At 44.8% G+C, this 144,179-nt stretch overlaps 1 protein-coding gene, 3 long non-coding RNA genes and 1 other non-coding gene across 6 annotated transcripts; 2 read left to right on the top strand and 3 right to left on the bottom strand.

Annotated features, from left to right (window-relative positions):
- Window positions 1-50,758: 50,758 nt before the first annotated feature.
- On the bottom strand, window positions 50,759-118,410 carry CFAP418 (cilia and flagella associated protein 418). Of its 2 annotated transcripts, XM_077270934.1 has the most exons (7): window positions 118,250-118,407; window positions 115,148-115,244; window positions 72,579-72,635; window positions 71,684-71,748; window positions 70,020-70,085; window positions 63,590-63,685; window positions 50,759-53,391 (listed from the first exon to the last, which is right to left on the bottom strand). In XM_077270934.1, the coding sequence occupies exons 1-7, from the start codon at window positions 118,357-118,359 to the stop codon at window positions 53,232-53,234; spliced, it is 651 nt and encodes a 216-aa protein (XP_077127049.1). In that variant the 5' UTR covers window positions 118,360-118,407; the 3' UTR covers window positions 50,759-53,231. The 2 variants fall into 2 exon arrangements, with proteins under 2 accessions (XP_077127049.1, XP_077127050.1); XM_077270935.1 differs by lacking the exon at window positions 72,579-72,635 and having other exon boundaries at window positions 118,250-118,410.
- Window positions 93,095-95,835, bottom strand: LOC143781461 (uncharacterized). The gene is made up of 3 exons (XR_013216722.1): window positions 95,501-95,835; window positions 94,987-95,175; window positions 93,095-93,292 (listed from the first exon to the last, which is right to left on the bottom strand). It is a non-coding gene; the product is annotated as an uncharacterized LOC143781461 (long non-coding RNA).
- Window positions 101,895-104,635, top strand: LOC143781460 (uncharacterized). The gene is made up of 3 exons (XR_013216721.1): window positions 101,895-102,229; window positions 102,555-102,743; window positions 104,438-104,635. It is a non-coding gene; the product is annotated as an uncharacterized LOC143781460 (long non-coding RNA).
- Window positions 106,764-109,504, top strand: LOC143781459 (uncharacterized). Its single transcript, XR_013216720.1, has 3 exons — window positions 106,764-107,098; window positions 107,424-107,612; window positions 109,307-109,504. It is a non-coding gene; the product is annotated as an uncharacterized LOC143781459 (long non-coding RNA).
- Window positions 118,411-118,598: 188 nt separating the features above from the next.
- Window positions 118,599-118,680, bottom strand: TRNAS-AGA (transfer RNA serine (anticodon AGA)). Its single transcript has one exon. It is a non-coding gene; the product is annotated as a tRNA-Ser (tRNA).
- Between the last annotated feature and the right edge of the window lie 25,499 nt (window positions 118,681-144,179).

The following is a 144,179-nucleotide window of genomic DNA, read 5'->3' as shown; positions in this document are numbered from 1 at the left end:
CACGTCCATCTTGAACTTTCTTCCCATCTCTCTTCCTGCTTCCTCTTCGACCGCTTACAATCTGGCTTCCAGTCACACCACTCCACTGAAACTGCCTTAGCTAAGGTCACCAATGACCTACTAATCGCGAAAAGCAAGCGACACTACTCTGTCCTCCTCCTCCTGGACATGTCCTCTGCCTTTGACAGAGTGGAACATTCTCTATTACTACAGACCCTCTCATCCCTTGGCATCACAGACTTGGCCCTATCCTGGATCTCGTCATACCTAACAGACTGCACATTCAGCGTCTCCCATTCACACACCACCTCCTCACCTCGCCCCCTATCTGTCGGAGTCCCACAAGGTTCAGTCCTTGGGCCCCTGCTCTTCTCCATTTACACCTTTGGTGTGGGACAGCTCATAGAATCTCACGGTTTTCAGTATCATCTCTATGCTGACGTCACACAGATCTACATCTCTGGACCAGATATCACCACCCTACTAACCAGAATCCCTCAATGTCTGTCCGCTATTTCATCCTTCTTCTCCCCTAGATTTCTAAAACTTAACATGAACAAAACAGAATTCATCATCTTTCCCCCATCTCACGCGACCCCCTCAACAAACCTATCCATTACAGTAAACGGCTGCCCTCTCTCCCCAGTCCCACAAGATCGCTGCCTCGGGGTAATCCTTGACACTGATCTCTCCTTCAAACCACATATCCAAACACTTTCCACTTCATGCCGCCTTCAACTCAAAAATATTTCATGGATCCGTACATTCCTAAACCAAGAATCTGCAAAAATCCTAGTCCATGCCCTCATCATCTCCCGCCTCGACTACTGTAACCTGCCCTGTGGCCTCCCCTCTAACACTCTCGCGCCCCTCCAATCTATTCTAAACTCTGCTGCCCGACTAATCCACCTGTTTCCCGCTATTCCCCGGCCTCTACCCTCTGTCAATCCCTTCACTGGCTCCTCATTACCCAGAGACTCCAGTACAAAACCCTAACCATGACATACAAAGCCATCCACAACCTTGTCTCCTCCATACATCTGTGACCTCATTTCCCAATACTTTCCTGCATGCAACCTCCGATCCTCACAAGATCTCCGGCTCTCCTCCCCTCTTATCTCCTCTTCCCACCACTGCATACAAGATTTCTCTCGCGCATCACCCCTACTCTGGAACTCTCTACCACAACACATCAGACTCTCGCCTACCATCGAAACCTTCAAAAAGAACCTGAAGACCCACCTCTTCCGACAAGCCTACAACCTGCAGTTATCACCGATCGATCAAACTGCTGCACGACCAGCTCTACCGTCACCTACTGTATTCTTACCCATCCCTTGTAGATTGTGAGCCCTCGCGGGCAGGGTCCTCTCTCTTCCTGTACCAGTTGTGACTTGTATTGTTTAAGATGATTGTACTTGTTTTAATTATGTATACCCCCCACACATGTAAAGCGCCATGGAATAAATGGCGCTATAATAATAAATAATAATAATGTATGTTTCTCTTTGAAAACGGATCGTACACATCTGTCACATGGATGTAGGAAAAGGATACATGAATGGCACACGGAAGTAAGGGATGGAAACACGAATGAAAATTGAATATTAGTTGAAATTCGTCCAAATTTTCTAAATGAAACTCAGATGATTTTTCATTCTCTCGCCAGCCTTACACGTTGAGGATGTGCCTTGTCTTTGCTGCAGACTTAGGTGTAATAAGATTCTTGGGGGCGCATTTTTTGTCATCTGAGAAATTCAGATCCATCATACAAATGGCCGTCTGATTAGCGTGCGACCATAGTGCGAACCAATTCTCTCGGATGAGAAGATGCAGAAAAAACTGACTCAGTCTTCTCCATTCTGTGAGTCCGTGGAAATCAGACTGCACTCAGATATCATTCGAGTGTAGTCCGATGTTTTCCACGGACTCAGTGACTTGCAAATATTGGATCGATTTTTTTCCCTCGGACATGTGCTCTGCTCCATAGAGCAACATTGGTCCGAGTGAGAGCTGATGCTTTGTCGGATTGCCCTCGGACTGCAATGCGCTTGTGTCCACGTGGTCTTAGAAAGTTCTCCGTACCATGTACCAGACATTACACACACGAGTGACCCTGTTTAGGAAACCAGCTTATGCTTAATTTTTTATTTGGCATTGTGGATAGTATTTGGTACAGAGGCCACATAAATATGAGCCAGTTGGTTTTTTTTTTGCTACTTGCCCCAGTTTTCTTACTGAGATTGTTCTTCATGCACACTGTGAGACATTGGGAACAATCTGCTACTGAATCATGTCCGACATTCCCCTGTAGGGAGAGGTTCAGGGCGGCACAGCACAGACCTGCAATGAGATTGCTACATCCTGCTGGAGAAATGCCTGGGACTGCAAATCCGCAGTATGGAGGAAGGTCGCCGGGTCAGGCTGTGCAAGGGCTGACAGCACAAGCACAATCCCAAACTGTGTTTTTTACAGACAGGATGGTAAAACCCATGGTGGAATTGAACCAAAACTTTATATTAGGCGGATCTCTCCTCCCGTTTGTAAAAGAAAAATCTACACAATGAGTAAACGCAAAAGAACTGAGGAATAACATTATCCCTGTCAATATAACACAACTCGCTCATAACTAGAAGAACCAGATGCCAAAAAAACACAAAGGAATCCTCGAAACGACTCTGACGAAGGTTTTCACGAGCGGCAGTAAGAATATTTAGTGACTTGGGACAATAATTATTTGGTCGCAGTCATTTCATCAAACTTTGTCTCTAAATGAATAGTACAAGAAAATATAAGAAACTACAGTGGTGCTTGAAAGTTTGTGAGGGCTTAGGAATTGTTTTCATATTTCTGCCAAAAATTTACCTAAAAGTACATCAGATTTTCACACAAGTACTAAAAGTAGATAAAGAAAAACCAAATCAAACAAGGGAGTCAAAAATATTAGGCTACGTTCACACCATGAGCTTTTGATGTTGCAGATTTTCGCCATCTATTATGTAAATTAAGTTACTTGTGTTTTTTTTTTTACATGTGTTTTTTGTCTCGTTTCGGTTTGTCGTGTTTTTAATAAAGCTGCTTTGGTTTTGATACTTCCTGGTATTTGCTTTTAAGAAAACTTTATTGAAACAGTCATGTGCGGATTACATGAGTTTTTCAGTGTGTTTTTTTGCCTGCGGATTTTCTGTGGGGAAAAAAAGCAGGTCAGTTTATGTACGGTGAGAAAAAAAAAAGCTCAGCTGGTGCGACATTTCTATAAATCCCATTCACTTTGCCGGAACTGTAAGATGCTGTGTTTTTATGCAGCGGAAATGTAGGAAGATGGACCAGAATAGTAGTCTCTCTTGCGTGTCTGGACCAGAACTGTCGGGACTGTCACCATTGTTGCTGGGGGAAGCACTTTCTGACCGGGTGATATAAAAGAGACTGCGCGCGCGGAAATAGGGCTTTTAGCGGGTACCCAACGTCACATACAAACAATGTCCCTTTTATCAATGTACTTGCCTCTCTATTCTCTGCACCTTCAGGGTCTCCTCTGAGTTGCTGAAGGCCCCCTCTGTACGATTGCACACAAACAGAGGCACAGTCCAATTTCAACTGTAAACAAACAACTTTACTTCTTTCCTTTCGCAGCAAGATACAGATACAGCATCAGTGTAGGGTTCCATGCAATTCACAACCTTCGCTTTCCCTGCACTCTTCCCTATGTCCTTCAGTGGGTGCCCAGGTTGTATCATTCCATCTGGTACTGCAGCATCCTCTCTGTTCAGCCTTACTACGTTCATGTGTTCCCTAGTCAGCCTCACCCCAGACAAGAGGGCATCTGCCCATGAAGTAAGCTGCCACATGTTGAGCGACCTGCGTCCCTGTACTGCTGTGGCTTTGGCCACAGCCTCTGTTCCCACTGCTGCTGTCACTGCTGCCCTTCTGACCCTGGATGGCTGGGCTTCTTGCCTCTAGCGTTGAGAAGGCAACTGCACTACACAGGCTCTAAGGCCCTGCTGGGCTGTATGGGCTCTCAGGCCCTACTACCCACATACAGGAAATGCTCACTATCTTATCACCGGTTGGCTCCTCCTAAATAACTATATTACTAATGTACCCCCATCTAGTGTCCACCATGAGGTACTGCACTTAACCCTATTCTACAGCATAATATACATAGCAGCATAAGGTATTTAAACATATACAGTTAGCAACATTTAAAAACATTTAAACGGGATGTGCTTAGGGTATAAAACAGTCTCTGTGACCCCTTACAAGTGTACGGTCCATGTGTCTGTTTTTACAATCAGTACGTCATCAGGGTACGGTCTGTGTCTATTTTTACCATCAGTGTGTCATCAGTATTGAGTCCGAGTGTCTGTTTTTACCATCAGTGTGTCATCAGTGTACGGTCCGTGTCTGTTTTTACCATCAGTGTGTCATCAGTGTACGGTCCGTGTCTGTTTTTACCATCAGTGTGTCATCGGTATTGTCATGCAGCGCTCGCCCCCGGCTTCTGCAGCTCGCCGGGTGCGCGCGCACGGCGCATTCAGCTCTGCGCGTGCGCACATCTGATTCCTCTGTTGGCACTCCTTCCTGTCCTCTCCGTCATCCTGGAGGACTGTAACCCGGAAGTAGCTCTCATGCTGGTATATAAGCTGCTTCCTGCTGCTCCTCTGTGCCTGATGATCATTTGTGTTTACAAGTGCTTCTGGTCACCTGTGGTCTCTGTGCATTCCTAGCTTTCTGACCTTGGGACTCCTCCTTCCTCTGCAGTACCTGCCTGATTTTCCTGTGTTCCTGCTTTGTTCCTTCAGTTCCTGTTTCTGTGCGGTACCTGCCCGGCTCCTTTACCATTTCCTTGCTCCCGTCAGCCTCTGTGTCTCCATATTGTCTCGTCAGCCTCCGTGTCTCTGTAGTATTCCCATCTTCTCCCTCGTCTCAGTAGTTCCTTGCCATTCCCTCTGTTTCCTCCGCTGTTTCCTTCGGTCCCTGTGTTCCTGCAGTGTACCCTTCTTATCTCAGTCGACCCTCCAGCTTCCGTGGCGATAGTCCCTCACGGGCCTGCCCCTAACGCTCCCTGTATAGGGGGCGGTCCACCTGGTCAGCTCGTCCGAGAGGGGTTCGTCGTCACGGTCCAGTGGGTCCACTCTCCGTTGTCCCTGTTTGAATCCACTCTCTCAAATGGGACTGCACTCGGATGACATCTGAGTGCAGCCTGATTCTTACAGCATCACAGTATCATCAGGCCATGGACCCCGCTGGAGCTTCCGCTACTCAAAAAGACTTACTCTTTTTGCGTGAAAACCAAACTAGGATCATGTCGTTTTTGAAAAATATGGAGTCTCGCCTAGCGGCTTTACAGCCTTCTGATCCTGGTATTGCTCCGCAGTTGGTTGCCCTTCAGCTGGAGCTAGGTCTACAATGGGACACTCAGTCCCATATTTCGAATTTTTTGGCCTCTATTAATGATCGGCTTCTCGCCCTCCAGAATGTGGCCTCTGTCTCCACTCCTGTCTCAGCGCCACAACCCTCGCCCCGACTTGCTAGACCTCCTCGGTATGGTGGGGATCCTAAAGCATGCCGCGGCTTTCTTATTCAATGCCAGTTGCATTTTGAATTGTCTCCGCTACTTTATCCCACCGATCGAGCTAAGGTTGTTTTTATAGTATCCCATTTGGAGGGTGAGGCTTTGGCGTGGGTTAATCCCCTCTGGGAGCGTAATGATCCTTTGGTCTCCCAACTCAATCCGTTCCTGGATACCTTCCGCAAGGTTTTTGATGAACCTGGACGTCTGGTCTCTACCACAGAGTCCCTCTTTAACCTTAGCCAGGCCACTCTCTCTGTAGCTCAGTACGCCATCCGTTTCCGGACTCTGTCTTCAGACCTTGGGTGGAATAATGAGGCTTTGGTTGGAGCGTTTTGGCGTGGTTTGTCTTCACGGATTAAGGATGAGCTGGCAGGACGGGACACTCCCACCTCTTTGGATGATATTATCTCCTTGGCCATACGCATTGATCTGCGCTTTCAGGAGCGCACTCGCGAGCTTGCCAGAGAAAAGAGACCTCTTCGCCAGACCACTATTGCTCGAGGGACTTCTTTTTCTCAAACAGCCCCAGTGGTTTCTTCATCTTCTCCTGAACCCATGCAGGTCGATCGCTTTGAGTCTTCCGAGCAGCGCCGCAAGGAGAGACTCGCACAAGGTCTCTGTTTTTACTGCGGTAGTGCCTCTCATCTCTTACACGCCTGTCCTCAGAGGTCGGGAAACGCCTCCGCCTAGGACAGGTAAGAGAGGCCTTCCTAGGTGGTTATGACTCCTCTCCACCTCTGGTTTTGTCTGTTATTCTACATTTAGGTTCCCGTCACTTTTCTCTGGAGGCTTATGTTGATTCAGGAGCGGCTGGGAACTTTGTTCAGCTTGAGGTTGTAAACAGGCTTGGGATACCTGTTAGACCCTTGGAGACTCCTAGACAAATAGCTTCCGTCGATGGTCAGCCTTTGCGGGAGACCGTCAACTTAGTTACGGAGGAAGTTGAACTTCAGATTGGAGCTCTTCATCGTGAGAAACTGGCCTTTTATGTTTTACCTTCATTGTCTCATTCTTTCCTTTTGGGTCTTCCTTGGCTGAGAGATCACGAACCCACTCTGGACTGGCGCACTGGAGATGTTCTACGGTGGGGACAGTCTTGTCTGAACAGGTGCCTGCTTCCTGTCAAGCCTGCGTCCTCCTTTCGGTCTGCTTCGGAATCCACGGGAATTCCTCCAGCCTATTGCGCCTTCTCGGATGTCTTTAACAAGAAGGAGGCGGAGATCTTGCCGCCGCACCGCTCTTATGACTGCCCGATAGACCTTGTTCCTGGTTCTACTCCACCTCGAGGACGTATTTACCCATTGTCTCCTACCGAAACTCAAGCCATGTCCGAATATATCCAAGAGAATCTGGCCAGAGGCTTCATTCGAAAGTCCTCCTCACCTGCAGGAGCTGGGTTCTTCTTCGTCAAGAAGAAGGACGGTTCTCTTCGCCCATGTATAGACTATCGGGGTCTCAACACTATCACGATCAAGAACAAGTACCCACTTCCTCTCATACCTGAACTCTTTGATCGTCTACGTGGAGCACGAATCTTTACCAAATTGGATCTCAGAGGAGCTTATAATTTGGTCCGTATCCGTTCCGGTGACGAGTGGAAGACTGCGTTTAATACCAGAGATGGTCATTATGAATATTTGGTTATGCCATTCGGTTTATGCAACGCACCCGCAGTCTTCCAGGAGTTTGTAAATGATGTTTTTCGGGATCTACTTTACACCTGTGTTGTAGTGTACTTGGACGATATCCTTGTGTTCTCTCCAGATCTGTCTACTCACAGAAGAGATGTACGGCAAGTACTTCAGCGTTTGAGAGAGAATCGGCTGTACGCAAAACTGGAAAAATGTGTCTTCGAACAGTCATCTCTTCCCTTCTTGGGTTTCATCATTTCCGACGCTGGTTTGTGTATGGATCCAGGAAAAGTTTCTGCCGTGCTCAACTGGCCACGTCCTCTTGGAGTGAAAGCAATTCAGCGATTTCTTGGATTTGCTAACTACTATCGGCAGTTTATCCCTCACTTTTCCTCCCTTTCTGCTCCAATCTCCTCCATGATTCGGAAGGGTGCCAATCCTCATCTATGGTCGTCTGAGGCCGAAGAGGCTTTCCGGTCCATCAAGCAGGCCTTCGCCTCCGCTCCTATTCTTCATCGTCCTGTGGCCAATAAACCCTTCATCCTTGAAGTAGATGCTTCTGCAATTGGAGCTGGAGCTGTGCTCTCGCAGAAATCCTCTTCTGGTCGTCTTGTGCCCTGTGGTTTTTTCTCTAAGATCTTCTCCTCCTCTGAAAAGAATTATTCTATCGGTGATAAAGAACTTTTGGCAATCAGGTTGGCATTGGAGGAGTGGCGGTACCTCTTGGAGGGGGCTTTACATCGTTTTGTAATTTACACAGATCACAAGAATCTGGCATATATCCGCTCTGCGCAAAGACTAAATCCTCGGCAGGCCAGGTGGGCCTTGTTTTTCGCCAGGTTTGACTTTGAACTTCGTTTCCTGCCAGGAGATAAAAACTCCAGAGCCGATGCTCTGTCTAGGTCATTCCAGGCGGTGGATATGGAGGAAGAACCTGCGCACATCATCGATCCTGCAAGAGTCATCACAGTTGCTCCTCTCTCTCTTTCCTCGTTGCCTCCGGGTAAGACCTTAGTTGCTGAAGAGAACAGAGAACGCGTCTTACTTTGGGGTCATGCCTCCAAATTAGCTGGACATGTTGGTCTCAAAAAAACCCTCCGTCTGATCTCTCGCTATTACTGGTGGCCTACGTTGTCCAAGGACGTCCAAAGTTTTGTTGCCTCTTGTCCCTCCTGTGCCAAGAATAAAATTCCCAGGCAACTACCTTCCGGGCTTTTGCATCCTTTACCGGTACCCTCCACTCCGTGGCAACATTTATCGATGGACTTCATCACTGACCTGCCTTCTTCATCTGGTTGTACCGTCATCTTCGTGGTCATGGATCGTTTCTCCAAGATGGCTCATTTCATTGCACTACCTGGTTTGCCTTCTGCTCCCGAATTGGCAAAGATTTTTGTTCACCATATTTTTCGTCTTCATGGTCTTCCTTTACATATTGTTTCTGACCGAGGTGTTCAATTCACCGCCCGCTTCTGGAAATCCCTCTGCAAATCTATGAACATTTCGCTTGACTTTTCTTCAGCCTACCATCCGCAGTCCAATGGCCAGGTGGAACGTACTAATCAGACCTTGGTAACTTATCTCCGTCATTTTTCCAATTCCCATCAGAATGATTGGTCTGACTTGCTGCCATGGGCTGAGTTTTCTTACAATAACCATTCCAGCGAAGCTACTAACAAATCTCCATTTTTTATCGTCTACGGTCAACATCCTGGTCTCCCTCTTCCGGTTCCTCCTGTCTCTACTGTACCAGCGGCTGATCTTCTGTCTAGAGAGTTCTCCAGGGTCTGGCAGGAGACCAAGTCTGCCCTTGAGTTGGCTCAAGTCAGGATGAAGAGACATGCGGACAAAAGACGCCTCGATTCTCCTATATTCCATCCTGGGGACAAGGTTTGGGTTTCTTCTAAATTTATCCGTCTCAAAATTCCTTCACATAAGCTGGGTCCTCGCTATATCGGTCCATTTGAAGTTTTGTCTCGTATTAATGACGTTTCTTACAAACTTAAGTTGCCTGCCTCTCTGCGTATTTCTAATTCTTTTCATGTGTCTCTCCTTAAACCCGTAGTTTTTAATCAGTTTCATTCTTCTAACCTTTGTTCTCCTTCGCCTGTTTCCGAGGATGATGTCTTTGAAGTTAGGGACATTTTAGCCATGAAAAAACTTAGAGGGAGAACTTTGTTTTTGGTTGACTGGAAAGGTTTTGGTCCTGAGGAGAGGTCCTGGGAGCCTCGTGAGAACATTCAGGCCCCTCGCATTTTGTCCCGGTTTCTTTCAAGTCTTAAAAAGGAGGGGCGTAAAGACGGGGGTACACTGTGATGCTGTAAGAATCAGGCTGCACTCAGATGTCATCCGAGTGCAGTCCCATTTGAGAGAGTGGATTCAAACAGGGACAACGGAGAGTGGACCCACTGGACCGTGACGACGAACCCCTCTCGGACGAGCTGACCAGGTGGACCGCCCCCTATACAGGGAGCGTTAGGGGCAGGCCCGTGAGGGACTATCGCCACGGAAGCTGGAGGGTCGACTGAGATAAGAAGGGTACACTGCAGGAACACAGGGACCGAAGGAAACAGCGGAGGAAACAGAGGGAATGGCAAGGAACTACTGAGACGAGGGAGAAGATGGGAATACTACAGAGACACGGAGGCTGACGAGACAATATGGAGACACAGAGGCTGACGGGAGCAAGGAAATGGTAAAGGAGCCGGGCAGGTACCGCACAGAAACAGGAACTGAAGGAACAAAGCAGGAACACAGGAAAATCAGGCAGGTACTGCAGAGGAAGGAGGAGTCCCAAGGTCAGAAAGCTAGGAATGCACAGAGACCACAGGTGACCAGAAGCACTTGTAAACACAAATGATCATCAGGCACAGAGGAGCAGCAGGAAGCAGCTTATATACCAGCATGAGAGCTACTTCCGGGTTACAGTCCTCCAGGATGACGGAGAGGACAGGAAGGAGTGCCAACAGAGGAATCAGATGTGCGCACGCGCAGAGCTGAATGCGCCGTGCGCGCGCACCCGGCGAGCTGCAGAAGCCGGGGGCGAGCGCTGCATGACAGGTATTTAGTCCGTGTGTCTGCTTTTACCATCAGTCTGTCAACAGTACGGTCCGTGTGTCTGTTTTTGCCATCAGTGTGTCATCAGTGTACGGTCCGTGTGTCTGTTTTTACCATCAGTGTGTCATCAGTGTACAGTCCGTGTGTCTGTTTTTACCATCAGTGTGTCATCAGTGTACGGTCCATGTCTCCATTTTTACCATCAGTGTTATCAGTGTTTTTCACATACGGTAAATCAATAAATGACAAAGCTTCTCTAATGCTTTGCAATGCTAAACACTGACATAACACAGACTGTACACTGATGCCATACTTGTGCTGTACATGTTTTTCATGGACCCATAGACTTGTATTGGCCCTTGTCATCTGTGCTGCCGGAACAAATGGACCTGTCTCTGTGTGGTTTTCATAGACACACAGTCCATGATAGACACAGAATCCATGAAAGACACGGCCATGTGCATAGGTTATAATAGATACGTGTGGTATCTGTGAAAAAAATGTATACCGCACGTACGTGTAACTTGGAAGTGTGAATAAAGCCTTTAGAATAACACATAATTTGAAAGTGCAATTAGCGTCTGGTGTTTGTGCTTTTAAGCAATAGGATGACATTGAAGAGGGACTGGGCAACCTAGCAAAGTCATGGGGGTCTTCATGACTGTAGATGTGTTGAAGTGGACAAGGATTAAAAAAAAAAGTCTGCTTATCTTCCTGGAAACTGTGACCATTTTAGTTTTTCTGCCATGTTTGGTGTTACTGTTCTACCACATTCACATGGATGAGGATAAGTTGCAATACCGAATGCCGCCCATGGACAAATCTGGTGATTTTTTGTAGCCAAAAAAATCATCTTTCTATATTTGTTTTCCATGCCTGGACAATTTATTTAGATCTCAGTTATTGACTATGAATGACACTTTTTACTAACTCCAGTGTGAGTCATGTAAATCTCTGCATCTCCTGAGTCATAATTGCTGTCTATGTAAGCAAAAAACGTGAAATGCACCCATACTGATTTCAGGATTGTTAGCAACAGGTCACCAGGAGGATCACTTCTATAAGGCTGGTTTCACACGTCAGTGGCTCTGGTACGTGAGGTGACAGTTTCCTCACGTACCGGAGCCACTGACACACGTAGACACATTAAAATCAATGCTTCTGTGCAGATGTCATTGATTTTTTGCGGACCGTGTCTCCGTGTGCCAAACACGGAGACATGTCAGTGTTCGTGGGAGCGCACGTATTACACGGACCCATTAAAGTCAATGGGTCCATGTAAAACACGTACCGCACACGGACGTTGTCCGTATGCAGTCCGTGTGCCGTGCAGGAGACAGCGCTACAGTAAGCGCTGTCCCCCCACATGGTGCTGAAGCCGCCATTCATATCTTCTCTGCAGCAGCGTTTGCTGTAGAGAAGATATGAATAATCCTTTTTTTTTGTTTCTCGTGTTTAACATAAAGATCCCTGTCCCCACCCCCCTCCCACCCCCTGTGCGCCCGCTCGCTGTTATTAAAATACTCACCCGCCTCCCTCGCAGTGTCCTGTCCTGGCCGCAGCTTCTCCTATATGCGGTCACCTGGGGCTGCCCATTACAGAAATGAATATGCGGCTCCACCCCTATGGGAGGTGGAGCCACATATTCATGACTGTAATCGGCGGCCCCACATGACCGCTCATACAGTTGAAGGTGCGGCCAGGACAGGAAGCAGCGCCAGCGAGGGAGGCGGGTGAGTATTTTAATAACAGCGAGCGGGCGGGCGCACAGGGGGTGGGGACAGGGATCTTTATGGTAAACACGAGAAACAAACAAAAAAAGGATTATTCATATCTTCTCTACAGCAAACGCTGCTGGAGAGAAGATATGAATGGCGGCTTCAGCACCACGTGGGGGGGACAGCGCTTATCTCTAGCGCTGTCTCCTGCACGGTGCGTGTGGTACCTAGTCAGCACACGGGCGGCACACGTGTGCCGCACGTGTGCCACACTGATGTACCACAGAAACGCACGGGCACACGGACACGGATAATTCCGGTACCGATTTTTCCGGTACCGGAATTATCTGGATGTATGAGACTGGCCTAATCCAGTGTTATTTTTAGCCAGAGAAACCTTTGGATATGTCTGTGTATGAGGAGGCATCTGATGAGGAATCTGTTCTTCCCAGTGTGCTCTCATACACTCTCTGTAATGTTTATTCGGTGCTTTATGGCTTTCATCCCTAAGGCCAGGGTCACACTTGCAAGTGCAATGCGAGAAACTAGCATGAGTCTCTCGAATCAATACCCGGATTTTCTCGCATTGCACTCGCAAGTGTTACCCCGGCCTAACTCTTTCAATTAGCTGTGATCTGTGATGTCCTCTCACGATTCAGATGCGACACAAAATGAGTGCTGCATTCCTTGCTTCTGCTTTTATACAGGCTGCGATAGTTATTCCTGATTGGCTATGCTGCGAGGCATTCTAGACAAGCCCATCCAGTTGAGGTCATGTGATCTTTCTCTGGTTGATGCAATCTTCTGCAGTGTGTAAAATGGCAGGTGCCTTGAATCACAAATTATTTGAATTTGCAGAGTTCAGAGAATTCTTAAGTATTTTACAAGATTTAAATTTGAATTGAATCGATTCACTTACCACTAGAAAACACAGATTATTTATATGAAATGTCAGTTTTAGTAAATTCCCTCGTAGTGTGGGTCAACATTAAGTCACCCCAAAACAGTTATGTAATTGGTTGCATGATCTGATGGAAAGGATAGAATTGCTGAAAACCTTTTCTGTTTTTATTGGTAATTCAGAGCAATGGGGGATAACAATATCCCTGTGATGAATTTCATGACTTCTAGAAACATTTGCTCTATGCTGAGCGCTTACAAAGGGATTTCCATGTAAATCTCTGAAATACTTGATTCAGACGGAACCCCAGGTAGAAGATTCCCTATAATGAGGCAGATGGAGGCACTGTGGACACGACGCCATAGGACGTGTGATCTGGCGGTGTCCGACTATTCAGGATCACAGTTTTGTGCACTTGTAAAAAGGAGGACACCACTGAACAGAGGTCACACGGAGTCCAGAGTTACTCTGCTGTCTTATTATAGTGAATGGATTTATCAGGGGTTTCATCTGAATCACGTCACTCAGAGATTTAGATGGAAACCCCGGTATAAGTGCCGGATAAATGTGATCACAAATGTTTTGTAAAATGTTTGCAATAAAAGCTTCAACTCAATCCACAAAAAATCAAGTCTCAGGGTCGTCATCTGATAACGGAAATATAGGGGGCTTCCACGTTACTGGAAAAAGTAAAAATGGAAAAAGCGAAATGGATCCTCACCCCCCAACAGAAATTCAGCAAATTGTCTGCTCCCAAATCCAAAAGCCTCCTCCAGTCTGTGACCCAGTGTGTCTTAACCGCAGTTAGCACTCACATGTTTGGCATTTCTGAAGTGATGTAAAGCCCGCCTACTTACGGGTGGGTGTCTCCAGATGCATGAGCTGGGCATAATGTACTGGTCACTACAAAATTTTGCGCTCCCGTGCATTAGGTGTCAAGTTCCCACCTCTGCACAGGGGGAATCTCGAACCATCTCCGCTGCGGTCTCCCATTCTTCTCCAGCTGCAGTGAAGCCTGCTCAGCGGAGACGTCAGTCCCAGTGTCTAGCTCAGGCTGATACTGGACAACTGGTTACTACTGCCCTTCCAGGCTCTGTCCTTGTAGCCAGCAATGTTCAGCAGCGAGCAGGTCTTTCTGGGACTAAGTTCTGCTTTTCACATACTGAGCATGCCCAGGGTAAGAGCTCTCGTTGGAGATCAAGGGTCACATGCTTAGATACTGCAGCAAATCCCATTGGTCCTCTAGGAAGGTCCTGAAGGTGCTCAACTTCTGTGACAGCTCTTATTGGTCCTTCTGGGAAGATCCTGTACTTGCTGCAGCTATAAAAGGTTTGCATGACCTCACGGCCATGCGCTAGTGTATACGTGAAATTGTGTGTGTGTTGATGTGTGTAAGGCTACTTTCACACTAGCGTTAACTGCAATACGTCGCAAATGCGTCGTTTTGCCGAAAATACGCATCCAGCAAAAGTTCTTGCTGGATACGTTTTTTCGTCATAGACTAACATTAGCGACGCATTAGCGTCGCATTTGCGACGCATTGCCAAACGTCGCGTACGTTTTGCGACACTTGGGCGTGTGTTAGCGGACCGTCGGGAGAAAAAAACCTTACATGTAATGTTTTTTGCTCCCGACGGTCCGCTTTTTCCGTCCGCGCATGCGCGGCCGGAACTCCGCCCCCACCTCCCCGCACTTCCCCGCACCTCACAATGGGGCAGCGGATGCGTTGGAAAAATACATCCGCTGCCCCCGTTGTGCGGCGGAGACCACGCTAGCGTCGGGAACGTCGGCCCGACGCACAGCGACGGGTCTTTCCCGACGCTAGTGTGAAAGTAGCCTAAGTCGCTCATTAATCATTCCCTCCCTTGTGTATGACTGCTCGTGTAAGGTGGATGTTTGCTATCTAGCGCCCGACAGAGCCATCAGTACTAAACACACGATACTGCGTCAATTGCTATGACCGCCAGTGCGGCGCCGTGCGTTATTAGAGCATTTTCCTATCCCAAGTCTGGGTGGTTAGTGGTGTCTGCAAAAGCGGCACAGCACGCACTCTTGTGCTTTTAAATTATATTTTCAGTTACTTTGACAGCCCAGTTGCGGTGTCGAGCGCAAGTGGTCTGAACGTACTCTAATCCTGTGTCTTGGGATAGAGTCCCGAGACTCCTTGCTTGCGCTCTTGGTGCGGTACCGCAGCCCTGTGATGCAACAGGGTTTGCTTCGTTCACACAGGGTGATGTTAACCAGTGTGTGTGTATCCACATTGTACCGCCATATAGTCTGTCATTACTCAGCAGCAGGTTCCATCTCTGCACGGTGGACCCCGGGCTGCGATCACACATTATACCATCTCTCTTATAATTTGGTGCGTTCCGCTAGCCCTAAAACCGAGCGATCGCCGCACACCTCAAATCGCCACATGCGGACACATCCGCATACAACGTATGCCCCTGTGTATTCAATGTTAAAGATAGGTATGCAGGGAAACGCAGGACGCATGTGTAGCGCCCCCACTGCCGCAGGGCCGAGGGGTACCCAGTACCGGGCCTCTGAGTCTCTGCTCTGGGGTTGTCACGGTGGCTAGACCCGGTCCGTGACCCTGCTGAGGGGCGTACAGTAATAGATGTAGATGATGGTAGTGGTGGTGGTGGTGCGGTGCAGTAAATAACGAGGACACCAGGTTGCAGTCTCTTTACCTCTTTACTGAAGGTCTCTGGGTCCTCAGTCCGGAATACGGTTCACCAGGCTGCGCAAGTCCGGCCGGTCCAATGGCACCTCCAGAGTTCTCTTTGCAGGTGGAAATCTGTGCCTTCCTGCTAGCGCTATGTGTTGTAGTCCTTCCCTGCTGTGCTTACGGGATAGTCCCCACAACTGTTGTGTCTGTTTCTCATGTTCCCTCACAACAACTCGATTAGATGATGTTCTGCTAATCCTCCGTCCCTCCCGGTGTTATGGTTGGGACGCACCCGTATGACGGGTAGGCTTGGAGCTCTTCCGGGACCCTAGAGTCGCCCCTCTCCACAGGTTGCCCCCTATGTCTTCTTAGGTGATTTAGGTGAGACAGCCCGCCTATGACTGACTGTCCTGCCGTTGGTTTGAAGTATTGCCTGAAGCTATTTGTATAGAAATACTTCCTCGGCGTTCCGGCCGCCGGCTTTGCGCCTCAGTAGGATGTTGCCTCGATCTTACAGCACGACTCCTACTGGTATTCTCCCTCTTGCTTTGATCTCGTTTCTCACTCAGCACAATATATCTCGCTTCTGATCCTTTCTTAGGGCACCGCCGCTATGCTGAGCAGGCACGGTCCCGTGACGTTCTTTCTCGCTGCCAGGCCTCTGTCAGGGTCCCAAACCTGACAGGGACCCTACCGAATCTTCCCCCACAACACCCTCTGCCACAAGGTGTTGCCTGGTTCCAACCCAGTCAGCTTTCTGACTAACTTCCTGCCTGCCCCCAAGTTTACCCACACGGTGAGGAGTGGCCTAATAAATAGCACCCTTAGCTCCCCCTGGAGGCCCGGCTGTGAAATGTATTGGTGTATGTGATACCTGGTCAGATGAACTCCTTCAGTGCCATCAGACGTACCATAGCCCCCCATAGTGGCGGAGCAACAGTACTGCAACGACCAGGACTCTGGGGCATTGCACATGCGGCAGTAGGAGGAGCGTGGGCGGAGCTTCACGGAAGAAGAAAGGAGGACCTAAGCTGCCATCCGTAGCGCACAGCAACGCAAGTGTGAAACCGGCCTAATGTGAACAAAACCTAAACCAGCTACAGAATCTAAATTATTTCATCATGGGGGATGATATTTATGTGACTTTTGAAATTAGATCCAAAGTTGTATTATGTATGAGTAACAACATGGGTCTGAAATAACAGCGTTAGAGGAAGTACATATGAAGAAAATAGCAAGTCATGCATTAAGCCAAACTGAAAAATGGAGAACCAGTCTGGTTTCTAATGGTCTGTAATCCTTGACTGAACAGATGATGAACATCTCTGCTTTAAACAGAAAGCCATAGGATTGCAGCCCATCAATTTTGTTAACATTTTCTTTTTTTGCCTTTGTCATGATAGGTACAGTCATATGAAAAAGTTTGGGCACCCCTATTAATCTTAAGCTTAATGTTTTATAAAAATTGTTTTTTTTTGCAACAGCTATTTCAGTTTCATGTATCTAATAACTGTTGGACACAGTAATGTTTCTGCCTTGAAATGAGGTTTATTGTACTAACAGAAAATGTGCAATCTGCATTCAAACAAAAGTTGACAGGTGCATAAGTATGGGCACCCTTATCATTTTCTTGTTTTAAATACTCCTACCTACTTTTTACTGACTTACTAAAGCACTTTTTTTGGTTTTGTAACCTCATTGAGCTTTGAACTTCATAGCTAGGTGTTTGCAATCATGAGAAAATCTACTTAAAGTGGCCACTTGCAAGTTGTTCTCCTGTTTGAATCTCCTCTGAAGAGTGGCATCATGGGCTCCTCAAAACAACTGTCAAATGATCTGAAAACAAAGATTATTCAACATAGTTGTTCAGGGGAAGGATACAAGAAGCTGTCTCAGAGATTTAACCTGTCAATTTCCACTGTGAGAAACATAGTAAGGAAATGGAAGAACACAGGTACAGTTCTTCTTAAGGCCAGAAGTGGCAGACCAAGAAAAACAACAGAAAGGCAGAGAAGAAGAATGGTGAGATCAGTCAAGGACAATCCTCAGACCATCTCCAGAGAGCTGCAGCATCAACTTGCTGCAGATGGTGTAATTGTGCATCAGTCAACTATACAACGCACTTTGCACAAGGAGAAGCTGTATGGGAGAGTGATGCGAAAGAAGCCGTTTCTGCAAGCACGCCACAAACAGAGTCGGCTGAGGTATGCAAAAGCACATTTGGAGAAGCCAATTTCTATTTGGAAGAAGGTCCTGTGGACTCATGAAACCAAGATTGAGTTGTTTGGTAATACAAAAAGGTGTTATGCATGGCAGCAAAAAACACAGTGTGTTGTATAGTTGACCGATGCCCAGTGACACCATCTGCAGCAAGTTGATGCTGCAGCTCTCTGGAGGTGGTCTGAGGATTGTCCTTGATTGATCTCACCATTCTTCTTCTCTGCCTTTCTGATGTTTTTCTTGGCCTGCCACTTCTGGCCTTAACAAGAACTGTATCTGTGTTCTTCCATTTCCTTACTATGTTCCTCACAGTGGAAATTGACAGGTTAAATCTCTGAGACAGCTTTTTGTATCCTTCCTCTGAACAACTATGTTGAATAATCTTTGTTTTCAGATCATTTGACAGTTGTTTTGAGGAGCCCATGATGCCACTCTTCAGAGGAGATTCAAACAGGAGAACAACTTGCAAGTGGCCACTTTAAGTAGCTTTTCTCATGATTGCATACACCTAGCTATGAAGTTCAAAGCTCAATGAGGTTACAAAACCAAAAAAAAGTGCTTTAGTAAGTCAGTAAAAAGTAGGTAGGAGTATTTAAAACAAGAAAATGATAAGGGTGCCCATACTTATGCACCTGTCAACTTTTGTTTGAATGCAGATTGCACATTTTCTGTTAGTACAATAAACCTCATTTCAAGGCAGAAAAATTACTGTGTCCAACAGTTATTAGATATATGAAACTGAAATAGCTGTTGTAACAAAAACAATTTTTATAAAACATTAAGCTTAAGATTAATAGGGGTGCCCAAACTTTTTCATATGACTGTATAACACGCTTAAGGGTTTGTTCACTTCTGTATATAAATACGCCGAGTGCAATATGATAAAAAAAAAATCACATTCAACTTGCGCCAGTGTTAACCAATGAGTCGGTGCTGATCTGCGAGTTTTCCTCACGTGTAATCATGAACAAAATTGCAGCATGCTGCGTATGGCCGCGTATGTCAGACAAGACTCACGAGTGAAGGTCAATGGGTGTGAGAAAAAAAAAACTGACGTCACATGGATCATCTGACTGCCGTCCAATATTTATGCACACATCTCAAAGGAACCTGGAAAATGCATCAGGCAAACAAAGGAAGTTAACAGCCAGAACCCTCAGAACAGATAGAGTAGACCAGCCATGAACTTCCCCAAAATTGGAGCATCGCATAAGATCCTCTAAGTCTGGCACTTGACTTCACTCTTACCGATTGCTCTGGTGCGTTGGCAATCCGAGTAATGGGGATTGGGGTTTATGTCAGCTGTGAATTGTCAAAAAACAGAAATAACATCAAACCTTAGTGTTAGTAATTGAGAAGTGTCTATCTGACACCTCCATTAATAACCCAGCAATAAAAAGTAAGAAACACACACACAATAATAATTTATTAAAAAAAAAAAAAACACTCCCCAACTCTTTATCTGGTTCACGAATTTATTTAAAAAACAAGCTGCATAGCGGAGCTGACTGGAACTTCTTGGACCCAACAGCTCCTATTCTCTCCCTGCACCTAGCGATCCTATAATCACTGGGTTCAGAAGAGGAAGCACTGTAAGTATGTCTGAATCTGTAGTCAGATAGAGAAGGTAAGTATGATAATAAACCGTGTTTATCTTCCCTGTTGGGAGCATGGCTATATTTGACTAGCTATTGAACCCGTTCTACGCCCGGGTGGCGAGCATTTATATTGGTATATGGTCTCCATCCTGGTATGTGCTGCTCCCATCCTGCGCCCCCATCCTGTCATGTGCTGCTCCACCGTGTCATGTGCTGCTCCATCCTGCATCCCCATCCTGTCATGTGCTCCCATCCTGTGCCCCCATCCTATCACGTGCTGCTCCATCCTGCGCCCCCATCAGTGCGGGCGGCTGTGCTGAGTGCGGGCGGCTGTATGTGGCTGTGCTGAGTGCGGGCGGCTGTATGTGGCGTGGCTGTGCTGGGTGCGGGCGGCTGTGGGTGGCTGTGTGTGGCTGTGCTGGGTGCGGCGGCTGTGGATGGCTGTGCTGGGTGTGGTGGCTGTGCTGGGTGCAGTGGCTGTGCGTGGCTGTGGGCGGCTGTGCGTGGCTGTGCTGGGTGCGGTGGGTGCGGCGGCTGTGCTGGGTGCGGCGGCTGTGCTGGGTGCGGTGGCTGTGGTGGGTGCGGCGGCTATGGGTGGCTGTGCTGGGTGCGGGCGGCTGTGGGTGACTGTGCTGGGTGCGGCGGCTGTGGACGGCTGTGCTGGGTGCGGTGGGTGTGCTGGGTGCAGCGGCTGTGCGTGGCTGTAGGCGGCTGTGCGTGGCTGTGCTGGGTGCGGCGGCTGTGGGCGGATGTGCTGGGTGCGGCGGCTGTGCTGGGTGCGGTGGCTGTGGTTGGTGCGGCGGCTATGGGTGGCTGTGCGTGGCTGTGCTGGGTGCGGCGGCTGTGGACGGCTGTGCTGGGTCTGGTGGCTGTGCTGGGTGCGGCGGCTGTGCGTGGCTGTGCTGGGTGCGGCGGCTGTGGACGGCTGTGCTGGGTGCGGCGGCTGTCGCCACCTGATTCATTTCCACCGCCATTTTCTTGGTCCTGCTCCCGGAATCGGCGCTTGCGCAGTCCGCGCTTTCCGGCGCCATTTTCTTGAAGACACAATGCAATGTGTCTTCAAGAAAATGGCGCCGGAAAGCGTGGACTGCGCAGGCGCCGATTCCAGGAGCAGGACCAAGAAAATGGCGGCGGAAATGAATCAGGTGGCATAAGTAACAAATAGCTGTGGCATGAAGTGCCACAGCAATTTGTTACTTGCGCTACCTCATTCATTTCCGGCGCCATTTTCTGTGTCCTCCTGGTGCCGGAATCGGCGCCTGCGCAGTCCGCGCTTTCCGGCGCCATTTTCCTGAAGACACACTGCAATGTGTCTTCAAGAAAATGGTGCCGGAAAGCGCGGACTGCGCAGGCGCCGATTCCGGGAGCAGGGGGACATTCATGGCCCGGAATCGCGTCGGTGGAACGGGACAGGTAAGTATACTCACCCTCCGCCTCCTGGCTCGTCCCTGCTTCTCCGTTGGAGATCGCGGTGTGCGTTCAAGCGCTTATGCAGCGCCCCAGAGTCCTGGTCGTTGCAGTACTGTGGCTCCGCCACTATGGGGAGCTATGGTGCGTCCGATGGCACTGAAGGAGTTCATCTGATCAGGTATCACAGACACCAATACATTTCACAGCCGGGCCTCCGGGGGGAGCTAAGGGTGCTATTCATTAGGCCACTCCCCACCATAGTGGGTAAACTGGGGGTCAGGCAGGAAGTTAGTCAGAAAGCTGACTGGGTTGGAACCAGGCAACACCTTGTGGCAGAGGGTGTTGTAAGGGAAGATACAGTAGGGTCTCTGTCAGGGGTGGGATCCTGACAGAGGCTTGGCAACGAGAACGAACGTAACGGGACCGTGCCTGCTCCGGGTAGCGGCGGTGCCCAAGAAAGGATTAGAAGAGAGATAGATTGTGCTGAGTGAGAAACGGGATCACGCAAAGGAGAAATACCAGTAGGAGTTGTGCTGTAAGACCGAAGCAACATCCTACTGAGGCGCACTACCGGTGGCCGGAACGCCGAGGGAGTAGAATAACATTCAGCTTCAAGCAATACTCCAAACAGCGGCAGGACAGTCAGTCTCAGGCGGGCTGTCTAACTCAAATCACCTATGAAGTCTTGGGAGGCAATTGTGGGAGAGGGGTGTCTCTAGGGTCCCGGAAGAACTCCAGGCCTACCCGTCAAACGGGTGCCGTTCCTACCCGAACCTCAGTGAGGGACGGAGGATTAGCAGAACATCATCTAGTCGAGTTGTGAGGGAACTTAAGAAACAGACACAACAGTTGTGGGGTACTTTCCGTAAGTGCAGCAGGGAAGGACTACAACACATAGCGCTAGGGGGAAGGCACAGATTTCCTCCTGTGAAGAGAACTCTGGAAGTGTCATTGGACCGGCCGGACTTGCGCAGCCTGGTGAGCCGTATTCTGGACTGAGGACTCAGAGATCTTCAGTAAAGAGGTAAAGAGACTGCAACCTGGTGTCCTCGTTATTTACCGCGACCTGCACCCCACAACTGCACCGTTACATCACCACTTATTGCACCGGACGTCCCCCACTGACAGACAGGGCCACGGATCGGGTCTAGCCACCGTGACAACCCCAGAGCAGAGACTCAGAGGCCCGGCTCCGGGTACCCCTCGGCCCTGCGGCGGTGTGGGGGCGCTCCAACTTGGCGTCACGAACAGGATGTACTTAAGCCTGAAGAATCAGGTCATGTGTGCCTTGGAACTGTGATTTATTGTGCTTGGACTGTATTTTATTGCAAGGGCTGTGCTACGCCAATTGCCGCCAAAAGTTCCCGCCAAAACCGCCGCCATTACAGCGCTAAGAGGAGCGCAGGGAAGAAGAATGGCGTGGAAGTGGGCGTAGACAAGCTGGAGAGCGCGAAAGACAATGGCCGCCCAGTCTAAATATTCCTGCCCCTTGAGGACGTGTCCGTCAGCAGCCGAGATCCGCCTCCTGATTCTCAATGGTGGGCGGAGACGGAGAAAACAAAACCGCCCACGAAGGAGAGAGCGGGAAAAGGACCAGGAAGAAGAAGCGAGCAACATGGAGGACGCCATGGCCAGCCGCCCGGAGCCGGAGTGTGGGGTCGGAGCTGAGGACTCCCCCAGCTACCCGGAGAGGCACCGCAGCCAGACCTCCACAGTTGACGCTGACCTCCTGCAGACCGGAGCGGACGAGCTGATCCACCAACCCCGGCGGATGCAGCTGAGCACTGAGGCCGGGTGGAAGAAGACCATCATCGGGAGCCTCGCCAGACGTCTGTCGGCAGCCTCGTCTGGTCCGGAGCAAGAAAGAAGTTCCAGCGCTCCTAAGCCAGAAAGCAAGGCCCTGCCGGAAAGCGAGATGCTGCAAGCAGAGATGACAACGCCGCAGCACAAGGCCCCGCAACCAGCGTTCCAGACCCCAACGGAGGTGGAGCAGACCGGCACCGGAGGGACCGCATCTGAAGCAGGTATGAAGGACGACCCTGCCCTGACGACCGACACCACTCCAGCGACTGCTAGTGCCACAGCTGCTGACTCCGTTCCAGTGACTGATCTTGCAGCAGCCGCTACCTCTGCTGCAGCAAATGCCCATACTCAAGCTGCGCAGACCTCCATCGCTGCGCATGATTTAACTGTACATGAGAGACGGATTAACGGCGTGTGTCCAGCACTAGGTGCAACCCTGGACTTCACCCTTCCCGGGCCAAGAGGGGTTAAGTGCCAGGTGCAGCCCTGGAAGCCGTTCAACTAAGCCTCGGAAACCTGAAACTGTAAATAGTTAACTGTTTATTTCCTTGCTGTTTTGCTGCTAAAACCCGTCCTGGGTTAACTCTTAAAGGGATCCCTTTGTTTACCCGGGATCCCTATTGCTTTTTATTTTTGCTTTCACTTTCATTTTTGTTTTTTTTTTGTTCCACAATGTTATAAAAACTGCTGAATCATGAACAATGCATGATACAAACTTCTTGTAAATAGTTTGCACCTTCTTAAAGGTGCTATCTACTGGTTCTATATGAAGAAAGGACACTTTGCGAAGATATTGTTTTTTTTTAAAACATCACTGGAGTCGTTATTGCAAACAGACTTGCAGCTTGAGGAGTTGCACTACCTCATAGAGACTTGGTCCCCTCTTAAAGGGGATGTTCACTGATGGTACTTAGAGAATGATGTTGCTCTAAAAAGAAAGTTAATGATGCTGCTGATATGTACAAGTTGTATGTAACTAAATTGTTGAAAGAAAGAAGTGTTTAATAATGTGTTCTGAGATAAAGTAATTATTGGAAAGATGCAGTAGACCCGTAGGGGTAGACATGAAGTCCTGCACAAGTGAAAGTTAGAAGAAAGATGCAGTAGACCCGTAGGGGTAGACATAGAGTTCTGCATGATTGCTAGTAAGAAAGTAATGATGGAAGTCAAGAAAATGTTGATAACGTTGATAGAAAATGGGGATAGAAGGTAAACCCTGAGTCCTCCATAGAAAGTTAGTTTATTGTAAAGAAAGAGTTAATAATGTGTTACAGAGGACAGAAAGTGAACCCGTAGGGGGTTAGGTAGTGAGTCCTCCTAGGAGCCATGCGTAGATGGCTCAGTGCTTCTAAAACTGAAAGTAATGTCATGATCTATACTGTGTATAGAAGTTGAAAAGGCGGTAGGCCCTGGCTGAACGGGGCGGTCCTGTAACAGAAAGGAGAGGCAGTAGGTCTGGTGCCGATAGGACAGGCGGTCCTGCAGATTTAAAGAAGGAGAATGAAAAAGTTAAATTACCTTATAATGTGATTATAGGAAGGTCTTTAGTGGATACAGAGTGTATGTCCTTAAAGGCGACGTTAAAGTATTGTTCAGCAATTTTTGCACTTAGTAGAATACCCGGTTGGGTAAGAAGAGTTATTTATAGCATGTTGCTATGTTATTTAACCATGTTTGTAACGTTCAAGTGTCCTTACCTCCCATAAAGGGAAGCCTGTTCAAGTATACTTATTGTTATTGCACTCAACAAAATTGTATGTCTTTTTGCTAAACTTGTATTGTTGTTTTCTTCCCAGTCCCGGAGTACTGTGTTTAACCAGGGGGGAGTGCAGCGCCCCAGAGTCCTGGTCGTTGCAGTACTGTGGCTCCGCCACTATGGGGAGCTATGGTGCGTCCAATGGCACTGAAGGAGTTCATCTGATCAGGTATCACAGACACCAATACATTTCACAGCCGGGCCTCCGGGGGGAGCTAAGGGTGCTATTCATTAGGCCACTCCCCACCATAGTGGGTAAACTGGGGGTCAGGCAGGAAGTTAGTCAGAAAGCTGACTGGGTTGGAACCAGGCAACACCTTGTGGCAGAGGGTGTTGTAGGGGAAGATACAGTAGGGTCTCTGTCAGGGGTGGGATCCTGACAGAGGCTTGGCAACGAGAACGAACGTAACGGGACCGTGCCTGCTCCGGGTAGCGGCGGTGCCCAAGAAAGGATTAGAAGAGAGATAGATTGTGCTGAGTGAGAAACGGGATCACGCAAAGGAGAAATACCAGTAGGAGTCGTGCTGTAAGACCGAAGCAACATCCTACTGAGGCGCACTATCGGTGGCCGGAACGCCGAGGGAGTAGAATAACATTCAGCTTCAAGCAATACTCCAAACAGCGGCAGGACAGTCAGTCTCAGGCGGGCTGTCTAACTCAAATCACCTATGAAGTCTTGGGAGGCAATTGTGGGAGAGGGGCGTCTCTAGGGTCCCGGAAGAACTCCAGGCCTACCCGTCAAACGGGTGCCGTTCCTACCCGAACCTCAGGGAGGGACGGAGGATTAGCAGAACATCATCTAGTCGAGTTGTGAGGGAACTTAAGAAACAGACACAACAGTTGTGGGGTACTTTCCGTAAGTGCAGCAGGGAAGGACTACAACACATAGCGCTAGGGGGAAGGCACAGATTTCCTCCTGTGAAGAGAACTCTGGAAGTGTCATTGGACCGGCCGGACTTGCGCAGCCTGGTGAGCCGTATTCTGGACTGAGGACTCAGAGATCTTCAGTAAAGAGGTAAAGAGACTGCAACCTGGTGTCCTCGTTATTTACCGCGACCTGCACCCCACAACTGCACCGTTACATCACCACTTATTGCACCGGACGTCCCCCACTGACAGACAGGGCCACGGACCGGGTCTAGCCACCGTGACAACACCAGAGCAGAGACTCAGAGGCCCGGCTCCGGGTACCCCTCGGCCCTGCGGCGGTGTGGGGGCGCTCCACTTACACATACCGCGATCTCCTGGGAGCGTCGCTCTGTGGGGTCCAGACTGCGCCGGCGCTTGCGCTTGCGCAGTCTATAAAGGCTTTGGACAGAGTGACGCTCCCAGCGTTATATTATAGATATCTTGCTCTCCATTCCCACAGCTGCACAATTTGTTGCAAGCTGCTTACACTACATTGACATTTTAGAAATGTCAGTGCAGAGTAAGGGCTCATTTCCACATGCGAGGCACACGTCCGTATCTCGCATGTGGAAACCAAGCTCTGGCGCCGGCACTTTGGAGCGGAGCTGTGCAGCTCCATGTGTTCCTATGCGGCCGCACGCTCCGCTCTGGAGTGTCGGCTCCACAGCTTGGTTTCCACATGCGAGATACGGACGTGTGCCTCGCATGTGGAAATGAGCCCTAAAGTGTGGACTGCCTGGATATTTATAATATACTGTATGAGCAGTCCAGAAATAGTTTCAAATTTGCCACTGTTCTTGAGGTATTAACACTTTCTTTAGTTCATTGCCAAGGAGAGCAATTACTGCTGCTGTCTACTTTGCAAGCACTGTGCTGAAGCCGACTAGAATTAGGAAGTACCAGCGTGCTTCAGTGATTTTGGCCAGCTTCAAAACAGTGCTTACAGCGCTTGTAAGCACTGCTTCTATTCTGATTTTTTTACCATGTTCACAAAATGCTAAAACTGACCTGCAATTATGATTCTCCAGGTCATTACGAGTTCATAGACACCAAACATGTCTAAGTTTTTTTTTTATTTAAGGGGTAAAAAAAAAAATCTAAATTTGGTAAAAAAAAAAAGGCGCCATTTTCTGAGACCCGTAGTGTCTCCATTTTACTTGATCTGGGGCTGGTTGAGGGCTTATTTTTTGCACATCGAACTGCCGTTTTTACTGATATCATTTTGGTGTAGATACGATCTTTTGATCGCCCATCAAAGCATTTAACTGCAATGTATCGGTGATCAAAAAAACTTAATTCTGACGTTTTGAATATTTTTCTCGTTACACCATTTAGTGATCGGATTAATAATTTTTTTATATTGATAGATCCAATACGATCTTTTGGTGCAGATATGATCTTTTAATCACCCGTTACTGCATTTTGTTGCAATGTAGCAGCGATCAAAAATGTAATTCTGACATTTTTAATTTTTTTCTCGTTACGCCGTTTAGCGATCAGGTTAATTCTTTTTTTTATATTGATAGATAGGGCAATTTTGAACTCGGCGATACCAAATATGTGTATATTTGATTTTTTGTTTTATTGTTTTATTTTGAATAGGGCAAAAGGGGAGTGATTTGAACTTTTATACATTTTTTTTTTTACTTTTTGCATGCTTCAACAGTCTCCACTGGAGACTAAAAGCTGCAGTACTTCGATCGCCTCTGCTACACACAGGCGATAATCATATCATCTGTGTGTAGGAGAAAAGCTCACTTGTTATGAGCGCCAACCACTGGGCAGCGCTCATAGCAATCCGGTAATGACAACTATAGATGTCTGCTTCAGACCTCTGATTGGTGACCCGTGATCATGTTATGGTGTCACTGATGGGCAGGATTTGCGACGCGCTTCCGGTAAGCGCGCGTTAAATGCCGCTGTCAGAAATTGACAGGGGCATTTAACTAGTTAACAGCTGCGGGTGGATCGCAACTCCACCCGCGGCTGTTGCGGGCACGTCAGCTGTATAGATCAGCTGTCATGTGCTCGGGAAAGGTGCGGACTCTGTGCCAGAGCCCGCACCAAACAGGGGGAGTCCGACATTGGCATACTATTACACCAGATGTCGGAAAGGGGTTAAGATAAGTAGAAAATATAGGGAGAGTCAAAAATGTAAATATAACCGAGTGCATGCCACATTTCACTGGTATCTCTAGTGTTATCTATCAGTCATTTACTGTCATTTTCCAATTCATCTGGGATTGTAATACATTTTAGGCACCTAAATTAATTTCACGTTGCGCACAATCTTATTCCTTATCCCTTGTTCAGTTCTTATCCTGATAAAGATCATTGCTAATATTCCTATTAAGTGTTATCATCTGATTGCACAAACCACAATTATAGTCGGCATCCATGTGAACAAATAAGGAGGCAATGATACTTTTGTAAGTGTGAATCTCGTCTGCTAATTTCACACTGTATCACATCCACATTAGCTGTTTAGTTTTGCTAACCAACAACAGGAACAGATCCCGTTAGACGGGAACCAGCCCAATTTGGGCCCAGGTAACATGATTTATTTTAAATGTTATCTTTTTCAGGCAGTTTACTTCTCAAAGGTTGTCACAAGAAGGCCGGGATCACACTTCCGCAGATTCTCTGCTGAGAATCAGCCAGTTATGCTAATGACACTCGGACCAATCTCAGCCGAGTGTCATCTGAGTGATACGTTACTATTGCATGAGAGAATCGCAGCACAGGTGCGGAGAAGAGAGAGAAATTAATTTTTCCATCTTCTCCATTGTCTCTGCGCGTACATCGGACTCCATATCCGCACCCATGGACTTGAATTGGTAAGTGCGATCTGATTATCGGATACACTTGTATCCCAAATCGGCATGAGAAAAACAATTTGCAGATCTGTCCTGCCCCATAATATAACATTGGGCCGATAAAACGTCAGATAGAACGGCAGAGTTATACGCTTATGTAAGCAAAGCCTAAGGCCGGGGTCACACTAGACAGTAATACGGACGAGTGCTATGCGATAAAAAATCGCATAGCACTCGGAGCAATGTTAATCTATGGGGCAGCTCCTATCATCCGTTGTTTTCTCAGCCGTATTATACGTGCTAGTAAAATCGCAGCATGCTGTGATTGTCCGCATATCCCAGCCGAGAAACGCCAATGCAAGTCTATGGGTGTGAGAAAAAAAATCGCACACCACACGGACCATCAGTGTGACTTGCGTGAAATATGCATCGGTGTCCTATAGAAAAGCTGGCAATTCAGTGCGGTGTACAGTAAAATCACACTGAATTGAATAGAACAGATAAAATTAATGTCTACACATAGTGTAGGTATGTACAATATATATATATATATATATATATATATATATATATATATATATATATATATATATATATATATATATATATGTATATATATATATATATATATATATTGCTCAAAAAAATAAAGGGAACACTAAAATCCCACATCCTAGATATCTCTGAATGAAATATTCCAGTTGCAAATTTTTATTCATTGCATAGGAGAATGTGTTCAGAACAATAAAACATAACAATTATCAATGAAAATCAAAATGAATATCCCATGGAGGTCTGGAGTTGGAATGATACTCAAAATCAAAGTGGAAAATCAAATTACAGGCTGATCCAACTTCAGTGGAAATGCCTCATGACAAGGAAAAGATGCTCAGTATTGTGTGTGGCCTCCACGTGCCTGTATGACCTCCCTACTGTACAACGCCTGGGCATGCTCCTGATGAGGCGGCGCATGGTCTCCTGAGTGATCTCCCAGACCTGGACTAAAGCATCCGCCAACTCCTGGACAGTCTTTGGTGCAATGTGATGTTGGTGGATAGAGCGAGACATGATGTCCCAGATGTCCTCAATTGGATTCAGGTCTGGGGAACGGGCGGGCCAGTCCATAGCTTCAATGCCTTCATCTTGCAGGAACTGCTGACACACTCCAGCCACATGAGGTCTGGCATTGTCCTGCATTAGGAGGAACCCAGGGCCAACCGCACCAGCATATGGTCTCACAAGGGGTCTGAGGATCTCATCTCGGTACCTAATATCAGGCTACCTCTGGCGAGCACATGGAGGGCTGTGCAGCCCTCCAAAGAAATGCCACCCCGCACCATTACTGACCCACTGCCAAACCGGTCATGCTGAAGGATGTTGCAGGCAGCTGATCGCTCTCCACGGCATCTCCAGACTCTGTCACGTCTGTCACATGTGCTCTGTGTGAACTTGCTTTCATCTGTGAAGAGCACAGGGCACCAGTGGCAAATTTGCCAATCCTGGTGTTCTGTGTCAAATGCCAAGTGTCCTGCACTGTATTGGGCTGTGAGCACAACCCCATCTGTGGGCGTCTGGCCATCAGACCATCCTCATGGAGTCAGTTTCTAATCGTTTGTGCAGACACATGCACATTTGTGGCCTGCTGGAGGTCATTTTGCAGGGCTCTGGCAGTGCTCCTCCTGTTCCTCCTTGCACAAATGTGGAGGTAGTGGTCCTGCTGCTGGGTTGTTGCCCTCCTAAGGCCCCCTGCACATCTCCTGGTGTACTGGCCTGTCTCCTGGTAGCGCCTCCAGCCTCTGGACACTACGCTGACAGACACAGCAAACTTTCTTGCCACAGCTCGCATTGATGTGCCATCCTGGATGAGCTGCACTACCTGAGCCACTTGTGTGAGTTGTAGAGTCCGTCTCATGCTACCATGACTGTGAAAGCACAACCAACATTCAAAAGTAACCAAAACATCAGCTAGAAAGCATTGGTACTGAGATGCGGTCTGTGGTCTCCACCTGCAGAACCACTCCTTTATTGAGTGTGTCTTGATAATTGCCAATAATTTCCATCTGTTGTCTACTCCATTTGCACAACAGCATGTGAAGTTGATTGTCAATCAGTGTTGCTTCCTAAGTGGACAGTTTGATTTCACAGAAGTTTGATTTACTTGGACTTATATTCTGTCGTTTAAGTGTTCCCTTTGTGTTTTTGAGCAGCGTGTATATATATAGATATAGAGAGAGGGAGAAAGAGAGAAATAGAGGAGCAGAACCATACAAAATACATTAAAGCGTGCATGCTTCCCTGACCAGCATTCCAATGGCCTTTCAGACAGTAAACAAAAAGGGAAAAAGCACAAAAAGATGTAAAAAAGAGGACTTTAATGCCCTGTGGCCACGCCACAGGGCATTAAAGTCCTCTTTTTCACATCTTTTTGTGCTTTTTCCCTTTTTGTTTACTATATATATATATATATATATATATATATATATATATATATATATATATATATATATATATATATAATATATACACAGTACAGATCACAAGTGTGGACACACCTCATTTAAAGATTTTTCTGTATTTTCATGACTGTGAAAATTGTAAATTCATACTGAAGGCATCAAAACTATGAATTAAGGGTGGTTTCACACTTGCGTTTTTGTCTGCAGCGTTTTTTGCACAAAAAACGCATGCGTTTTTTTTTCCTATATTTAACATTGAAAACGCATGCGTTTTTTTGCACATGCGTTTGTTCGCGTTTTCAAACGCATGCGTTTTTTGTCTGCATGCGTTCATTTTCAAAAATGCTACCTGTAGTATTTTCTTGCGCGTTTTTTTGCCGCGAAAAAACGCATGCGTTTTTTCGCGGCAAAAAAATGCATTGCTGTCTATGTAAACGCATGCGTTTTTAAGCACATGCGTTTGTTTGCGCTAAAAACGCATGCGTTTTTATAGAAAAAACACAGAAAACACACTAAAAAGCCACCCACCACCATCAAGGTGATAACGGGATCCAAACCCTAACCCTAACTCTACCCCTACCTCACCACTAGCCATTTAATAAACATTTTCTGACAGTCATATTGCCATGTATTTAAGTGCCACGTATCACGTATTTCAGTGCCACTTATGCCACGTGCCACGTATTTAAGTGCCACTTATGCCACGTGCCACGTATTTAAGTGCCACGTGCCACGTATTTAAGTGCCACGTGCCACGTATTTAAGTGCCACGTGCCACGTATTTAAGTGCCACGTGCCACGTATTTAAGTGCCACGTGCCACGTATTTCAGTGCCACTTATGCCACGTGCCACGTATTTAAGTGCCACGTGCCACGTATTTAAGTGCCACGTGCCACGTATTTCAGTGCCACTTATGCCACGTGCCACGTATTTAAGTGCCACGTGCCACGTATTTCAGTGCCACTTATGCCACGTGCCACGTATTTAAGTGCCACGTGCCACGTATTTAAGTGCCACGTGCCACGTATTTCAGTGCCACTTATGCCACGTGCCACGTATTTAAGTGCCACGTGCCACGTATTTCAGTGCCACTTATGCCACGTGCCACGTATTTAAGTGCCACGTATTTCATTGCCACGTATTAAAATTACTATAACTACGTGGTTATACATGGCACTGAAATATCGTGGCACGTAAATACGTGGCACTTAAATGCGTGGCCACAGATTAGGGTTAGGGTTAGGGGTAGGGTTAGGGGTAGGGTTAGGGGTAGGGTTAGGGTTAGGGTTTTTTGTTTTTTTCTTGTTTTCTTGTGTTTTTCTATAAAAACGCATGCGTCTAAAAAACGCATGCGTTTTACCGCGTTTACATGCGTTTTTTCACACATGCGTTTTTTAAAAAACGCATGCAGATAAAAACGCAAGTGTGAAAGTAGCCTAACACATGTGGAATTATATACTTAACAAAAAAAGTGTGAAACAACTGAAAATAAGTCTTATATTCTAGGTTCTTCAAAGTAGCCACCTTTTGCTTTGATGACTGCTTTGCACACTCTTGGCATTCTCCTGATGAGCTTCAAGAGGTAGTCACCGGGAATGGTCTTCCAACAAACTTGACGGAGTTCCCAGAGATGCTTAGCACTTGTTGGCCCTTTTGCCTTCACTCTGCGGTCCAGCTCACCCCAAACCATCTCGATTGGGTTCAGGTCTGGTGACTGTGGAGGCCAGGTCATCTGGCGTAGCCCCCCATCACTCTTCTTCTTGGTTAAATAGCCCTTACACAGCCTGGAGGTGTGTTTGGGGTCATTGTCCTGTTGAAAAATAAATGATGGTCCAACTAAACGCATGCTGGTTCAGTATGCCTTCAACTCTGAATAAATCCCCAACAGTGTCACCAGCAAAGCACCCCCACACCATCACCCCTCCTCCTCCATGCTTCAAGGTGGGAACCAGGCATGTAGAGTCTATCCGTTCACCTTTTCTGCGTCGAACAAAGACACGGTGGTTGGAACCAAAGATCTCAAATTTGGACTCATCAGACCAAAGCACAGATTTCTACTGGTCTAATGTCCATTCCTTGTGTTCTTTAGCCCAAACAAGTCTCTTCTGCTTGTTGCCTGTCCTTAGCAGTGGTTTCCTAGCAGCTATTTTACCATGAAGGCCTGCTGCACAAAGTCTCCTCTTAACAGTTGTTGTAGAGATGTGTCTGCTGCTAGAACTCTGTGTGGCATTGACCTGTTCTCTAATCTGAGCTGCTGTTAACCTGTGATTTCTGAGGCTGGTGACTCAGATAAACTAATTCTCAGAAGCAAAGGTGACTCTTGGTCTTCCTTTCCTGGGGCAGTCCTCATGTGAGCCAGTTTCTTTGTAGCGCTTGATGGTTTTTGCCACTGCACTTGGGGACACTTTTAAAGATTTCCTAATTTTTCGGACTGACTGACCTTCATTTCTTAAAGTAATGATGGCCACTCATTTTTCTTTACTTAACTGCTTTTTTCTTGCCATAATACAAATTCTAAGTCTATTCAGTAGGACTATCAGCTGTGTATCCACCAGACTTCTGCACAACACAAATGATGGTCCCAACCCCATTTATAAGGCAAGAAATCCCACTTATTAAACCTGACAGGGCACACCTGTGAAGTGAAAACCATTCCCGGTGACTACCTCTTGAAGCTCATCAAGAGAATGCCAAGAGTGTGCAAAGCAGTCATCAAAGCAAAAGGTGGCTACTTTGAAGAACCTAGAATATAAGACATATTTTCAGTTGTTTCACACTTTTTTGTTAAGTATATAAATCCACGTGTTAATTCATAGTTTTGATGCCTTCAGTGTAAATGTATAATTTTCATAGTCATGAAAAAAAAAAAAATCTTTAAATGAAGTGTGTCCAAACCTTTGGTCTGTACTGTATGTATATACAGTTAAGTCCATATATATTTGGACAGAGACAACATTTTTCTAATTTTGGTTATAGACATTACCACAATGAATTTTAAACAAAACAATTCAGATGCAGTTGAAGTTCAGACTTTCAGCTTTCATTTGAGGGTATCCACATTAAAATTGGATGAAGGGTTAAGGAGTTTCAGCTACTTAACATGTGCCACCCTGTTATTAAAGGGACCAAAAGTAATTGGACAATTGACTCCAAGGCTATTTCATGGACAGGTGTGGGCAATCCCTTCGTTATGTCATTCTCAATTAGGCAGATAAAAGGCCTGGAGTTGATTTGAAGTGTGGTGCTTGCATTTGGAAGGTTTTGTTGTGACGTAAACATGCGGTCAAAGGAGCCCTCCATGCAGGTGAAACAAGCCATACTTGAGCTGTAAAAACAGAAAAAACCCATCCGAGAAATTACTACAATATTAGGAGTGGCAAAATCTACGGTTTGGTACATCCTGAGAAAGAAAGAAAGCACTGGTGAACTCATCAATGCAAAAAGACCTGGGCGCCCACGGAAGACAACAGTGGTGGATGATCGTAGAATAATCTCCATGGTGAAGAGAAACCCCTTCACAACAGCCAACCAAGTGACCAACACTCTCCAGGAGGTAGGAGTATCAATATCCAAATCTACCATAAAGAGAAGACTGCATGAAAGTAACTACAGAGGGTTCACTGCACGGTGCAAGCCACTCATAAGCATCAAGAAGAAAAAGGCTAAAAAACATCTAAAAAAGCCAGCACAGTTCTGCAAGAACATTCTTTGGACAGATGAAACCAAGATCAACCTCTACCAGAATGATGGAAAGAGAAAAGTATGGCGAAGGCTTGGTACAGCTCATGATCCAAAGCATGCCACATCATCTGTAAAACACAGCGGAGGCAGTGTGATGGCTTGGGCATGCATGGCTGCCAGTGGCACTGGGTCACTAGTGTTTATTGATAATGTGACACAGGACAGAAGCAGCCAAATAAATTCTGAGGTATTCAGAGACATACTGTGTGCTCAGATCCAGCCAAATGCAGCCAAACTGATTGGTCGTCGTTTCATACTACAGATGGACAATGACCCAAAACATAAAGCCAAAGCAACCCAAGAGTTTATTAAAGCAAAGAAGTGGAATATTCTTGAATGGCCAAGTCAGTCACCTGATCTCAATCCAACTGAGCATGCATTTCACTTGTTAAAGACTAAACTTCAGACAGAAAGGCCCACAAACAAACAGCAACTGAAAACCACCGCAGTGAAGGCCTAGCAGAGCATCAAAAAGGAGGAAACACAGCGTCTGGTGATGTCCATGAGTTCAAGACTTCAGGCAGTCATTGCCAACAAAGGGTTTTCAACCAAGTACTAGAAATGAACATTTTATTTAAAATTATTTAATCTGTCCAATTACTTTTGGTCCCTTTCAAAACAGGGTGGCACATGTTAAGGAGCTGAAACTCCTAAACCCTTCATCCAATTTTAATGTGGATACGCTCAAATGAAAGCTGAAAGTCTGAACTTCAACTGCATCTGAATTGTTTTGTTTAAAATTCATTGTGGTAGTGTCTAGAATCAAAATTAGAAAAATGTTGTCTCTGTCCAAATATATATGGACTTAACTGTATATATATACGGGCCGAAACGTTGCCATTATGGGCTATTAAATTTGAATACCTTCATAACTTTATCCAGAATGGTGTGCTGCCTCTGATTTTTGGACTTATATACACTCACTGGCCACTTTATTAGGTACACCATGCTAGTAACGGGTTGGACCCCTTTTGCCTTCAGAACTGCCTCAATTCTTCGTGGCATAGATTCAACAAGGTGCTGGAAGCATTCCTCAGAGATTTTGGTCCATATTGACATGATGGCATCACACAGTTGCCGCAGATTTGTCGGCTGCACATCCCTGATGCGAATCTCCCGTTCCACCACATCCCAAAGATTTCATGTTGTTTACGCCAAATTCTGACCCTACCATCCGAATGTCGCAGCAGAAATCGAGACTCATCAGACCAAGCAACGTTTTTCCAATTTTCTACTGTCCAATTTCGATGAGCTTGTGCAAATTGTAGCCTCAGTTTCCTGTTCTTAGCTGAAAGGAGTGGTACCCGGTGTGGTCTTCTGCTGCTGTAGCCCATCTGCCTCAAAGTTCGACGCACTGTGCGTTCAGAGATGCTCTTAGGCATACCTTGGTTGTAACGGGTGGCGATTTGAGTCACTGTTGCCTTTCTATCAGCTCGAACCAGTCTGCCCATTCTCCTCTCAGAAAACACCGTGTGCACAGTCACACTGTGGTGCATAGACTAGGTTCCCAAACCGTTAGTATCAACCAAAAAAGAAGTCTAGCACTCAACTTCAGTAAACGTAAATAACGTTTTATTTTGTAGCACTCGAAACGTTTCAGTCCTAACATGGACTTTCATCAGTCACGTGCCAATGTGGGCCTGTGGGGCTAGGCAAAAAATAAGAAGATGGAGACAATATGCCAGGATATAGCAGAGGAACCCTATGCGGCACAAATAGGGAGAATGGTAACCGCTTGGTTGTGGTATTTAAGGTCATGGATGACAATATCACGGGTGGAATGTGGCACCTGTAGGCGGAGGTAGTGCCGATGAGAGGGAGAGGGGTGCTTCCTTCAGACGCGGTATCCGCCGCTTGTCTCAGAGACAAGCGGCGGATACCGCGTCTGAAGGAAGCACCCCTCTCCCTCTCATCGGCACTACCTCCGCCTACAGGTGCCACATAGGGTTCCTCTGCTATATCCTGGCATATTGCCTCCATCTTCTTATTTTTTGCCTAGCCCCACAGGCCCACATTGGCACGTGACTGATGAAAGTCCATGTTAGGACTGAAACGTTTCGAGTGCTACAAAATAAAACGTTATTTACGTTTACTGAAGTTGAGTGCTAGACTTCTTTTTTGGTTGCCCATTCTCCTCTGGCATCAACAAGGCATTTCTGGCCACAGAACTGCCGCTCACTGGATTTTTTTTCTTTTTCGGACCATTCTCTGTAAACCCTAGAGATGGTTGTGCGTGAAAATCCCAGTAGATCAGCAGTTTCTGAAATACTCAGACCAGCCCTTCTGGCACCAACAACCATGCCACGTTCAAAGGCACTCAAATCACCTTTCTTCCCCATACTGATGCTCGGTTTGAACTGCAGGAGATTGTCTTGACCATGTCTACATGCCTAAATGCACTGAGTTGCCGCCATGTGATTGGCTGATTAGAAATTAAGTGTTAACAAGAAGTTGGACAGGTGTACCTAATAAAGTGGCCAGTGAGTGTATATATACACACATACACATATATATAAAAACTGGTATAAAAAAAAATTGCAGTGACATTCACTACACTAATGCCCTACCTATAAAGTTACTCGGCACTAACTATTCTTTTTTTTGCAACAGAAAAACGGATGTCACTAACACTGCGATGTACATGCCCCTAATGCACTAGCTATAAAGTTACCCGGTGCTAACTATTCTATTTTTTACAAAAGAAAAACAGGCATCCCTAAGGGTATGTGTCCACTTTCAGGATGGCCGGCGGTTTGGACGGAGCGGCAAACTTGCTCCGCCCAAAGCTCCGCCCCTTCTGGAGACGCGATGATGCCGGATGTGTTCATTGCACACATCCGGCATCATCGCACCCCACACATAGGGCCCTGTGATATACCTTGCGGCGGCGCAGTGTCGCCGCAAGGTACACGGACATGCTGCGATCTAAAAAGACGCGCAGCATGTCCGTAATCGCAGGGCCGCCGGGTGCGTGTTACCACGCATAGTGGAGACGTGATTTCATAAAATCCCCTCCACTATGCTGTAACATCTGGACGCTGTGGATTGAACGCTGCGGCTCTACGCAGCGTTCAATCCGCTGCTATTCTGGATGTAAAACGGCCCGTGGACACATACCCTAACACTGCGACGTACACTCCCTTAATTCACGACCTATAAATTTAATCGTCACTAACAATTCTTTTTTTGCAAAAGAAAAATGAATATCACTAACACTGCGACGCACGCTCCCCTAATGCAATAGCTAAAAATGTTACTTGGCGCTTTTCTGCAAAAAAAAAAAATGGACGTCACTAACACTGCGGCATCCGTTACTCCGATACACTATCTATAAGGCCACTCTGTACAATTTGTTTTTCTAAAAAAAAAAAACGTGCATGACACTTACAATGCGACGTCGGCTACTCTAATGGGCTACCTCCCTACCTATAAAGTTACTCTGTACTTTTTTTTTTCTAAAAAGAAAATCGGACGTCACTTTTACAAAATTAAAAGTCTGTTGGGGCAGACTCTGATCAGCAGCGATGCTGATCAGAGTGTTGGGGCCACAGGAAAAGCACGAATGGCTAGCATAGGACACCGAGCACACGAAAAAAACAAAGGATCGCACCGGCCACCAATGATTTTTTTTTTCTCTCAGGTAACGCAGTGGGGTATACAACCTGTTGTGAAGGGGTTAAGGCATAACTTAAACATGTCTATTTATCTTTTTGCGCATTGGAAAAAAAAAATTATCGGGCGGTAACTGCTCTTTGGGTCTGATTTTCATCTATTTTTTTTGGTCTGTTTGTCAGTTTTTATCATGAATATGGACTCTTTTTCTTGTATGCAAAAAAAAAAAATGTAAAAACCACGGCTAGGACAGGTATGTGATGTCTGATGGAGGCCTTCAGCATAGAAACAAAGCTTTTGAGGCCTTTCAGACGTCGGGTTTTCTCGTATCAGGGCTATCCCGAGTTTTTCACTGAAGACACTTGCACTTGTGATAGTCTATGGATCACTCACATGTCTGACTTTTGTCTCAAATCGAGTTGCTCTTGAAAAATTGCAGAGACTTGTCTGATTTTGATCCGAGTGTTGGATTAAAATCAGCAATGCTTGTCTAGAAGTATATGAAAAAAATTGGCCTTCAGATGCCATCCATGTGCGGTCTGATTTTCATGGGTTGTTAGAAGGAGGAGAAACTCGCTTTTTATAGAAAAACTGATGAAACATGTGCCAAACTCTGGTGTGAATGAGGCCCTACTGACATAAAAATGAGTTTCAGATACTTGGAATATTCCATGCGCTCGTCTCACGCTGCACATCACAACCTCCATGGCTTCTTCTAACCCTTACATAACTATGGTTACCACGCTGAATTTCCTGTTAGGCGACAGCTTCAGGCCATGGGTGTGACCCCTAATAGCTGTGCGCATGATATACATTATATTTAGACCATCCGCTGATAACAGGCACCAACCTGTAATTAAACCTTATACTAAACCAAGGGCACAGCACTGGTTTTCCAGCACTGGGGCTTCCAGGTTTTCCAGCACTGGGGCTTCCCATAATAGACTTTAATGACCTCTCAGCCGTATGATTATTATCGGCAGGCACCATGCTCTAGATCCAGGCAAATAAGGATTATAATGGATGGTTGATGTAGTGAGGCCACTTCTCCAGTATAATGGCTGGGAGGAAGAGAAAGGTGCCGTCACCCTCACTGGGGGAGTTTATAGTGATGGTGATGAGTACACAGGACCGGTGTGTGCTGACTAGAGTACAGGTGGCTCAGCACATCGGGTCAGCTATTCATTACAGGATCACCCCCGCCTGCAGAAGTCATCACCCGTCCACTGGATGTGTGGTAAAATGCTAGTCACAGGGGTCCGACCACTGGCACCCCCACTGATCCAGAGCAAGGGGCTTTACAGAGCCGCATCTGAATGCCTGACTGGAGCAGTCACTCTCTCTGGAACTGCTGGAGAGAGTATTTGTTAAAACATATATATATATATATATATATATATATATATATATATATATATATATATATATATATATAACTGTATATATCAGTGGCATGATAAAGGATTTTGTATCAGAAACTTTGCCATGCCGTTCAGGCAATAAAGTCTTTTTTTCTATTATTTTGTGCTGCTTTTCTTTTTTTGATACTATATATATATATATACAGTGGGGCAAAAAAGTATTTAGTCAGTCAGCAATAGTGCAAGTTCCACCACTTAAAAAGATGAGAGGCGTCTGTAATTTACATCATAGGTAGACCTCAACTATGGGAGACAAACTGAGACAAAAAAATCCAGAAAATCACATTGTCTGTTTTTTTATCATTTTATTTGCATATTATGGTGGAAAATAAGTATTTGGTCAGAAACAAAATTTCATCTCAATACTTTGTAATATATCCTTTGTTGGCAATGACAGAGGTCAAACGTTTTCTGTAAGTCTTCACAAAGTTGGCACACACTGTTGTTGGTATGTTGGTCCATTCCTCCATGCAGATCTCCTCTAGAGCAGTGATATTTTTGGCTTTTCGCTTGGCAACACGGACTTTCAACTCCCTCCAAAGGTTTTCTATAGGGTTGAGATCTGGAGACTGGCTAGGCCACTCCAGGACCTTGAAATGCTTCTTACGAAGCCACTCCTTCGTTGCCCTGGCAGTGTGCTTTGGATCATTGTCATGTTGAAAGACCCAGCCACGTTTCATCTTCAATGCCCTTGCTGATGGAAGGAGGTTTGCACTCAAAATCTCACGATACATGGCCCCATTCATTCTTTCATGTACCCGGATCAGTCGTCCTGGCCCCTTTGCAGAGAAACAGCCCCAAAGCATGATGTTTCCACCACCATGCTTTACAGTAGGTATGGTGTTTGATGGATGCAACTCAGTATTCTTTTTCCTCCAAACACGACAAGTTGTGTTTCTACCAAACAGTTCCAGTTTGGTTTCATCAGACCATAGGACATTCTCCCAAAACTCCTCTGGATCATCCAAATGCTCTCTAGCAAACTTCAGACGGGCCCGGACATGTACTGGCTTAAGCAGTGGGACACGTCTGGCACTGCAGGATCTGAGTCCATGGTGGCGTAGTGTGTTACTTATGGTAGGCCTTGTTACATTGGTCCCAGCTCTCTGCAGTTCATTCACTAGGTCCCCCCGCGTGGTTCTGGGATTTTTGCTCACCGTTCTTGTGATCATTCTGACCCCACGGGGTGGGATTTTGCGTGGAGCCCCAGATCGAGGGAGATTATCAGTGGTCTTGAATGTCTTCCATTTTCTAATTATTGCTCCCACTGTTGATTTCTTCACTCCAAGCTGGTTGGCTATTGCAGATTCAGTCTTACCAGCCTGGTGCAGGGCTACAATTTTGTTTCTGGTGTCCTTTGACAGCTCTTTGGTCTTCACTAACAAAAGAGAGACAAGGCCCTATCGCAGGGGATCACCATAATACAGATGAGGCAGAAATGTATAAACACAACTTTATTAAGTGACACATACAAAGGACAAAACACAGTTAAAAACATTTAAAAACATATATAATAATACACCATCGCCCCTGATAAGGCAAATAACCCACAAATGACTCCACACTACAATAGGATGGTAAAATACTCTGTTAATGGCCAGAACGGCCCAGCTGGAGAGTAACTAGACCCTATGCAAGGCTCTCCCCTGGACAAAATGCAGTTAAATAAGGCATAAATAGCAGATGAAAAAAAGACACCATAAAACCCAGTGTATATAACACCAAACTGCCTGTGAAACAAACTATGAACAAGTAGAGAGGCCACAGTAGTGTTAACCACAACCTAAAGGCATGCAGAGCCAGAACCGAAATAGCCTCCAGAGTGGGTCATAATGTGGGTTAGAGAGAGACCCAACGCGTGTCGCCACCTGCACTGGGCGGCTTCATCAGGGGTCCCCTTTAGGCAGTATTTTCACTGCCTCACCCTACAGGTTGCTTATATTTGCTTTGAATGGTCTGTATTATATCTTGACTGGTAGGTTATATTGGCTTGGTTATTACTGCCTTCAGGCAGTCTTCATTTTCAACTGTTATCCCATGTTGTGCACAGTCCACATGTTGCTCCTCTGGGCACTCTTACTGGCCATTTGTGGTTAACACTACTGTGGCCTCTCTACTTGTTCATAGTTTAACCCCATGAACCAGCTGTCCTTGCATGTACCTGCTCTGTATTACTAGGTATTACTAGTGCAGTGGGGTTCTTTACTTTGTATTACGTTACAGAGACATACAAGCTGGGGTTTGTTTCACAGGCAGTTTGGTGTTATATACACTGGGTTTTATGGTGTCTTTTTTTCATCTGCTATTTATGCCTTATTTAACTGCATTTTGTCCAGGGGAGAGCCTTGCATAGGGTCTAGTTACTCTCCAGCTGGGCCGTTCTGGCCATTAACAGAGTATTTTACCATCCTATTGTAGTGTGGAGTCATTTGTGGGTTATTTGCCTTATCAGGGGCGATGGTGTATTATTATATATGTTTTTAAATGTTTTTAACTGTGTTTTGTCCTTTGTATGTGTCACTTAATAAAGTTGTGTTTATACATTTCTGCCTCATCTGTATTATGGTGATCCCCTGCGATAGGGCCTTGTCTCTCTTTTGTTAGTAAAGCTTATCTCTTTTTAGGCCCTGGTGGTATCCCATATACCGTGGTGCCCCCGTTTTGTCTTATTTAAACAGCTCTTTGGTCTTCACCATAGTGGAGTTTGGAGTCAGACTGTTTGAGGGTGTGCACAGGTGTCTTTTTATACTGATAACAAGTTTAAACAGGTGCCATTACTACAGGTAATGAGTGGAGGAAAGAGGAGACTCTTAAAGAAGAAGTTACAGGTCTGTGAGAGCCAGAAATCTTGATTGTTTGTTTCTGACCAAATACTTATTTTCCACCATAATATGCAAATAAAATGTTAAAAAAACAGACAATGTGATTTTCTGGATTTTTGTTTCTCAGTTTGTCTCCCATAGTTGAGGTCTACCTATGATGTAAATTACAGACGCCTCTCATCTTTTTAAGTGGTGGAACTTGCACTATTGCTGACTGACTAAATACTTTTTTGCCCCACTGTATATATATTTATATATACACATACTGTATTTATATTTAATTCAGCGCTAGATATTCTGAAAAGTTCCCAGGCTCGGGTTCATATGAGTTCATCCAGCAGAGGGCGCATCACCGCGACTCGAGATAACTATAGGACATTCCCCTGCATTCCATTCATTCACCAAGTTTTACAGACAGGAGCACAGCTGCATTAGCAGAGCTCCTGGGTGTAAAATGATTTAACCCCTTCAGATGGATTTACAAAGTGGGACAAGACTGAACGACGGAAGGTATGGGATATTGTTGTTTGTTTTGTTTAACTTTATTTCAGGTGACAAGGGTCTTCAGGTGGATTAACCCCTTCACCCCCAAGGGTGGTTTGCACGTTAATGACCGGGCCAATTTTTACAATTCTGACCACTGTCCCTTTATGAGGTTATAACTCTGGAACGCTTCAACGGATCTTGGCGATTCTGACATTGTTTTCTCGTGACATATTGTACTTCATGATAGTGGTAAAATTTCTTCGATATAACTTGCGTTTATTTGTGAAAAAAACGAATATTTGGCGAAAATTTTGAAAATTTCGCAATTTTCCAACTTTGAATTTTTATGCCCTTAAATCACAGACATATGTCACGCAAAATACTTAATAAGTAACATTTCCCACATGTCTACTTTACATCAGCACAATTTTGGAACCAAAATTTTTTTTGGTGACGGAGTTATAAGGGTTAAAAGTTGACCAGCAATTTCTCATTTTTACAACACCATTTTTTTTTAGGGACCACATCTCATTTGAAGTCATTTTGAGGGGTCTATATGATAGAAAATACCCAAGTGTGACACCATTCTAAAAACTGCACCCCTCAAGGTACTCAAAAGCACTTTCAAGAAGTTTATTAACCCTTCAGGTGTTTCACAGGAATTTTTGGAATGTTTAAATAAAAATAAACATTTAACTTTTTTTCACTCAAAATTTGTTTCAGCTCCAATTTGTTTTATTTTACCAAGGGTAACAGGAGAAAATAGACCCCAAAATTTGTTGTACAATTCGTCCTGAGTACGCTGATACCCCATATGTGGGTGTAAACCATTGTTTGGGCGCAGGGCAGAGCTCGGAAGGAAAGGAGCGCCATTTGACTTTTCAATGCAAAATTGACTGGAATTGAGATGGGACGCCATGTTGCATTTGGAGAGCCCCTGATGTGCGTAAACATTGAAACCCCCCACAAGTGACACCATTTTGGAAAGTAGACCCCCTAAGGATCTTATCTAGATGTGTGTTGAGCACTTTGACCCAACAAGTGCTTCACAGAAGTTTATAATGCAGAGCCGTAAAAATAAAAATCATATTTTTTCACAAAAATGATCTTTTCGCCCCCAATTTTTTATTTTCCCAAGGGTAAGAGAAGAAATTGGACCCCAAAAATTGTTGTGCAATTTGTCCTGAGTACGCTGATACCCCATATGTGGGTGTAAACCATTGTTTGGGCGCAGGGCAGAGCTCGGAAGGGAAGGAGCGCCATTTGACTTTTCAATGCAAAATTGACTGGAATTGAGATGGGACGCCATGTTGCGTTTGGAGAGCCCCTGATGTGCCTAAACATTGAAACCCCCCACAAGTGACACCATTTTGGAAAGTAGACCCCTTAAGGAACTTATCTAGATGTGTGTTGAGCACTTTGACCCAACAAGTGCTTCACAGAAGTTTATAATGCAGAGCCGTAAAAATAAAAATCATATTTTTTCACAAAAATGATCTTTTCGCCCCCATTTTTTTATTTCCCCAAGGGTAAGAGAAGAAATTAGACCACAAAAGTTGTTGTGCAATTTGTCCTGAGTACGACGATACCCCATATGTGGGGGTAAACCACTGTTTGGGCGCATAGCAGAGCTCGGAAGGGAAGGAGCGCTATTTTACTTTTCAATGCAAAATTGACTGGAATTAAGATGGGATGCCATGTTGCGTTTGGAGAGCCCCTGATGTGCCTAAACATTAAAACCCCCCACAAGTGACACCATTTTGGAAAGTAGACCCCCTAAGGAACTTATCTAGATGTGTTTTGATAGCTTTGAACCCCCAAGTGTTTCACTACAGTTTATAACGCAGAGCCGTGAAAATAAAAATTCCTTTTTTTTTTTCACAAAAATGATTTTTAGCCCCCAGTTTTGTATTTTCACAAGGGTATCAGGATAAATTGGACCCCAAACTTTGTTGTCCAATTTGTCCTGAGTACGCTGATACCCCATATGTGGGGGGGAACCACTGTTTGGGTGCATGACAGAGCTCGGAAGGGAAGGAGCGTCATTTGGAATGCAGACTTAAATGGATTGGTCTGCAGGCGTCACGTTGCATTTGCAGAGCCCCTGATGTACCCAAACAGTACAAACCCCCCACAAGTGACCCCATATTGGAAACTAGACCCCCCAAGGAACTTATCTAGATGTGTTGTGAGAACTTTGAACCCCCAAGTGTTTCACTACAGTTTATAACGCAGAGCCGTGAACATAAAAATTCTTTTTTTTTTTCACAAAAATGATTTTTTAGCCCCCAGTTTTGTATTTTCACAAGGGTATCAGGATAAATTGGACCCCAAAAGTTGTTGATCAATTTGTCCTGAGTACGCTGATACCCCATATGTGGGGGGAACCACTGTTTGGGCGCATGACAGAGCTCGGAAGGGAAGGAGCGCCATTTGGAATGCAGACTTAAATGGATTGGTCTGCAGGCGTCACGTTGCATTTGCAGAGCCCCTGATGTACCCAAACAGTACAAACCCCCCACAAGTGACCCCATATCGGAAACTAGACCCCCCAAGGAACTTATCTAGATGTGTTGTGAGAACTTTGAACCCCCAAGTGTTTCACTACAGTTTACAACGCAGAGCCGTGAAAATAAAAAAATCTTTTTTTTCCCACAAAACTTATTTTTTGGCCCCCAGTTTTGTATTTTCCCAAGGGTAGCAGGAGAAATTGGACCCCAAAAGATGATGTCCAATTTGTCCTGAGTATGCTGATACCCCATATGTTGGGGTAAACCCCTGTTTGGGCACACGGGAGAGCTCTGAAGGGAAGGAGCACTGTTTTCCTTTTTCAACGCAGAATTGGCTGGAATTCAGATCGGATGCCATGTCCCTTTTGGAGAGCCCCTGATGTGCCTAAACAGTGGAAACCCCCCAATTATAACTGAAACCCTAATCCAAACACATCCCTAACCCTAATCCCAACGGTAACCCTAACCACTCCTCTAACCCAGACACACCCAACCCTATTCCCAACCGTAAATGTAATCCAAACCCTAACCCTATCTTTAGCCCCAACCCTAACTGTAGCTCCAACCCTAGCCCCAACCCTAACCCTAGCCCTAACCCTAGCAATAACCCTAGCCCTATCACTAGCCCTAACACTAGCCGTAACACTAGCCCTAACCCTAACCCTAGCCCTAACCCTATCCCCAACCCTAGCCCTAACCCTAGCCCTAACCCTAGCCCTAACCCTAGCCCTAACCCTAGCCCTAGCCCTAACCCTAGCCCTAACCCTAGCCCTAACCCTAGCCCTAACCCTAGCCCTAACCCTTGCCCTAACCCAAGCCCTAACTCTAGCCCTAACCCTAGCCCCAACCCTAGCCCTAACCCTAGCCCTAACCCTAGTCCTAACTCTAGCCCTAACCCTAATGGGAAAATGGAAATAAATACATTTTTTAATTTTTTTATTTTTCCCTAACTAAGGGGGTGATGAAGGGGGGTTTGATTTACTTTTATAGCGGGTTATTTAGCGGATTTTTATGATTGGCAGCCGTCACACACTGAAAGACGCTTTTCATTGCAAAAAATATTTTTTGCGTTACCACATTTTGAGAGCTGTAATTTTTCCATATTTGAGTCCACAGAGTTATGTGAGATCTTGTTTTTTGCGGGACGCGTTGACGTTTTTATTGGTAACATTTTCGGACACGTGACATTTTTTGATCGCTTTTTATTCCGATTTTTGTGAGGCAGAGTGATCAAAAACCAGCTATTCATGAATTTCTTTTGGGGGAGGCGTTTATACCGTTCCGCGTTTGGTAAAATTGATAAAGCAGTTTTATTCGTCGGGTCAGTACGATTACAGCGATATCTCATTTATATCATTTTTTTATGTTTTGGCGCTTTTATACGATAAAAACTATTTTATAGAAAAAATAATTATTTTGGTATCGCTTTATTCTCAGGACTATAACTTTTTTATTTTTTTGCTGATGATGCTGTATGGCAGCTCGTTTTTTGCGGGACAAGATGACGTTTTCAGCGGTACCATGGTTATTTATATCAGTCTTTTTGATCGCGTGTTATTCCACTTTTTGTTCGGCGGTATGGTAATAAAGCGTTGTTTTTTGCCTCGTTTTTTTTTTTTTTTTCTTACGGTGTTTACTGAAGGGGTTAACTAGTGGGGCAGTTTTATAGGTTGGGTCGTTACGGACGCGGCGATACTAAATATGTGTACTTTTATTGTTTTTTTTATTTTATTTAGCTAAAGAAATGTATTTATGGGAATATTTTTATTTTTTTTTTCTTTATTTAGGATATTTTTTTTATTTTTTTTTTACACACATGTGGGGAATTTTTTTTTACTTTTTTACTTTGTCCCAGGGGGGGACATCACAGATCATTGATCTGGCAGTGTGCACAGCACTCTGCCAGATCTGCGATCTGCTGTGCAGGGCTGCAGGCTTACCAAGTGTCTGCTCTGAGCAGACACTCGGTAAGCCACCTCCCTCCCTGCAGGACCCGGATGCCGCGGCCATCTTGGATCCGGGACCTGCGGCGAGGAGGGAGGTAGGAGACCCTCAGAGCAACGCGATCACATCGCGTTGCTCCGGGGGTCTCAGGGAAGCACGCAGGGAGCCCCCTCCCTGCGCGATGCTTCCCTATACCGCCGGTACACCGCGATCATGTTTGATCGCGGTGTGCCGGGGGTTAATGTGCCGGGGGCGGTCCGTGACCGCTCCTGGCACATAGTGCCGGATGTCAGCTGCGATATGCAGCTGACACCCGGCCGCGATCGGCCGCGCTCCCCCCGTGAGCGCGGCCGATCGGCTATGACGTACTATCCCGTCGAGGGTCAGATAGGCCCAGGTCACCTCGACGGGATAGTACGTCTAAGGTCACAGAGGGGTTAAGAGTATAATAAAATATTACAACAATCTGTGTCTTTATTTCATTAAAATACTTTTTAATAATGTGTGTGTTTTATTAACCATTTCGTACTATTGGATTAATAATGGATAGGTGTCATAATTGACGCCTCTCCATTATTAACCTGGCTTAATATCACCTTACAATAGCAAGGTGACATTAACCCTTCATTACCCGATATCCCACCCCTACACGGGAGAGGGAAGAGAGAGGCCAAGTGACAGAATAGGCGCATCTTACAGATGTGCCTTTTCTGGGGTGGCTGGGGGCAGATGTTTTTAGCTAGGGGGGTCCTATAACCATGGTCCCTCTCTAGGCTATTAATATCGGCCCTCAGTCACTGACTTTCCCACTCTGGAGGAGAAAATTGCGCGGGAGCACACGCCAATTTTTTCCGGGATTTAACCCTTTAATTTAAATTTATGTAAACCATGTCTCATATCCTGTCGGATTTGTGAAGGAGAGAGCAAAAGCCGGCAATTGAATTACCGGCTTTTCTGCTATCTAGCGCTGAATTAAAAAAAAAAAAAAAAAAAAAAAAAAAAAATTATATATATATATATATATATATATATATATATATATATATATATATATATATATATATATATATATATATATATATGTCTGACTATATATGTATGTATATTATATATACAGTCATATGAAAAAGTTTGGGCACCCCTATTAATCTTAAGCTTAATGTTTTATAAAAATTGTTTTTTTTGCAACAGCTATTTCAGTTTCATATATCTAATAACTGTTGGACACAGTAATGTTTCTGCCTTGAAATGAGGTTTATTGTACTAACAGAAGATGTGCAGTGTGCATTCAAACAAAATTTGACAGGTGCATAAGTATGGGCACCCTTATCATTTTCTTGTTTTAAATACTCCTACCTACTTTTTACTGACTTACTAAAGCACTTTTTTTGGTTTTGTAACCTCATTGAGCTTTGAACTTCATAGCTAGGTGCATGCAATCATGAGAAAAGCTACTTAAAGTGGCCACTTGCAAGTTGTTCTCCTGTTTGAATCTCCTCTGAAGAGTGGCATCATGGGTTCCTCAAAACAACTGTCAAATGATCTGAAAACAAAGATTATTCAACATAGTTGTTCAGGGGAAGGATACAAAAAGCTGTCTCGGAGATTTAACCTGTCAATTTCCACTGTGAGAAACATAGTAAGGAAATGGAAGAACACAGGTACAGTTCTTCTTAAGGCCAGAAGTGGCAGACCAAGAAAAACATCAGAAAGGCAGAGAAGAAGAATGGTGAGATCAGTCAAGGACAATCCTCAGACCACCTCCAGAGAGCTGCAGCATCAACTTGCTGCAGATGGTGTCACTGTGCATCGGTCAACTATACAACGCACTTTGCACAAGGAGAAGCTGTATGGGAGAGTGATGCGAAAGAAGCCGTTTCTGCAAGCACGCCACAAACAGAGTCGGCTGAGGTATGCAAACGCACATTTGGAGAAGCCAATTTCTTTTTGGAAGAAGGTCCTGTGGACTGATGAAACCAAGATTGAGTTGTTTGGTAATACAAAAAGGCGTTATGCATGGCGGCAAAAAAACACAGTGCGTTGTATAGTTGACCGATGCACAGTGACACCATCTGCAGCAAGTTGATGCTGCAGCTCTCTGGAGATGGTCTGAGGATTGTCCTTGACTGATCTCACCATTCTTCTTCTCTGCCTTTCTGTTGTTTTTCTTGGTCTGCCACTTCTGGCCTTAAGAAGAACTGTACCTGTGTTCTTCCATTTCCTTACTATGTTCCTCACAGTGGAAATTGACAGGTTAAATCTCCGAGACAGCTTTTTGTATCCTTCCCCTGAACAACTATGTTGAATAATCTTTGTTTTCAGATCATTTGACAGTTGTTTTGAGGAGCCCATGATGCCACTCTTCAGAGGAGATTCAAACAGGAGAACAACTTGCAAGTGGCCACTTTAAGTAGCTTTTCTCATGATTGCATACACCTGGCTATGAAGTTCAAAGCTCAATGAGGTTACAAAACCAAAAAAAGTGCTTTAGTAAGTCAGTAAAAAGTAGGTACGAGTATTTAAAACAAGAAAATGATAAGGGTGCCCATACTTATGCACCTGTCAACTTTTGTTTGAATGCAGACTGCACATTTTCTGTTAGTACAATAAACCTCATTTCAAGGCAGAAACATTACTGTGTCCAACAGTTATTAGATATATGAAACTGAAATAGCTGTTGCAAAAAAAACAATTTTTATAAAACATTAAGCTTAAGATTAATAGGGGTGCCCAAACTTTTTCATATGACTGTATATATATATATATATATATATATATATATATATATATATATATATATATATACATATATATATATATACACATACATACATATATATATATATATATATATACCTATTCTATGTGTACACATTTATTCTACCTATTCTATTCTGTCAGTGTGATTTTACTGTACACTGCACTGAATTACCGGCTTTTCTAGAGAACACCACTGCGCATTTCTCGTAAGTCACACTGCTGGTCCGTGTGTAATCCGTAATTTTCTCGCCCCCATAGACTTTGATTGGCGTATTTTTTGCGCAATACGCTGACAAACGCAGCATTTTGCGATTTTCTACGGCCGTACAAGACCGTATAATACGGATCCGTAAAATACAGCAGATAGGAGCTGGGCCATAGAGAATCATTGTACCGTATGCAATCCGTATCCGCCTCTCATACGTCCGTAAAACACGCCAGTGTGACGCCGGCCTAATTCTTGCTAACTAGTGTTGAGCACAAGTGCTCGTTACTCTACTTTGCTGAGGATGCTCAGGCTGCACCGAGTAGGCAATTCCCGCATGTTTTATGGCTGTCACTAACAGCTGGTTCGAGCATCCTCGGCAAACTCGAGTAACAAGCACTTGCGCCCATCACTAGTGCTTACCTATAAAATGTGCTGTACTATAAAGTGATAAATAGAAGGATGTATAACTGGAAGATCAAGGTCCGTTACCATTAAAGTAAGTAAACTGGCATCGGAGCTGTAGAAACCACCAGGAGAGGATTGGCTCTAGGGCTCACCACAATAGCTGAGCCAGCCCCCTTCTCTGGCTATGCTTCACACGCAGATTTTCATTATAGATGGAAATAAGAACCAGTGCTCTAGTGTGAACTGAACCCCATTTTTACTGGACTTTTTCCTGCTGTGCATTGCTCATACACTACGATACACACTACAGTAATAAATGTGCAGGAGTAAAGGTTGTACATCCTCTTTATTGGACATAAAATGCATTGTAATGTAACATTGGTGTCTTTGGTTGATTATCTCACATAATTGAAGAATGCAATATTCACAACACTCCGCAGAGTGATAATCACATAGGACTACACCGGACTGATGCGTTATTTCATTCTGGAACATTTTCTGTCCTTTTAGAGACTACTCATTGCTTTCTTGCAGTGGAGATGATCACAGCAAAAGTTGGATCAGCAATTAAGGCTAAAAACACCTTTAACATAGGTTAGTGATTAACTTGAGCAATAAAGCTGCTATATGAATTTTGCCTCCATAGATCTAGTTTATTACAAGCCTCTTGTGTTTCCGTCCCTCCTAGTAATACTGGGTGAGAATTCTTGATGTCCTGGATGCTGTTGCTAGTGATGAGTGAGTGTACTCGTTGCTCGGGTTTTCCCCAGCACGCTCGGGTGACCTCCGAGTATTTCCCTAGCAACCAGGCAACCCCCACATGTACTCAGGCTGGCTAGTAGCTGTAAATCATTCAGCTGCCGCGATGAAATCTAAATCTCCGAACACTAACAAATACTCGGAGATCACCCGAGCGTGCTGGGGAAAACCCGAGCAACGAGTACACTCGCTCATCACTAGTTGTTGCCTTCACTGGTTCTCATAGATCAGCACAGCTTCATTCCTGCACTGATTTCCCCATCTACAGGCCACGAGGGATCTCTTCTTCACTGATGTGGAACGTGTCACATTGCAGAAGGCTTTTACAGTGAGCGGCATCAGTAAGAAAAGCCCATCCCTTGGACTGACAGCCGGCTCTGCATTGCAGCAGTGCTGTGAGCGGTGACTGTAGCCATTTGCATGAATGATAGGCCGGACTCACATTAGCAAATGGCCTCTGATGTTATATGCTAATGACACTCAGCTCTGCTGCGAGCCTCAGCCGAGTGTCAGTGCTCTTTGCTCCAATCCTCTCGCATGCGAGAATAGGAGCACAAGTGTGGAGGAGATGCTGCATACATCCGCAGCGGCCAGATGTTACAGCATAGTGGATGGGATTTCAAGAAATCCCATCTCCACTATGCATGCACGGATGCCTCCGGCGTCCGTGGGAAGACGTACTAGCGGCGCGTCTTTCCAGACTGCAGCATGTCTATATCTCTTGCAGAGACACTCAGTCTCCGCAAGATAAATATCACCAGTCCATATAGGATAGGATGCGGTGATTCCGCACAGTTCAGTGAACACATGTAGAATCACCTGCATTCAAAAGCCGGCAGCACTTTGGACGGAGCAGACGTGCTGCGTCCAAAGCGCTGCCGATTACTGCCTTTGGGAACATACCCTTATAAGCCCTCCCTGAGGCCTTGGACGCTTTTTACCTCTACGGTCTACAATGTACGATCTCGTCCCCTTAACTGCAACCATCTCTAAAACTAAGAGACGGCAGGGTAGGAGCCAAAACAGCGAGGTGCAGAGTGTGGTCAGATGTATGTCAGAAGCAGCAGATACATAAACAGGTCACACAGACATTACAGCAGCAATAAGGTAGGGCTTATTAACGCAGACTAAATAGAAAGTTGCTTAATTTAGCTTTTTAAGAAGCAAATAATAAAAAAAAAAAAAATAATAATAATAATAAATGAAAAAAGTATTTAACAAAATATTGAAGTAAAAGAACTAGAACTGAAAAATCTGCTACACGAAATCGGAATCCTGCAGAGGTACAGTAGGTCTCCATAGAAGTGTATGGGCACCAATCATCTGGAAAGTACATGGAGTCTCAGATGTAACTCATATTATTAGCTTTTCCTATATTAGGGGAACAAGTATATGGGCCATTAATGTTAATTTCAAGAAAAATAGCACATAAACATGGCAACCCCCCCATAAAACTGGTGTATATGTTGTACCCCTTTCTATAGTAATTATTATTATTTAATTATTTATTGTTATAGCGCCATTTATTCCGTGGCGCTTTACATGTGAGGAGGGGTATACATAATAAAAACAAGTACAGTAATCTTGAACAATACAAGTCACGACTGGTACAGGAGGAGAGGACCCTGCCCGCGAAGGCTCACAGTCTACAAGGAGAGACCTGGCAGTTTCTTCTTTAATAAAAACCCTGACGCACGTGACTAAGCAGACAATATATTTCGACAGGTTTCATCTGCAAAAAACTGCAGAAAGGTTAAACTTGTGATCTAGGAATCCCTTTCACTGCAAGTGGCAGCAATCTTATAGATCTCATGTGACCTTTATTTCTGTGACTTCCTCATTAAAGGGTGATGTATGTTATCTATAATAACCCCCTACCTGCGAGACAGCCCCCCGACAATAAGCTGAATGCTACGGTGTCGGCTGCTGGACGCCTCAGCTGTCATGGCTGCAAGGTTAATGAAGAGGTGAAAGTCTTTGCCGCCATTATCGGTGATACCGGTGCTCACGACCTCTTGCTTATCTCCTGTGCGGCCCGTCCTCAATCTGAATGCGTGCCACAAACCCAGCGCAGCGGCTCCTCTGCGGAGAGGTGGGCGAGCTGCTGGATGGACCTCCAGCTACACTGGCAGGCGTAGGCTCGCGCTCCCTTCTTCTTCACCATCCGGGTCTGGAGTTTGCTGTGATCGGGAACACTGTTCCTGTAAGATGCCAAAACCGAAATTATTAGCTCCCGAATCACAAAGATATAAGTGTGCGATGCAACACTAGAATGTAAGAGACTCCATAGTTTACTGATTATCCTGCACTAGAGAGTTCATACTCTGCATGTCAAAGATATGATGACCTCGGATGGGAAAACCATCTACATTCATTTTTACCCTGGAAGAAGCCTTTTGTATTTCTCAATACTGCCCTCTGCTGGCAATCAGTGCAGTCTGCAACCTGCCGAGAGGCGTTCGGGAAGGGAAGCGACATGTATGGCCGAGGAAAGCAGAGGTCCTTTTCTGTAGCCTCGGGACACACTTCTGGAAGCCTCACCAGCCACGGCTCTGTCTCTTGTTGCTCTGGTCATTGTTGGTGCAGATTATTTGTTTTGAGATTTGATTTTCTTCTTAAAGGGGTTGTCCAGGACTTCAACATTGATGGCCTATCCTTAGGATACGTCATCAGTATCTGATCTGTGGGTGGGCGACACGCGGTACCCGACTGATCAGCTGTTCCTGATGTTGGATGGAACTTCTCAGTTTTGGAGCTTCAAAGAACAGCTCCGTTGTTGGAATAGTGGCCGCGGATGAGCACTGCACATCCGCCACTTATTCAAACCAATAGAGAACGGATGTGCAGTACCGGACGGAGCTGTGCAGCTCTGCAACTGAGCAGTTCCGTCCGCCGCCAACAATGGGAACAGCTGATAGTTTGGGGTGCCGGGTGCCCCATCCCAATTCATGAGACATTGGTGACCTATCCTAATGACAAGCCATCCAAGTTAAAGCCCCGTACAACCCCTTTAATAATATTTTGGAAGATTTCTGAATCTATATACCACATGTGGTAATCCTTTAAAGGAGTTGTGTCCCGTAGTGTTGAGCGAACGTGCTCGGCTAAGGTGTTCTCCTTTGCTAACATAGTGCCTTCACCGTGCTCGAATACTAGGTTACATACGGATATTAGACCTGTTTGTTAGGAAATCCCTTCACGTGTTGCGGCTGTTGAACAGCGGTGAGACATGCAGCCAAGGGGACTCGAAGATTGTCTGCGGCACTCCGAATACTCTCTGTTAGCACCGGAGCACGCCAGATAACACCTTATCCCAGCACGTTCGCTCATAAGTAGTCTCCAGTTAGTAAATGGGTAAAATTACAACGTGATTGTAAAATCAGGCAACTTTGTAATTCACCCCTTATTAAAAATCATCCCTGTTCTCAAGAGTGGAGGGATATTTAATCGTATAGTATATAGCTGGTTTTCCAGGTTGGTGGCCACCTGCAGTCTTAGTGGCCGGTTACCTAGGCGAGGAATGTGTGGAGCTAGCAGGTTATACGCCTCGTGCTGCTGTGAGGCGGTCTATATCGCTGGATCCGGCCAACCTCAGTCTCCCACGCTGAAGAGGCAAACTCCTCACAGTCTAGGAGAGCGCTAGGTTCGGGCTAGTGGCAGAACCGTGCTCCAGGTCAGAGTTATCAATCTTCAAGATCACACCACCTCCAAGAAGGCAGGAGGCTGGGAGTGACGTGCTGCTGAAGATACAACTTGAGAAAACCCCTTTAAAGGTGACATTTATGGCAAATCCACAGGATATGCTGTAAAGGTCAGTAAATGAGGAGGCTGCCACATCTATCGCAAGAACAAGGCCTGACCACATTGTCACTGCCAGTGGAGAGATGGTCGTAATCCCTACTCATTTGTAGATTTCCAACCACGATGGGGTCCCATCCACCAGACAGATACAGGTCCTATTGGTGGGAACAGCATCTACTCTATATTTTGGTATATCATAAATACACAAACGTACGAGATCGGAAAACCCCCGTAAGTCACTTCCTTTTGTGACTGTGTAGTAATGGGCTCATGTGTTCCGATTAGTGATGAGCGAGTATACTCGTTGCTCGGGTTTTCCAGAGCGCGCTCGGGTGACATCCGAGTATTTGTTAGTGTTTGGAGATTCAGTTTTCTTCGCCTCAGCAGCACGATTTGCGACTTTTTGACAGCTTGATTACATGTGGGGATTCCCTAGCAACCAGGCAACCCCCACATGTGCTCAGGCTGGCTAGTAGCTGTAAATCATGCAGCTGCTTCAACAAAAACTAAATCTCCGAACACTTACAAATGCTCGGAGACCACCCGAGCGTGCTTGGGAAAACCAGAGCTCATCACTCATCACTAGTCCTTATCCAAAAACAAAACACTCCTCCAAAAACTCTGCAAAGAAAGAGACGTTTCTACTAGAAAAATAATTGTTTTTGACCACCTCAAAAATGAAAAAACAAACAAACCCCCACATACGCTAAGGGGTCACATGGTCCTCCTGGCATTGACCGGTGCTGCTCTGGGCACTCCGTGTGCTCCCATTTCAGTCCTATGTACAACTGTTTATTACTAACATTTTCTCCCATACAAACAATGCTTGTGGGGGAGAATCCCTCCATAATATGGCACCTGATTTACGTGAGCGGATTCCAATAAACTTGTGTATTACAGCTACAGCATCACTGCACACCGGCATAGATGTCAGTCGCCATCTAAATGATACAAAACCATAGAAAAAGTAGTAAAGACCTGACTCGATTATTCCACCACTCCTGTTCCAACTATTGCCCATGTAAATGTACCCACTACTCCGCATCGATTATTGCCCCTGTAAACGCATCTACTGTTCCCGTCTGGATTATTGCCCCTGTATACGCATCCACCAATCCACTCCCAATTATTGCCCCTGTATATTCATCCACGGCTCCCGTCTCGATTATTGCCCCTGTATATTCATCCACGGCTCCCGTCTCGATTATTGCCCCTGTATATTCATCCACGGCTCCCGTCTCGATTATTGCCCCTGTATATTCATCCACGGCTCCCGTCTCGATTATTGCCCCTGTATATTCATCCACGGCTCCCGTCTCGATTATTGCCCCTGTATATTCATCCACGGCTCCCGTCTCGATTATTGCCCCTGTATATTCATCCACGGCTCCCGTCTCGATTATTGCCCCTGCATATTCATCCACGGCTCCTGTCTCGATTATTGCCCCTGCCCCATATAAATCACTTTTTGGCTTTGGCTTTCTGTTCAGCATTTTTGCGGTTTTCGTATAGACCCAGTAATGGAGGTATAATAAATAACGGCTGGATATGCATTGCTCTAGTATAAAGCACGAGCTCACCGTTGCTCCACCGCTGTAGCTTCAGCTTCCGGTCTGGCAGCTTTTTCTTTTTATATCTACAGACTTCTTACAAAGTGTCATCATGGTGTCACATTTTTACACCCTGAGATATGAAGGATTCTCAGCACCATGCGAATATGATGTAAGGACAGACATTTATCTTTTCAGCAACACAACGTTTTGGCGAAAAATGTTACAGCTCCTGCAGGCAGCTAGACTTCCACCTGTCCGCCATGACACCAGAAATAAAAATGTCCCTTTCTATTCAAGTCTTTATTATTTTTCCATAATTTAGATGGCGACTGACATCTATGCCGCTGTGCACTGATGCTGTAACTGTAATATACACATTGTTTATTGGAAGCCGTTCACATATTCATTATGTTTTTGGAAAGGGATTCTGGTACAGAACCTGATTGTTACAAATCTGACATGTTCCATTTGGTGCCATATTATGGAGGGATTATCCCGCACAAGCACCGTTTGTATGGAAGAAAATTTTGGTAATAAACAGTCACACATAGGACCAAAACAGAAGAATACGTAGTGCCCAGAACAGCACCTGTCAACATCCAAGCCTGGCTATGTTTTGCCAAAATCTGCCTCAATTCTGCCAAAAGCATATGTGAAAAATGTGTTATAGTGAGAGAATTGAACTTTTTGGCCATAATTCAAATAGATATGCTTGGTGCAAAACCAACATTGCACATCATCAAAAGAACACCGTACCCACAGTAAGGCATGGTGGAGGCAGCATTATTCTTTGAGGCTGTGTTTTTTCAGCAACTGAAACTGGATGTTTGGTCAGGGTGGAGGGAATTATGAACAGTTCCAAATATCAGTCAATTTTGCAATAAAACGTTCAGGCTTCTGTTAAACAGCTGAAGATGAAGTGGGATTTCACCTTTCAGTAGGCAACAACGCTAAGCATACCTCCAGATCATCAAAAATAGGTATTAAGCTTACCGTTAATGATGTTTCCAGGAGTCCATCCTGACAGCACCCTGGAGGACGTCCTCCTCCCCTTGCTGGGACAGGAAACACACGAGTTTAAAAGGTCATGTCCCACCCCTAATCCTCAGTGTTGTAACAAGAACCGCTACAAGGATATGCAGAAAAGAAGTTTAATGAAGACTTCAAACATAATACATTGAATCCATACATATTACATCATATGTTAGAAACATGTTACACGCATGCCAGATTTAAACAAACATGATATAAGTATTCAAGGGAGGGAACTACCAGTGCTGTCAGGATGGACTCCTGGAAACATCATTAACGGTCAGCTTAATACCTATTTTCCAGGACGTCATCCTGACAGCACCCTGGAGAGTACCAAAGCACCTCCTCAGGGTGGGATTACCGCTTGGAGAACTTTTCTCCCAAACGCAGTATGCTGACCAGACAAAACATCAAGTTTATAATGTTTACAAAAAGTGTTGGCACTAGCCCAAGTCGCGGCCTTACAAATTTGTTCTAACGAGGCCCCTGCCCTCTCTGCCCAAGAAGTAGCTATCCCCCGGGTAGAATGTACGTGGAGACCCTCTGGAGGAGGGACCCCTTGAGACTGGTAGGCCTCCGAGATCACGGACGTGATCCACCGTGCGATAGAGGCCTTAAAGGCCTTCTTACCCTTATTCTTTCCCCCATACAGAATAAATAAATTCGGATCAGTACGCCAAGAGCTGGTAGCTGCCAGGTAGTCTAGGACCGCCTGCCTGACATCCAGAGAATGTAATTCCCTTTCTTTAGCATTAGTGGGGTTATCGCAGAATGATGGCAACACGATTTCTTGGTTTCTATTTTTAATTGTTCCTACTTTTGGGATAAAGGAGGGGTCCAGTTTAAGAATTAGGCAATCTTTTCTAACCTGGAGGTACGGGTCCCTAGTACACAGGGCCTGAATTTCCCCCACCCTTTTAGCCGTGGTGATTGCCACTAGAAATGCCGTTTTGCGAGTGAGGACCGAAATGGGCATATTAACGGAAGAAGCGTAAAGGTCCTTACAGAGGAACCTAAGGACCAAATTAAGGTCCCAAGAAGGCGATAAATGCCTAATAGTAGGGCGCAACCTCTGTGTGACTCTGATGAATTTAACTATCCACCGGTGAGAGGCTACGGGATAGTCAAGGAAGGAGCTAAGTGCCGAGATCTGCACCTTCAAGGTGCTAGGTTTGAGACCTTAGTCAAACCCAGCCTGAAGGAAATCCAGGATTCTGGGTAAGTCAGGAGTGCCTGCCGTAACCTCAGACCTGCCACCTTCCAGACAGAATCGCCTCCAGATCTTTAGGTAAATTGCTGAAGTAACAGGCTTTCTACTGGACTTGATAGTTGTTATCACTCGACTTGATAGGCCCTTTGCTTTCAGGATGAGCCGCTCAGGATCCATGCTGAGAGACGGAGTTTCTCTGGGTTTGGGTGAAGAACCGGGCCTTGGTGGATGACATCCGGTCTGAGAGGAAGCTCTAGTGGATCTGCTATTGCCAGCTGTAGTAGAAGGGAGAACCAGCTCCTTCTTGGCCAGTATGGGACGACCAATATGACCCGGGCCTGATCCTGTTTGATCTTCCTGAGAACAGCCGGGATTAACGCCAGAGGAGGGAAAGCATATGAGAGAGGTTCCATCCAGACTTGGCTCAGAGCATCTATCCCTTCCGGAAGATCCCGAGGGTTCAGTGAGAAGAATCTTGAGACCTTAGAATTTTTCCTGCTTGCGAATAGGTCTATGCAAGGAGTCCCCCAGCGAAGACATAACTCCTGGAAGATGTCCTGGTTGAGTTCCCATTCTGTTGGGAACACTCTTCTCCTACTGAGGTAATCTGCTATGATGTTTTGGGACCCTTCCAGGTGAATCGCTGAGATGGATAGAACCGATCTTTCTGCCCACCGAAATATCCGATCCGCCAGTTTCTGAAGCAGATGGTGTCTTGCGCCTCCCTGATGCTTCAGGAAAGAGAATGTTGTCACATTGTCGGACATTATCCTGACATGGCGATTTTTCAGGATGTGCCGGTTCCTTTTCAAAGCTTCCCAAACAGCGTACAGTTCTTTGAAGTTGGAGGAGCTCTGGGTGACTTCCTCCGGCCATCTCCCTTGAAGGAACCTGTTTTCTAAGTGAGCTCCCCAGCCCCAGGCGCTGGCATCTGTAGTGACTACTACGTGGGGCTCGGCAGACCATAATACTCCTTTCCTTAGGTTTTCTGGTTCTGTCCACCAAAGGAGAGACTCTCTTACCAGAGGAGTTAGTCTCAAAGTTCTGTCCAGAGAAGCTAGGCGTCTGTCCCATTTGGACAGGATTAGTTTCTGCAGCGGCCTGGAATGGAACTGAGCCCATCTTACACACGGAATACAGGCCGTCATTAGGCCGAGGACTCTCATGGCCACTCTTATTGACCCTCCTTGCCTTAAAAGGATCCGGATCTGGGACTGTATTACTTCCAGCTTGGACTCGGGGAGGAGGGATATTCTGTTCGTCGAGTCCAGATACACTCCCAGAAAGGTTTTTCTGTGTTCTGGGGTTAGGTCGGATTTCCTCCAATTTATGACCCAACCTAACTTTTCCATCACCGAAATGGTTCGGTTCCTGTGATCTGATAGAATCTCTGGCGTTCTTGCTACCAGGAGGAAGTCGTCGAGATATGGGACTATTATGATCCCCTGATTTCTTATGAAAGCGACGATCTCGGACACCAGCTTTGTAAAGATACGGGGTGCTGAGGCAAGCCCGAACGGAAGGCACTGGAACTGGTAGTGACAGGTCCCGGATGGCAGAACTACCGCAAACCTCAGAAGCTTCTGAGACGAGGGGTGGACTGGGACCTGATAGTAGGCACTCTTCAGGTCGAGAGTGCACATCACGGCATTCTGATCTATGAGAAGGATCGCCGAACGAATAGACTCCATACGGAACCTCTTGTACCTCACCCAGGCATTCAGATGCATCAGATTTATTATAGTGCGAGACTCGCCGGATGGTTTTGCGATGGAGAAAAGGGAGGAGTAATGACCTTGGCTTGCTTCCCGAGGTGGTACTGGCACTATGACTCCTGAGGACACCATGTCCTTTAGGTCTATCATCATTGGGGAGTCTCGCATTATAACTGTAGGTGCAATAAATCTGTCTGGCGGAGGAGAGTAAAATTCGATACGGTAGCCCTCTGACACAGTCCGAAGAACCCAATTGTTTTGAGTGATTCGGGTCCATTTGTGCGCGAAGTGACGGAGCCTCCCCCCTATAAGTGTGGCGTCATTGCGGCTTAGATTTTGAGGAGGGACTGAAGAAGAAACTTCTGTTTCTATTGCCCTGGTTATGGGAGCCCCTATAAGATCCTCTATGGGATCTACCTCCTCTAGAGTCAGACTGTCTTCGGAAGGGGAATCCCCTCCGAAAGGACTGAGGTTTTCTAGTTTTGTCCTCCGGAAACCCCTTCTTTTTATCCGAAGCTGACTCTAGGATAGTATCAAGAGGGGGCCCGAATACCCGTGCTCCGGAGAAGGGGATTGAACATAGCTTAGATTGGGAAGCACTATCCCCGGACCAGGATCTTAGCCAGACCGCCCTCCTAGCCGCGTTCGATAGCAAACCACTCCTAGCCGAGAATCTGGCTGATTCAGCAGTCATATCGGATAGAAAGGCCGTGGCGGACCTCATAATAGGGATGGATTTTAGGATCTCAGATCTCGGGGTCTTATTGGACAGGTGTTCTTCCAATTGACCCATCCAAAGATACATAGAGCGAGCTACCGAGGTAGCCGCTATGTTGGTTTTAATCAGAGCCGTGGAAGATTCCCAGGCTCTTTTCAGAAGGATGTCAGTCTTTCTATCCATGGGATCGCGCAGGCTTGAGGAGTCCCTAAAGGGTATGGCAGTCTTTTTAGCCACTTTCGCCACCGGAACGTCAACCTTAGGGATTTCTTCCCACAGTTTTACGTCCTCAGGTTCAAATGGCAGACGAGCTTTAAACTCTTTGGATAATACGAGCCGGCGTTCCGCTTCCTTCCACTCCTCCATTATCATGGCTTTAATGTGCTCGCTAACAGGGAATACAGTCTGCTGACGTGACATAAGTCCCCCGAACATCAGGTCCTGCCTGGATTGTGGTTTAGGTGTCTCCTCTATCTGCATGGTGCACCGTACTGCCTGCACCAGATCATTTGTCTCTTCCGCCTGGAAGAGATATTTCCTTTGGTGGTCCTGGCTTCCTGACGGAAGCTCGCCCTCTTCGTCTGAGACGAAGTCCTCTGAGTTAGACTTGTCCTCAGAAGTAAACTCTGGTTCTCGTTCCTGTCTGGCCCTCTTGCGGCTGGGAACAGGACTGGGCTTCTGCACCATACTGGATAAAGAAGCCTGCACCTCCTCACGTATAAGGGATCTCATCTCGGACAGTAATGCCAGCTGTTCGTCCCTCACGACCTTAGACGTACAATCTGCACACAAAGTCTTTCCGTGGGAATCCGGGAGCTTTGCATTACAGATAGGGCATCTAGCAGATTTTCCCGAGGCCTTGCCGGATCTCCTAGCCTGACCAGAGGAACCAGAGGGGCCAGCAGGGGTTCCCTTATCCTTAAATGACATAAGATAGGGATAAGCGCTGGGGTAAGCCTGCTCCTACTTGCGGATAGGGGTCTGCGCTATGCGCACTTACCACCTCCTCGACCGGCATACTTGCATCCATGATGAGTGAAGCAGGTCCCCGCAGCTTGTAGCGTCGGAACAGGAGCGCTTCAGCCGATATGCGTTCCACAGTGGAACGCACGCTTTCCCCCTTTACTTGCAGCGTTACCGGAAGTGACGGTAACGGATGCCGAAAACCGGAAGTGACGCATCCTGGGCACTTCCGTCCAGAGACGCCGTTCTGGATACCACGCTGCTCCCTGGAAGCCGCACACAGCGTGGATGGCGTCCGCAGCCGAGAGCCTCCCACCGGGAGGAGCGGCTGCCACCAGGAGCCTCGTCCACTCCTGGTCTTTGGAGCAGAGGGACCCCCCACCGGAGGGTGTCTGCCCTGAGCCTCTTGACAGGGGGAAGGATATTGGCAAGCCGCACGATCCCCCTGAGCTCTGGTAAGCTTGCAGCTTCTCACTCGTGCGTCCTTTCCTTGCAGGGACAGCAAAAACACCGAGGATTAGGGGTGGGACATGACCTTTTAAACTCGTGTGTTTCCTGTCCCAGCAAGGGGAGGAGGACGTCCTCCAGGGTGCTGTCAGGATGACATCCTGGAAATAATGGCTTCACCAGAACAAGATGAACATTTTGGAATAAATCAACCAGAGCCCAGACCTGGATGCAATTGATCTCTGGGTGACCTGAAGAGGGAGCTGTACACAGGAAATGCCCGTGAAGTGACAGCTTTGCAGCTACTGCAAGGAAGAGTGGGCAAAGATTGCCAATTCTATATGTGTTATGCTAATATGCTGACCCAAAAAGACTGAATACTGTCACAAATTCAAAGGAAACTTCAAGAAAGTATTAGTATAAGGGTGTGCATATTCATGCAACCCCGTTATTTTCCTTTTTACACCCTTAAAGATTTAAGTTTATTTTTGAATGGCTGTGTACAGAATATGGACAACATTTAAAAATGTGGAAAAAGTTCTGAAATGATTCTTGGTATGATATTTTTTTACATGACAAAAACCTGACATTGTACCAAGGGTGTGTAGACTTAAGTTAACATTAAGTCACACGGGCCAAAATACTTTTACTTTCAACTGAAGATAATTTCCTGTCTTCATGCAGAATTCTTAACCGGTCTTTCTAGTGGGTGCAGAGGCCGTCTCTCCAGTAGTTTCTGTTTCGCTTTTGCAACCATATATGCGAAATATTTTATCAAAACATAATAGTGGTGTAACATAAAGAAAGTCATAATCGTGAGGATATTGAATCCACAGAACTTCCATCAGTAGAGAGGTATTGCTCAGTCGCGCACCGATAAGGAGCTTAGTGCCGCCTGCCTGGTACTGAGCAGAAATGTTCATGGTGTCTCCAATTATTACCTTACACTAAGCTGAGTACCTGAAGAAGAGGTAGTCACAGGACGCGTCCCATTTGTAGTCCTCAAATGTCACAATGTTGAAATCGCAGGAGGTGCAGCGCAGCTGGTTACAGGCTCTGCAGGAAAGAAAGAACGATGAGCAAAGTGTGGTCAGTGGTTTACAGAACATGTCAACACGGGGATGATCAGAAGACTTCATTTAACGTTACCAGGAAAGATCTTGCCAAACTAAATTGCTGCTTAGAGCTTAATCTGAAGACCAAACCGCAAAGCGCAATGGGCCACATACACTAGACAGAGGTCGGCAGCAGATATATCTCCCACGTCTCTTTATATATTTAATTTCCCAGAGGAGCATTGCATAGAAGTCTCCTTACACTGGCATGTTAGGCATGTCACTCTACAAGGAGAGAAGATACGTCTTAGATCTCAGTCAGAAACCTCTCTAACAGCCAAATCAGATCTCTTCCTTGCTTGAAACACGGGTCTTCAAATAAAGATTCTGGTTTGCCTTTTCTCCTAAGTTATGTGGTAAGGTTTGTTAACAGGTCAATAGTGACTCGTAGGATTGCTACTTCCAGTAGGTGGCACCTGGCACTAGAGTTCAAGTCCTCTTCCTTTCTGAAGAGGCAGTTTGCACATTACACAGGAACATTCGGCCAAGCTGATGAGTACGCCATAGGAGAGCTGTCGTCAGGGACCTCTGGTAGCGACTTATTTCCCAAGAAAAAAAATGATCGGCAGTTGAAATTAAACACCCTGGTTCCTTCTCTCCGCAGACATCACCTCTTGAGCGAGAGTTGGGAGGCCTCCATACACATCAGATAGTCAAGATATCCAGCTGAAATGGATGGGTTCCGATGACTTACCTAATGGGTTTGAAGGCCTTGAAGACCCCTAAACTCGTTAGTTTATGGTAAGTTGAATTCACCGATATCGATAGGTTTGACCAAAAGTCTAATATGCACGGGGACCCCTGAGAGATGAATCTGCTGATTCCATTGAGCTCTAACAATTAAGACATCATCAGACATGTCTGGCAGCGGCTCTCTCTTAGAGAACACAGGAGTGGTCAGCAGAGTGACGGTTTGTGAGAACAGGAGAGTCAAGAGATAACTGCCAGCAAAACCAACATTAAAGCGACAAGCATCTAAAGTGTATGGGGGGCATAAGCCAATAGTCAGGATCCTCTTCAATAAATGTACGGCACTAAAACGCCACCAGAGACATTAGGCAAAGATGACAGATGAGGTCGGGGGAGAGAAGGATCTGGCATGTTGGACTTCCGGTGATCTATCCTTTTGTTTGGCATGGAGTCTGAGCGGTCCTGTGTATGAAGTATGCATGTTTCGGTGTTGCTTAATTGTACAATGATAAACTCAGCATATTAACCGCTTAGTGATGGAGCCAATTTTGACCTCAACCCCTTCATGAAGCAGCCAATTTCTGTCTTCGCGTTTCCGTTTCTTCCTCCCCTTCTTCCCAGAGCCATATGTCTTGTATTCTTCTGTCGATAGACATTTGAGGTCTTGTTATTTTGAGGGACGAGTTGTACTTTTGAATGATTTTACCACAAAGTGTACTGGAAAATGGGAAAAAAAAAAATTCTACAGTGCGGTGAAATTGTGAAAAAAAAAACTAAACATAATTCTGACAGGGTTTTGGGAATTGTTTTCATGATGTACATTTTGTGATAAAAATGACCTCACAATACGATTCTCCTCATCAATTCAATTATGGCGATGACAAACATGTCCAGTTATTTCATTGTTTAAGTGGTGAAAAAAAAATCTAAAAAAAAAAGTTTAAAAAAAAAAATTGGGGGTTGTGTCGCCATTTTCCGGGACCCATAAAAATGTTTCGGCTTATTTTTTGCAGGGAGAGATGACGGTTTTATTCGTACCATTTAGATTTGGCTTTTTGATCGCTTGTTACAGCATTTTTTGTGTGGAATTTTGTCGTTCTTGAAATTTTTCTGTTTACAGTGTTCACCGATCAAGTTTTGTTTTGAGATTTTGATAGATCGGAGATTTCTGAAAGTGGCGATGCCACATGTGTGTATGTTTTTTTTTATATCTTTATTTTCATTAGGGGGAAAAGGGGCAATTTAATTTTTTTTAAAACCTTTTTTCTTCCAGTTTTTACTGTTCTTGTGAGTCCCCAAACACTAGTTTCACACATCAGTTTTTTTTTTTTTTCAGGCTAAATCTGGCCAATTTGTAAAAAAAAAACGGATCCGGCGCAAATTGTGAAAAACTGATGCGCCGGATCCGTTATTTAGCTGGATCCGTCCTTCTTTAATGCGCATGGATTTTTGACTTCCTGTTTCGGGAGAGAGAGCGCGAGCGGGAGGGAGAGAGCGCGAGCGGGAGGGAGAGAGCGCGAGCGGGAGGGAGAGAGAGAGCGCGAGCGGGAGGGAGAGAGAGAGCGCGAGCGGGAGGGAGAGAGAGAGCGCGAGCGGGAGAGAGAGAGAGAGCGCGAGCGGGAGAGAGAGAGAGAGCGCGAGCGGGAGAGAGAGAGAGAGCGCGAGCGGGAGGGAGAGAGAGAGCGCGAGCGGGAGAGAGAGAGAGAGAGCGCGAGCGGGAGAGAGAGAGAGAGCGCGAGCGGGAGGGAGAGAGAGAGCGCGAGCGGGAGGGAGAGAGAGAGCGCGAGCGAGAGGGAGAGAGAGCGCGAGCGGGAGGGAGAGAGAGAGCGCGAGCGGGAGGGAGAGAGAGCGCGAGCGGGAGGGAGAGAGAGAGCGCGAGCGGGAGGGAGAGAGAGGGCGCGAGCGGGAGGGAGAGAGAGGGCGCGAGCGGGAGGGAGAGAGAGAGCGCGAGCGGGAGGGAGAGAGAGAGCGCGAGCGGGAGGGAGAGAGAGAGCGCGAGCGGGAGGGAGAGAGAGAGCGCGAGCGGGAGGGAGAGAGAGCGCGAGCGGGAGGGAGAGAGAGCGCGAGCGGGAGGGAGAGAGAGCGCGAGCGGGAGGGAGAGAGAGCGCGAGCGGGAGGGAGAGAGAGCGCGAGCGGGAGGGAGAGAGAGAGCGCGAGCGGGAGGGAGAGAGAGAGAGCGCGAGCGGGAGGGAGAGAGAGCGCGAGCGGGAGGGAGAGAGAGAGCGAGCGGGAGAGAGAGAGCGCGAGCGGGAGAGAGAGAGAGCGCGAGCGGGAGGGAGAGAGAGAGCGCGAGCGGGAGGGAGAGAGCGCGAGCGGGAGGGAGAGAGAGAGCGCGAGCGGGAGGGAGAGAGAGAGCGCGAGCGGGAGGGAGAGAGAGAGCGCGAGCGGGAGGGAGAGAGAGAGCGCGAGCGGGAGAGAGAGAGAGCGCGAGCGGGAGGGAGAGAGAGAGCGCGAGGGAGAGAGAGAGCGCGAGCGGGAGGGAGAGAGAGAGCGCGAGCGGGAGGGAGAGAGAGAGCGCGAGCGGGAGGGAGAGAGAGAGCGCGAGCGGGAGGGAGAGAGAGAGCGCGAGCGGGAGGGAGAGAGAGAGCGCGAGCGGGAGGGAGAGAGAGAGCGCGAGCGGGAGGGAGAGAGAGAGCGCGAGCGGGAGGGAGAGAGAGAGCGCGAGTGGGAGAGAGAGAGAGAGAGCGCGAGCGGGAGAGAGAGAGAGGGAGGGGGAGAGAGAGCGAGAGAGCGCGAGAGAGAGCGAGAGTGAGCGAGCGAGCGAGAGAGAGCGAGAGACCAGAACGGAAAATCTGCATGATTTGTATGGAAAATGCTTTGAAAACCAGATCCGGGCGCCGGATTCATTGTTTCACACATCCGTTTCATGTGTTTTTGGCCGATTCTGTCACTGTGTGTTTTTTTCCGACGGACAAAAAAATGTTGCAATGGACGTTTTCTCCGTCTGCCGGAAACGACTATTTGGACGGATCCAGAAAAAAACGGATGAAACGTGTGGCCATCAGGCACAATCCGGCGCTAATACAACTCTATGGAAAAAAAACGGATCCAAAAATTGCTGGATTGTGCCTGAACAAAAAGCCTGATGTGTGAAAGTAGCCTTAAGGGACTTGAAGATGCGATTGTCTGATATCCTGTGCTATGTACAGCGATGCCACGGCAAAAATCACAGTCTCCTCTGGAGCCCGGCCACAGTAGCTCCATAATGACCAAGCACGGGGGTCTCCAGCAGACCCCCGACTGTCATTACGACCAATCAGCGACCCGCCATCACGTCACGTGCCCAGGTGATAAATGCCGCTCTCAGAGATGTGAATGCAAGCAGATGTCCATTGTAAAGCAATATTTCAGGGTCTTCTGGGTATTGCTTACTTTTGACATCCATTATTCAGGATTGGGGCATTATAGCTCTGTCCACGTTGCGCACAGCTATGGTGGCTTCAGCCTTGCTCCATTGCCTTTTCCCCAACCCATGCCCTCCGTTCTGCTAATGACTTAAGACGAACATCCTCAATAATCCAAACTTCCCAAGCCAAGATGTCTCTTGTGTTGCGCCACTTCACTGGAATACTCTGGACAGTTTTATTTTCTCCCCAAATACCCACAGTTTTAGGTGTGGTCTAAAAACGCATCTTTTTAGACTGACCTATCGCTTTACCTCACTTATGCAACCATCCCCATTTTGCCCTTACAAAATGTTCTTCCAAATCAGGACCCTCGTAGCATCTGTACACCCCCTCCATGCAGTTCACAGCCCTCTGTATCTGTACTTGTGCACACACTGGCTGGGACCCGGTTCATGCAGCGTTATATGAACACCCCATTTATGATATTGATGGCTGGACCGGACAATACAAGCACTTGTCATCACCATTTACCTTTCGCGTCCCCCCTATTTCTTCATACATGTTAATCTTGCGAGTAACACGGGACCCTCACTCATCTTGGTATCTGTTGAATTATGTGTTGCTCTGTTATGTCTTTATTGCCTGTACAAGTCCCCTCTGTAACGTCATGTGCTGCGGAATATGTTGGCGCTATAGATATAAAAGTGATTATCCTTAGTAACAACTTCCCCTTCTCCTTTATTAGGCTATGTGCACACATTCAGGATTTTTCACGGTTTTTTTTTTTTCACGTTTTTTTCAGCCATTTTCCGAGGGAAAAACCGCTTACATAAGCATCCCATCATTTTAATGCATTCTGCAATTTTTGTGCACATGCTGCGTTTTTTTCCCCTAAAAAAAGGCATTGCGGTAATAAACGCAGCATGTTGATTAATTTTGCGGATTTTTCACGTTTTTGCCGCTATATTATGCATTGGGAAGCTCTGGAAAAAAAACACGGAAAAAAAGTGAAAAAAATGCGAGTGGATTTCCTGCAGAAAAAGTCAGGTTTTGATCAGGAAAATTCTGCAGACATTCCTGAACGTGGGCACATAGCCTTACTGAGTGCTGTTCTTTCCCTGCACTATCATTTATACTGCTTCTCTGCCTGTAGGCTGTAAAAGACTGATAGCGCCACCTACTGGTCATTTTACAGATTTTCTTCTTCTGTAAAATTGATCACATATCAAGTTTGGGGGGAAAAAAAAATGATCAGAATGATCAGTACGAGAGGGAAGGATGTGTACAATATTATATGTGTAGATAGTGTTTGGTGCACCATATTTTCTGACAGAGTATGTGCCAAATTTTGAGGGAAACAAATTGATGCACAAAATGAAAAACTGGGGGAATCCTCTGCTATCTAGCACAATGAGTGCTCTGTGCAAACAAGGTCAGCAGGGTGGCTCAGTGGTCAGCAGTGCAGCCTTACAGCTCTGGGGTCCTGGGCTTAAATCCCACCAAGTACAACATGTGCAAAGAATTTGTATGTTCTCCCCGCGGAATATGATGGTGCTATATAAGAAAAATAAGTGTTTTCCACCACTACTTGTATAAAAAAATATCCAAAAACATTACAAAAAACAGAGTGAAAAATAAGAAAATGACTGTGATGTGTTGATCCCCCGCTGTGCCTTCCTTAGTGCTGCTCAGGTCACCCACCAGTCTCTGTGCTTTCTCTTCCATACAAAAGGCCATGTGACCCTTAGAGCCAATCACTAGCTGCAGTGAGGACCCTGATTGGCTGCAGAGGTCCTGCTTGGGTTGCATGGAAAGATCATGCATTGGTCAGTGCTGCAACCAATGAAGGGCGGCAACGATCACGTGTCCTTCCAGCCAGAACACAAGGACCGGTGAAGGAAGCAGGCAGCGACAGGGGAGAAACTGTAGTGGAAAAAGCAGGTAACTGGAGCAGCAGGTAACTATACTTGGTTTTTTTCCACACTATGGTGGGACATATTTTGTTTTTTTAGACAGACTACCCTTTACTTCATTTGTATTGTGGCTGATCCGACTCGGTCACCCCCAGTCGATAAGCAGCAACTCTGCCATAAAAATGTATGTGTCTAAAAATGCACGGCCGTCCTGTAATCCACGAGACGTCAGTCCGTCACAGCACAGAGCAGCGTTAGGGACCTTTGCTATAGAACCAGCGATCACATGCGGCTCGTAGTATGGGAGAGGCAGGAGAACTCTTACCGTTCAGATACACTTGTCCCAAGGCCGAAAGGAACCAGACTTCCCCCGAGGTAAACCGGGCAGCACCTGTAACAACAACAGCCATCGGCTACATGATCAGTACCTCTGCCAAAGGACCCGCTGACCAATGATGCCGCCCTCCGCAATGCATGAGGCTCCTGCCAAACCCTCCGACACTGATCTGATCAGAGCCCGGCTGTATCCTGGTCCTGATCGTGACGGAACTACAGACTCATTTTCATTGATTGTTCTATTAGGCTTCATTCAGACCTCAGGTTTTGTCTATGGGTTCGTGAAAAATCGTACCGCACTTGGAAGACATCAGAGTACGGTCCCATTTTCATGGACTGTCAGAATGGAGGAGGTGGAGAAACTTTTTTTTTTTTCCTCCACATGTGAGAAAAACTTGTGACGCAGGGGTCACACCTGATGAAACTCTGATCCAAAAAAAATTGGTCCGCTATTCTCGTACGTGGAAAAATTGTACGTCTGAATGAGGCCTTAGGACGTCATAGACAGAAGCCCAATATGTACTGCAGCCGGAAGCAGCTCATGGGTGTCAGCTCTCCATATGGAGGACTCGCCCCGTAAATGATCTAAAGGGGTACTCCCATCTCCGAGATCCTAGCCCAATATGGAGTGGGTGTATTATTATTACTATTAGTAATGGTAATAATAATAATAGCCAATTAGTGATGAGCGAATATACTCGTTACTCGAGATTTCCTGAGCACGCTTGGGGGTCGTCCGAGTATTTTTTAGTGCTCGGAGATTTAGTTTTCAGTGCCGCAGCTGAATGATTTACATCTGTTAGCCAGCATAAGTACATGTGGGGGTTGCCTGGTCGCTAGGGAATCCCCACATGTAATCAAGCTGGCTAAGAAATGTAAATCATTCAGCTGCGGCGACAAAAACGAAATCTACGAGCACTGAAAAATACTCGGACGACCCCCGAGCGTGCTCGAGAAATCTCGAGTAACGAGTATATTCGCTCATCGCTATAGCCAATACCTCCAGTTAGAAATGTAGTAGACAGGGTGGGCCATTTATATGGATACACCTAAATATAATGGGAATGGGAATGGTTGGTGATATCAGCTTCCTGTTTGTGGCACATTAGTATGTGGGAGGGGGAAACTTTTCAAGATGGGTGGTGACCATGTCGGCCATTTTGAAATGGGCCATTTTGGATCGAACTTTATTTTTTTTCAATGGGAGGAAGGTCATGTGACATCAAACTTATTGAGAATTTCACAAGAAAAACAATGGCGTGCTTGGTTTTAACGTAACTTTATTCTTTCATGAGTTATTTACAAGTTTATGACCACTTATAAAATGAGTTCAAAGTACTGCCCATTGTGTTGGATTGTCAATGCCTCCCTCTTCTCCCACTCCTGACACACTGATAGCAACACTGCAGGAGAAATGCTAGCACAGGCTTCCAGGATCCATTGTTTCAGATTCTTTGGGGTCATCTGAAGACAATAGTCTATGCTGTGAAGATACGAGATGTGCAGCATCTGAAACATCGGCTCCTGGAAGCCTGTAAGAGGGTAAGGAGCGATGATCAGGGAGCACTGGAGCGACAGAGTAAATTCAGCGGTTTAGAACTGGTGCATCAAATTACACCAGTTCTACTGTACAGGAACTGTGGGTTCACTTACTTTTTATTGGGATGTTGTCTGGATGTTTTGCATGATTGTTGTCTTGGGGATTTTACATTTGGTGTCTAAAACAAAAATAAAAATGTATATATATAAAATAAATAATAGCAAGTAAGCAGAAGGACGCAATGAAAATTATGGTGCCACACATTGAATAAAGCAGGGACTTGTGAACCTTGTAAGATCAGTAGAGGGGACATCCTCAAATTAACCCTTTTTACAGCATCAGTCACAATATAACATATTGAAATAAGGTTGTGTGTGGGGGATGCAGCTTAAAATGATTACAGCCCATTTTACTAATTGAGAGTCCTCATGTTAGGCCGACATCACGGCTCCATCTCCCTCATCCCCCAGTATGCGGAATGTTATTTTACACCCTGACAACTTGGCTTCTTCCAATCAACCACTGTGTATATCTGTAAGGAATTGCACTTCACTAGGTGTCAAAGGTTGGACATTAGGGTAGATACAGAGGGGAGAGGGGTCCGAGCAGAGAGCAGCTACAAGACGCATGATAACTGGACTTTCTGCAGGAAACGCAGGAGCTGGCACAATTTACATGGGAAGACTGTAATGTAATGCTGATGATCAATGCTTTGCTGTTGATTAGGGCTGAGCGAAGCCAAACTGTAAAATTCGGGGTTTGTATTGGACACCTAGTGACAAGGATTTCTTACCATATGTCCGTGTAACTGTTAAGGGGACTAATAAAGCTTGTTGAAAGGCTGCAAGGCAGTCAATCAACAAGCTTTAAGCCTGAGGGCACTTCTGGCACCATCACAGACATGCTAAGCAATGGCATGGCTGTGATTGGCCGGCACAGCACGTGACCCGGGCTGACAGTGTAAAATAAATAAATAATTAAAAAAAAAAAATATAGAATTATTCTTACCGTTAATTCGGTTTCTAGGAACCTTCCACGACGGCATATGGAGGTTGTCTCTTTGCCCTAATGGGGAACAGGAAACACAGAGAGGTTAAAAGGACCTCCCACTTGCCAGTGACTTACAACTGAGACCATAGCACTGGTTTACCTTCAGAATCCCAGGACTAAACCAGGAATATGTATCGGGTGGGAAATTAGTGCCGTCGTGGAAGGTTCCTAGAAACCGAATTAACGGTAAGAATAATTCTATTTTCTATAGTCACCTTCCACGACGGCATATGGAGGAATACCAACTAATTTGGCACTAGGGAGGGACAACGGCCTGGAGTACTTTACGGCCGAAGGCTAAGTCCTTATTGGACAATACATCTAATCTATAATGCTTAGAAAAGGTATGGAGTGAAGACCACGTTGCTGCCCTGCAAATCTGCTCCGGAGATGCGCCTGCTCTTTCTGCCCAGGAAACCGATGTAGATCTGGTTGAGTGGGCTTTGATCCCTACTGGAGGCAATTTGTTTTGAGCGAGGTAGGCTTCCGTTATAGCTTTCTTGATCCATGTAGCGATGGTACTTTTGGCTACTTTTTTCCCTTTGTTTTGTCCTGAGAGATGGACAAATAGGTTATGATCAATTCTGAACGTACGGGTCTGGTCCAAGTACTGTAAAAGAATACGCCGGACATCCAAAGTGTTGAATCTTCTTTCTTCCAAGTTTGCTGGATTGTGGCAAAAGGTTGGTAGGAAAATCTCTTGGGAACGATGAAAGTCAGAGATAACCTTCGGAAGAAAGGAAGGATCAAGACGAAGCACAATTGAATCATCCCTTACTAGAAGATAAGGTTCTCGTATAGACGAGGCCTGTAATTCACCAATCCTTCTAGCTGAAGTAATGGCTACCAAAAACACAGTTTTGTAGGCCAGATTTTGTGGAGAACTGGAAGATAGTGGTTCAAAGGGCGGACCTGTCAGACCTTGGAGTACCACATTGAGATCCCATGGGGGGAACTATGATCTGTTTTCTAGGATTCATTCTAGTAGCTGATGTCATAAACCTTTTAATCCAGCGATGACCCGCTAAATCTTGGTCAAAAACCGAGCTAAGTGCAGAGACCTGTACCTTGAGGGTACTGGGCCTAAGACCTATTTCCAAGCCTTTTTGTAAAAAAAACAAAATAATGGGTATATTAGGCTTGAGAGGGTCTGGAAGGTTAGGCAGACAGAATGAAGAAAACTTTTTCCAGATCTTATTGTAGATGGCGTTGGTTACCGGTTTTCTCGATTTTTGGAGAGTAGCTATGACAGGGATTGATAGTCCTTTAGCTCTTAGTACCTGGGTTTCAGCAACCACGCCGCCAAGCTCCACTTCTGAGGGTCTGAGTGGAGAATGGGACCCTGAGAAAGAAGATTGTGCTTTATTGGTAACATTACCGGTCCATTCACTTGTAGTTGGATAATTAAGTTGAACCAACTTCTTTTGGGCCACAATGGAGCTATCAGAATAGTCGGAGTCTTTTCTAGACGTATCTTCCGTAGAACCTTGGCAAGCATTGGGATTGGCGGAAACGCGTAAGCCAGGTGAAACTGCCAGTCTTGGGTTAGGGCATCCAACCCCCTGGGATTGCCTCTTGGGTTCAAGGAAAAAAAGGTTTCGACTTTTGCGTTCTGGTGAGAGGCAAAGAGGTCAACGTCTGGATGACCCCATTTGTGTACCAAAATGTTGAATGTTTGAAGATCCAGGCTTAGGTAGTCCGCCTGAATATTTGTAGTACCCTTCAGGTGGATTGCCGTCAGGGACAGTAAGTGTTTTTTGGCCCAGGAAAAGATTCGAGCGTAGATCTTTTTTAGACTGAGGGTCCTTGTACTGCCCTGGTGCCTGATATGAGCCACCGTGGTCATGTTGTCCGAGTATATCTGAACATGTTGTCCGGAAATCTGACGACTTGCCGCTAATAGGGTCTCATCCACAGCTTTTAGCTCCCTGAAGTTTGACGATTTCTCGGTGATCGACTGGCTCCAATGACCTTGATAGGGGACGTGGTTTATTATGGCTCCCCAGCCCCTCTTGCTGGCATCTGTTTTGATCGTGGTTAGAGGGGACTGAATCCAGCATACACCTTTCAGAAGGTTCCTGGGATTCATCCACCATGTTAAGGAAGCTTTCACTCTGCCCGGAGTGTGGGTCCTCTTGGTAAGAGTGCCAGGTCGACCATCCCAATTGCCTAGAATGTGGGCTTGGAGGGTCCTTGAGTGAGCTTGAGCCCAAGCCACCGATTGTATGCAGGCTGTCATGGAGCCCAACAGCGACATTCCTTCTCGCAGAGTAGGAGACCTCATGTCCTTGAACTTCCTGATCTTTGTTACTAAGGGAAGTCTGTGATCGTCTGGGAGGAAGGACATTTGTTTTGCTGAGTCCAGAATTACACCCAGAAATCTCCTGGTTTTTGAAGGTTGAAGCTGAGATTTTTCTAGGTTTGGAATCCAACCTAGGGATCTCAGAATCTCTAGGGTGGTTGAGACATGGGATATCAGGGTTACCTCGGTGGAAGCTACTATCAGAAGATCGTCCAGATAGGGCACTATGCAAACACCTTGTTTCCGGATGAATGACACTACTTCTGCCATCACCTTGGAGAACACCCTCGGTGCTGAGGAAATGCCGAAGGGAAGGACTCCAAACTGATAGTGCTCCACCCGATGACTCCCCAGTATCGCAAACCTGAGATATTTTTTGTGCCTCGGGTGAATAGGAATGTGGAAATACGCATCCTTTAGGTCGATGGTTGCCATAAAGGAGTGATGTTCTATCAGAGGGATCGCAGATCTTACGGACTACATCTTGAACTTGCGATATTTCACATGCTGATTCAGACCCTTCAAGTTTATAATAATTCGGACGTCTCCTGAAGGTTTGGGAACCATGAAAAGTCGGGAGTAATGTCCCTTTCCCCATTCTGATTGTGGGACTGGGGAGATTACATTTGATCTCATAAGATCCTCGAGACCCAAGGACAACAGACTGCGATCCCTTGATGTTGGAAGGGAAGTGATCTTTAGACCCTGAGGGGGGGGGGGGGGGGGAGAGAAATTAACTCTATTAAAAGGCCCTCCTTGATGACGTTGAGAACCCAGTGGGAACTGGTGATATTTTCCCACTGACCCACATATTTCGAGAGTCTTCCCCCCACCGGGTCGGAGTCATTGTTTGTCCTGTTGGGACTGCTGCTGTTGTGGGACAAAAATATTTTTTCCCCTACCCTTTGCGTAGCTCCACCTGCCGGTTTTACCTTTACCTCTTGTTTGAGAGGGCTGAGGTTGTGGGCCACGAAAAAAACGTTTTCTAGGCTGCTTTTGTTCCGGGAGCGCTTTTTTCTTGTCGGTAGCCTTATCGAGAATATCGTCTAAGGCTGGACCAAAAACGTAATCCCCTTTAAAGGGTATGGCGCAGAGCTTAGCCTTAGAGGTGATATCCCCACTCCATAGCTTAAGCCAGAGAGCTCTTCTGGCAGAGTTGGAAAGTACAAGGGATCTGGCGGCGACTCTTACAGATTCCAGAGAAGCGTCCACCAAAAACCCTGTAGCTTTATGTAGAATGGGGAGGGAATACAATATCTCGCCTCTTGAGGTACCTTGAGATATGTGATTTTCTAATTTCTCAAGCCAGCAGGAGAGGGCTCTAGCCACACAGGTAGAGGCGACGTTAGCCTTAAGGACAGACGTAGAAGTTTCCCATGATTTCCTGAGGAGACTTTCAATTTTCCTATCCATGAGATCCTTCAATTGTGAAGAATCCTCAAAGGGGAGCGCAGTTCTCTTGGCGACCCTAGCCACCTGCACATCGACCTTGGGAATGTCCAATTTAATAAGATCATCCTCAAGAGGAAATCTGTTATGACCTGGTGGTAACGGAGCAGCACTGATGTGACCTGGTGGGAACGGAGCAGCACTGATATGACCTGGTGGGTACGGAGCAGCACTGATGTGACCTGGTGGGTAAAATAGATCATGGACAAGCTCTGAGGAGGTGGTAGCTTTACTGACCGCAAACCCTAATCCTAACACAAACACTAGAAATAGCCGTGGGACATTCCTGTCACTCCCTAGACGCCTCTTCACAGCCTAAGAACTAACTACCCCTAAAGATGGAAATAGAAAACTCTCGCCTCAGAGAAATTCCCAAAAGGAAAGATAGCCCCCCACATACACTCACTGGCCACTTTATTAGGTACACCTGTCCAACTTCTTGTTAACACTTAATTTCTAATCAGCCAATCACATGGCGGCAACTCAGTGCATTTAGGCATGTAGACATGGTCAAGACAATCTCCTGCAGTTCAAACCGAGCATCAGTATGGGGAAGAAAGGTGATTTGAGTGCCTTTGAACGTGGCATGGTTGTTGGTGCCAGAAGGGCTGGTCTGAGTATTTCAGAAACTGCTGATCTACTGGGATTTTCACGCACAACCATCTCTAGGGTTTACAGAGAATGGTCCGAAAAAGAAAAAAAATCCAGTGAGCGGCAGTTCTGTGGGCGGAAATGCCTTGTTGATGCCAGAGGTCAGAGGAGAATGGGCAGACTGGTTCGAGCTGATAGAAAGGCAACAGTGACTCAAATCGCCACCCGTTACAACCAAGGTAGGCCTAAGAGCATCTCTGAACGCACAGTGCGTCGAACTTTGAGGCAGATGGGCTACAGCAGCAGAAGACCACACCGGGTACCACTCCTTTCAGCTAAGAACAGGAAACTGAGGCTACAATTTGTACAAGCTCATCGAAATTGGACAGTAGAAGATTGGAAAAACGTTGCTTGGTCTGATGAGTCTCGATTTCTGCTGCGACATTCGGATGGTAGGGTCAGAATTTGGCGTAAACAACATGAAAGCATGGATCCATCCTGCCTTGTATGGAGCATCTTTGGGATGTGCAGCCGACAAATCTGCGGCAAATGTGTGATGCCATCATGTCAATATGGACCAAAATCTCTGAGGAATGCTTCCAGCACCTTGTTGAATCTATGCCACGAAGAATTGAGGCAGTTCTGAAGGCAAAAGGGGGTCCAACCCGTTACTAGCATGGTGTACCTAATAAAGTGGCCGGTGAGTGTATATTGACTGTGAGTGGAGAGGGAAATGACAAACGCAGGGATGAAAACAGATTTTAGCAAAGGAGGCCAACACTGACTAGATAGACAGAAATAGGAAAGGGCACTGTGCGGTCAGTATACAAAACCTAAAAATCCATGCAGAGATTACAAAAATAACCTCCACACCGACTCACGGTGTGGAGGGGCAATTCTGCTTCCCCAGAGCTTCCAGCTAGCCTGAATATTTCATAATGACAAGCTGGACAAAAAGAGACATAACTTTAAACTGAACAGTAAGTACAAGAACTAGCAAGAACTTATCTTATGCTGACATGGACGGCCATCAGGGAAATTCAAGGAGAGGACTGAGTCTAACCTAGAAAAACATTGACAGCTGGCATGAATTACAGACCAGAGCCCTGTTAAATAGAAAGGCCAAGGGAGCCGATTAGTGAAGTCAGCTGCCAGGCCAAACTCCAGGAGCAGCAGTTCCACTCGAAACCACCAGAGGGAGCCCAAGGGCAGAACTCCCAAAAGTACCATTCATAACCACAGGATGGAGCCCAAGAACGGAATTCACAACAGTACCCCGAACCCTCACCAGAGCCCCCAGACCGATCAGGACGAGCCAGATGAAAAGCACGAACCAAATCGGCCGCATGGACATCGGAGGCAAAAACCCAAGAATTATCCTCCTGGCTATAACCCTTCCACTTGACCAGATACTGAAGTTTCCGCCTCGAAAGACGAGAATCCAAAAATCTTCTCCACCACATATTCCAACTCCCCGTCAACCAACACCGGAGCAGGAGGGTCAATGGAGGGAACAATGGGCACCACATATCTCCGCAATAAAGATCTATGGAACACATTATGAATGGAAAAAGAAGCAGGAAGGGCCAAACGAAAAGACACTGGATTAATAATTTCAGAAATCTTATAAGGACCAATAAAATGAGGCTTGAACTTAGGGGAAGAAACCTTCATAGGAACATGACGAGAAGACAACCAGACCAAATCCCCAACACGAAGCCGGGGACCGACGGCGGTTAGCAAAACGTTGAGCCCTTTCCTGAGACAACGTTAAATTGTCCACCACTTGAGTCCAAATCCGCTGCAACCTGTCCACCACAGAATCCACACCAGGACAGTCCGAAGGCTCAACCTGCCCCGAAGAAAAACGAGGATGAAAACCAAAGTTACAAAAAAAAGGCGAAACCAAGGTAGCCGAACTGGCCCGATTATTAAGGGCAAACTCGGCCAACGGCAAGAAGGCCACCCAATCATCCTGATCCGCAGACACAAAGCATCTCAAATAGGTTTCCAAGGTCTGATTGGTTCGCTCAGTTTGGCCATTTGTCTGAGGATGAAATGCCGAAGAAAAAGACAACTCAATGCCCATTCTAGCACAAAAGGACCGCCAAAACCTAGACACAAACTGGGAACCTCTATCAGACACAATATTCTCCGGAATGCCATGCAAACGAACCACATGCTGAAAAAATAATGGAACCAAATCAGAGGAGGAAGGCAACTTAGGCAAAGGTACCAAATGGACCATCTTAGAAAACCGGTCACAAACCACCCAGATGACAGACATCTTCTGAGAGACAGGAAGATCAGAAATAAAATCCATGGAAATATGCGTCCAGGGCCTCTCAGGAACCGGCAAAGGCAAAAGCAACCCACTAGCACGGGAACAGCAGGGCTTAGCCCGGGCACAGGTCCCACAGGACTGCACAAAAGAACGCACATCCCACGACAAGGAAGGCCACCAAAAGGACCTGGCAACCAAATCTCTGGTACCAAAAATCCCCCGATGACCAGCCAATACAGAACAATGAATCTCAGAAATTACCTTACTAGTCCATCTATCAGGAACAAACAGTTTCCCCACAGGACAGCGGTCAGGTCTATCAGCCTGAAACTCCTGAAGCACCTGCTGCAAATCAGGGGAGATGGCAGAAAGAATCACCCCCTCCTTGAGAATACCAGCCGGCTCAAGGACTCCCGTGGAATCAGGCAGAAAACTCCTAGAAAGGGCATCCGCCTTCACATTCTTAGATCCCGGAAGATACGAGACCACAAAATCAAAACGGGAGAAAAACAAAGACCATCGAAACTGTCTAGGATTCAACCGCTTGGCAGACTCGAGGTAAATCAGATTCTTATGATCGGTCAAGACCACAACGCGATGCTTAGCTCCCTCAAGCCAATGACGCCACTCCTCAAATGCCCACTTCATAGCCAACAACTGTCGATTGCTGACATCATAATTACGCTCAGCAGGCGAAAACTTTCTGGAGAAGAAAGCACACGGTTTCATCAACGAGCCATCAGAACTTCTCTGAGACAAAACGGCTCCTTCCCCAGTCTCAGAAGCATCAACCTCAACCTGAAAAGGGAGAGAAACATCTGGCTGACGCAACACAGGGGCAGAAGTAAAACGACGCTTAAGCTCCTGAAAGGCCTCCACAGCCGCAGAGGACCAATTCACCACATCAGCATCTTTCTTTGTCAAATCGGTCAGAGGTTTAACCACAGAAGAAAAATTAGCAATGAAGCGGCGATAAAAATTAGCAAAGCCCAAAAATTTCTGAAGGCTCTTCACAGATGTAGGTTGAGTCCAATCATGAATGGCCTGGACCTTAACAGGGTCCATTTCAATAGCTGAGGGTGAAAAAATGAAACCCAAAAAAGAAACCTTCTGAACTCCAAAAAGGCACTTAGACCCCTTCACAAACAGTGCATTAGCACGAAGGATCTGAAATACCATCCTGACCTGCTTCACATGAGACTCCCAATCATCGGAGAAAACCAAGATATCATCCAAATATAAAATCATAAATTTATCCAGATACTCCCGGAAAATATCATGCATAAAGGACTGAAACACAGATGGAGCATTAGAGAGCCCGAAAGGCATCACCAGATATTCAAAATGGCCTTCGGGCGTATTAAATGCTGTTTTCCATTCATCACCCTGTTTAATACGAACAAGATTATACGCCCCTCGAAGGTCGATCTTGGTAAACCAGCTAGCCCCTTTAATCCGAGCAAACAAATCAGAGAGTAAAGGTAAAGGGTACTGGAATTTGACCGTGATCTTATTGAGAAGGCGATAATATATACAGGGCCTCAAGGAGCCATCCTTCTTGGCAACAAAAAAGAACCCCGCTCCCAACGGTGACGAAGACGGGCGAATATGCCCCTTCTCTAAGGACTCCTTTACATAACTCCACATAGCGGCATGCTCTGGCACAGACAGATTGAAAAGTCGACCCTTAGGGAACTTACAGCCAGGAATCAAATTAATAGCACAATCACAGTCCCTATGAGAAGTCAGGGAACTAGACTTAGGCTCATCAAATATATCCTGGAAATCCGACAAAAACTCAGGAACTTCAGAAGAAGGGGAAGAGGAAATTGACATCACAGGAATATCACTATGTATCCCTTGGCAACCCCAACTAGTCACAGACATAGATTTCCAATCCAGCACCGGATTATGTACCTGTAACCATGGAAAACCCAGCACAACAACATCATGCAAATTATGCAACACCAAAAAGCGAATATTTTCCTGATGTGCTGGAGCCATGTACATGGTCAAATGTGTCCAGTACTGCGGTTTATTCTTGGCCAATGGCGTAGCATCAATCCCCCTCAAGGGAATAGGGCTTTGCAAAGGCTCCAAGGAAAAACCACAGCGCCTGGCAAAGTCTAAGTCCATTAAGTTCAGGGCAGCGCCAGAATCCACAAATGCCTTTACGGAAAAGGACGACAATGAGCAAATCAGAGTAACAGACAAGAGAAATTTAGGCTGTATAGTACTAATGGCAACAGACCTAGCGACCTTCTTAGTACGCTTAGGACAATCAGAAATAGCATGAGCTGAATCACCACAGTAAAAACACAGCCCATTCTGACGTCTGAATTCCTGCCGTTCTGCTCTAGTCAAAGTCCTATCACATTGCATAGGCTCAGGACTCTGCCCAGAGGACACCGCCATATGGTGCACCACCTTACGCTCACGCAGGCGCCGATCAATCTGAATGGCCAGAAACATTGATTCGTTCAAACCAGCAGGTGTGGGGAACCCCACCATGACATCCTTAAGGGCTTCAGAAAGACCCTTTCTGAAAATAGCTGCCAGGGCATCCTCATTCCATTTTGTAAGCACAGACCACTTTCAAAATTTCTGGCAGTAAATTTCTGCTGCTTCCTGACCCTGACACAGAGCCAGCAAAATTTTTCCTGCCTGATCCACAGAATTAGGTTCATCATAAAGCAGTCCGAGTGCTTGAAAAAATGCATCTACATTGAGCAATGCAGGATTCCCTGGCTCAAGGGAGAATGCCCAGTCTTGCGGGTCTCCACGGAGCAGAGAAATAACAATCTTCACCTGCTGAACGGAGTCACCAGAGGAACGGGGTCTCAGAGCAAAAAACAATCTGCAATTATTTTTGAAGTTCAAAAATTTAGATCTATCCCCAGAAAACAAATCAGGAATAGGAATTCTAGGCTCAGAAACCGGAGTCTGGACAACATAATCTTGGATACTCTGTACCCTTGCAGCGAGATGATCAACACGCGAGGACAGACCCTGAACCTCCATATCAGTACCCAAATCCTGAACCACCCAAAGATTAAGGGGAAAAAAAGACAAAACAAGCTACAAAAAAAAAAAATGACTCAGAACTTTCTTTTCCCTCTTTAGAGATGTATTTAACACATTGTGGGCCAGCTGTACTGTTATGACCTGGTGGTAACGGAGCAGCACTGATGTGACCTGGTGGGAACGGAGCAGCACTGATATGACCTGGTGGGTACGGAGCAGCACTGATGTGACCTGGTGGGTAAAATAGATCATGGACAAGCTCTGAGGAGGTGGTAGCTTTACTGACCACAAACCCTAATCCTAACACAAACACTAGAAATAGCCGTGGGACATTCCTGTCACTCCCTAGACGCCTCTTCACAGCCTAAGAACTAACTACCCCTAAAGATGGAAATAGAAAACTCTCGCCTCAGAGAAATTCCCAAAAGGAAAGATAGCCCCCCACATATATTGACTGTGAGTGGAGAGGGAAATGACAAACGCAGGGATGAAAACAGATTTTAGCAAAGGAGGCCAACACTGACTAGATAGACAGAAATAGGAAAGGGCACTGTGCGGTCAGTATACAAAACCTAAAAATCCACGCAGAGATTACAAAAATAACCTCCACACCGACTCACGGTGTGGAGGGGCAATTCTGCTTCCCCAGAGCTTCCAGCTAGCCTGAATATTTCATAATGACAAGCTGGACAAAAAGAGACATAACTTTAAACTGAACAGTAAGTACAAGAACTAGCAAGAACTTATCTTATGCTGACATGGACGGCCATCAGGGAAATCCAAGGAGAGGACTGAGTCTAACCTAGAAAAACATTGACAGCTGGCATGAATTACAGACCAGAGCCCTGTTAAATAGAAAGGCCAAGGGAGCCGATTAGTGAAGTCAGCTGCCAGGCCAAACTCCAGGAGCAGCAGTTCCACTCGAAACCACCAGAGGGAGCCCAAGGGCAGAACTCCCAAAAGTACCATTCATAACCACAGGAGGGAGCCCAAGAACGGAATTCACAACAGAAATCTATGCTTCATTTCTGAAGGGGTACTGAGTCGCTTCTCAGGTAGTTCCCATTCCTGATTAATCATACTGACAATGTTAGCATGAACTGGGAAGCCCACTCTCTTCTCCGATGAAAGACCACGAAACATCTGATCCTGTATGGACTGCGGTACAGGTTCCTCTTCTAGTCCCATAGTGTTACGGACAGCAGAGACTAGATCCTCAATATAGTCTGAGGAAAAAAGGTATTTCCTGACCTCAGCTTTAGGTGATACTGGATCTTCCCAGCCAACGGATGAGGCATGAGAGAGGTCCGAATCAGAGTCAGATTCAACAACCTGAATTTTCCTCTTCTTAGCCGGGGAATGAGGTTGCGGCTGCGGAGGTGTAAAAGCTGCCAGGGAAGATTGTACCTCCTGTTTTACTAGTGAGCGAATCTCATCTAATAGAGATGGCTGCTCAGCTTTTATTATTCTGTCAGTACATGGCTGGCAGAGTTTCTTATCCCAGTTAGGAGGGCATTTTGTGGAACAGACAGGGCACTTCTTCCTATAGGCGCCTTTAGGGGCAGGTTTTTCTCCCTGAAATATATAAAGTGAGAGAGGGGTGAGGACTTCTAACCCCTAACTATACTCCTCCCGGATCCCATCTCTGCAAACACTCACAGAAGCAGGGGTGGCGCTGGGCTCCGCAGACGCAGGGCACAAAGAACCATCCATACTGGGGGAAACAGCCTTACCTCAGTGGTGGTTCAGCAGGCTTTTATGGACACCGTCCTAGCACCTGCCTCCAGCGATTAGTCATCCCCCTCCCCCTCCAGGATCCAAGTGAGGGAGCTTTGAGGTCCGACACGCCGGCCGGCGAAACCCGGAAGTACCGACTTCTCAGTGTATGGGGAAACCGGAAGTGACGCGCGAGAGCCGCTGACGTCACTTCCGGGACGCCGAGCCGACAGCATGGAGGAGGAGAACGCCGGGCAGCTCCGGGAGGAGCCCGGTCAGGGATCCCAGGCCTGCTTTGCCCTCGTGGGGGCGCGGGAAGGCCGGTAAGGGGTCCCGAGGCACCTGCAAGCAGAACGACGGGAGCAGCGAAGAGGAGGAGGCTGCCCGGCTATACAGGCAAAGCCTGAGAAGGTACCGTAGCCGCCGGCCACTACAGCACATGGAAAACCTCTCCCTGTCCCATGGGGGAACAGGAAAGACACTGGCAAGTGGGAGGTGGGAGGTCCTTTTAACCTCTCTGTGCTTCCTGTTCCCCATTAGGGCAAAGAGACAACCTCCATATGCCGTTGTGGAAGGTGACTAGAGAAAAAACAACTACTTTTAATAACCAGCCAAGGGAAAGCAGATAGCTGTGAGCTGGTCCTAATCTGGGAAGGGACCAATATCCATGGCCCTTTCCAGATTATTAATATCAGCCCCAGCTGTCTGCTTTGCCTTAGCTGGTATTAAAAAATGGGGAGAGTCCCCATTGACTTATATGGGGTTTGTGGTCAAGTTTGGTACTCAATTGCAAAATTAGTCCCAAACGCATTTTTATATCAGAAAAGGTAAATACATTACCCAGCAAAAGTTTGCTTACACATGCTACATTGCATGCCGTGCAGACAGAAAAAATGACTCATTAGCATATGAAACCATGGAGAAAAAGGAGTCAATTCTGGAATATAGCAAAGTGAAAAAACTTTATTATTATTAATAAATCACACGTAAAAATATTAAAACCAAGGAGCACAGAGAACAATATAGCGCATATACAAGTGTATTTGGCGCAAGGTAGTTCATAGATGAATCCAAGCTAAGTGCTGATGCAAAAAATACCAGCACAACAAAAGGGTATTATATAGCACATGCATAATATGTCAAATCTCCACTGCCAAACAAACGTATGGAGCTACAATGAGTAACTAAATGTAGTCCCAGGTTGATATACGTCCTAGTGGACATCAGACCTCAGCAGCAACAGCTGCCCTCCCAGTATATTAGACTTAACCCACGGAACAAACTCAATCTATTTAGCTCAGTAAACACACATGGCAGCGTAAATACAAATAGAAAGACAGCACATGCTATAAAGGTGTTAGTTAGCCATCATTGCCACTGGTAATTGCGCCAGCACTCGCTCCCCAACGCACGTTTCACGGGGAGTGCCCCCTGAGGAAGAAATTTATATACCGAAACGTGCGTTGGGGAGCGAGTGCTGGCGCAATTACCAGTGGCAATGATGGGTAACTAACACCTTTATAGCATGTGCTGTCTTTCTATTTGTATTTACGCTGCCATGTGTGTTTACTGAGCTAAATAGATTGAGTTTGTTCCGTGGGTTAAGTCTAATATACTGGGAGGGCAGCTGTTGCTGCTGAGGTCTGATGTCCACTAGGACGTATATCAACCTGGGACTACATTTAGTTACTCATTGTAGCTCCATACGTTTGTTTGGCAGTGGAGATTTGACATACTAACCCCTTCACCCCCGGAGCTTTTTCCGTTTTTTCGTTTTTCGCTCCCCTCCTTCCCAGAGCCATAACTTTTTTATTTTTCCGTCAATATGGCCATGTGAGGGTTTATTTTTTGCGGCACGAGATGTACTTTTGAACGATACCATTGGTTTTTCCATGCCGTGTAACAGAAAACGGGAAAAAAATTCCAAGTGTGATGAAATTGCAAAAAAAGTGCAATCTCACACTTGTTTTTTGATTGCCTATTTTGCTAGGTTCACCAAATGCTAAAACTGACCTGCCATTATGATTCTCCAGCTCATTACGTGTTCATAGACACCTAACATGTCTAGGTTATTTTTTATCTAAGTGGTGAAAAAAAATTCCAAAAGTTTGCTAAAAAAAAAAAAAAAAAATGTGCGATTTTCCGATACCCGTAGTGTCTCCAATTTTCATGATCTAGGGTCAGGTGAGGGCTTATTTTTTGTGTGCCGAGCTGGCGTTTTTAATGATAGCATTTTGGTGTAGATACGTTCTTTTGATCGCCCGTTATTACATTTTAATGCAATGTCGCGGCGACCAAAAAATGTAATTTTGGCGTTTTGATTTTTTTTCTCGCTACGCCATTTAGCGGTCAGGTTAATCCTTTGTTTTTATTGATAGATCGGGCGATTCTGAACGCGGCGATACCAAATATGTGTAGGTTTGAATTTTTTTTATTATTTTATTTTGATTGGGGCAAAAGGGGGGTGATTTGAACTTTTATATTTTTTTTATTTTTTTAATATTTTTAAACACTTTTTTTTCTTAATTTTGGCATGCTTCAATAGCCTCCATAGGAGGCTAGAAGCATGCACAACTCGATCGGCTCTGCTACATCGAGGTGAAATACAGATCACCTCTATGTAGCAGAAATGGTCGTGTACTTTGAGCGCCGACCACAGGGTGGCGCTCAAAGCATTCGGCCATCAACAACCATAGAGGTCTCAAGGAGACCTCTGGTTGTTATGGCGATGTACTGCTGACCCCCGATCATGTGACGGGGGTCAGCAGTGCGAGCACCTCCGGCCGCGCGGCCGGGAGCGCTAGTTAAATGCCGCTGTCAGCGCTTGACGGCGGCATTTAACTAGTTAATGGGCGCGGGCGGATCGCGATTCCGCTCGCGCTCATTGCGCGCACATGTCAGCTGTACAAAACAGCTGACATGTCGCGGCTTTAAGGTGGGCTCAGCGCCGGAGCCCACCTTAAAGCAGGGGATCTGCCAGCTGACATACTATTCCGTCAGCTGGCAGAAAGGGGTTAAGCATGTGCTATATAATGCCCTTTTGTTGTGCTGGTATTTTTTGCATCAGCACTTAGCTTGGATTCATCTATGAACTACCTTGCGCCAAATACACTTGTATATGCGCTATATTGTTCTCTGTGCTCCTTGGTTTTAATATTTTTATGTGTGATTTATTAATAATAATAAAGTTTTTTCACTTTGCTATATACCAGAATTGACTCCTTTTTCTCCATGGTTTCATAAGTTTGGTACTCAAGCTGAACTTCCACGGGTCTGCTCATACCTACTCTTGATGCACACCAGATCCTTGCAGAATATTGTACCTGGTGGTAAGGAATGCCACCAGTGATTTTGATTGTGAAGTTTTAGTCATTTCAGTCCGTGCTAGAAGATGGATATGTGTGCAGCCATCAGGGGCTTGGAGGAAATGATTTCATGCTTTCATGTAGTAGCCTCAGTGTGGAAGCGATGCAGTCAAAATCCATGCTGGCATGTGGATTTACCATGTATGGCTGCTATTTGCAAATTGTTAATGGCTGCCTGGTTTTGATGCATAACACTGCTGTTTATCTGCAAAGGAAGAAGCCATTATCGCTTACTTTGAAAACCGGTCCAATTCACGGTAAGACATATTGCCATAGTTTTTGTCATTGTGAAAGTCCATCTGGCTACTTAAGGTACCTTCACACTAAACGATATCGCTAGCGATCCGTGACGTTGCAGCGTCCTGGCTAGCGATATTGTTGAGTGTGACAGGCAGCAGCGATCAGGATCCTGCTGTGATGTCGCTGGTCGTTGCTGAAAGTTCAGAACTTTATTTGGTCGTCAGATCGCTGTGTATCGTCGTGTTTGACACCAAAAGCAACGATACCAGCGATGTTTTACAATGGTAACCAGGGTAAATATCGGGTTACTAAGCGCAGGGCCGCGCTTAGTAACCCGATATTTACCCTGGTTACCAGTGTAAAATGTAAAAAAACAAACAGTACATACTCACCTTCGCGTCCCCCGCCGTCCGCTTCCTGCACTGACTGATCGCCGGCCGTAAAGTGAAAGCACAGCACAGCGGTGACGTCACCGCTCTGCTGTTAGGGCCGGCGCTCACAGTCAGTGCAGGGAAGCGGACGCCGGGGGACGCGAAGGTGAGTATGTACTGTTTGTTTTTTTACATTTTACACTGGTAACCAGGGTAAACATCGGGTTACTAAGCGCGGAGCTGCGCTTAGCAACCCGATGTTTACCCTGGTTACCCGGGGACCTCGGCATCGTTGGTCGCTGGAGAGCGGTCTGTGTGACAGCTCTCCAGCGACCAAACAGCGACGCTGCAGCGATCGGCATCGTTGTCTGTATCGCTGCAGCGTCGCTTAGTGTGAAGGTACCTTTAGTGTGGTGATAAATGAGAGGCAGGGGCCTCCTAAAGATTAATATCTATTGCGGATTTCATCACCAGAACTGTTGTCCCATTTACCAATATTTGTCAACCAAATCTGGAATGGGAGTTTGAAAGTTGAAGCAGATATTGTAATCTGTAGCGAATAATCTGTCTGGGCCCTTTAAACTATCGTTGCTACTTTCTATGATGCCTGAGCATTATGACTTCACGCACTCTAGAGAAGGTTCCGCTTGGCATTTACTAAACTGACGGTTGTAGTTGGCGGCTGAGTATTTGTAGCATAGCTATGCACTTTGATATGAAAATGGAGACGGAAGAGTATCCAGATGAAATACGGAAGAAGATGATCGAGGATGCAAAGCCAGCATTCTGGCCTAAGCAATTTGGAGTGGTCTCAGTTTGGCCCAGTCTGATGACCATATTTGAGAGAGAAGAAGAAGATATGGGTGAGGAAGGAGAGGAGATGGAAGGTGGGGTGAAGGATATTGGAGTTCTAGAAAAACAAGATAAGATTGTTTTATTAAGAAAATTCCAAACTCGCTTTGATCTTGATAAAATCAGCGTGGAAGAGGAGAATGTAACATCACTAAGAAAGTGGTGGATTCCAAAATGTCTCAGGAGGAACATCTACAGAAGAGAAAGAAAGGCCCAACCATCTAGATTTTTTAGGGCAATTTTCTGTTGCTGTACTATTAAGACATTGGAGTAAAGTACTTGACAAAATCAACAGATCCAGCGCGGCACGATAACGTTACATCGATAACGTCTGAATTACGAACTTCATCAGATTCCGATCATCTGAAGTATAAGAAATCGTGTAGAGACAACATGACATCAGATCTGCCAGGCTGTTGATACTGTGAATATATTACATAAAAGATGTCCAGAATTCATGGATTAAATGTGCTCTATAAAACTTTACATCTGTAAAAATAAATTAGCTTTGTCTGACCTCTTGTGTAGTCTGGCTGATAAATATAAGCAAATCTTACTAGTTATGGAGAGAGGGAACTCTAGTTAGACTTGTAATCATGTCTATATTAGGCTACTTTCACACATCAGGTTTTTTGTTTCAGGCACAATCTGGCTAATTTTTGAAAAAATGGATCCGTTGCAAATAGTGGAAAACTGACTTGATGGATCAGGGATAGTGTGACTTCCTGTTCCGGGGGGAGAGGGAGAGATCCGGCAAAAAGCGGATGAAGCGTTGGGACATCAGGAGCAATCCGGCGCTAATACAACACTATGAAAAAAAAAACGGATTTGGCGGAAAAATAAACACACGGTTCCATTTTTTTAAAAAAATTCGCCGGATTGTGCCTGATGCAAAAAACCTGATGTGTGAAAGTAGCCATAGCTGTTGCCCAGCTTTCCTAGAAAGAGAAATAAAGGAAGAAATTATCAAATGGATTAACCCCTCAAAATTGCATGATGTCGTATTATGTCATGGAATGTGTCAGGGTGTTTGGAGCCGGTTCTTAAGCAGAGCCTCTCCACTCACCCTATCACCCATCACTCCTGTATTCCTTTCCTTGGGTTGGTAGTTACGGGTGTACAGCTCCAGGGAAGACAAGAGGGTCAGTCCTTGTGCAGGACTTTTCTCGCTATGCCATTTAGCGATCAGGTTAATCCTTTGTTTTTATTGATAGATCGGGCGATTCTGAACACGGCGATACCAAATATGTGTAGGTTTTATTTTTTTATTGTTTTATTTTGATTGGGGCGAAAGGGGGGTGATTTGAACTTTCATATATTTTTTATTTTTTTTATATTTTTAAACTTTTTTTATTTTGGCATGCTTCAAGAGGCTAGAAGCATGCACTACACGATCGGCTCTGCTACATAGAGGTGAAGTACAGATCACCTCTATGTAGCAGAAATGCAGGGGTGCTTTGAATGCTGACCACAGGGTGGCACTCAAAGCAATCGGCCATCAACAACCATAGAGGTCTCAAGGCGACCTCTGGTTATGGCAATGCACCGATGACCCCCGATCATGTGACGGGGGTCAGCGGTGGGAGCACCCCTGGCCGCGCGGCCGGGAGCGCTAGTTAAATGCCGCTGTCAGCGTTTGACGGCGGCATTTAACTAGTTAATGGGCGCGAGCAGATCGCGATTCTGCTCGCGCTCATTGCGCGCACATGTCAGCTGTACAAAACAGCTGACATGTCGCGGCTTTGAGGTGGGCTCACCGCCGGAGCCCACCCCAAAGCGGGGGATCTGACAGCTGATGTTCTATTCCGTCAGCTGGCAGAAAGGGGTTAAAAAGGCAGCAAATAATAATAGGGTCCTTATTACGGGGGATTTTAACTAACCAAACACTCAATGGGACACAGAATCTTCTGGTTGTGCTAAAAGCTACAAGTTTTTATCCACAGTTCAGGAAAACTACCTCTCTCAGCTGGTAGACGAACCAACCAGGGGAGGTAATCTTCTGGATCTGGTGGTCTCAAATAGACAAGATACAATTTCAGATCTACAGGCCAAGGAGTATTTGGGATGCAGGGACCATAATATGGTAAGTTTCAATGTAATTTTCAATCAAACATTCAAAAAGGGAAATAAAAAGAATTGGAACTTGAGGAAACCTAATTTCAACAAATTAAGGGAAGAGCTTCATCGAGTAGACTGGTAAATGTCATGGTAACTCGGGATACTAAACATAAATGGAGCGTGTTTAAGGAAATACTACTAGAATCCTGTAGAAAACGTACCTCCTTAAGCTATCTTCTTGTCCTGGTCACCTTCACAGTGGAGGCACCCAGATTCCTTTTTATCCTCCTCAAAGGATTCTCTTGCCTCAGGACTCAGAATCCAGTTCTAGTTCAGAGTCTGTTCTAAATCCATATCAGGTAGGCAAGCTGAAGGAGATGGTGGACAGTTTGATGATGGTTGTTAACGCCTCTCTGGGAGTGACAGCTACGCCGTCCCCTCCCGTTACTTAAACAGGTTTTTTTAAGAAGGGCTAAGAGCATGCTAGATCCTTTTCTAATCATGGGGACTTTAGAGGTTTTATAGAGAGGGTGAGAACACCCAAACTCTTTCAAAAGCGTAGTGGTATGGAGGTGTTATATCCCTTTCCAGTAGAGCTGGTGGCCTCTTGGTCTACTCCACCAGTGGTAGACACTCCTGAATTTTTCTTATCTAAGGTGACCACTCTACCTCTTAGGGTGGTTTCGGCACTTAAGGACCCCACGGGTAGATGCACAGAATGTGTGGAAAGGTTCTCCTTTGCCCAGCCTTGTCTGCTACTTGGGTCTCCAAGGCAAACCAAAAGATTTTTAGGCCTAATCAAAGGCACTTCCAATAACACTACTCCTATCAACAAAAACGGAAGCATATGCCAATTCAAATTAAAAATTTATATATTTTATTATACAGAACATGTACACAAATAACGAGGAGACATAAAATACAGAATAGCTGCTACTACAGAGCCACGTCCTCCATGCACAAATATCCATATAGCCTGTGTATCTACATGAATCAAAGAATGCTATAATATATTATGGTACATATAAGGTATAAATTGCACCTAGATTAGAGTATCTACCACAAAATAATAAGGGCATAAACAGAAGTGTATCACAAAAAAGGTCTATATGCCAAAGATGAACAAATTTATAAATAGCTTAATACTGCACAATATACATATAAATGTTGTTATTATTCATTGGACGCTAAATAAATACAAATACATCTCTTGTCCCATAGGGGGCACACAAGCCCTGGATAAAAAATATATATATAAAGTGCCTAGTGACAAAAATTATATTATATTCCATCTATATCCCATGTAAAAAGTGCAAAAAAATAAATAAAGAGTTTATTTGTATATAATAATAGCTTCCATATAAGACAGCGCTATCCTAGTTAGGGACAAGTAAATGCCAAGTGACCTAAAGATAATAATAGTCAATATTGGTATTAAAGTAAAGTGCAGCCATAAGTAAATAAATACAAATAAGTCCTAGGAGGGATTTCAATACATGACCTGTGTATGCAGCGCAGACCCCTGCAGCGCAGACCCCGACGCGCGTTTCGCGTATAGCTTCTTCCTTGGGGGAATTCAGTACAACTGAGAGGTGTTAATTCACGTCTTAATATACCTTAAAAAATCAATGAAAGCAGCGGCATGTGAGCGGCGCTTCCGTTGCCGAAAACCGGAAGTGACGTCTTCCACGGACCGGCGTCTCACGTCACCAGTCCGCATCCCCCTCCGACGCGTCAGAGAGGGAGACGGCACAGGCAAAGATCAAGACGCGTCGCCATGGAGACTCACCAGCCGGAGACTCAGGAAGCGCACACCGCTGCTAGGAGAAGGAGGGAACCGTAATCACTCTAATATAGCCACTGAGGAAGAGATGTGCCACACATTATATATAAAATCCTATTTATAAATACCTAAAACATAATCTGCATGAAGCATAATAGAAAGTGAAATCAGTGAAGTTACAAAAAAAGAGGTATAAAACCTATTCAATAGAATAGCCATTATAAAAAGATAATTGATTAAGAAAAAACCGTAAATATCCTAAAATAGCTACATGGCTACAAAGTTCATTTAACGTCCAGTGAATAAGTGCACACAAATCAAACATATATACATTACTAATACATAAAAATATAAAAGCCACAAACAAAACAAAATCATTATAATGTTATACAGTCCTAACAAATAACATATTTAAAAAAGTGCAACGGACAATTGGATAATAAATGTCTAAAAAATATATATATCCTCAAAGTGCAGTGCTCTATTAATATACAATCCCGGGAGACAAATCCTCCAGATGGTTCTGGGCCATCCCACAGTGGTATCCATATATTTCTTCCAATATTGATGTCATCTGATCAATAATTCCCCAATCCACAACTCCTCATATTCAAGCAGTAAAGACGTGTATAAAACACTAAAGAGATGAAAACATAAATTATTAGAGTCCATATAAAAACAGATTAAAATATTTTCAGACATATAAAAATAAAAAACACCTAACAAAAAATAATAAAAAGCAAAAAGTGGTAAATAACATACTCTATTAAAGAAAAGGAGCAAAACTAAGGATCTCATTAAGCCCATGTGGCTGTACACAATCAATCATAGAGATCCACCTAGCTTCCAACTGAGCCAAATTCTTGCGCCAATTACCACCTCTCTGATCAATATGAACCTTATCAATGCCTATTACTTTCAAGAGTTTTGCATTGCACCCATGCTTCAATCTGAAATGTCTGGGTATGGGTTTTAATGTTGATATGTCCTCAATATCTTTAGAGTTCACGATATCTCTATGATGTTCCCTTACCCGTATCTTTAAAGGTCTGGATGTTAGACCAACGTATATTTTCATACATGGACAGGTGGCGTAGTAGACCACACCCACACTATTGCACGTAATGTGTTGGGTAATTGTATAGGTCTTTGTACCATCACTCGATAAAAAATTACTAGCTCGAGACATATTAGGGCAGGCTATACAATCGTTACAAGGAAAAAAGCCCCATTTAGGGCCTTTAGAGCCAAAGGCTTTTTCCGGGGTTTGTCCTGAGTGATAGCTATGAACCAATATATCTTTCAAATTTTTTGCTCTTCTATACGTAATCGAAGGCTGATCATTAAGATATTTAGCAAGTGTTTTGTCCATTTTTAGCATTGGCCAATATTTCTCCAACGCTTGTTTCATGGCCGAACCTTTATCACTAAATGTAGATATAAATCTCACTACTTGATCTGATGGCGGCTTATTTTTGGTTCGTAGTAAATCTTCTCTCTTAGCTTGGACAGCTTTTTTCTTTCCCCTCTTAATACTGCGTTTAGAGTAGCCTCTGTTCTCGAACCTTGTAGCCAAGGCATCTGCTTCTTCATGAAATGATTGTTCACTGGAACATATCCTCTTGATCCTCAGGAACTGACCCGTTGGTATACCATTTATCAGCGGTCTAGGATGTGCTGATGATGCATGTAATAAGGAATTTACAGCAGTATCCTTCCGGAATACATTTGTCTCAATAAAGTCATTAGTACCCTTCCTTACCATGACATCCAAAAATTCTAAATTGCTCTGACTATACTTGCAGGTGAGTTTCACATTGATACCATTGTTGTTAAGGATTTCCAGGAACAGGAGGAGGTCCTGTTCTGAGCCCTGCCAAATCAGAAAAATATCGTCAATGAAACGTACCCAGAACAGGACCTTCTCAATAAAGTCAACTGGTCTAGTGAAGAAGATGGTTCTCTCCCATAGACCTAAAAATAAATTAGCGTATGAGGGGGCGAAAGACGCCCCCATCGCTGTGCCCTGGTTTTGCAAGTAAATGGTTTCTTTAAAAATAAAAAAGTTGTGGGTCAGTGCAAATTCCAGAAGAGTAATCAAAAAATCGATAACCTCAATACTGTAATCAGTCATAGATAGAAAGGTTTTAACTGCTTGGATTCCATCTTTATGTTGAATAGAGGTATAGAGAGACTCTACGTCAAGAGTCACAAACCACATATCTTCCTCCATTGGTATGCCTTCAATTTTTGACAGGAAATCTCCAGTGTCCCTAATATAGGAAGGTAACATGTGGACCAAAGGTTTAAGGTGAGAATCAAGGTACTTACCAACTGTTTCGCAGAGGCTCCCGTTGCCCGATACAATTGGACGACCCGGTGGGTTATTTAAATTTTTATGAACTTTGGGCAAGAAATAGATACATGCCATCTTTGGGTAGGTAGGTATCAAATTGTCTCTGATTTGTTTTGTGATAATCCCATTCTGAAAAGCTTCTTCCAAGATCCCCTCCAGGTCACCTACAAATTTCAAAGTTGGGTTAAAAGTCAATCTCTTATAGTGAGCTGGATCCCTCAATTGTCTCAAAGCTTCTTTTTCGTATAGTCCAACAGGTAAAACCACCACATTCCCTCCTTTGTCTGCCGATTTTATCACTATTCCCTTTAAATCTCTCAGTTCTTTTAGGGCCTTCCTCTGACACCAAGTGAGATTATCATTATTTATCCTTGGTGATATCTTATGGAATTCATTAGTGACCATTTTGACAAAAAGTTCAATATTCGGGTAAAGATTCATAGGAGGGAATTTTTTAGGAATGGGGGGCACAAATTTGTTTATACTCACTATTGGTTCCTGTTCATTACTGAGTTCGTCAAGAATGGCAATAGCTTCTAACTCCCTCTCTGTCCATACTTCACCCAGATTTGGTTTTTCATGAAGTTTTTTTAGAACCAGCTTACGTGCAAATAAATTTAAGTCTTTCAGTGCTGAGAAAAAATCAAATGAAGCAGTGGGTGAGAAACTCAGACCCAAGCTCAATACCTCCACCTGTGCTTCCGTAAGTTTGTAATCAGATAGATTAATTACCTGTAACCCAGATGTCGATGGATCATTTCTCCGTTTCTCCTTTCTTTTATAATTGTTTCCTCTTCTCTGATTAGTATTCCTCCTCAGATTATAGAAACGATTATCAGTCCTACCATCATTATTATCCTCCTCTCTGGATGATATGGATGAAAAAGATGAAGTCCTTGTCATCTCATGGCTCCTTGTTACAGCTGTTTGCCATCTGTAGACTGTTCCACTTTTGAGGTCTTGAAGATCCCTTTGGAACTTCTTCATTTTAGAGTCCTTCACCTCTTTTTCCCAAATATGGGATTGGTTCTCAATATCCTTGTTGAGTGTCTCCATCTCTACATTGGTAAGTGTCTCAGATAGTTTCACACGAGTGCTCTCGATCTCAATATCACAGTTATCCAGACTTTTCTTATTGTTACCAATTAAAAGTTCTATAAGGCATTTAGAACAATTATTACAGGCTTCTTCCCATTTAGTCCTGAACACAGTGTCCTCTACCACAAAAGATGGCATAATTTTCACTCTTAAGCCTCTCGGAATTAATCCTTTAGCCAAATACCTTTCTAATGAGGCCTTATTCCACCATGTCCGTGTCCTTTTCTTCAATAGATACTTCATAGAATTTTTCAAATTCATTTTACTACCACTTTCCACTGAAACATTCTGTATAGTATCTCCATTAAAAACAGTATCCATACAAGATAACCAATTCAATTCTCTGGCTTTAGTATCCATATTGGCCACTACTAGCTGTAAACAAAGTACAGGAAAATTTATAGATAAACCAAAAGATTTTTAGGCCTAATCAAAGGCACTTCCAATAACACTACTCCTATCAACAAAAACGGAAGCATATGCCAATTCAAATTAAAAATTTATATATTTTATTATACAGAACATGTACACAAATAACGAGGAGACATAAAATACAGAATAGCTGCTACTACAGAGCCACGTCCTCCATGCACAAATATCCATATAGCCTGTGTATCTACATGAATCAAAGAATGCTATAATATATTATGGTACATATAAGGTATAAATTGCACCTAGATTAGAGTATCTACCACAAAATAATAAGGGCATAAACAGAAGTGTATCACAAAAAAGGTCTATATGCCAAAGATGAACAAATTTATAAATAGCTTAATACTGCACAATATACATATAAATGTTGTTATTATTCATTGGACGCTAAATAAATACAAATACATCTCTTGTCCCATAGGGGGCACACAAGCCCTGGATAAAAAATATATATATAAAGTGCCTAGTGACAAAAATTATATTATATTCCATCTATATCCCATGTAAAAAGTGCAAAAAAATAAATAAAGAGTTTATTTGTATATAATAATAGCTTCCATATAAGACAGCGCTATCCTAGTTAGGGACAAGTAAATGCCAAGTGACCTAAAGATAATAATAGTCAATATTGGTATTAAAGTAAAGTGCAGCCATAAGTAAATAAATACAAATAAGTCCTAGGAGGGATTTCAATACATGACCTGTTGTGTATGCAGCGCAGACCCCTGCAGCGCAGACCCCGACGCGCGTTTCGCGTATAGCTTCTTCCTTGGGGGAATTCAGTACAACTGAGAGGTGTTAATTCACGTCTTAATATACCTTAAAAAATCAATGAAAGCAGCGGCATGTGAGCGGCGCTTCCCTCCTATGAATCTTTACCCGAATATTGAACTTTTTGTCAAAATGGTCACTAATGAATTCCATAAGATATCACCAAGGATAAATAATGATAATCTCACTTGGTGTCAGAGGAAGGCCCTAAAAGAACTGAGAGATTTAAAGGGAATAGTGATAAAATCGGCAGACAAAGGAGGGAATGTGGTGGTTTTACCTGTTGGACTATACGAAAAAGAAGCTTTGAGACAATTGAGGGATCCAGCTCACTATAAGAGATTGACTTTTAACCCAACTTTGAAATTTGTAGGTGACCTGGAGGGGATCTTGGAAGAAGCTTTTCAGAATGGGATTATCACAAAACAAATCAGAGACAATTTGATACCTACCTACCCAAAGATGGCATGTATCTATTTCTTGCCCAAAGTTCATAAAAATTTAAATAACCCACCGGGTCGTCCAATTGTATCGGGCAACGGGAGCCTCTGCGAAACAGTTGGTAAGTACCTTGATTCTCACCTTAAACCTTTGGTCCACATGTTACCTTCCTATATTAGGGACACTGGAGATTTCCTGTCAAAAATTGAAGGCATACCAATGGAGGAAGATATGTGGTTTGTGACTCTTGACGTAGAGTCTCTCTATACCTCTATTCAACATAAAGATGGAATCCAAGCAGTTAAAACCTTTCTATCTATGACTGATTACAGTATTGAGGTTATCGATTTTTTGATTACTCTTCTGGAATTTGCACTGACCCACAACTTTTTTATTTTTAAAGAAACCATTTACTTGCAAAACCAGGGCACAGCGATGGGGGCGTCTTTCGCCCCCTCATACGCTAATTTATTTTTAGGTCTATGGGAGAGAACCATCTTCTTCACTAGACCAGTTGACTTTATTGAGAAGGTCCTGTTCTGGGTACGTTTCATTGACGATATTTTTCTGATTTGGCAGGGCTCAGAACAGGACCTCCTCCTGTTCCTGGAAATCCTTAACAACAATGGTATCAATGTGAAACTCACCTGCAAGTATAGTCAGAGCAATTTAGAATTTTTGGATGTCATGGTAAGGAAGGGTACTAATGACTTTATTGAGACAAATGTATTCCGGAAGGATACTGCTGTAAATTCCTTATTACATGCATCATCAGCACATCCTAGACCGCTGATAAATGGTATACCAACGGGTCAGTTCCTGAGGATCAAGAGGATATGTTCCAGTGAACAATCATTTCATGAAGAAGCAGATGCCTTGGCTACAAGGTTCGAGAACAGAGGCTACTCTAAACGCAGTATTAAGAGGGGAAAGAAAAAAGCTGTCCAAGCTAAGAGAGAAGATTTACTACGAACCAAAAATAAGCCGCCATCAGATCAAGTAGTGAGATTTATATCTACATTTAGTGATAAAGGTTCGGCCATGAAACAAGCGTTGGAGAAATATTGGCCAATGCTAAAAATGGACAAAACACTTGCTAAATATCTTAATGATCAGCCTTCGATTACGTATAGAAGAGCAAAAAATTTGAAAGATATATTGGTTCATAGCTATCACTCAGGACAAACCCCGGAAAAAGCCTTTGGCTCTAAAGGCCCTAAATGGGGCTTTTTTCCTTGTAACGATTGTATAGCCTGCCCTAATATGTCTCGAGCTAGTAATTTTTTATCGAGTGATGGTACAAAGACCTATACAATTACCCAACACATTACGTGCAATAGTGTGGGTGTGGTCTACTACGCCACCTGTCCATGTATGAAAATATACGTTGGTCTAACATCCAGACCTTTAAAGATACGGGTAAGGGAACATCATAGAGATATCGTGAACTCTAAAGATATTGAGGACATATCAACATTAAAACCCATACCCAGACATTTCAGATTGAAGCATGGGTGCAATGCAAAACTCTTGAAAGTAATAGGCATTGATAAGGTTCATATTGATCAGAGAGGTGGTAATTGGCGCAAGAATTTGGCTCAGTTGGAAGCTAGGTGGATCTCTATGATTGATTGTGTACAGCCACATGGGCTTAATGAGATCCTTAGTTTTGCTCCTTTTCTTTAATAGAGTATGTTATTTACCACTTTTTGCTTTTTATTATTTTTTGTTAGGTGTTTTTTATTTTTATATGTCTGAAAATATTTTAATCTGTTTTTATATGGACTCTAATAATTTATGTTTTCATCTCTTTAGTGTTTTATACACGTCTTTACTGCTTGAATATGAGGAGTTGTGGATTGGGGAATTATTGATCAGATGACATCAATATTGGAAGAAATATATGGATACCACTGTGGGATGGCCCAGAACCATCTGGAGGATTTGTCTCCCGGGATTGTATATTAATAGAGCACTGCACTTTGAGGATATATATATTTTTTAGACATTTATTATCCAATTGTCCGTTGCACTTTTTTAAATATGTTATTTGTTAGGACTGTATAACATTATAATGATTTTGTTTTGTTTGTGGCTTTTATATTTTTATGTATTAGTAATGTATATATGTTTGATTTGTGTGCACTTATTCACTGGACGTTAAATGAACTTTGTAGCCATGTAGCTATTTTAGGATATTTACGGTTTTTTCTTAATCAATTATCTTTTTATAATGGCTATTCTATTGAATAGGTTTTATACCTCTTTTTTTGTAACTTCACTGATTTCACTTTCTATTATGCTTCATGCAGATTATGTTTTAGGTATTTATAAATAGGATTTTATATATAATGTGTGGCACATCTCTTCCTCAGTGGCTATATTAGAGTGATTACGGTTCCCTCCTTCTCCTAGCAGCGGTGTGCGCTTCCTGAGTCTCCGGCTGGTGAGTCTCCATGGCGACGCGTCTTGATCTTTGCCTGTGCCGTCTCCCTCTCTGACGCGTCGGAGGGGGATGCGGACTGGTGACGTGAGACGCCGGTCCGTGGAAGACGTCACTTCCGGTTTTCGGCAACGGAAGCGCCGCTCACATGCCGCTGCTTTCATTGATTTTTTAAGGTATATTAAGACGTGAATTAACACCTCTCAGTTGTACTGAATTCCCCCAAGGAAGAAGCTATACGCGAAACGCGCGTCGGGGTCTGCGCTGCAGGGGTCTGCGCTGCATACACAGGTCATGTATTGAAATCCCTCCTAGGACTTATTTGTATTTATTTACTTATGGCTGCACTTTACTTTAATACCAATATTGACTATTATTATCTTTAGGTCACTTGGCATTTACTTGTCCCTAACTAGGATAGCGCTGTCTTATATGGAAGCTATTATTATATACAAATAAACTCTTTATTTATTTTTTTGCACTTTTTACATGGGATATAGATGGAATATAATATAATTTTTGTCACTAGGCACTTTATATATATATTTTTTATCCAGGGCTTGTGTGCCCCCTATGGGACAAGAGATGTATTTGTATTTATTTAGCGTCCAATGAATAATAACAACATTTATATGTATATTGTGCAGTATTAAGCTATTTATAAATTTGTTCATCTTTGGCATATAGACCTTTTTTGTGATACACTTCTGTTTATGCCCTTATTATTTTGTGGTAGATACTCTAATCTAGGTGCAATTTATACCTTATATGTACCATAATATATTATAGCATTCTTTGATTCATGTAGATACACAGGCTATATGGATATTTGTGCATGGAGGACGTGGCTCTGTAGTAGCAGCTATTCTGTATTTTATGTCTCCTCGTTATTTGTGTACATGTTCTGTATAATAAAATATATAAATTTTTAATTTGAATTGGCATATGCTTCCGTTTTTGTTGATAGGAGTAGTGTTATTGGAAGTGCCTTTGATTAGGCCTAAAAATCTTTTGGTTTATCTATAAATTTTCCTGTACTTTGTTTACAGCTAGTAGTGGCCAATATGGATACTAAAGCCAGAGAATTGAATTGGTTATCTTGTATGGATACTGTTTTTAATGGAGATACTATACAGAATGTTTCAGTGGAAAGTGGTAGTAAAATGAATTTGAAAAATTCTATGAAGTATCTATTGAAGAAAAGGACACGGACATGGTGGAATAAGGCCTCATTAGAAAGGTATTTGGCTAAAGGATTAATTCCGAGAGGCTTAAGAGTGAAAATTATGCCATCTTTTGTGGTAGAGGACACTGTGTTCAGGACTAAATGGGAAGAAGCCTGTAATAATTGTTCTAAATGCCTTATAGAACTTTTAATTGGTAACAATAAGAAAAGTCTGGATAACTGTGATATTGAGATCGAGAGCACTCGTGTGAAACTATCTGAGACACTTACCAATGTAGAGATGGAGACACTCAACAAGGATATTGAGAACCAATCCCATATTTGGGAAAAAGAGGTGAAGGACTCTAAAATGAAGAAGTTCCAAAGGGATCTTCAAGACCTCAAAAGTGGAACAGTCTACAGATGGCAAACAGCTGTAACAAGGAGCCATGAGATGACAAGGACTTCATCTTTTTCATCCATATCATCCAGAGAGGAGGATAATAATGATGGTAGGACTGATAATCGTTTCTATAATCTGAGGAGGAATACTAATCAGAGAAGAGGAAACAATTATAAAAGAAAGGAGAAACGGAGAAATGATCCATCGACATCTGGGTTACAGGTAATTAATCTATCTGATTACAAACTTACGGAAGCACAGGTGGAGGTATTGAGCTTGGGTCTGAGTTTCTCACCCACTGCTTCATTTGATTTTTTCTCAGCACTGAAAGACTTAAATTTATTTGCACGTAAGCTGGTTCTAAAAAAACTTCATGAAAAACCAAATCTGGGTGAAGTATGGACAGAGAGGGAGTTAGAAGCTATTGCCATTCTTGACGAACTCAGTAATGAACAGGAACCAATAGTGAGTATAAACAAATTTGTGCCCCCCATTCCTAAAAAATTCCCTCCTATGAATCTTTACCCGAATATTGAACTTTTTGTCAAAATGGTCACTAATGAATTCCATAAGATATCACCAAGGATAAATAATGATAATCTCACTTGGTGTCAGAGGAAGGCCCTAAAAGAACTGAGAGATTTAAAGGGAATAGTGATAAAATCGGCAGACAAAGGAGGGAATGTGGTGGTTTTACCTGTTGGACTATACGAAAAAGAAGCTTTGAGACAATTGAGGGATCCAGCTCACTATAAGAGATTGACTTTTAACCCAACTTTGAAATTTGTAGGTGACCTGGAGGGGATCTTGGAAGAAGCTTTTCAGAATGGGATTATCACAAAACAAATCAGAGACAATTTGATACCTACCTACCCAAAGATGGCATGTATCTATTTCTTGCCCAAAGTTCATAAAAATTTAAATAACCCACCGGGTCGTCCAATTGTATCGGGCAACGGGAGCCTCTGCGAAACAGTTGGTAAGTACCTTGATTCTCACCTTAAACCTTTGGTCCACATGTTACCTTCCTATATTAGGGACACTGGAGATTTCCTGTCAAAAATTGAAGGCATACCAATGGAGGAAGATATGTGGTTTGTGACTCTTGACGTAGAGTCTCTCTATACCTCTATTCAACATAAAGATGGAATCCAAGCAGTTAAAACCTTTCTATCTATGACTGATTACAGTATTGAGGTTATCGATTTTTTGATTACTCTTCTGGAATTTGCACTGACCCACAACTTTTTTATTTTTAAAGAAACCATTTACTTGCAAAACCAGGGCACAGCGATGGGGGCGTCTTTCGCCCCCTCATACGCTAATTTATTTTTAGGTCTATGGGAGAGAACCATCTTCTTCACTAGACCAGTTGACTTTATTGAGAAGGTCCTGTTCTGGGTACGTTTCATTGACGATATTTTTCTGATTTGGCAGGGCTCAGAACAGGACCTCCTCCTGTTCCTGGAAATCCTTAACAACAATGGTATCAATGTGAAACTCACCTGCAAGTATAGTCAGAGCAATTTAGAATTTTTGGATGTCATGGTAAGGAAGGGTACTAATGACTTTATTGAGACAAATGTATTCCGGAAGGATACTGCTGTAAATTCCTTATTACATGCATCATCAGCACATCCTAGACCGCTGATAAATGGTATACCAACGGGTCAGTTCCTGAGGATCAAGAGGATATGTTCCAGTGAACAATCATTTCATGAAGAAGCAGATGCCTTGGCTACAAGGTTCGAGAACAGAGGCTACTCTAAACGCAGTATTAAGAGGGGAAAGAAAAAAGCTGTCCAAGCTAAGAGAGAAGATTTACTACGAACCAAAAATAAGCCGCCATCAGATCAAGTAGTGAGATTTATATCTACATTTAGTGATAAAGGTTCGGCCATGAAACAAGCGTTGGAGAAATATTGGCCAATGCTAAAAATGGACAAAACACTTGCTAAATATCTTAATGATCAGCCTTCGATTACGTATAGAAGAGCAAAAAATTTGAAAGATATATTGGTTCATAGCTATCACTCAGGACAAACCCCGGAAAAAGCCTTTGGCTCTAAAGGCCCTAAATGGGGCTTTTTTCCTTGTAACGATTGTATAGCCTGCCCTAATATGTCTCGAGCTAGTAATTTTTTATCGAGTGATGGTACAAAGACCTATACAATTACCCAACACATTACGTGCAATAGTGTGGGTGTGGTCTACTACGCCACCTGTCCATGTATGAAAATATACGTTGGTCTAACATCCAGACCTTTAAAGATACGGGTAAGGGAACATCATAGAGATATCGTGAACTCTAAAGATATTGAGGACATATCAACATTAAAACCCATACCCAGACATTTCAGATTGAAGCATGGGTGCAATGCAAAACTCTTGAAAGTAATAGGCATTGATAAGGTTCATATTGATCAGAGAGGTGGTAATTGGCGCAAGAATTTGGCTCAGTTGGAAGCTAGGTGGATCTCTATGATTGATTGTGTACAGCCACATGGGCTTAATGAGATCCTTAGTTTTGCTCCTTTTCTTTAATAGAGTATGTTATTTACCACTTTTTGCTTTTTATTATTTTTTGTTAGGTGTTTTTTATTTTTATATGTCTGAAAATATTTTAATCTGTTTTTATATGGACTCTAATAATTTATGTTTTCATCTCTTTAGTGTTTTATACACGTCTTTACTGCTTGAATATGAGGAGTTGTGGATTGGGGAATTATTGATCAGATGACATCAATATTGGAAGAAATATATGGATACCACTGTGGGATGGCCCAGAACCATCTGGAGGATTTGTCTCCCGGGATTGTATATTAATAGAGCACTGCACTTTGAGGATATATATATTTTTTAGACATTTATTATCCAATTGTCCGTTGCACTTTTTTAAATATGTTATTTGTTAGGACTGTATAACATTATAATGATTTTGTTTTGTTTGTGGCTTTTATATTTTTATGTATTAGTAATGTATATATGTTTGATTTGTGTGCACTTATTCACTGGACGTTAAATGAACTTTGTAGCCATGTAGCTATTTTAGGATATTTACGGTTTTTTCTTAATCAATTATCTTTTTATAATGGCTATTCTATTGAATAGGTTTTATACCTCTTTTTTTGTAACTTCACTGATTTCACTTTCTATTATGCTTCATGCAGATTATGTTTTAGGTATTTATAAATAGGATTTTATATATAATGTGTGGCACATCTCTTCCTCAGTGGCTATATTAGAGTGATTACGGTTCCCTCCTTCTCCTAGCAGCGGTGTGCGCTTCCTGAGTCTCCGGCTGGTGAGTCTCCATGGCGACGCGTCTTGATCTTTGCCTGTGCCGTCTCCCTCTCTGACGCGTCGGAGGGGGATGCGGACTGGTGACGTGAGACGCCGGTCCGTGGAAGACGTCACTTCCGGTTTTCGGCAACGGAAGCGCCGCTCACATGCCGCTGCTTTCATTGATTTTTTAAGGTATATTAAGACGTGAATTAACACCTCTCAGTTGTACTGAATTCCCCCAAGGAAGAAGCTATACGCGAAACGCGCGTCGGGGTCTGCGCTGCAGGGGTCTGCGCTGCATACACAGGTCATGTATTGAAATCCCTCCTAGGACTTATTTGTATTTATTTACTTATGGCTGCACTTTACTTTAATACCAATATTGACTATTATTATCTTTAGGTCACTTGGCATTTACTTGTCCCTAACTAGGATAGCGCTGTCTTATATGGAAGCTATTATTATATACAAATAAACTCTTTATTTATTTTTTTGCACTTTTTACATGGGATATAGATGGAATATAATATAATTTTTGTCACTAGGCACTTTATATATATATTTTTTATCCAGGGCTTGTGTGCCCCCTATGGGACAAGAGATGTATTTGTATTTATTTAGCGTCCAATGAATAATAACAACATTTATATGTATATTGTGCAGTATTAAGCTATTTATAAATTTGTTCATCTTTGGCATATAGACCTTTTTTGTGATACACTTCTGTTTATGCCCTTATTATTTTGTGGTAGATACTCTAATCTAGGTGCAATTTATACCTTATATGTACCATAATATATTATAGCATTCTTTGATTCATGTAGATACACAGGCTATATGGATATTTGTGCATGGAGGACGTGGCTCTGTAGTAGCAGCTATTCTGTATTTTATGTCTCCTCGTTATTTGTGTACATGTTCTGTATAATAAAATATATAAATTTTTAATTTGAATTGGCATATGCTTCCGTTTTTGTTGATAGGAGTAGTGTTATTGGAAGTGCCTTTGATTAGGCCTAAAAATCTTTTGGTTTATCTATAAATTTTCCTGTACTTTGTTTACAGCTAGTAGTGGCCAATATGGATACTAAAGCCAGAGAATTGAATTGGTTATCTTGTATGGATACTGTTTTTAATGGAGATACTATACAGAATGTTTCAGTGGAAAGTGGTAGTAAAATGAATTTGAAAAATTCTATGAAGTATCTATTGAAGAAAAGGACACGGACATGGTGGAATAAGGCCTCATTAGAAAGGTATTTGGCTAAAGGATTAATTCCGAGAGGCTTAAGAGTGAAAATTATGCCATCTTTTGTGGTAGAGGACACTGTGTTCAGGACTAAATGGGAAGAAGCCTGTAATAATTGTTCTAAATGCCTTATAGAACTTTTAATTGGTAACAATAAGAAAAGTCTGGATAACTGTGATATTGAGATCGAGAGCACTCGTGTGAAACTATCTGAGACACTTACCAATGTAGAGATGGAGACACTCAACAAGGATATTGAGAACCAATCCCATATTTGGGAAAAAGAGGTGAAGGACTCTAAAATGAAGAAGTTCCAAAGGGATCTTCAAGACCTCAAAAGTGGAACAGTCTACAGATGGCAAACAGCTGTAACAAGGAGCCATGAGATGACAAGGACTTCATCTTTTTCATCCATATCATCCAGAGAGGAGGATAATAATGATGGTAGGACTGATAATCGTTTCTATAATCTGAGGAGGAATACTAATCAGAGAAGAGGAAACAATTATAAAAGAAAGGAGAAACGGAGAAATGATCCATCGACATCTGGGTTACAGGTAATTAATCTATCTGATTACAAACTTACGGAAGCACAGGTGGAGGTATTGAGCTTGGGTCTGAGTTTCTCACCCACTGCTTCATTTGATTTTTTCTCAGCACTGAAAGACTTAAATTTATTTGCACGTAAGCTGGTTCTAAAAAAACTTCATGAAAAACCAAATCTGGGTGAAGTATGGACAGAGAGGGAGTTAGAAGCTATTGCCATTCTTGACGAACTCAGTAATGAACAGGAACCAATAGTGAGTATAAACAAATTTGTGCCCCCCATTCCTAAAAAATTCCCTCCTATGAATCTTTACCCGAATATTGAACTTTTTGTCAAAATGGTCACTAATGAATTCCATAAGATATCACCAAGGATAAATAATGATAATCTCACTTGGTGTCAGAGGAAGGCCCTAAAAGAACTGAGAGATTTAAAGGGAATAGTGATAAAATCGGCAGACAAAGGAGGGAATGTGGTGGTTTTACCTGTTGGACTATACGAAAAAGAAGCTTTGAGACAATTGAGGGATCCAGCTCACTATAAGAGATTGACTTTTAACCCAACTTTGAAATTTGTAGGTGACCTGGAGGGGATCTTGGAAGAAGCTTTTCAGAATGGGATTATCACAAAACAAATCAGAGACAATTTGATACCTACCTACCCAAAGATGGCATGTATCTATTTCTTGCCCAAAGTTCATAAAAATTTAAATAACCCACCGGGTCGTCCAATTGTATCGGGCAACGGGAGCCTCTGCGAAACAGTTGGTAAGTACCTTGATTCTCACCTTAAACCTTTGGTCCACATGTTACCTTCCTATATTAGGGACACTGGAGATTTCCTGTCAAAAATTGAAGGCATACCAATGGAGGAAGATATGTGGTTTGTGACTCTTGACGTAGAGTCTCTCTATACCTCTATTCAACATAAAGATGGAATCCAAGCAGTTAAAACCTTTCTATCTATGACTGATTACAGTATTGAGGTTATCGATTTTTTGATTACTCTTCTGGAATTTGCACTGACCCACAACTTTTTTATTTTTAAAGAAACCATTTACTTGCAAAACCAGGGCACAGCGATGGGGGCGTCTTTCGCCCCCTCATACGCTAATTTATTTTTAGGTCTATGGGAGAGAACCATCTTCTTCACTAGACCAGTTGACTTTATTGAGAAGGTCCTGTTCTGGGTACGTTTCATTGACGATATTTTTCTGATTTGGCAGGGCTCAGAACAGGACCTCCTCCTGTTCCTGGAAATCCTTAACAACAATGGTATCAATGTGAAACTCACCTGCAAGTATAGTCAGAGCAATTTAGAATTTTTGGATGTCATGGTAAGGAAGGGTACTAATGACTTTATTGAGACAAATGTATTCCGGAAGGATACTGCTGTAAATTCCTTATTACATGCATCATCAGCACATCCTAGACCGCTGATAAATGGTATACCAACGGGTCAGTTCCTGAGGATCAAGAGGATATGTTCCAGTGAACAATCATTTCATGAAGAAGCAGATGCCTTGGCTACAAGGTTCGAGAACAGAGGCTACTCTAAACGCAGTATTAAGAGGGGAAAGAAAAAAGCTGTCCAAGCTAAGAGAGAAGATTTACTACGAACCAAAAATAAGCCGCCATCAGATCAAGTAGTGAGATTTATATCTACATTTAGTGATAAAGGTTCGGCCATGAAACAAGCGTTGGAGAAATATTGGCCAATGCTAAAAATGGACAAAACACTTGCTAAATATCTTAATGATCAGCCTTCGATTACGTATAGAAGAGCAAAAAATTTGAAAGATATATTGGTTCATAGCTATCACTCAGGACAAACCCCGGAAAAAGCCTTTGGCTCTAAAGGCCCTAAATGGGGCTTTTTTCCTTGTAACGATTGTATAGCCTGCCCTAATATGTCTCGAGCTAGTAATTTTTTATCGAGTGATGGTACAAAGACCTATACAATTACCCAACACATTACGTGCAATAGTGTGGGTGTGGTCTACTACGCCACCTGTCCATGTATGAAAATATACGTTGGTCTAACATCCAGACCTTTAAAGATACGGGTAAGGGAACATCATAGAGATATCGTGAACTCTAAAGATATTGAGGACATATCAACATTAAAACCCATACCCAGACATTTCAGATTGAAGCATGGGTGCAATGCAAAACTCTTGAAAGTAATAGGCATTGATAAGGTTCATATTGATCAGAGAGGTGGTAATTGGCGCAAGAATTTGGCTCAGTTGGAAGCTAGGTGGATCTCTATGATTGATTGTGTACAGCCACATGGGCTTAATGAGATCCTTAGTTTTGCTCCTTTTCTTTAATAGAGTATGTTATTTACCACTTTTTGCTTTTTATTATTTTTTGTTAGGTGTTTTTTATTTTTATATGTCTGAAAATATTTTAATCTGTTTTTATATGGACTCTAATAATTTATGTTTTCATCTCTTTAGTGTTTTATACACGTCTTTACTGCTTGAATATGAGGAGTTGTGGATTGGGGAATTATTGATCAGATGACATCAATATTGGAAGAAATATATGGATACCACTGTGGGATGGCCCAGAACCATCTGGAGGATTTGTCTCCCGGGATTGTATATTAATAGAGCACTGCACTTTGAGGATATATATATTTTTTAGACATTTATTATCCAATTGTCCGTTGCACTTTTTTAAATATGTTATTTGTTAGGACTGTATAACATTATAATGATTTTGTTTTGTTTGTGGCTTTTATATTTTTATGTATTAGTAATGTATATATGTTTGATTTGTGTGCACTTATTCACTGGACGTTAAATGAACTTTGTAGCCATGTAGCTATTTTAGGATATTTACGGTTTTTTCTTAATCAATTATCTTTTTATAATGGCTATTCTATTGAATAGGTTTTATACCTCTTTTTTTGTAACTTCACTGATTTCACTTTCTATTATGCTTCATGCAGATTATGTTTTAGGTATTTATAAATAGGATTTTATATATAATGTGTGGCACATCTCTTCCTCAGTGGCTATATTAGAGTGATTACGGTTCCCTCCTTCTCCTAGCAGCGGTGTGCGCTTCCTGAGTCTCCGGCTGGTGAGTCTCCATGGCGACGCGTCTTGATCTTTGCCTGTGCCGTCTCCCTCTCTGACGCGTCGGAGGGGGATGCGGACTGGTGACGTGAGACGCCGGTCCGTGGAAGACGTCACTTCCGGTTTTCGGCAACGGAAGCGCCGCTCACATGCCGCTGCTTTCATTGATTTTTTAAGGTATATTAAGACGTGAATTAACACCTCTCAGTTGTACTGAATTCCCCCAAGGAAGAAGCTATACGCGAAACGCGCGTCGGGGTCTGCGCTGCAGGGGTCTGCGCTGCATACACAGGTCATGTATTGAAATCCCTCCTAGGACTTATTTGTATTTATTTACTTATGGCTGCACTTTACTTTAATACCAATATTGACTATTATTATCTTTAGGTCACTTGGCATTTACTTGTCCCTAACTAGGATAGCGCTGTCTTATATGGAAGCTATTATTATATACAAATAAACTCTTTATTTATTTTTTTGCACTTTTTACATGGGATATAGATGGAATATAATATAATTTTTGTCACTAGGCACTTTATATATATATTTTTTATCCAGGGCTTGTGTGCCCCCTATGGGACAAGAGATGTATTTGTATTTATTTAGCGTCCAATGAATAATAACAACATTTATATGTATATTGTGCAGTATTAAGCTATTTATAAATTTGTTCATCTTTGGCATATAGACCTTTTTTGTGATACACTTCTGTTTATGCCCTTATTATTTTGTGGTAGATACTCTAATCTAGGTGCAATTTATACCTTATATGTACCATAATATATTATAGCATTCTTTGATTCATGTAGATACACAGGCTATATGGATATTTGTGCATGGAGGACGTGGCTCTGTAGTAGCAGCTATTCTGTATTTTATGTCTCCTCGTTATTTGTGTACATGTTCTGTATAATAAAATATATAAATTTTTAATTTGAATTGGCATATGCTTCCGTTTTTGTTGATAGGAGTTGGGTCTCCAAGGCGTTGACGGCGTGGGCTTAACATTTGCGACAAAGTTTTTTTTGCTCAGGTTCCCAGGATTTAAAATTAGCTGATATTGCGGACCAGATTGCGCAGGCAGGAAAATATTTCTGTTCAGCATCCTTAGGCGGCAAAAAATTGCACAGCGATTCGACGAATGCTGTGGCTCAAAGTGTGGAGGCTCGATGTAGCTTCAAAAAGATCGCTGACAGGACTACCTCTCCAGGGGTCTCGTGTATTTGGAACCAGGCTAGATGAGATAATTTTGGTAGCTACAGGCAGCAGAAGCACCCTGCTTCCTCAACCCAAGGCCAGCCGTCCTTTTAGGAGGCGTGGGGCCTTGCAGGTCCGTCCCTTTCCTCACTTTCCAGCAACGGATGGGCTGGGTCGGCAGGTTAGATTGAAGGTCACTTAGGACAGCTACATTAAGGCAAACTACCGCTGGACGACATTCTTCATAAGGGGCTAGGCCGTCCGGGTTCAGGGGCAATGAGAAAGTCAGTGCTTGAAAGGTAGCTCCCACTAGATCATTCTTCCAGGGTGGGTGCTCGCTTTCTCCTTTTTAAGGAGACATGGCTTGGGGCAATCGGCGATCTTTAGGTCAGGGAGGTCATCAATAATGGTGTCAGCCTCCAAGTGGTAGCAAACTATTCCATGGTACTGTGTGCCCCAATAAGACTATGAGAAACAGATTTTATGGTGGGTACGAAAAATCTACCTTTTATGTTTCTAGGTTCCTCTACAGAATCCAGATATTCGGGACTCTTTGTTTAAAAAAAAATCCTGTAAATTCAAAGTGAACAACCCCTTTAGTATTCTGGAGACTTTTTAATGAGCTATTCTATTTTCTATTACTTGCCTCCAAAAACGAAGGAAGATACTAGCATGGGGGGAAAGGAACATTTCCTGAGAAATTCCCTTGCAAATGTTTTCTTTAAACTGATTGTATTTTTCGGACTATAAGACACTTATGTAACAAGAAAAACTCTTGTTAAAAGGTTTGCGTCTTATAGTCCGAAGGTAGCTTCCTGTGATGGAGGAGAATGCTGACACTGTATCCTTCCCGATCAGAGAGAGCTGCTGCCTCTCCTCATGCTGTGCTCTGATCTATGTGATCGGTGAAGAGCAGGAGAAGATGCTGTGGGAACTGAACAGAGGATGCACGAGCTGAGCAGCTGAAGGACCTTCTGCACGAGAAGGGCATGGGCATGGGCATGCAGCAGAGTCACGATATGGTATGAAATATCATAAGTTTAGTTCTCTTGTCAGCCCAGGATGTGGGCTAAGAAACCCCCCTTGTCTTTTACTTCAGAGTAGAGCTGCCTTGCCAATGTATGTGAGAGGGGAGTTTTATTGAAGAAAGGCATTTACGACCGGCATTTCCTGCCGCGTACGCTCTTGTCCAGCTATCCGTGGACTAGAAGCTTCTAGAATCATGAAAGTCTTTTGTTCTGTTTTTGGAAGATATTAGGCAAACGATTTAAAATACGAACACAAAAATATATCGTCATAATCACACTCGGAGGATCTACCCATCCCTCGAAACACAGGTTTCTAGCTCCATCTGGTACAGAGGTAGGGATTTCTCTGTCAGTGTGCGTGACAAATAGGACATATTTGATCTCATCGGAATGCCCACGATACTACGAGATGAAGGATGGGTATGGTGCGATTATTTTATGTTCTGTAGCAAAGTTACGGGCATCAGATATATTTAATGCCCAGTGAGTAATACTGAAGAAGTAGGAGGGGTTGGAAAAACCAGCCCTTTCTGTGAGGTCACAGGCTGTAGGTTATAAAGTTGCTGGCAGGCTTCCAGGGGGGGAGTAGTTGTGAGTTTTTACCTGAAGCGACCAGACTGCGAGTGCAAATGCACTGGGATAGATGGAAAGCTCTCCTAGCCTGCAATGCAATGATCTGAGAATATGTGAGTGTTACCTTTTCTTCATTTAATCCTTTTATTTTTATAATTACCTTGTACATATTTGCAATTGTCTCACTTGTAACATCTTTGTAAAATATTTTATAAACACTGCCTAAAAATCATTTATGGGGTATAATATTTAATACTAGTTCGTTCTTCCTGCCCTAAACCGTACCCTGTCTCTGAAGGGAATTACGCTACTGTTTTTGGGTTGGCTCCAGACCCGTTCAATTGGAGCTGGTGGCAGCGACCGTGTGCAGGCTTTTGGGGGTCACTGTAGCGACTGCGGCTTGATAATTATTGTTCCTGCCTGAGTGGGAGTAGTTATCGCATCGCTGCAGTGCACCCAATAGCCAGTACATAGCAGGCAGCGTTTCTGGCGACTAATCACCCTAGGTGCAGTACCTAATCTGACCTGACAGTAAGGGGGGCGCCAGAGAGCTGCAAGGTTTAAGTGGAACTGTAAGCGGGATATACACAAATCCCTGCAGTTCATGGTATACTGAAGAGCAGTGGGATACCTAAAATAAGCCCCTGCTGTAAACTAAGAGGTCAATAGCCTCGGGTGTGTGTTTTCATCACATTGTGGCAGTGGAGGGAAAACTAGGATAAGCCCCCTGCACATGTGATAGCCGTCTGCTGGTCTAAAGTCACCCCAATCCGTGACATATTGTGGGCAGCGGCTAAGGGATCTTGACAATTGGTGACAGTCACGGAGTGAATCGTGACAGGCATGCAGCAGAGCTGTGCATGCCTGCATGGGCATGCAGCAGAGCTGTGCATGCCTGCATGGGCATGCAACAGAGCTGTGCATGCCTGCATGGGCATGCAACAGAGCTGTGCATGCCTACATGGGCATGCAGCAGAGCTGTGCATGTCTATATGGGCAGGCAGCAGAGGGCTGTGTATGTCTATATGGCCATGCAGCAGAGCTGTGTATGTCTATATGACCATGCAACAGAGCTGTGTATGTCTATATGGCCATGCAACAGAGCTGTGTATGTCTATATGGCCATGCAACAGAGCTGTGTATGTCTATATGGCCATGCAACAGAGCTGTGTATGTCTATATGGCCATGCAACAGAGCTGTGTATGTCTATATGGCCATGCAACAGAGCTGTGTATGTCTATATGGCCATGCAGCAGAGAGCTGTGCATGTCTATATGGGCATGCAGCAGAGCAGTGTATGTCTATATGTGATTGTATAGCAGAGCTGTGTGCATCTATGTATGCACATGTAGCAGAGCTGTGTGTATCTATTTGTGCATGTAGCATAACTGTGCATCTATTGGTGCATCTGAAGCAAAGCTCTGTGTGCTTAGAAGTGCATGTAGCAAAGCTGTGTGTGTCTTTATAAGCACATGTAGCAGAGCTGTGTGTACAAAAAATGGAAAAACAGAGCAGCACATTCAACATATAAAGAGTCTGGGTGCAATAAAGCTTCCACAGGCATATACCAAACCTTGCATGTAGTAGTCCAAAAAAGGGAAGCAGCACACCACGGTCTATGAATAAGGAGCTATTTTATTTAGTCCATGATGGCGACGGTTCGGTTCAGTATATAAAACCTTTTTCAAGCAGTGGTATGTATATGTGCATATGTAGAAGAGCTCTGTGTTTATATGTACATGTAGCAGAGCTGTGTTGTGAGTATAACACTGGAGAGACACACTAACAATATATTGATTACCTTTCTATTCTACCCTAGTACATTAAAATGAGAGAATGATCGCTACACCGCTAGGGAAGTTTTAATTAATAGGATTTTTTTTCCCCTTTTTTCTGCAGTCTATAACTGGGATGCCGCTTATGATAAGGTGTGTCTTGCATTTCGAAAAATACGGCAATTTTCCATGCTTCAAATACGCATATGCAAAAGCCACACCAAAACAATATATACTGGGATATCTTGATGATCGCCGAGATTCCCACCGAGACTCCAATGATCTCAAGAACGGGGAACCCCATCTTCAATGGAGTGGAGGTGTCAATACATGACCTGTGCTGCATTCACGGTTTATGAGACCGCAAAAGAAAGCAGAGTTCAGCGCTCCGCTCTTTCCAGCAGTCAAATTGACAATAAATAGAGCTTGCACACCTCCACACTATTCTAAAGGGGTTGTCCAAGATCAATCACGGGAGCGGAAATGCCTAAAGGAGCACTACTTATCTGTTACATGGCCTGAATCTTCCTGATGGCCTTCATTCATTTGCTGCAACTTTGAGATCATGCTGAACTCGTGACCGCTGCAACTAATCACCAACCAGATAGTGCTGCCGGAATGTGCACTTTAAAGATCGTACCTTGTTTTCTTCACAGAAGCGAACATCGAGTATATCTTCAATCAATTCATCAACGTTTTCATCATCCACCGGTGTGATCGCTAAAGGATTCTTAGATCTGAAAGTAAGCAATAAATCCCTATAAAACATAATTAACTGCAGGTCACATTGGTAAAGGAGTCGGTTGATCTCTTAGCTTGGAGATTACCATATATAAGATGAAACCATAATCCATGTCTGGGGGAATAACAGTTTTCAACCTGGACTGTGCCAAGGTGTGACCGTCCAGGCTGAGAACCACTGGTGACTGAACAGCTGGGAGCGCAGCCTCAGTGACTGGCGGTGACGTCATCGAGCTTACCTCCGGTCACTGAGGCTCCGTTCCCAGCCGGGCTGAACTGACATGACCTCTGTGACATCCCCACTAGAAAAACTCTGATGACAGCTGAGCGCTCACATTGTCTCTGACCGGCGGGGATGATTTCACCACTGATAAGAAGTGGTGTTTGCTGCGCTGTCATCCACATGATGACACTGGAACACTGGATGTTCGGGCCCCACATTCAAATGAATGGGGTCCGTGTACTCGAACCCGAACTTTTTGTAACTGCTCGGCCGAACCCGCCAGACCCGAACGACGCGGTGTTTGCCCATCTCTACACGCGAGTATTAATGAAGCATTCGCTGGAGTTCAGTGACCTAAATCAGTCGCATCTGGTGCCTAGCGAGCGATGTCATCGAAAAATGTGCGCCGCCGAAGAATGACGTACATTGGTGGAATACAATGCGCCACTGCAGAAAGAAGGTAATTTCCGGCACAACCAACTGGATAAAATCCATAATCATATCCTATGATTAATGGCGTCTTAGTGCTCCAGAAACGAGTAAAGTGTTGAGGTTTTTATCCAACTGGTTGTGCGGGAAGCTACCCTCAGCTGCAATCACCAGCAAGTACAGCACCTGCTACTCTCTAATTACAGCACCCGCTACTCTCTAATTACAGCAACGGATCCATCTAGATTCCAGTGTGAACAGCTCCAAAATCCCCCCCTCTCCCTCACCTCCTTGGATACACCACCGGAACTTATGATGAAATCGAGGGGTTGACGTATGGAAGCCAATATTTTTGCGCAACTTATTAACATGTTTACGTCAAATTTCTGGTGTTCGCGCCTTAATGAATCGCTCCCATTGTCATATCAGTGGGATGGAGCTAATGAGTTTAAAGGGGTTGTCCAGTGCAAAGCAATAAGTCAGCAGTCACTGTGGGGGATTGTAGGAGTGATACACACCCCCGGCCAGTGGGCGCAGCGTCACCTCCGTGCACTTGTACACAGTGAGTCGCCGGCCATGTCACTAGTACACATATATGGAGCGAGGCCCCGGCGGGGAGCATGTACACTGCAGACCCCGCTGCGCACAGGCCGTCGGCTGGTCATTCACAAGTCAGCAGTCACTGTGGGGGATTGTAGGAGTGATACACACCCCCGGCCAGTGGGCGCAGCGTCACCTCCGTGCACTTGTACACAGTGAGTCGTCGGCCATGTCACTAGTACACATATATGGAGCGAGGCCCCGGCGGGGAGCATGTACACTGCAGACCCCGCTGCGCACAGGCCGTCGGCTGGTCATTCACAAGTCAGCAGTCACTGTGGGGGATTGTAGGAGTGATACACACCCCCGGCCAGTGGGCGCAGCGTCACCTCCGTGCACTTGTACACAGTGAGTCGCCGGCCATGTCACTAGTACACATATATGGAGCGAGGACCCAGCGGGGAGTATGGATAATGCAGACCCAATCCCCGCTGCGCACAGGCCGTCGGCTGGTCATTCACAAGTCTGCAGTCACTGTGGGGGATTGTAGGAGTGATACACACCCCCGGCCAGTGGGCGCAGCGTCACCTCCGTACACTTGTACACAGTGAGTCGCTGGCCATGTCACTAGTACACATATATGGAGCGAGGCCCCGGCGGGGAGCATGTACACTGCAGACCCCGCTGCGCACAGGCCGTCGGCTGGTCATTCACAAGTCTGCAGTCACTGTGGGGGATTGTAGGAGTGATACACACCCCCGGCCAGTGGGCGCAGCGTCACCTCCGTACACTTGTACACAGTGAGTCGCTGGCCATGTCACTAGTACACATATATGGAGCGAGGACCCAGCGGGGAGTATGGATAATGCAGACCCAATCCCCGCTGCGCACAGGCCGTCGGCTGGTCATTCACAAGTCTGCAGTCACTGTGGGGGATTGTAGGAGTGATACACACCCCCGGCCAGTGGGCGCAGCGTCACCTCCGTACACTTGTACACAGTGAGTCGTCGGCCATGTCACTAGTACACATATATGGAGCGAGGACCCAGCGGGGAGTATGGATAATGCAGACCCAATCCCCGCTGCGCACAGGCCGTCGGCTGGTCATTCACAAGTCTGCAGTCACTGTGGGGGATTGTAGGAGTGATACACACCCCCGGCCAGTGGGCGCAGCGTCACCTCCGTACACTTGTACACAGTGAGTCGCCGGCCATGTCACTAGTACACATATATGGAGCGAGGCCCCGGCGGGGAGTATGTATAATGCAGACCCCGCTGCGCACAGGCCGTCGGCTGGTCATTCACAAGTCAGCAGTCACACTTCTTACTGCAAAACGAAGGACGTAAAAACAAAACGCCCCAAAAACAATGGAGGAATTTCATTTTATACCAATTCCCTCCGCTTGGATTTCTTTATTTCCCGTTTTCCAGCATGGTAATATTAATGGAGTCATGAACGACCCCTCGTCTCGCAAACACAACCCCCGCTCCCCCCGTACTGAGAAATAAAAATGATGGCTCTTGGAAAAAACGAAAGAGCAAAAACTGAAACTTGCTCCTTCAGGAAGGGGTTAACCAGTGGGCTATACTGCAGACAGACGACCAGTGTTAGGGGGTCGCACACACACGGATGGCTCCTGTACCCCCCAGTGTCAGGACCATGGCGCCCCCTGCAGTAACAGTCGTGCCAGGAAGGGTCTCAACCAACACTAATGACGGGTGTCTCCGGGAGACAGGACTATCGCGATACTGCCATTACCCGTCACCGCTCACTACCCCTCGCCCCTGCCATCATGGCCTCCTCCGCACCTCTTCGCCTCCTTCCTGTCAGCCGCCCTGCTCGCTGCTCCGCCCGGCCCCGGGTGACAGTACTTGCTCTCCACCTCGTCCAGGAGCTGATCCAGATCATCATCAGCCATCACACAGGCGCTAGCTCTGTCCCCACGCAGCGGCCTGTTGCTAGGAAACCCTTGGACGGAACGCTGAAGGAGTCAAACTACGTTGCGCAACAGCGCATGCGCGGATATATAATGACCCAAACCATGCAACACAAAGTATCGGCATCCGCGTTATATTAAAGACATTCTCTCACACATCAAGCTTCAGTATAATAAAGATTATACTGATGTCAAATATTAGTGGGGGAAAAAAAAAATAACGTAGTCGGCAGGATTCGAACCTGCGCGGGGAGACCCCAATGGATTTCTAGTCCATCGCCTTAACCACTCGGCCACGACTACATCTTATGCAGGAAGGAAGAACAGGATTTCACACAACTAAATACATGCAGCTGCAGAACATGGAGTGTGTGTTTTTCAGCTTCCATAGTCCTCCACAGTGACGCCAGGCTCCTACCAGGTTTTTCCTCAACAGAGGCGCGGGCGGCCATTTTGCTTACTCCACTTTGCCCTTACCTGCATGGAGACAGGATGCATTGTGGGAAGGAATGATGATGGCTGCTCCTGCTGTGTTTTATTCACTTGATTATTTGGCTGGCCTCAACAAAAAGGACTGTCTCTGTTTAGCTACCAACTGGATCTCTGTTAAAGGGGTTGTTCACAACTGAACAATCCCATCTTAACTGCTTAAAGGGGCTGTCCACCACTTGGGCAACCCTTTATGAATCACTATATTTCTCCGAATAGGATAACAACACCTCAAATAAAAACACCACCTAGAAGAAAAACACCCTCTGGTGCCAACGCCGGGTCTCTCTGGGCTACAGGGCGTTATGTCATGTGATCCAAGCAGCCAGTCAGGGGCCTGTAATGGGACGCTTCATCTTTCCCAGCAGATGATGACTAATTCAGCCATCATGTGCCTCTAATGGGTGGAGCGGAGCTGTTTCCAAACCTGTTAAATCTGACAGCACAATTAAACGTCAGCAGGGTGGGCATCATTCCTCATGCCTATCGGCGCCCCTATGACGTCATCGCAGGTCGCCCGTGGGTTGCCATGACAGATGGGATTATTAAATACTGTAAAATAAAGTGAGAAAAAATGTTCTAAAAAATATATATAAAAAAAAAAGTTCAAATCACCCCCTTTTACCCTATTAAAAAAAAATCACACATATTTGGAATCACTAAATAAATTAATCCGATCGACAATTGGCGTAATGTTGGCCGCCATAATATTGCAATAAAATGCAACAATGGGCGATTAAAACATTGTATCTAAAAGCGTCAGTTCAGAGGGCAAAAAAATAGCCCTCACCGAGCCCCAGAGCTCGAAAAATGAAAATGTTACGGGTCTCGGAAAATGGCGACACAAGCAACATATTTTTTATTTTTTACAACATTTTTTTTTACCACTTAAATAAAGAAGAAACTATACATGTTTGGTATCCGTGTACCCGTACCGACCTGCAGAATCATAATGGCAGGTCAGGTTTACCGTATAATGAGCATGATAAATTAAAAAAAATAAAAAAAAACAGTTTGGAAATTGCACCTTTTTTGTAATTTTAATGCACTTGAATTTTATCCCTTTTTCCAGTGCATCACATGCTAATATGAATGGTGTCATTCAAAGGTACAACTCATCCCGCAAAAAACAAGCCCTCATACGGCTATGTGTATGGAAAAAAAAAAAAGTTATAGCTCTTGATAGAAGGGAGGATAAAACAAAAATCAAAGAAACAGAATATGGCCACTGCATGAAGGGGTTAATATTCAAATGCGCTCGTAAGATCTATGTTCCGGACATAAAATAAAATTCCAAATTGTGAGACATGTAGATCAGGAGAGCGGACTGTCAGTCATTACATGTCTCACACTGGTATCGCCCTCTGTCATTTATAATTAGCTCTGGAGGCAGATTCTTGGGGAGATCTATGTCCGGCCCATAGATCTTAACAGCTCATTTACATATTAAAAAAACATGAATTTCTGAGGAATAAGACGTTGGATCACAGATATCAAGGTGTAATTTTATTCAGCTTCTTGTGACCTACGTGCCCATGTCGATGGCTCAGGAGGGTTGTTTCTACTGATAAATTCCCTGTAAGTTCGTATCTGCATTTACACTTTCCTGCTGAGACCTTTCTTGTTTTTTACATCTGCACAGTGGCCTCTTTCTTCCAATATGGTGTACGTTGTACCATGGTGTAAAAAATATTTTGTTAAATAAATTTAATCACCTACTTTTGCACTTTATTTAGGATTGCCAGCATAGCCCGTCTTTTGGGGTTCTTTTGAGGATGTCTATTTTGCCTAATATTTTCTTTACAGGAAATTTAACATAACCTATCGGGGCCTGCGTCTTAGATCCTTCCTTATCAGTTCACCTCTTGATGAGTGTTTTTCTTTGGCTATTGCTAATTGGGTGATTTTACTAACGTGTGTAAGGATATGGACATGCTGCCCCTGTTTCCCTCTTGAAGAAACAGTTTTTTGTAATTGTTATAAAATTCTATGTGATGTAATGTGATGTTGTGATGTATAATGTGAATAGTGTTATGCATTAATGGTATGTGTAGTTTGACAGTTAGAGCTAATGTTCGGAACTAGCCCAGAGTGGAAGGGGATGGGCTGCTGGGAAAGTGACAAGTTCCTGTCAGAGAGTGAGATAGGGCCTGTAGTGCATAGTGAGTGGACCTAAAGGTCCAAGGTGAGCGGTGCTTCATTCTGGGGTGACTTTAAATGAGTGGAGACCGAGGAAAAGGTGATAGCGAGATCCGGGGCAGAAGTAAGTAAGAGACAGAGTGTCCTACCGGAAATGATTCCTAGGAGAGGACATCTAGCCACAAGACCCCGAGCTTATAACGCTAGAACATAACGGGCCTAAGCAGGACTGGGTCCGTGGGATGAGTAGAGTGTCCTCAGCAGGAGTTACAGAGCGTCAGCATTACTGTGAAACATCTGGTCCTGGCAAGCCAGCAACATTGGTTACATGCGGCGTAGCCCCCTCACAACACAACTCCACACACCCAGCCAGGACCACCACCTCCTGAGGCGAGTACCTCACCTACTGTTACCACCCCGCGTCATGTTATACATGCAACATTTTGCATTTGTGTGCAGCGAGTTCTTATTCTTGCACGTGAGAAACACCAGTCTTACTGAATTGGGGTTGTAGAGTTTAGCTTGTTTACGTTCATGCGTTGCAAGTTCTGGGGTTTTATAATTTGCTTTTGCGTTCCTTTCCTCTCTGGCTGATATGAATGGTTCAAGTTGTTGCAGTGAATGAATCAAATGGTCCCCAATTCATCATTGCTGTTTCTCCGCTTCTCTGGAGTACTTTTCACATGTTTCAGTAGCTTTAGTATTTGTGCCATATCCTTTATTAGTATTGCACACAGATTGAACACATATGACTGCCAAATCAACTTGGTAAAAAAGTAAAGACATGTTGTCTGAAGAACAGCCTGCCAATGATGATCCTTTGGCAGCCATGTGTGCACATCTCATATTCCATTATTGAAGACTTCAGCAAATGTATTCCAGTTTTCATGATTTAGAGACAATATATGGCACTTTAGTAAAATAATATAAAATAGACTTTTATGCATCTGACTTGGCTCGGCCTCGCTTCACCACCTTCCCCTATCGTCACTGCCCTCTGCTGTGCTCCACGCCAGGTTTTACAAGTGGCCCAGTGTACGCCCATGGCATCATCTGCCTAGACCTATATAATGCCCACTAAAACACACACCTGTTTCCTGGTATTAAGACTCTTAGTCCTGATGTTTTGTTGTTCACCTCTGTCTGCTCTTGTTCTGCATTATTTTGCACTTTCCTGCCTCCTGTCTTCCTGCGTCCTAGTATAAGCAGGTTGTGAGATGCAGTGACGGACAGGAGGCAGACCAAGTGCTAACAAGGGTTTTAATAAACAGTAATTACTCCTTGCAGGGAGATATGTACACAAGGAGCAAGGTTATACCTAATACAGAGAGAACTAATAGGGGGGAAGGTTTTTTAACGAACAGGGGAGAATAATACAAATAATACTTTTAACACTTTGGGCATCAGCCACGGGTGTGCTCCTGCCCGTGACTGAGGACGTTTAGATTATGTGACAGAAAGGGATCTGTTACAGTTCTGTGAAAAATGGGGGAACTTCCCTGGCATTAACGGTGTCCTCCTGTGGTCCTGATGATGGCATTGTCCTCTGGTGGTCCTGGCAGTGGCGATGTCCTCTGGAGAATCTGGCGATGGCGGTGATGGTCTGTGGTATTATCACGGGCCATGGCCCCAACGGATGAAAGGAGGAAGGAGGAATAGTCTCTTCCCTCAGCGGTGAGAGTCCCTACACTGCTGGACCCTGTGACACTGTCCCGACACACTCTATAATGGCCAGCTTGGTCCGCTGTGCAGTACTGATGAGCACCTGTATCCCGTACACAGACCTTGCCTCTCAGGGTCAGTACTCCCAGTCAGGGTGGTCTTGTCAGCGTCGTCAGCTGAGTCAGCAGTCTCTTAACGGTCCGCGATGCAAGCAGGGACAGTGGTGTTAGCGAGGACAGCGTTATCTGTGGTGTCTCAGCGTGACCCCGTTGGTCGGTTCCTGTCAGTGCGTCCTCTCATCCCCGGCTCCAGTCAGCCCCCGGCCCGATGCCTCACACCTGATCTTCTCTGACAGGACTCTCCTGTGCGCGCCATTCCCGCCTGAATTGTTTGAATTTATGCACGTGCATTAACTGCTTAGACATGCCCCCTTCTCTTGAGCACAGGGACACCCAACCTCTCCCCCCTGTATCCTAGGTAACAGACCCGACGGTTCTGGACCCATTATGGATGAGGCAAACCTGGTTAGTTTCTCCCCCTTACACTACAGTGTTCCAAGTTTTCGCTCCCCGTGGCTTCCTGCTGCTGCATCAACACCCAGGACCCGTGTGCTCACCCGGACCTGTGGCTTAGAGATGCACCTCACAAGGTGAGCCCTAACCTAGACCTACCGACCGATGGTCACTAAGGGTCTTATGGAGAGATGGGCGGATACCTGGATGTTCAGGTTCGGCCAAATAGTTATAAAAAGTTTGTGTTCAGGTACCAGATCAGTACTCGGACCCGAAACGGGACCCCATTCATTTGAATGGGGGGTCAGAACATCCAGTGTTTGCTATGTGGTCATGTGCATGACAAAGTGGCAAACACCGTTGGTCAGACAGCTGCGGTTCCCACGCTGTCAAAAGACTGTGTGAGCCTGCAGCTATGATCGCAGGTATAAACTTCACCTCCGGTCATCGCTCCCATCAGCCGATGTCTGCTGCTGCTAATAACAGTGAGAGCAGGAGCGACTGATGGGAGTATTCATCATCTGCCTCCTGTGCGGTAAATAAATAATAAAAAAAAAATGAGGTGGATTCCCCTGTATTTTTCATAACCAGCCTTGCTAAAGCAGACAGCTGGGGGATGGTTATTGGCCCACCCAGCCTAAAAATATCATCACTCAGCCACACAGAAAAGGCACATCTATTAGATGCGCCAATTCTGGTGCTTTGCCTGGCTCTTCCCACTTGCCGTGTAGCGATGGCAAGTGGGGTTCATATATGTGGGGCTGATGTCACCTTTGTATTGTCAGATGACATCAAGCCCACGGATTACTAATGGAGAGTCGTCTATAAGACACCTATCCGTTACTAATCCTATAGTTATACGGTAAATAAACAGCCAGAATAAAGTCTTTTTTTTAAATAAAACAAGACACACTTTTACTTTTATATTTAAAAATAACAAACACAGTTATACTCGCCTGATGCCTAATCCACTGAATGACTTTCTCACCATGGTAGCAGGGATCTCAGTGAGGTCACCGCAGTTCATCTCAGCTGGGAATGCAGCCTCAGTGACCGGAGGTAACCTCGATGACGTCTCCGCTGGTCACTGATGCTGCACTCACAGCAGCTCATTCACTAGTTGTTCTCAGCCTGGATGATCGCATCTTGGCACTGTCCAGATTAAAAAATGTTAATCACCCAGACTTGGATTACAGCGTGGGACTAAACGATGGACAGGTGAGAGATATTGTTGTTTTTTATTTTTGCTTTATTACAGGAGACGAGGGATTCAGGTGTAATTAAGCGTTAGGTGAGTATAACTGTGTTTGTTATTTTAAAATAAAAAAGTTAAAGTGTTTTGTTTTATTTCAAATAAAAGACTTTATTCTGGCTGTGTCTTTATTTACAAAACAACTAGACGATTAGTAATGAATAGTTGTCTTATAGACACTTCTCCATTACTAATCCATGGGCTTGATGTCACCAGACAATACAAAGGTGACATCAACCTCACAAATGTGAACCCCACTTGCCACCGCCACAGGGCAAGTGGGAAGAGTCGGGCAAAGTGCCAGAATTGGCTCATCTAATAGATGTGCTTTTTCTGGGCAGCTGCGGGCTGCTATTTTTAGTCTGGGGGCCAATATCCATGGCCCCTTTTCAGCCTGAGAATACCAGACCCCAGCTGTCTACTTCAGCAAGGCTGGTTGTCAAAAATGGGTGGAACCCCATTCCGTTTTTTAAAATTATTTATTTATTAAATAATTAAAAATTACAGCATAAGGACCCTTCTATTCTTGATAACCAGCCTTGCTGAAGCTGATAGCTGAGGGTGGCAACCCCCAGCCCCCCAGCTTGGAGTTTTGCCTGGCTAGTTATCAAAAATACAGGGAACCCACGTCGTTTTTTTTTTTATTATATATTTACAGCGCAGGAGCCGGTTGATGAATACTCCCCTGTTATTAGCAGCAGCAGGCCTCAGCTGATGGGAGCAGTAGTCCCATCAGCTGACACCAGTGACTGGAGGTAATCTTTATACCTCCGATCACAGCTGCGCGCTCACGCTGTCTTTTGACAGTGTGGGAGCCGCGGCTGTCTAATTGACGGTGATGATTTTACCGCTGATCAGAAGCGGTGTTTGCCGCACTGTCATTCACATGACAGCGCAACAAACACCCCGTGTTCGGGGGGCTGATACCGAACAGTAACACGGACTTCCTGGTAAAGTCCGTGTTCGATGTCTGTGCCCGAGCAGTAGGTGTTCTGATATGGATCCCAAACGTTACTGTTTGGTTTCGGCCATCTCTATTCTCATGTCCTACAAGGTTAGGACATGATGGCAAACACTCATAAAATCCTTGACATTTATTGTGGGATGTTTCTTTCACAAAATGTGGAGATCAGTCAGCATCAGGATGACATATACGTACAAGATGTGTTTTGTGGATTACATCCAATAATCCGCATGAGTCATTGTCAAAAACTACAGAGCAGCCGAAGACCCCTACTGAGACACTTCTAAAGGGGGCTCTTTATCCATGGAGAACATTGTGTTTTCTTATCTCTCCAAATCAAGAGATCATTCAGTTAAATGACATAATTACAATATGTTTGCTCGAAGCATCATCAGTGGAAAATGATACAGATGGCTCTCAAGTACAGTAATCTTCCAGGCAATTTTCTTTAATTTGATTTTTATAGTTCCTTATTTTCTTTATACTTTTTTTTTCCTTGAAATTGATCCCAGCTTTCTATAAACGCAGTTCATGCCTAATAGCTCCATCTGAATATCTGGCACTAGAAATTCATGTACATAAACGGCTGGAAGCCAACCATGGGTTATAGGAGGAAGAGATGTGGGAGAGGCCATTAATAAGGGCGCTTAATCCTCTCTGATGCCATACAAGAAATAGGATACATATCACGTCCAATTTATTACCTGCACATGTGAAGCTCGGGATTTATCAAGCTTTTGGGAAAAATAATCTTTGGCCAAAATAACTCAACAAGTGCCATTTATCATGGTAGTCAATTTTTTTTCTTCAAAATCTGTTGTCGGGAAACTAACCTGCCAAATATGAGTATATGAAAGCAGAGACGTTGATTATGCCACACACAAACTGTGGAATCGGATGCCAGGGGTGTACATAGAAATCATGGGGCCCCATAGCAAGACTTCTAATTGCCTCCCTACCCTCCAAAAAGAATAGTAATATTTGGCATTATCACAGAATAGCATATCCCACAACATTGCAGCCCTTACAAAGTACTATTGCCTCTATTAAAGCCCCTAAGTGTTCCCACACACTAAGAAACCTCACACAACCCTGCACACAGTATAATGGACCCCACACAACCCTGCACACAGTATAATTGGCCCCGAAACAACCCTCCAAACAGTATAATTGGCCCCTGAAAATAGCATGATGGTCTCCAAACAGCATGATGGCCCTCCACAAAGCACTGAAATAGTATGATGGCCTCCACATAGCACTACAAATAGTATGATGGCTCCCAAATAGCCCTCCAAATAGTATTATGCCCCTAAAATAGTATGATGACCCCCACATAGCCCACCAAAGAGTATGATGGCCCCCAAGTAGCATGATGGGTCCCACATAACACTCCATATAGTGTGATGGCCTGCACATAGCACTCCAAATAGTGTGATGGCCCCACATAGCACTCCAAATAGTGTGATGACCCGCACATAGCACTCCAAATAGTGTGATGGCCCCCACATAGCACTCCAAATAGTGTGATGGCCCCACATAGCACTCCAAATAGTGTGATGGCCCCCACATAGCACTCCAAATAGTGTGATGGCCCCACATAGCACTCCAAATAGTGTGATGGCCCCCACATAGCACTCCAAATAGTGTGATGGCCCCCACATAGCACTCCAAATAGTGTGATGGCCCCACATAGCACTCCAAATAGTGTGATGGCCCGCACATAGCACTCCAAATAGTGTGATGACCCCCACATAGCACTCCAAATAGTATAGTTCTCCTAATAGTTTACATGGGCGCCCAGGGCCACGGACCGGGTTGCCACCATGACATCCCCCTGTGAACACAGGACCCGGTACCGGGTACCCCACGGCCCTGGCGGGCGACTCACTGAGCTGTGTATCTAAGCCCGTGATGTTTGATGCAGCCATGTAGCTAACCATTTTATGTGTGATGCATTCTGCTGAGCCGTGAATCTAAGCCCATCATGTGCAATGCAGTCTGCTAAGCCATGTATCTAAGCCCATCATATGTAATACAGTCTGCTGAGCTGTGTATCTAAGTCCATTATGCGTGATGCAGTCTGCTGAGATGTATATCTAATCCTATTGCAGTACCCGGGGGGAAACTAAATGTTATAGGCGCCAGGGCCGGCCAATAATAAAGAAATTAGGAGTGTCACAGGCAGCATTGTGGCGTGCTAGCCCTGCGTCCCTCACACTGAGTCCTAACAGCCTCGTAGTGTGTTTGTGTGTGCAGTTTCAAGGATGAACACTGACAAGGGTATTAAGGTAATCAAAAGGGAGTCTTCACTGTATTCACTTCAAAATACATAGTCCATAGCGATGGTATCACAGTCTTTTATACAAGCTTGAAATTTTAGGTAGCAGGAGAGATGGTCACCGTGATATTTAAGATGGAATCTTCTCAGTTAATGGCTTAAATAAAGGGATCGGCTGACTGCCGGTTATATACCGAGTTACTATATTAATTTACGCAGTCCTTCAGTTACATTACTACCAAGGATGGGCCTGCACAATTTGCTTCTCTGTGGAAATAGTGTTCACTGCTAACTCACGATTAATTCCTGATACGGTTCCCTGTCGCAGGGCGGACAGGAGAGGATGCAGTAGAACATGAGGCACTCACGCTGGCAGAACCATTTAGGCTATGTGCACACGACCGGAATTGCTGCAGCAATTTCCGCGGCAATTCCGCAGCTCACTACCGCGGGTAAAATGCATGCGGAATTCGCATGCGTTTTCCCGCTAAACACAAGTGTTTTACAAGCGTTATTAGCTTGCAGAATGCAAGCGTTTTCCAAGCGCTCTGAGCATCCCTTGGATAACTGATTGACAGGTTGGTCACACTTGTCAAACATAGTGTTTGACAAGTGTGACCAACTTTGCACTATTTATGCTGCCTATGCAGCATCAATAGTAAAAAGATATAATGTTAAAAATAATAAAAAATCGCGATATTCTCACCTTCCGGCGGCCCCGCAGCCTTCCCAATCCTCGCGATGCTCCCGGCAACTCCCACTCTCAGTGATGCCTTGCGACAATAACCCCAGATGACGTAGCATCACGCAAGACCGCTATGTCATCCAGGTGATTCGCATAATGCCTCCCTGGGAACGGGAGCTGGCAGGAGCATCGCGAGGATCGGGAAGACTGCGGGGGCCACCGGAAGGTGAGGATATCACGATTTTTTATGTTAATTCTTTTTTTTACACAGGATATGGTGCCCAGTTCCTGGAGGAGAGTCTCCTCTCCTCCAGACACTGGGTACCATCCGCACATGATCCGCTTACTTTGTGCATGGTGGGCATAGCCCCATGCGGAAAGTAGGCGGATCAATGCATTCATATGTGTGCGGAATCGCGGTGATTCCGCACAAAGAATGAGCATGATGCGTATTTTTCAGCAATGCGATTCCACCGCGGAAAAATACGCATTAGCACACCATTGTGGAATCCCATTGAATTCAATGGGTTGTGTTGTGTGTGTTTTCGCAGCGAAAAAAATGGCAAAAATGCATAAAATCCGCAACGTGTGCACATAGTCTAAAGGCGTGGAGTGTAGCGGAAGAGCCCTTATATAGCTCTATCTCTTCTGTCTCTATGAAGATGTCTTTACGCAGCCTGTCCTACTATCTGTCGATTGGGAAACTGCTATAGATGGCAGCTGACATATTAAAAATTCTGACAGTGCACTATATAAAGCTTACTTGTTTGATAATTTTTTGCTAAATAAAGGTATTTATTAAAATGTATAATAATTAAATGTATTTTATTTATTTTATTACATTTCTATGAGAACCGTTTTAAAGACATGTTACAGTATTGGACTGGGGTACGTAAGGCCCACCGTAACCAACTCCAGAGCCCCACTTTTCAGCTACATGCAAATGTGACATTATCCTCAATTACAAATATCTATAACAATGATCTGGGTAGATTGTGAAATAAATAAAATGCTGCCTGCGTCTGTACATAGTGATTCAAATACTGTATATTGTGCCAAGTAGTGCTTATATAAGAGGGTGGAGGCCTGATACTGCACATCGGCCCACCGGAGGATTCTCCTGTTTTGCTGTGGGCCAGTCCGAGTACCCTGATGCGCATTTCGGACCGTCGAAGATGAGGTCCAAAACGCGCGTCGGGGTACGTGAAGCATCTACACAGCTCACCATCAGGTAACCATGCACCTACACCTTATACTATGGGTTATTGACCTTGCTTGCTTATATATTTAAGCTTTCAGTTGATCTCCTCCATTTTTGACATATACTTTCTCCTGTGCTTCACCTCTCTACATGCCTTCAGCACTTTAGCATGTTGCACTTTTTTTTTACTCAAATGGTAACTTAATGACTGGACTATTTACTCTTGATATACCCTGAGTACTTTTGCTACTGGCCCTATTCTCTGGCAAGGCTTGTCATCTTGGACACATATATATCTGCTTTTACTGCTAGCTTTACATTATTAGCCTCTACCTTGGTGTAACAGTGTGCTTGCAATTTTGTTGTTTTATATGCCTCTATGGTTTATTGCTGTTTGTACAGTACATGTAGGCACTCCTGTTAGTTGTGCCACCATTTCACCAATTGTCTATAATAAAGGCATTTTATTCTCAATCCAATTGCTTCATCCTTTTTTCTGACTCCTCTTGACCTATGTTCGGTTTCTTCTATGTTGGTATTATTTTACTTTTCCGAGTGGTCTGCCATTCCATTGTGTGCACATATATTTCATTACTATCACTTATTCCATTGATATAAAAGTACATGTTGATATATACTGTATGTATTGCCTTGGTTCAGCATGTTCTGACCTATAGTCATTTCTATTCACAGTGGATGAGAACGCTTTTAAAAATAGAGAATGGCGCTCGATATGAGGTGATGGGTGGCTATCTCCTTATTTTTTACCTAATATAAATGGGCAGTCTCCACACTAAACTCTGCACACAGCTCTTTTACTGGCCATATGGAGAGAGACTGACGTCTCCCACTGGTCTACTGTTGAACCCTGAATGGCACAAGGGTTAATGTGTCGGGACTACCAATAAGGGTCATTTTTTCGACTTGCATTATGTTTTATTGTTGGAGAGTCAGCTGTAATTGTCTGGACTTGGACAGACGGGCTATGTGACTAATTGAGATACACAGGACTACCCCTTAAGTACTATTAATTATATATGTACATGTACAGTTTTCTTACCCTGGGTTACAAGGGAAATTGAAACTGAGCTTGGACGCCACTCCGCTAAAACTAGGGTGCCAACCTCCAATGCTAGATAGGGATAGATAAAAGGGATTGCTAGGGACTTGATAGGTCTATCCACACCACTGCCTGGCCAAACGATATGAACCCTAACCATATTTCCAGATATTTTTGTCTAGAATTTTGAGTCCTATGAACTTTTAAGATATGAATAAAAGTTAATTTTTGGTTGTCTCATTAATCAGAGAGGCAGCACAGAGACCAAAGGTAACCCTGAAGGAACTGCAGAGTTCCCAAGCAGAGACTGGAGCATCTGTCGATAATACCACAATAGGCTGAACACTCCATAGAGGTGGCCTTTATTGAAATATGGGCCTTTACTTACTTTGAGTTTGCCAAAATACATGTGAATTAGGAGGAAAAAACGAACAAAAAGGTCATAACAAATAATAGCACAAAGGTTGAAAATCTAAAGTGTGATTTATATTGAGACAAAAGATGAAAAAAATGGTCAAGTAATGGTAACACTCAGAGAGTACCTGCAAACACAAGTATGACCACAAACATTGGGGGTAGCAATTGCATGAGACAGATTAGCGAAATGGTAGGCTAGAAAGTAAAAAGCCAACTGTATAAATAAATATAACTGTTTAAATAAATATATATCAAAAAATTCATATGAAGACATTTACAATTAGATCCGTCATGGAATTAAATTCAAATTCTTGTGTGAAAAAGACAAGGGCATGATATAAAAAATACAAATAGATAAAGCATGAGCATTGTGTGCTCATGCAGACAGAGGGATCAAAAGGTAAAAAATAAAAAGGATGAATGGTAAGTAGGAGGAAACCACTAAATGAAAAGGTGCCTGTACACAAAAAGTAATGATAATCAAACAGTCAGCACTGAGATAGAAATGGCATATGGCGGAGAAGCAGATGTACATTGACACCTGTAAAGTATATACAATTGTGCTCAAAAGTTTACATACCTCGGCAGAATTTTCGCTTTCTTGGCCTTTTTTCAGAGAATATGAATGATAACACCAAAACTTTTTCTTCATTCATGGTTGGAAGCTGGGTGAAGCCATTTATTGTCAAACTACTGTGTTTTCTCTTTTTAAATCATAATGACAACTCAAAACATCCAAATAACCCTGATCAAAAGTTCACATACCCCATTTCTTAATACCGTATATTGCCCCCTCTAACATCAATGACAGCTTGAAGTCTTTTATGGTAGTTGTGGATGAGGTTGTTTATTTTCTCAGATGGTAAAGCTGTCTTCTTTGCAAAAAGCCTCCAGTTCCTGTAAATTCCTGGGCTGTCTAGCATGACAATGATATTGAAGTCAGGAGACTGAGATGGCCACTCCAGAACCTTCACTTTGTGCTCCTGTAGACAATGTCAGGTCGACTTGGCCTTGTGTTTTGGATCGTTGTCATGTTGGAATGTCCTAGTACGTCCCATGTGCAGCTTCCGGGCTGATGAGTGCAAATTTGCCTCCAGTATTTGCTGATAACGTGCTGCATTCATCTTTGCTTTGACCAAGTTTTCTGTGCCTTTGTAGCTCACACATCCCCAAAACATTAGCAATCCACCTCCGTGCTTTACAGTAGGAATGATGTTCCTTTCATCATAGGCCTTGTTGACCTCTTTCCAAATATAAAGTTTATGGTTGTGGCCAAAAAGTAAAATTTTGGTCTCATCACTCCAAACAACCTTTTTCCAGAAGTTTTGAGGCTTGTCTCTGTGCTGTTTTGCGTATTGTAGGCGAGATACTTTGTGGCATTTGCGCAGTAATGGCTTTCTTGTGGCGACTCGACCATGCAGCCCATTTTTCTTCAAGTGTCTCCTTATTGTACATCTTCTAACAGCCACACCGTCGGTTTTCAGAGAGTCCTGTATTTCAGCTGATGTTATTTGTGGGTTTTTCTTTGCATCCCAAACAATTTTCTTGGCAGTTGCGGATGGCATTTTTGTTGGTCTAGCTGACCGTAGTTTTGTTTTTACAGAGCCCCTGATTCTCCATTTGTTAATCACAGTTTGAACACTGCTGACTGGCATTATCAATTCCTTGGATATGTTTTTCTATCACTTTCCTGTTTTATACAGTTCAACTACCTTTTCCTGTAGATCCGTTGACATTTCTTTTGCTTTCCCCATGACTCACAATCCAGAAACATCAGTGGCAAGAAGAAAGATGCAAGAGTCTGTCTGGATCCCAAAAACTCCCTGTTACGGAGAACCCAGGGAAGTTAAGGCTGGTTACCCGGGACCCTGTGATATCCCTCAGACTAGGGGAAACCCTGTCTGCCCCTCTCCCAGAATTTACACTAATGGTGTGCTTGTCTGGGCCACCAGGCCTGGCCCTGACTCCTGTTACAACCCTAAGCTGAAACCAACACCCGCCACCCAGTGAAGTGATCTCACACCAACCCCCACAGAAAGCACAGACAGGGTAAACTAAAAACGCACCACACCGCAGACACACAGGAAAACACTATAATGTGCTCAGGGCAAAGCAAATACAAATATAGGAAGGAGAAATATAACAAAGGTTAATACACCACCAGATACGATATATCTCCTACAAGACCACCACTCCAGACCGGAATCACTAGGCACGAGGCACAAGCTATAATCGGCGACGCCCAAAGTCCAGAACAACTATTTAAAGGCCGTGGGCGTGACCCAGACTCCAACCCGAGTACCAGCTAGATTAACCCCGGACAACCAGAATAAAGTCTTGCCGGCACCACTGAACGTATAGTAAACGTGTGTGGAATTACCGCTACCTGTCGGACGCCCTAGTGTGAATAGCGTCCGACATGACAGTACCCCGCCTTCTACGAGGGACCCCAGGGCCCTCATGACTTATAGGACCCAGCTTGTCCGGATGGCGGCTGTGAAACATACTGATCAGCCGGTCAGCATGAATGTCTGAGGCTGGAACCCAAGACCTCTCCTCTGGTCCGTAACCACGCCAGTGTACCAGATACTGTAATGTGCGGCACACTACTCGAGAGTCAACTATCTTGGAGACTTCAAACTCCAAATTGCCATCCACCAAGACTGGAGATGGCATCGGCACCGCGTCCACTGAACCCACCACCTTTTTTAATAAAGATCTGTGGAACACGTTGTGTATCTTATATACCGAAGGGAGCTCCAATCGATAGGCTACCGGGTTAGTGATGGCAGCGACCCTAAACGGACCAATAAACCTTGGACCCAATTTCATGGATGGTATTTTGATTTTTATATTTTTTGTGGACAACCACACCCAGTCACCCACACTCAGGTTCGGACCTGGCACACGTCTACTGTCAGACACTCGTTTGTACCTTGCCCCCACGCTCAGCAAGCGCTGTTTCACTCCCTCCACACTGATGACAGTTGTTCTCCTAGCTGGTCCTCCTCTGGGACTCCAGCAGAGCCCCCTGACGTAGAGTACAAAATTGAGGATGATGCCAGTAAACACAAAAGAACGGGGACTCCCCAGAGGATTCCTGGCGGTGATTATTTATGGCAAACTCAGCCAAAGGAAGGAACGTCGACCACTCCTCCTGGTTGTCAGAGACAAAGCAGCGTAAGTACTGCTCCAAATTCTGGTTCATACGCTCAGTCTGACCATTTGACTGAGGATGAAACGCCGACGAATGCGACAACTTGATCCCCAGCCGTGAGCAAAAAGCTTTCCAAAACTTTGCCACAAACTGAGAACCCCTATCAGACACAATGTCAGACGGGACTCCGTGAAGTCTGACCACCTCCTGCACAAATACCTGAGCCAGAGTCTTCGCGTTAGGCAACGAAGGCAAAGACACAAAGTGCGACATCTTCGAGAACCGATCAACAACCACCAGGATGACCATGTTCCCGGCTGAGGAGGGCAAACCTGTGATAAAATCCATGGAGATCTCCGTCCATGGCCTACTGGGTACCCCGAGAGGAAGTAGTGTGCCAGCAGGACGGGAGCGGGACGTCTTAGCCCTAGCGCACGTGGTGCATGCTGATATGTACGAGACCACGTCCTGTCGGATTTTGGGCCACCAAAACCAACACGACACCAACTCCAAGGTACCTCTAACCCCTTGGTGGCCAGCCAGAACAGCATCATGATGCTCACCCAACACCTTTAAGCAATAATGGAGCGGTACAAACGATTTGTTAATGGGAAGCTCTGATGGAACCTCCTCCTGAGCTTCGGCAATCTCAGCCTCAACCTCTGTCGTGAGAGCCGAGACCACAACACCCTTTTGGAGGATGGGTACCGGATCTTCCCGAGGTTCTCCCCCCGGAAAACACGTGGACAAACCGTCCGCCTTAGTGTTCTTAGACCCAGGTCGGTAAGTGACAACAAAGTTGAATCGCGTGAAAAAACAAAGCCCAGCGAGCCTGCCTGGGGGACAGACGCTTGGCTGACTCTAAATAAAGCAAATTTTTATGGTCGGTGATAACTGTAACCTGGTGGACCGACCCCTCTAAGAAGTGTCTCCATTCCTCTAAAGCCAACTTGATAGCCAATAACTCCCTGTTGCCGATATCGTAGTTACGTTCGGCGGACGACAGCTTCTTGGAGAAGTAGGTGCAAGGACGCAACTCGCCCAAAGATGAGCCTTGTGATAGCACCGCCCCCACTCCAACCTCCGACGCATCGACTTCCACGGTAAATGGTTTCGATACGTCCGGTTGCACCAGAATGGGGGCCGAAGCAAAACTATTCTTCAGGAACTCGAATGCGCGTACAGCAGCCTCAGACCAGGTGGAGAAATTGGTACCTTTTTTCGTCATGTCAGTAAGCAGTTTAGCAATGATAGAAAATTTTTTAATAAACTTTCTATAATAGTTAGAAAACCCAAGGAACCGCTGGAGCGCTTTTAGGTTATCAGGGCGTTCCCACCGCAACACCGCTTGCACCTTAGCGGCGTCCATTTTAAACCCCGAAGCGGACACAATATAACCCAAGAAAGGCAACTCCTGAACAGCAAATACACATTTCTCAAGTTTTGCATAGAGCTTATTCTCTCTGAGTAGCTGCAACACCTGCCTAACATGTTCTAAATGAGCATCACGATCGCATGAATAAATGAGAATGTCATCTAGGTACACAAAAAAACGAATTTCCCCAGGACATGAGAGAACACATCATTTATGAAATATTGAAACACAGCAGGCGCGTTTGTCAACCCAAATGGCATCACCAGACTTTCAAAATGACCCTCTGGAGTATTAAAAGCCGTCTTCCACTCATCCCCTTGACGGACTTTTATGAGGTTGTACGCTCCTCTGAGATCAAGCTTTGAGAACCACTTAGCACCAGCCACCTGGTTGAACAAATCAGGTATCAGTGGCATAGGGTATGGTTCACAAACCGTAATCTGGTTTAACTCCCTGAAATCCAGACACGGACGTAATCCGCCATCTTTCTTCTTAATGAAGAAAAATCCCACTGCCACAGGGGAAGTCGAAGGCCTGATGTGCCCTTTGCTCAGACTCTCAGCAATGTAGTCTTTTAAGGCTTGCCTCTCAGAACCAGAAATGTTAAACATCCTCGCTTTAGGCAATTTGGCCCCTGGTTTTAACCTTATAGTACAGTCATAGGGTCGATGTGGTGGCAATTCTGAGCAACCCTTCTCAGAAAACACATCCGCGAAATCCAGAAGTGACTCAGGAATACAAGGAGTCACAGCGGACACACATGTGGCCAGGCAATTCTCCTGGCAGAATCCGCTCCACTGGATTATATCCTGGGTTTTCCAGTGAATCTCCGGGTTGTGCATAGACAATCATGGAAAACCCAGAACCATTTGTGCAGGAAGATTACTGAGCACCCTACATGTAACCTGCTCAAAATGTAGGACCCCAATGTGTAGTTTAACCTCTGCCACAAACTCAGTGATCTCCCCCTGAGGAAGAGGAGCGGCATTGATGGTGACCACCCGGATAGGATGAGGCAGTTTTTCGATCCTGAAACCGGCTGTGCGCGCAAACTCCTCTTCAATGAGATTAGTGGCGGAACCACTATCCACAAAAACAGTGATTGACAGCTCTCTGCCGGCGATGATAACTTTAGCAGGAAGCATACAATGAGAGACCACTATGGAGGATATACCTAAGCTCAGATTGGCCTCCTCCACACCCTCTGAGCTTAGTAGTTTTTCGCCATTGCGCTTTTCTTAGACAGCAGAGGACAAGCATTAACATAATGACCACTTTTACCACAGCAAAAACAGGCTCCCTGCTTCCTGAGCAAAGGGGCTCGACGCTTATCATGTGACACCCCTGCAATTTGCATAGGCTCCGTGGGCTCACCTGCAGCAACCTCATGTGCACCTACGCCCTCCCCCATAGACGGCGTCTCTTGCGCCCCCTGACGCAAACGGCTATCAATGCGGACAACAAGAGTCATAGCAGACTCTAGAGAAGCAGGAGTCTCATACATCAGGAGGGCTTGTTTAACCCTTCCCGAAACCCCATGAACAAACTGACTCCGCAGCGCGGGGTCATTCCATTGTGTGTCCACCGCCCAGCGGCAAAATTCAGTACAGTAATCCTCCGCCATTCGCTCCCCCTTGCGGAGAGCGCGTATTTTAGATTCTGCTAAAGCCATTCTGTCAGGATCATCATATATGAGCCCAAGAGCAGAAAAAAAACTCTCCACTGAGTTAAATGCAGCTGAATCAGATGGTAAAGAAAAAGCCCATGCTTGGGGGTCCCTGTTCAGTAATGACAACACCAGACCCACTCGCTGAGCCTCATTACCTGAGGAGATCGGGCGCATACGAAAATATAATTTGCAAGTTTCATGAAAAATAACAAATTTACTGCGTTCCCCAGCAAACTTTTCAGGTAAACGAACGGATCTTTGGTACTGTAACTCTACCTGCAGATTCAGCTTGTACATTAGATACTACTAGGCCCTGTTGCTGAACCGCCCCCTTCAACTCAGTGACCTGTAAAGAGAGCGTCTCCAACTGACGGGTAATGGAAGTCATGGGATCCATAGAATACAATAATATGGGCCGATTATAATGTTACGGAGAGCCCAGGGAAGTTAAGGCTGGTTACCCGGGACCCTGTGATATCCCTCAGACTAGGGGAAACCCTGTCTATCCCTCCCAGAATTTACACTAATGGTGTGCTTGTCTGGGCCACCAGGCCTGGCCCTGACTCCTGTTACAACCCTAAGCTGAAACTACCACCCGCCACCCAGTGAAGTGATCTCACACCAACCCCCACAGAAAGCACAGACAGGGTAAACTAAAAACGCACCACACCGCAGACACACAGGAAAACACTATAATGTGCTCAGGGCAAAGCAAATACAAATATAGGAAGGAGAAATATAACAAAGGTTAATACACCACCAGATACGATATATCTCCTACAAGACCACCACTCCAGACCGTAATCACTAGGGCACAAGGCACAAGCTATAATCGGCAACGCCCAAAGTCCAGCACGACTATTTAAAGGCAGTGGGTGTGACCCAGACTCCAACCCGAGTACCAGCTAGATTAACCCCGGACAACCTGAATAAAGTCTTGCCGGCGCCACTGAACGTATAGTGGACATATGTGGAATTACCGCTGCCTGTCGGATGCCCTAGTGTGAATAGCGTCCGACATGACACTCACTCAGCTTTTATGCACACACACTGATTACAAACAAACAGGGCACAGGTGAGGATGTTACCTTTAGTAGCCATCATAAAGATAAACAGTCACACTCAAAAAATCATATCTTAAGTAAAGAAATAGATTTATTTTAATCACAAAAAAGTGCAATAAATTCACCGCAGTCAGGTCAAATGAGGAAGGCAAAGGTGCAAAGGTAACATTTCGACCCTTATCTTGGGTCTTTTTCAAACCTCATATGGCAGGTCATGAAGACAAATTGTGCACAAATGGTACAAGAATCCCGTTAGGGGTTTGCGGTATGCGTTGAGGTACACAGCTGCGGTGACTCCACCGCAGCTGTGTAAGTTTCTGCAGCTGAAATTAAAATCATAGATGCCTCAAAAGTTTTCTTTGGAAAGAGCAAAAAAGTGTAATATTTTTTTGGGACTGACCAGGAATCTCTGGACGGTTGACAACCCTGAAGGGGACCCTGTGAAGGAAAGATGTAATGACATCCAACAAGACTGTGGCCACCGTAGGTTGTTTACCGCGTGAGCATATACAGCCCTGGCAAAAATCAGGAGACCATTGCACAGTTTTATAAAAATCAGCTTCTCTCCATGTCTGACAGCCATTCCATTCCAGTGTCAGCTGAATTCCAATCATAGTACACCTCATTCTACTTAATGTGCTTCTTTCTAGGTGATCACCTGAACTAAATATTATTTAAAGGAAAGTATAAAAAACACTGCTGTGGTTTTCACAATCCTCTTGCAATAGGACAAGCTGGATGGCAAAACAAGTGCTATCAATACACCAAAAGTAATAGGAATGAAAAAACAACTTTTACAGGGTCTTGCGAAAGTATTTGGCCCCCTAGAACTTTTCAATCTTTTCCCAGATATCATGCTTCAAACATAAAGATACCAAATGTAAATTTTTGGTGAAGAATCAACAACAAGTGGAACGCAATTGTGAAGTTGAATGAAATTTATTTGTCATTTTAAATTTTTGTGGAAATTCAAAAACTGAAAAGTGAGGCGTGCAATATTATTCGGCCCCTTTACTTTCAGTGCAGCAAACTCACTGCAGAAGTTCATTGTGGATCTATGAATGATCCAATGTTGTCCAAAATGCCAAATGATGATAAATATAATCCACCTGTGTGTAATCAAGTCTCCGCATAAATGCACCTGCTCTGTGATAGTCTCAGGGTTCTGTTTGAAGCACAGAGAGCATCATGAAGACCAAGGAACACAGCAGGCAGGTCCGTGATACTGTTGTGGAGAAGTTTAAAGCCGGATTTGGTTACAAAATGATTTCCAAAACTTTAAACATCCCAAGAAGCACTGCGCAAGCAATCATATTGAAATGGAAGGAGTATTGTTATGACCTGGTGGTTACTGAGTGGTACTGAGATGACCTGGTGGGTAAAACCAATCATGGACAAGCTCAGAGGAGGTGGCAGCTCTACAGACAGTAATCACCTATATGACCTAGTGATTACGGAGCAGCACTGAAATGATCTAGTGGGTAAAACAAATAATGTACTAGCTCTGCGGAGGTGGTAACTTTACTGACCGCAATCCCTACTCCTAACACCAACACTAGAAATAGCTTTGGAGCGTTCCTATCTCTGCCTAGACGCCTCTTCACAGCCTAAGAACTAGCTACCCCTGAAGATGGAAACGGAAAACTATCTCGCCTCAGAGAAACCCCCAAAGGAAAGATAGCCCCCCACAAATATTGACGGTGAGTGAAGAGGGAAATGACAAACTCAGAAATGAAACTAGATTTTAGCAAAGGAGGCCACTACTATCTAAATAGACAGAGAAAGAAAAGGCTACTGTGCGGTCAGTATAAAAACTAAATGTCCACGCAGAGTTTACAAAAATAACCACACCGACTCACGGTGTGGAGGGGCAAATCTGCAACCCCAGAGCTTCCAACTAGCCGGAATATTTCATGATGACAAGCTGGACAAAAGAGACATAACTTAAACTGGACAAAAGGTCATAGGCAGGGAAAAACCCAAAAACTAGCAGAACTTATCTTAAGTTGAAATGGACTGGCCAACAGAGAACTTCCAGGAAAGGACTGAATGCACAGGAAGGAACATTGACAGCTGGCATCCACTACAGCCCAAACCCAGTTAAATAACAAGGCCAGGGAACCGATTAGTGAAAGCAGCTGCTAAGTTCCACCTGAAACCACCAGAGGGAGCCCAAGAGCAGAACTCCCAAAAATACCATTTGCAACCACAGGATGGAGCCCAAGAACGGAGCTCACAACAGTACCCCCCTTGAGGAGGGGTCACCGAACCCTCACCAGAGCCCCCAGGCCGATCGGGACGAACCAAATGAAAAGAACGTACCAAATCGGCAGCATGAACATCGGAGGCAAAAACCCAAGAGTTATCCTCCTGGCCATAACCCTTCCACTTGACCAGATACTGAAGTTTCCGCCTTGAAAGACGAGAATCCAAAATCTTCTCCACCACATACTCCAGCTCCCCCCCAACCAACACCGGAGCAGGAGGGTCAACGGAGGGAACCACGGGCACCACATATCTCCGCAGCAAAGATCTATGGAACACATTATGAATGGAAAACGAAGCTGGAAGGGCCAAACGAAAAGACACCGGATTGATAATTTCCGAAATCCTATAAGGACCAATAAAACAAGGTTTGAACTTAGGGGAAGAGACCTTCATAGGAACATGACGAGAAGACAACCAGACCAAATCCCCAACCCGAAGCCGGGGACCAACGCACCGACGGCAGTTAGCAAAATGTTGAGCCTTTTCCTGAGACAATGTCAAATTGTCCACCACATGAGTCCAAATCCGCTGCAACCTGTCCACCACAGAATCTACCACAGGACAGTCCAAAGGCTCAACCTGCCCTGAAGAATAGCGAGGATGAAAACCAAAATTACAAAAAAAAAGGCGAAACCAAGGTAGCAGAACTAGCCCGATTATTAAGGGCAAACTCGGCCAACGGCAAGAAGGTAACCCAATCATCCTGATCAGCCGACACAAAGCATCTCAAATAGGTTTCCAAGGTCTGATTGGTTCGCTCCGTCTGTCCATTTGTCTGAGGGTGAAACGCCGAAGAAAAAGACAAATTAATGCCCATTCTACCACAAAAGGACCGCCAAAACCTAGAAACAAACTGGGTACCTCTGTCAGACACAATATTCTCCGGAATACCATGCAAACGAACCACATGCTGGAAAAACAAAGGAACCAAATCAGAGGAGGAAGGCAACTTAGGCAAAGGTACCAAATGGACCATTTTAGAAAACCGGTCACAAACCACCCAGATGACAGACATCTTCTGAGAAACAGGAAGATCAGAAATAAAATCCATGGAAATATGCGTCCAGGGCCTCTCAGGGATGGGCAAAGGCAAAAGCAACCCACTAGCACGAGAACAGCAGGGCTTAGCCCGGGCACAGATCCCACAGGACTGCACGAAGGAACGCACATCCCGTGACAAAGAAGGCCACCAAAAGGACCTGGCAACCAAATCTCTGGTACCAAAGATCCCAGGATGACCAGCCAACACTGAACAATGAATCTCAGAAATCACCTTACTAGTCCATCTATCAGGAACAAACAATTTCCCCACAGGACAGCGGTCGGGTCTATCAGCCTGAAACTCCCGAAGCACCCGCCGTAAATCAGGGGAGATAGCAGAAAGAATCACCCCCTCCTTGAGAATACCAGCCGGCTCACGGACTCCAGGAGAATCAGGCAAAAAACTCCTAGACAGGGCATCAGCCTTCACATTCTTAGATCCTGGAAGATACGAGACCACAAAATCAAAACGGGACAAAAACAAAGACCACCGAGCCTGTCTAGGATTCAACCGCTTGGCCGATTCAAGGTAAATCAGATTCTTATGATCGGTCAAGACCACAACACGATGCTTGGCTCCCTCAAGCCAATGTCGCCACTCCTCGAATGCCCACTTCATAGCCAACAACTCCCGATTGCCGACATCATAATTACGGTCAGCAGGCGAAAACTTTCTGGAGAAGAAAGCACACGGTTTCAACACAGAGCCATCAGAACTTCTCTGAGACAGAACAGCTCCTGTCATGATTCCCAATGGCAGGGACTTAGGCAAAAAACGGACAAGCTCTAGGAAGGATGGTATCTTAGGTAACCGCGATACTGAACCTAACACGCAACTAAAAGTAGCCAGGGGGTGTGCCTACGTTGTCTCTAGACACCTCGCGCCAGCCGGAGAACTAACTACCCCTAATAGAGGAATACACAGACCTGACTTGCCTCCAGGGAAACCCCAAAGGTTATAGTAGCCCCCCACATATAATAACGGTTAGGTAAGAGGAAAACACAAACGCAGTATGAATATAGATTCAGCAAAGCGAGGCCCTCTGACTAGATAGCGGAATATACAAAAGAGGACTTCGCGGTCACCTCAAAACCCTAAACAGCCATCCTGGAATTACCTTAACTCCGTTGTCAACTTATGACACCGGAGTAGCAATTCCAGATCACTAGAGCTTCCAGCCGCACGAGATATATAAATGCATGCTGGACAAAACAAACACAAAAAGCAAAAGGTTCAACTTAGCTGACTTGCAGACTTGGAACTGGAAGCAAGCAACAAGGTGCTCTGATAACATTGATTGCCGGCACTACAATGACTGGGAAGCCAGACTAAATAGGAGACTCCCAATTTCCTAATGGAAACAGGTGCACTGGAAAAAACAAGACACCAGTCAACCAGTACCACCAGTAACCACCAGAGGGAGCCCAAAAACAGAATTCACAACAGTACCCCCCCCCTTAAGGAGGGGGCACCGAACCCTCATGAGAACCACCAGGGCGATCTGGATGCGCCCTATGAAAGGCGCGAACCAAATCAGAAGCATGAACATCAGAGGCAGTCACCCAAGAATTATCCTCCTGACCGTATCCCTTCCATTTAACCAAATACTGAAGTCTCCGTCTGGAAATGTGAGAGTCCAAAATCTTCTCCACAACATACTCCAATTCACCCTCCACCAGCACAGGAGCAGGAGGCTCAACAGAAGGAACAACCGGTACCTCGTACCTCCACAACAACGACCGATGGAAGACATTATGAATGGTGGAAGATGCTGGTAGATCCAAACGAAAAGATACAGGATTAAGAATCTCCAAAATCTTATAAGGACCTATAAACCGAGGCTTAAACTTAGGAGAGGAGACCTTCATAGGGACAAAACGAGAAGACAACCACACCAAGTCCCCAACACGGAGATGATGACCCACACGACGATGACGATTAGCAAACTGCTGAGTCTTCTCCTGAGACAGCTTCAAATTGTCCACTACATGACTCCAAATCTGGTGCAGTCTATCCACCACAGTGTCCACTCCAGGACAATCCGAAGATTCCACCTGGCCAGATGAAAAACGAGGGTGAAACCCTGAATTGCAAAAGAAAGGAGAAACCAAAGTGGCAGAACTGGCCCGATTATTGAGGGCAAACTCTGCCAACGGCAAAAAGGCGACCCAATCATCCTGATCAGCAGACACAAAACACCTCAAATAAGTCTCCAAGGTCTGATTAGTTCGCTCCGTCTGGCCATTAGTCTGGGGATGGAACGCAGACGAAAAAGACAAATCAATGCCCATCCTGGCACAGAACGCTCGCCAGAACCTGGACACAAATTGAGATCCCCTGTCAGAAACGATGTTTTCCGGGATACCATGTAACCGAACCACATTCTGAAAAAACAAAGGAACCAACTCCGATGAAGAAGGCAATTTGGGCAAGGGTACCAAATGAACCATCTTAGAAAAACGGTCACACACCACCCAAATGACGGACATTTTCTGAGAAACCGGGAGGTCCGAGATAAAGTCCATAGAGATGTGCGTCCACGGCCTCTTCGGAATAGGCAAGGACAAC

Source organism: Ranitomeya variabilis, chromosome 6 (assembly GCF_051348905.1).
Source record: "Ranitomeya variabilis isolate aRanVar5 chromosome 6, aRanVar5.hap1, whole genome shotgun sequence".
Lineage (NCBI taxonomy): Eukaryota > Metazoa > Chordata > Amphibia > Anura > Dendrobatidae > Ranitomeya > Ranitomeya variabilis.
This window is presented reverse-complemented; position numbering and strand designations above follow the sequence as displayed.

Excerpts from the sequence above, each read along its gene's own strand:
- CFAP418 (XM_077270934.1), bottom strand. The coding sequence starts at position 118,359 with ATGGCTGATGATGATCTGGATCAGCTCCTGGACGAGGTGGAGAGCAAG. Across the intron at positions 71,749-72,578 it reads TCCTAGAAACCGAATTAACG|ACACCAAATGTAAAATCCCC; the intron begins GTAAGAATAATT and ends TTTTTGTTTTAG. Across the intron at positions 70,086-71,683 it reads AGACAACATCCCAATAAAAA|GTGCTGCCCGGTTTACCTCG; the intron begins GTAAGTGAACCC and ends TTGTTGTTACAG.